This window comes from Tachypleus tridentatus, chromosome 1 (assembly GCF_004210375.1).
Source record: "Tachypleus tridentatus isolate NWPU-2018 chromosome 1, ASM421037v1, whole genome shotgun sequence".
Taxonomy (NCBI): domain Eukaryota; kingdom Metazoa; phylum Arthropoda; class Merostomata; order Xiphosura; family Limulidae; genus Tachypleus; species Tachypleus tridentatus.
This window is the reverse complement of record NC_134825.1, coordinates 70,975,663-71,119,841: the sequence shown is the minus strand read 5'-3', so window position 1 is coordinate 71,119,841 and position 144,179 is coordinate 70,975,663. Positions and strand designations below refer to the sequence as shown.

General features: G+C 35.3%; 1 protein-coding gene across 1 annotated transcript; it reads left to right on the top strand.

Moving 5' to 3' along the window:
• Positions 1-40,124: 40,124 nt before the first annotated feature.
• Positions 40,125-143,841, top strand: LOC143251897 (uncharacterized). The gene is made up of 16 exons (XM_076503233.1): positions 40,125-40,504; positions 74,852-74,973; positions 91,377-91,545; positions 94,857-95,044; positions 96,530-96,715; positions 102,852-102,962; positions 103,425-103,532; positions 103,734-103,885; positions 113,785-113,908; positions 119,085-120,016; positions 121,714-122,027; positions 123,031-123,233; positions 124,259-124,467; positions 130,387-130,686; positions 131,557-131,614; positions 143,069-143,841. The coding sequence occupies exons 2-16, from the start codon at positions 74,941-74,943 to the stop codon at positions 143,234-143,236; spliced, it is 3,255 nt and encodes a 1,084-aa protein (XP_076359348.1). The 5' UTR covers positions 40,125-40,504; positions 74,852-74,940; the 3' UTR covers positions 143,237-143,841.
• The last annotated feature ends 338 nt before the right edge of the window (positions 143,842-144,179 follow it).

Genomic DNA, 144,179 nt, shown 5'->3' with positions numbered 1-144,179 from the left:
TTTTCCTATCTTTTTAACATATGTTAAAACTAAACACACATATGTGTAAAATGCGGAGATTTTACGCGTTTTTATATATAACGTAATTTCTTGTGGAGCAATGTAACAACAGCAAAAGGTTTTGTGTAAACTGATGTTTCCATGTTACCATTTATTTCTTTTTTAAATAATACGTCTAGAAAATATAAGCTATTATTTAATTCGATTTCATAAGTGAATTGATGTTTCTTTACAATTCAACTGGCAACAGTTAGTTACAAGAATTTTCTAGTTACCTGAAATATTTATCAAACCTTCTCTTAAACTCCCATAAAGTTACTGCATCTACTACTCCCGAAGGTAACCATTTCCAAAGCTCAACGACCTTGTAATAATAATAAAACTGTCTTAGATAAATATGAATTGCATCCTGCTAAAATGTGTATTTGTTTCCATAGTCCTACTATTCTAAACATTAAATATCTAAAAAAGATGATGCATCATCGCTATGAGTTCTCTTAGCAATCTTAAACACCTCAATCAAATCCTCTCTATCTTTTCTTTTTTTCAAAATAAAACAATTTCAGAGACTGTTACCTGCCCTTGTATGATATTGTTATTGTAGCCGTTCTCTGAATCCTTTTTAACAATTCAATGTCCTTCTTAAGGTTATGAATAAATATGAACACAATGCTCCAGATGTTGCCTCGCCAGTGAGTTATAGAATGAAATTATAACATTTTAAGGCTTGTATTCAATTGTTATATAGATACAATATAAACTCTTATATGTCCTACCACTAGCAACACACAATACTTGGATTGCTTGAAAGAATCAACTACAAAATACATATTTCTTTCTTTCATAGCACTGTTAAGGTTATTCACATGGAAATTACACTTATAATTCAAGTTATAACAGCTCACATTCATTTCTTTGCATTTATTGTAATTAAAAGCACTCTGCCCTTTCTTCACTTAACTCACCAACACATCCAGATTCTTTTATAAAACAGCATCAGCATTCTCACAACCAGCAAAACCAAAAACCATAACAATACTAGCAAATTCAAGTAATTTATTTTAATGATGTAAACCAATCAGAACCAGAAGAGTGGAAATAAATACTGTACGTACTGGTAGTTATAAACATGAACGAAACATGCTGTAATTATAATGCAGTAAACAGGAAACAGAAGAATGGAAAACTTACCATTATACGTAATAAAATTAGAATAGTGGAAAAACAGCAAGATTAATATATATATACCGTAATACACAAAAAAAAATAATATGGAATAAAGGGCACCTAGCACAAGATAACCGAGGCCTATTTTATTTATAATGTGGAATTTTTTACACCATTACAGTTAAACTATAATACTTCAATAAAATATACACGTTCATTACTAGAGCAAGTAAGAAGAGAGATAAAATAATTACTAAGTTGTAATTAAGCCAAAGAAGAGACTAATTAATTGAACATTACATTAGAACCAAAATAAAGGTGAAACACAATAACAGTCAAAAATAGGAATAACAAACCTAGCTTCAGTTTGGACCAAGAGGAAACATAGATATTCTTAAACAATAAATTGATGTCAGTAGAAAAGATAAAAATTTATCTCTAGGTTGTAGTTAACAACCTCGTTCACGTTCAAGAAATAGGAGGGACAAATTCATCCCTAGGTCAATAGCAAGAAAGGGAGGAGAGAAAGAGGTCAATCACTAAATCAGAATCACGAAAGAGATAACCACCACTAAAATCAGAATAAGAGAAGAGTAAAACAAAATCGCTACTAAAAAGAACCAAGAGAAAAGAGAGATTGGAACCAAAAAATAAACATACTTACCGGTAAGAGAGTGACAATCTCCACATTATGTCGGAACTAAGAAACAAAGGATACAACTCGGGATCCAAAGAGAAGAAAGATAAATCTGCCATAAAGATGTCACCAAGAGAAAAACTCACAACAACGTCAAGACCAACATAATATATACTGAAAACTCACTACCAAGTTAAAACCATGATAAAGAAAGTGCAACTTCTCTATTAATTCAGGACCAAAAGAGAGAATAAAAACAAACACACAACTTTTGACCATTTTAACAAAGGGTATAATTCATTTCTCGTCATTAAAAGAACAGACTAAAGCCATTCTTGGTTGTTTTGAAAACAAATCACTTTCACTCATTAAAAAATACACAAAACTTTAACTTCTGGCCACTTCTAAACTTTTTCTTTCTTTAATTTTGTTAAAATCATCCAAGCAAATTTTTCTAACTTAAAATAATTTTCTAAAAATTCACTGGGTAGTAAGCTGCTAAAAGTCAGTTAAGTTTGTCATAAAAACTAAACGAATCTATGTAACAAATAATATCCTTTATCAGTTAAATATTAACGTTACAAACTTTAGGTGGGACTTAACTGCTTTGTTTTAGCCTTTCAGATATAAATTACCAATAAAACCTCTTTGTGACATTTGGACTGTACGAATAATCCTTCATCTTAGTGTACCTCTTCTGAGAGTTTTTGCCAGCCACCATCTTATACCTCAATTTCATTCGATAATATTGATCTTACAGACTTTCTGAACAGTAACGTTCAACAGGTCGTCTATCACAATGCTGTTCGCTACTTGTGGCAATAAGAAGTAATGTAATTATTAAAGAAAAACAATATTTCTTATAATAACTTCTATGTAATTATATTGGCCACGTGCGACTGTATGAGTTTTGTCATCTACTTTGTAATATGTATTTATTCGCTTTGTCGTGGAATGAATAAAACGAAATTTCTAACTATTTCTTCTTCAAATGATATTATTTATTCTTTAAGCTAGTGCTACCAAACCTACGTTCTAATTTTATTGTCAATATACTCAAATTCAAGTTTCCTTCACTTTACAGACAATCATTTTCTTTTAGCTGAAAAACGACACATTACTTTAAATTATTTCACTTAAATTTAACATTTACTTTTTCACTGGAGTAAGAACAGCGGTAGAAAACACATATTTTGTCTACCGCCCCAATATTTCAAAAACTTTTGTGTTTCATCATTCACACACAGAGAGGAAACCACTGATCTCTTACCCTATGAAACAGTATGCGCTGATATTCTGTGACAGTCGGTGAATGTTGTGCAGCAGGCCTTGTTTTCACACTATCTCAGTATCCAGTCGTTGATCTTAATCCTAAACTGATGTAAGGTGAGATGTTCTGCCAGTGTTTAACTAGTTATTTGTTTAACATTGGTTATACTGATTTTATCTCACTGTACTGTTGATGGTTTGACCAATGTCAAACCTGAAACAAGTGTTCGTAATTATCTTGTTTTAGTATTACTTTTTACTTAAACTAGTTTTGTATTCCTGAAACTGAAATCAAAATAGTGAAGAAATGGCATTGCTGATGTTGTATCCTATTTTACGTCAATTTATCTATATTTCTATGTACAATAAGACCTGATTCCTCATTAATGAACTTCTCTAAAGGACTTGAATATCTTGAAAGTGGGGTTGCTATGACAATGACAACGCAATTTTATAACTGATCCACAAAGCTGGTAAGTGCAGTTGTTATCGACGTTGCATCTGTACCACGACATCTTTTATTGATTTTATTGATCAAACTTTCCTTATTTGTTCCAATGACTGTATAACTGCTTTGTTCGTCTTTGTTGTATCACGTATTCATACACTTAATTTTATCTGATATACAAAAGGCCCAGATCTTCACCAGTGGAAGTCTTCGATTTTGCGCAAGTTTACAAAAGTTGAAATGGTTTCTCTTAGTTCATTCTTTTGTTCTTAACGATAAGCTGTGAGTTTAGAAAGAACTGTTTGTTATCTTAGACACGAACCGCTTGTAGAGTGAAACTCGCAAGTATCGAACTGAAGATATCACGTGGCATCGTACGTACAAAATTCGAAATATATAATGAAAAATATAGGACATTTCTCTCAGATTTGTAATTGATACAAATATTTGATAATTGTATGGAATTATTATTAAGTTTAATCACTAAGTTATCAATTACTAACGAGTACGTATTTTATTTTAATCTCGTCTCCACATCGTGTAGTCATGAATTATTAATAAGTACGTATTTCATTTTAATCTCGTCCCCACATCGTGTAGTCATTAATTATTAATAAATACGTCTTTTATTTTAATATCCTTCCCACTTTGGCACAGCGGTATGTCTACAGATATACAGCGCTAGAAACTGGGTTTCGATACCCAGAGTGAACATAGCACAGATAACTCATTGTGCAAAAATGGGCTTAGTTACAAACATACAAATAATTTTAGTCTCAAATAATAATTCGAATTTACCGTTAACTACTACATGAAGAGTTCAAAATCCCGTCTCAAAAGTTCAACTAAGTAACATATATTCTGCATCTTAAAGCTCTGAGTCCAACTAAGTAACACATATTTTGCGTCTTAAAGTTACAAATCAGATGTATTAGAAAACAAAAGTTCAAAATCCTGTCTTAAAAGTCCAACTAAGTAACACATATTCTACGTCTTAAAGCTGCGAATCAGATGTATTAGAGAACAAATATAAAATTTATAGACGCTTTGTATTTAACTTTTCAGGGTTAACATGGAGGACTGTGGATCTTAAATTTCGTAATTAGCGACCAATAACCAATAAAAAAATAAATAAAAAACAACATTAATAAAAATCGTGCTTCGCACTTGCGGCAGACAATGCATTATAGGAGAGACAATCAAATTCTACTCTTCGTTTGACAAGTAAACGAAGATTTGGAATTGGTTCTGTTGAGTATCGGCCTTCTCTATACACTATCTTTTCAATAGTATGGAACTGCGTCTTTCTAGCGCAGTAAACACTGGATTTACAGAACAAAATCTGCAGTCTGGAACGCTGACCACTGGATCACGATTGACATCTTTTAAATAACAGACTCAATCAGGGCTGGCATCTATTTGCTGTTACTATAACAAATTCCGGATTAAGGACTCAATCTTGAATAACTGAATGGGCAAAGGTGCGACAACGGGGCAAATATGGAAGGTAAAAATAGTGGTTCTGCATATAATTCTGGTACCAAATACAAGAACATTATTTATGCTGTCTGAAGATGTAGCTCTATTTTTAATAATTTAAAGTATTTTGTTTTGTTTTATGAATCTATTACACATAGGCGATTGATTGTTTTGTTTGTTTGTTTTAATTTCGCGCAAAGCTATACAAGGGCTATCTACGCTAGCCATCTCTAATTTAGCAGACAGTATAAGACGAGAGAGAAGGCAGCTAGTCATCACCACCCACCGCCAACTCTTACCAACAAATAATGGGAGTGACCTCCACATTATATCGCCCCCACAGCTGAAAGGGCGAGCATGTTGAATGTGACAGGAATTCGAACTCGCGATCCTCAGATTACGAGTCGAGCGCCATAACCACCTAGCCATGCTGGGTCATAGTTATGTGAAAACAAGTAAATAGATCCATTAGCAACAGTACAAAAAATGTTATTTTGGTTTCTTGAGAACTGCCAGCTTATGTCTAAAAATACAATTAGAAACCAATAAAAGATATAATGAAATTATTGAAATGAATACCAAAATCAAGATAAAGTTGTTTTTTATTATAAAATTTCCTATCAAGCCACTATTTTAAGTTATATACAAAGTTTTAGGCTCAGGCTTCCTTGTTGGCACCATGTGGTGTTCAACATCTCAGTTTTATAAAAGTTGCAATCGATTACTGAAAATTTAAATTTTATAGTCTGTTTAAATTTGAAACTAAAACACGTAAATATATTTGATGAAGAAGTACTTTCCATCTAATACAATCGAAATTATTAGTTTATCAAAAGTTCTAAAACCCCTTATGTCGGAAAGTAAAGAAGAATGTTTAACACTGTGTTAATCAATATATATATGCTGTATACGGTGTTGACGACGCCTTTCATCTAATGCCAATGCTCATCAGGACAGTTGCAATGCAACTCAGTAGTGGTTAAGAATATATTTATATTGTCGAATCATATGACAATAAACTGTTATGACGTCAACTAGATTAAGTTGGTGAAGTGTAATCTCTATAAATGGTAAGAATGAATAAAACATTGTTATTTATTTATCGTAACATCAATTACTTATTATTATCATTCAGTTTTACTTATCATTTGTAAAAGTGTTTGTGTTTTCTTATAGCAGGCTATCTGCTGAGCCTAGCGAGGAGAATCGAACTCATGATCTTAACGTTGTAAATACGTAAACTTATCGCCGTACTAGCGGGGGGCTCGTTCATAAATACTGGTAAACCAAAAAGCAAGTATTCTTGTTCTCGAAGTGGGTCAAGTAACCATATCTTCTACTGGAGAAGAATATGTTAGCCATTCATAGAACTTATGGGTGAAAGGTGAGGATAGTACATGGTAGTATGTCAACCCATCTATATTTCCTAAATAAAATGCCGACGAGGCTTTTCGCACAATACCAGAGCGCATCATACAGGCTGGGACACAATAGATACACTAGTGGTTGAGACACTATTTATATGCTTGTTACAAATTGGAGTAAACAGATATGGAGGTGATGAGGATTCACTTCTCATTTTTTTTAATAATCCTATTTAAAAGTTTTCATAAAATTAATTCTTGTTACAAATTTTGAAAGCAAATAACCTTGATATGTGTTTTTGTTTTAGAATTTAAATATATCCGATTAAATAGTTATTTAAAGTATACATACTTTCATGTGAATGTATCTAAAGCGCTTACAATTTAGTTCCCCCACTACGATGTCCTGGCTATCTTACCTATACAAAAGCCAGTGTATGTCACGTCTTGATTGATTTATCAAAATAGAAGGAGTCATAAAAGCCAAAATGTATTTGTCCAAATAGAATAGTTCGATTACTGTCTGCCCATTACAATTTTAGTGACGGGGTTATCAGGATATCGTAAAACCTTTTAAGAGTAGTGAGTGTTAGTATAATACGCCTAAAGTAAAGACGTATTGTGGGAATACCTAGCTTAGAGCCACGCTCATAAAAATATCAGTTCAGTTTTAAATTGTTTCTGAATTAAGTTTTTTTTATTATATCACCAATGCTTTTAATGAAATATAAATCTTTTTATCAACCTATTAATTGATTGATTAGAATTAAGCACAATGCTCTACCCACCTTGAGTATTGAAACTTGGTTTGTAGATGTGTAAGTCAGCAGACATCCAGCTGTGACACTGGGAGGCTTAATCAATCGAAGCTTCTAGACTAAATAATCAACAAATAATTTTACAGTTTTTGTTGTCTATACATCTCATTTTATAACTTCAGTGCAGAGACTAACAACAATATTAGGAAAATTAAAACAAAACAAAACAGAAAAAACAGACAAACATAGAGATGGATAAAAATGGACAGTCAAACAGTAAGAGGCAGTTAAACATAGATGAACAAGTATATTTGGCAACTAGACAGGAAAGTAGACAAACAGGTATAACAAAACAGGTAAAACAGAAAGACAGGCAAGCAGAAGGCAAACGAAAGGAAGTAAAATGATATACAGATATTGTTAACACGAAGTGCCATTTATATTTAATATAAAGGCAAAACATTAGGTTATAGTTTTGTTGCTACTATATGTATTATATCTTTAAGCATTCTATCCTTTCTCATGTAACGGAAAGCTACTGATTATATCAAAATAACATTTATTATTTCGACCAGTTTCGGTACATCTAAAACACTTCTACTTCTAGGAATAAAAAGAATGTTGTGCCTTTATATTAAACATAAATGGCACTTTGTGTTGACAGTATCTACATATCATTCTACTTCCTTTCGTTTGCCTTCTGTTTGCCTGTCTTTCTGTTTTACTTATTTTGTTATACCTGTTTGTCTACTTTCCTATCTAGTTGCCAAATAAAATTGTTCATCTATGTTTAACTGCCTCTTACTGCTTGACTGTCCATTTTTATCCATCTCTATGTTTGTCTGTTTGCCAGTCTGTTTTTTTCTGTTTTGTTTTAACTTTCCTAATTATGTATCCATCTCTTTCTCTGTTTGTTAGTTTATTTGCTTGTATTTTTGTTTGAACATTAGTCTACTTGCTTATTTATTTATTAGTCTCTCTGGTTATCTATATACATGTATTTTGTTTGTCAGTCTACCTGCCTGTCTTTTGCTTTGACTACTTTTCTTTCTATTTTCTTTATTCTCTTTGTGTATTATAACTGGTCCGCGAGAAAAGACGTTTCCGAGAGCTGTTGCGAGCAAATCGATAACTTTTATAGAATGCAGCTCTGTCTCTTGAGGTAGCAGGCCCTTCAGTCTCTCATCACGTGTGCTACCCAGAATCGTGTGCACAAGATTAAATGGATTTGAAAGAATGGGATGAAAGATAAAATGGGTAAAGAACTTGAAATGAACTATTTCAAGAAAACCTACCGGTCTTCGTGAAGAAAATGAAAATACTTGTCGATAAGAACTTTTTGTTTGATTTTTTAAAAAAGATTTAGTAATTATATCTTCAGTATAGTATAGTTTTTTAAGGAAAATAAATTATGATGGTGTTAAAAGAGATGTCCATCCCCAAACCTCTGTTTAGAACGCAATATTTTACTTTTTGTATGTATTAGTAAGCTCAACACTATACACTTACTAACGAATCCTGGGAATAGGATCAATACTTTCATAGCTGCTATAATGTAAATTTAACGCTTCAACTACTATTTAGGACTTTTTAAACTTAATGATCATTGCCGGTATAATACAAGTTACGAACGGTATTTAGTAGGCCTACTTATTTATTTACTGGTTTATTAATATAAACCAATGTCAAATTTGGAATCTGCTTTCCAGAAATTTTTGTAAAAGTGTTTAGTGGGATTGAGTAAAACGTTTCTTCTTTGTGCAAACCTCAGTGCTAAGACGGTTTGTTTGGTACCATCTAGACGATACGAAATTCAGCAATTAGGTGAAGGGTTTTCTGGGAAATCCTAGAGATTATTTGTTTGGTGCCTTTTGATAGTGGTGCCACCAGTGGTTTAGGAGGAGATACGTAACACATTTATACTGAATATTATTATATGGATAAGCAAGAACAATTGGCAACTGTAAGAAGTTATACAGGCCATTTCACAAACGAAGATCAACCAATCCGAAATGACATCAGGTTTGTTTGTTTATTACATTGATACTTGGATACTGGAACTGTTTGGCATTTGATTCTTGAAAAACGATCTGGTTTTCTGACAATTTTCTGTTATATTCTCAAACACATTAATTATTTTTCAGTATAATTTTTATACGATGTTATTGAACCATGTATAGTTACAAATAAATTAAGTTTTTATTTTTTGTTTTCTCACTACATTTTACTCAGTAAAAGAAGGTGGTGCTTTGATTAACAAAACCAAGAACTTTTATTGGTATTACAAAATTTGTTGTTGTTGCTGTTTTGAGAAATTCAATTTAAATGTAGTTAAATTATTCTCTATCTTCACAGTTTCAACAGTTTTAATATTTACTTCATTTTAATATGATTGGTAAAGACGGTTTTGGAATGAAACTTCATTATTTAATACTGTATGTGTATAAAGTATTAATATGCATGTTCGGTCTAATCTTTGTTAGTAAACGAAATGTAATGATATAAGAAGGATAAATCAAACGTTAATAATGAGAAGAAAAACAACTAAACTTGGAACGGTATTTTAAAAGATTTCCAAATTTTTGTAATGAACTTCAATTTTTCAAATATACTAAAAATATCTTTTCTATTCTATTCTAGATTGACGAATGCAATGCTATGGGAAATTAAAGTACTAAAATACATGTGTAATGGATATAAACATTAAAAATTAGATTTGGTAAAGCGACTGAAATCGCCCTTTGCTTTATCCTCTCTTCGTTTTTCTCTGACTGTTGGAGTTATTATCTTCACTCTCATTCATTACTTCTGAAAAAACTATAACACTGGAGTGTTGAAGAAATGTTACAAGACTAGAGTTATTGTCCTTTTATCCCCTTGTACTTAAAACAACAACAAAAACTATCTATTATTCCGACATCACTCCATTTGGGATTAAATTAGTTGTTACAGCACTAGAGTTAAATTCACTCCTTCCCCTTTCTTTAAATAAAGGATGTACTACAGACAACACTAATGCCAAATGCATTAATACGTAAAAAATATGTTTTTGCACTGATACTACTCGCCACGTGAATTACCAAGAATCTGTAACTAATACATGGAACCCAAGGTCTAAATGCACGTAGCTTAAAACTAGCCTTAAGCCTACTTTACTATCGTTTATCAATATTTTGTAAACTTCTTGTGTTATATGAAACCTCTATGACGTGGATTATTATCATCCTCTTTATTTCTTGTATAGAATATTCAGTGATGTTTGGCAACCTCTGTTATAACAGGTGTGTTTAAAATCGCTCATTGATAAGTTAATAATCTGAAATTTGTTTTTTTTTTTTTTAATTTCGCCCACATCTACACGAGAGCTATCTGCGCTGGTCGTCTCTAATTTTGCAGTGTAAGATTAGAAGGAAGGCAGCTAGTCATCACCGCCCACCGTCAACTCTTGGGCTACTCTTTTACCAACGAATAGTGAGATTGACCATCACATTATAATGACCCCGCGACTGAAAGGGCGAGCATATTTGGTGTGACGGGGATTCGAATCTGCGACCATCAGATTACGAGTCAAGTGCCTTAACCACCTGGTCATCCCGGGACCTAATCTGAAATATTCCTGTACTTATTTATTATCGTTTGACTGTAATTTGATATAGAAGGCATTCTTTTACGAGAACAACATTTCTTTGATTTCTGAAAAAACACAAAAAACACCGTATTCTGTATCCACAAGGTAAAAAGTAGTGATGCCTCTACTAATTACAGTAGTACCTCGGTTCTTGAACGACTCACTTCTCGAACAATTCGGTTTTCGAAAATATCGTTTGAGAAACAATGTCTCGGTTGTCGAACATAAACTCGGTTCCTGAACCAAGCTGTCGTGGCCCGAACCCCCGAAATAACACGACTGATGACCCGAACGACCCTTCGACCATTTTCGACCCACGCCAAGCTTGCCCAAAACATTTTACCCGCACCTGTCGCTCAGTCCACACCCCCGCTAAAATCTGCTGTGGACGTCCTCGTTTTTCTCTTTTTGTGTTTTTGTTTTTCTAAATATTCTGATTAAATAAGCCACCATAGGGTCAAAGAAGGATAATGAAAACAGCAAACCAAAAAGAAAAGTTGTTAGAGCCACAGTAGAGGTGAAAAAAGATCTCGTAGCGAAGTATGAGAGTGGTGTTCGCGTGTCTGAACTTGCTACACAGTTTGGTATGGCAAAGTCTACAGTCTGCACCATACTGAAAAATAAAGAGGTAATCAAAGGAGCTGATGTTGCAAAAGGAGTGACAGTGCTTATGAAACAAAGATCACAAATAATGGAAGAGGTAGAAAAACTGTTGTTGATTTGGGTAAACGTAAAACAGTTAGCTGGTGATAGCATTTCTGAGACCATTATTTGTGAGAAAGCAAAGCAGTTGCATGCTGACCTCCTGAAAAAAAGCGAGTGCTGATACAAGTGATACCTTTAAGTATAGTAGCGGGTGGTTTGAAAAATGTGGGAAGAGAAGTGGCATACATGGTGTGGTGAGACATGGGGAGGGTGTCAGTTCTAACAAAGACGCTGCTGATAAATTTGCTAGGGAATTTAAGGACTATGTAGAAGCTGAGGGTTTTATTCCCCAACAAGTGTTCAACTGTGATGAGACAGACCTCTTTTGGAAGAAAATGCCAAAGAGTACCTACATCACCAAGGAGGAGTAGTCACTGCTAGGACACAAGCCAATGAAAGACAGGCTAACTCTATTGTTATGTAGTAATGCAAGTGGGGACTTAAAACTTAAGCCTTTGCTTGTGTACCATTCTGAGAACCCGAGGGTTTTTAAGAAAAATAATGTCCTGAAAAGTAAACTAAACGTATGTGGAGGACTAATAGTAAAGCATAGGTTACCAGGCAAATTATTATGGAGTGGGTGCATGAAGTGTTTCCCCCAAGTGTAAAGAATTACCTCACGGAAAAACAGTTGCCACTCAAGGTCCTTCTTGTGATGGACAATGCACCTGCTCACCCACCAGGCTTGGAGGACGGGTTGGTGGAGGAGTACAGTTTCATTACGATGAAGCTTTTGCCCCTAACATGACTCCTCTCATTCAGCCCATGGACCAGCAGGTCACATCGAACTTTAAGAAACTCTAAACCAAAGCACTGTTTCAAAGGTGCTTTGAAGTGTCCACTGACACAGAGTTAACCCTCAGAAAGTTCTGGAAAATCACTAATATCCTCCATTGCTTGAGGATCATAGTCAAAGCCTGGAGGGAAGTGTCTTTGAAGACCATGAACTCAGCCTGGAAGAAATTGTGGCCAGACTCAGTAGCAGATAGAGACTTTGAAGGCTTTGAGGCTGAGCCTGTTGTCGAGGGTATTGTCTCACTAGGCAAGTGTATGGGCTTGAATGTGAGTGGTGATGATGTGGAGGAGTTGGTGGAAGACCACAACACTGAGCTCACCACGGACGAACTCCAAGACCTTCAGAAGGAGAAGCAACAGAAGGCAACTGAGGAAGTGTCTTCAGATGAGCAGGAGGGAAGGGAGGATGTTCCTAGTTCACTAATCAAAGAAATGTGTGGAAAATGGGGAGAGTTACAAAGTTTTGTGGAAAAAATTTCACCCTGACAAAGCTGTAGCAAACCACAGCATAAACGTTTTCAATGACAATGCCATGTCTTACTTCAGGAATATTTTAAAATGCAGGCAGAAACAAACCTCATTAGACAAGTTTTTAGTTAGAAATAGGTCCAGTGAGCCTCAAACAGGTTGTAGCGGTGCAAAGAGACAGAAAAAAGACAGAACCCCAAAAGGAGGATTACCTGACGTTTTTATGGAAGGTGACTTCCTTTCCAAACAATAATAACCCTCCAACTCTCCACGTTCCTCACCACCTTTCACTTATGCCATCAGCTCTCATCAGCACGGGTAAAGTGCAGTTAAATTTTCATTTTTTGTTTGTTTATTGTGTTTATAGTTTTTGTGGTTGACTTTACGCATGTAAGTATTATTATACAGGTATAAATAAGCAATATATTTACTTAAAATGCTTCATAATGCGTAACTTTTAGAGGTCTGTAACGGATTAATTTAATTTACAGTATTTCTTATGGGAAAAATTGATTCATTTTTCGAACAGCCTTCTGGAACGGATTAAGTTCGAGAACCGAGGTACCACTGTATTTCTTTAAATGTTAACTACCACATATAATATATAAAAACAATACAGTGCCTTCTACAATTTTATAGCTGCTACTGGAGTCATCCCTACGACCCATGGTCAATAAGGGTCATTTTTTCAAATGTCATTCCTAATCTGCTGATGGACTAAGGAGGCTGTTAGTTGTTTTGTGTTTTAAGTAAAAGTTTGAATATTCATGTCAGTCGTCTCTACTATATATACTTACTTTACATGGGTTCCTCGTCATCATGAATATTTTTGAAATGTCATATATAATAATGAGACATTTAGACATTATAATTACATACAAAAGAAACAGATTATACCATATATGAATTAGAAACCTAATGAGACAGTTTGCGAATGGTCTTTACCTAAACTTTTAACATATTTTAATACTACTGGAAATATTCTTAAAGTAGAAACACAATTGGAGAAACGTAGATGAAACGTTGTTAACCACTAGATGTACGAAGATTCTATCCATTTTCTGAAGTGATTTTACAAATTAGTCTTCTGACGTATGAATCTTTCATATCATTTGCCTGATGAAGTGATTTTACAAATCACTGGTCTGATGTAGAGATTTTTCATATCAATTAGTTTGTTTGTTTTTGAATTTCACCCAAAGCTACTCGAGGGCTATCTGCGCTCGCCGTTCCTAATTTAGCGGTGTAAGGCTAGAGGGAAAACAGTTATTCATCACCACCCACCGTCAACTCTTGGGCTACTCTTTCACCAACGAATAGTGAGATTGACCGTTACATTATAACGCCCCCACGGCTGGGAGGGTGAGCATGTTTGGTGCGACGGGGATTCGAACCAGTAACCCTCGGATTACGAGTCGAACGCCTTAACACGCTTGGCCATGCCGGGCCTTTTCATATCAAAGGTTTGATGAAGTGATCCTGTAGATTGCATTATTTTTGTCAATAAAGATTTTTACTTCTGTAAATAACTGGCACATGGAATACACAAGAAAGAATAAGCAAAGGGAACGAACTACAAGGCAGTTACCATTTGGAGTAACACGAAATACGAACAAAACAGTTTACTCAAGTAACATGAATTTATTCGTTTTGAATTTCGCGTGGAGCTACACGAGGAATATCTGCGCTAGCCGTCCATAATTTAGCAATGTAAGACTAGAGAGAAGGCAGCTAACCATCACCACCCACCGCCAACTCTTCGATTATTCTTTTACCAACGAATAGTGGGATTGATCGTCACATTATAATGCCCCCACGGCTGAAAGGGCGAGCATGTTTGGTGTGACGGGGCTTCAAACCCGTGACCATCAGATTATAAGTCCAGTGCCTTAACCACCTGGTCATGCTGGACTATGTAACATGAAACATAAAAATGATAACACTTGACTTAAAAAGATAACGCTTTAGTTAAGTAATATGAAGCATACAAAGATAACACTTTACTCACATAATCCAATGCGATTTTCGCTACTTGAAAAAAATAAATAAATACAAAAAATTCGTGTAAACGTGTTGCTCTCTAAAGCACAATTTGTTCAATGTTAAAAGCAATATAAATTTAGTGCCATGTTAAATATTCAAGCCAAAATAATAAGTAAGATATAAGGAATTGAACATGATGAAATAATTACATATATAAATAACAACGTAGATAATGAAGTTTAATTGAATGGACAGCAACTGCCTGTTGTGGAAACACAATTGTAGCGAACGACATTTCGAAAGCCTTCCACCTTTCGTCTTTATTCTTCATGAAACTGTGCCTAAACAGTATCGAAGAAGCGCAGAGGTTCCTGAGTCAGCTTCCCCGTACTCGATACTATCGGCTTGACAATAAGGTAGAAGTAAGTGTAGGCAGAATCATAAACGTCTAGTCCATTCTTCGTAACTTCAATGCCGGTCATGACACGTGATTGTCAAAGCAGTATTTCAAAAGATACATTTTCGCCTGTCACATAATATCAGTAACATAATTTTCCATTTTGTTTTTTTTTGTTATCCAATTGTCACATACATAAAAATGAAAACATACAGAGGCTATAGAAAAGACAACGCAGGTATGTATTGCAAAGACGGCAGGTGTGTAAGTGTGAAACTTTGTTAACCTGAAGCCGACTTAAAAATGTCGAAACGTTGTTCCTCTACTGTATTGTAATTGAAGTTTTTAACACTTGTTCCAACTGTCTCTGCAATACATGTTTCACTTCAAGTGAGTTTCTCGTTATCGTGAATAATACAGGTATGTATATAAACAATTTTGATGTAAATCATGGCTCAGTTTATGTAATGAGACATGTATAACAAAATCTGTATCTGTCATTTTTATTCCTTATAAAAGTTCGAATGAAACAATTATTTTTGGCTTTATCTCCAATTAACATTAAAAAATAACGATTGCATATCCAAAGAAAACAACAAAAAACAAAATTTAAATTTGTAGTTTTCTCTTTTATTTGTAGATGGCAGCAGTAATTGGTGAGGTTTCTTTTGTTTCTTTTAAACTGCAACTTTATTTGATACTCACTGCAGCTTTATTTTAAAAATGTACTATAATTTTGTTACATGTCGAAACAAACTGCTATAAGTAAGTATAGCTTTTCATTAAGGTTATTGTATAATATCATTTGTGAAGTACTATTAACTCACAGAAAACAAAAAGTTTGAAAAGGCATTTTGGTTAAACTCATATACGTAGAAAAAATATTAACATATTCCTCACAAATGTTCATTGTGATTTTTGTTAGTAATGTTAAATAGATTTCTGAATTTCTATGCTAAGTATAGTGAAGATTGTTGGTATCGTCAAGAGTCGCTCAGTGACACAGCGGTATGTCTGCAGGGTTAAGACGTTAGAAACCGGGTTTCGGTATCCGTGGTGGCCTGAGCACCCAATCCTTTGTGTGTTTGTTTTGAAATTCACACAAAACTACTCGAGGGCTATCTGTGCTAGCCGTCCCTAATTTAGCAGTGTAAGACTAGAGGGAAGGTAACTAATCATCACCACCAACCGCCAACTCTTGGGCTACTCTTTTACCAAGGAATAGTGGGATTGACCGACACATTATAACACCCCAACGGCTGAAAGGGCGAGTCTGTGTGGTGCGACCGGGATTCGAACCTGCGAACCTCAGATTAGGAGTAGAACGCCTTAATACACTTGACCATGCCGGGCTTCCTTTGTGTGGCTTTGTGCTTAATTGCAAACAAACAAACTCCATCAATGAATGTGCTAATCTCAAAATGTTGTATAACTGGAGATGATGAATTTCGAAATCAGGATAAACACAGATATAAATATATGAATTTCTTGAAAGGAAAACAGGGTTTACTCACTAATTTTGATTTCTTACAGATAGTTAATTAGATAATCGATCAAGTTCAAACAGACTTAATTTTTATTGATTTAAGGAAATATATATAAATCAATGGCTTACGTTCGATAAATTTCATCCATGAAAGGTTTAATTGGTGTTACTAATCTCAAGTGATAAAATTAATAACCTAAACTGGCAATTTAATGGTATTACAATTGTTTTAAGATTATATAAACTTTGTTGTCTATTTGTTATTAAATATTAGTGGTCTTAAAGGGTTATTTGTGAAAACGAAAGATTTATGAAACATTATGTGTTTTAAATTCTTAGTTAGAAGTTATATTGATAAAGCCAAGCTGTAAATTGTAGAATTTTTTTTATAACAGAGCTGGTAATTTAGTAGTACAATACTGTGACCTGTACTGATATAAATTTAAAGTGCTGGCCAAATACTGGTTTCCAACAAGAAACATGTATAACAGCATTTCTACTGCTAATAAGGCCTTTAACTCAGTATTAGAATTCATTTGACTGGGTGGTTAACAATGTGCAAAGTCTTTATGATCACAATAATAGTGGTAATAATATTAATCGCAATAACCTGCGGCATTCTATAGTGTTGAAATCTGGGATTGAGCGAAAGACCTCGTCGTCCGCAAGGTACAACAAAATGCTCCTGTGGTAGTCCAACCCTTTAGCTTAATTGTTAGAATGCAAACCTACCTTCCAAGGCTGGAAGCAAAGGGTTCAACTGTTTTCGAGGAAGACACACAATTTGAACTAATAACATCACACACTCTTATTACTGGTAAACACTACTGGGCTAGGAAAGAATGATTAATTTATATTTTTATCTGTGTTATCGTGATGTAATATACGTATTGCTACTGAGATACTGAGTCTCGTTTTAATTTCAGTATTACAACGCAAAATTTAATGTATATATATATGTATGTAAAATAGCTAGACTTGGAGTAATTCTAATTGATGTTAAGTCCACCTGAGGGTCGGCAGCAAATTTACAAAAGTTCGTATTTCAATTCAGATCAGTGAACAAAGCTGGAAGTTTAATTTGTGGCATTTACTTTGAAATAGAAAAATCGAAGTTCATCTTTCACATCGATTTGAAGTTTTATAATTTTCTTCAACACTCTAAGTTACAAATTATTTCACTGTTTTCTAAAATCAGCACATTTCCTAGCTTCTTTGCTGTCTTTAAAACTCGAATCTTATAAAGAGATGTTTCTATCCAAGTAACATCACCGTGTCCTTCGCAATACCTCAAATACTGCAAATGGTTTGAGCACGTTCTGTCGTTATGTCGTATCTTAAAAGGCTCATACGCTTTAATAGTTCTTAAAACGTGTTAACATTATATCACATCTTATGTCCCCAAAACTGTAAAAGTGTAATAGTTCTAAAGATGTTTTGTTATTCTCAATCAAGACGACAAACAACTTCAAATAAATGTTTATCTATTCTACCCGACGTTTCGGCTTATGCCTTTTTCAAAGGTCTGTGAAAGTCACAGAGCAACTGGTTTTTAAATTATAGTAGTTGGTTGGTTGGTTTGGCGTTTTATGGCGCGAAGCAACTAGGCTATCTGCGCCTAAATAATAGTATCTGAAAAGAAGATAAAACTACAATAATATAATGGAACGGTGCACGGTGAACCGTACTAAGAGTATTGTTGAATGGGTTAAAGTCGCAAATGATGAAAGTAAATGCTAAAATAAATACATGAAACAATAATGGTGTTATAAGAGTCAGGCATTGTATGTGTTAATGTAAAGGCGTTTGGATTGAATCAGAAGAGATTATTTAAATTTTCTATCAAGAAAATTATCACAACTTTTGATACAATAAAGTGTCTCGTTAATTGTGCCGTAAGTGTTGATGTAATGTTCATTGGTAGCTTCTTTGTAACAAGACTTTAAGTTTCACGAATGAATGTGTTGGACTCCTTTTTGAATTCCTTGATAATCAACACCTTGACACAAAGTTCATACTTACCCATACTAATAACGTCCAGAAGTCTATACCCTTTCTTGGTGCCACGATCACAATTGAAAACAGCAAAATTATTACTACCGTATATGTTTAGCCAGGTGTTAAACCCATTATTCTACACTGTAACTCCACCATCCACCAGTTACCTCACGGGGAGTCATTATCGGCCAACTTAATAGAATTTTTAAAAAAATTGCAACACCATTAAGGGTAAGACGCAAGCCAGGGTCAAACTTCAAAAGCTACTGTGATCCAATGGCTATCCATATCATAACATTTCTAAGGAATTATACGGTTTTGACACAAAAGTTTTGTAACCGACAGAGAGAAAAAAAATCACTATATCAAAACATTTTTTCATGGTTTATATTCTTTATGGATAAACCTTTCACAGCTTGTCTTTGTTAAGCGATTGGAAGATCTGGTTTGAATATTCATAACATACAAGAGAAAAAAGGTAAACATTGAAGGATATGTTTACTCGTTCAACTTTCAATAACGACAATCCACACATATCCAAAAAAGTGCTTTTCTAACACCAATGGACCAGAGAAATCCTACACACTTAAGAAACATCGTCTATGAAATGACATGTTAACACATGCAGGTGAATCTAGTCGTCCAATACTTGATCGTTTCAAAGAACTCATTCGTGCCACTGCAAATCTTTGTAACAAAAAAGCCACTGCTGAACATTGCATCAACGCAAATAGCACAATTAACAAGGCATCTAATCACGTCAAACTTTTAGAAGTTTGTGACAACATTCGTGACAGAAAAGTTAAATAACCTTTTTTTATTCAATTAAAACGCACTTCCATTAACAGATAAAATGTCTGCCTCCTATAACATTGATATGTTTTATTTATTTTATTTTTATTTCATTTATTTTTAACATTTACTTCACGATCAGCGACTCAAACCCGTTGAACCATGTCTTAGTACGCTTCGCCGTGCATTGTTTCACTATATTGTTGCAATTTTATATTATTTTCGATTACTATAATTTAAACTTATTTGTGTAACCTGTAACGTTCACAGGCCAACGAAAATGGCGTACACCAAAACGTCGGGTAGAATAAATAAACATATATCTGAAGTTGTTTACTATCTTTATTGTAAATGTTTTCCATTCTTCAGTTGACCTGTAAAATTTTGCATTGATCTAAGACTTCGAGAAAAATTACACAAAACTTATCTGCCAGTACTGTTGCTAACTGTGAACTGATAAACCAGAGAGAAAGCAAACTAGCTACCAGCACTCACCGCCAACTCTTGGGCTCTTCATGGACATTTGTAGTAGTTCTAAATCTGTTTAATTATTTTCATACTCTTACATCTTAAAACTCAGACATTGCAGAAACTCTAAACTTGATATGTTATTACTTCCTACTCAAACATCGATAAGTTTTAAATATGTTTTCTGATTATTTTAAACTGTAAAACACAAATATTGTAGAAACTGTAAATACATTTTGTCATTTTATCACACAGTGGAACCCAGGAATTGTAAAACCTTTACACATTTTTCATTATTCTGTCGCATCATGAAATCCAGGAACTGTACAAGTTTTAAACGTGTTTTATCATTCTGTTCCATCATGAAATCCAGCAATTGTAAAAGCTCTTAATATTTTTACAACACAAAATCGAAGGCTTTTAATAGTTCAAAACATCTGTCACACTGTCATGCTCATTTAACATTTAGAAAGAGCTTTCAGGTAATAAACAAAAGTTTCAGTGTAACAAGCGAAAGGAATATCCATATTAGGCACTTTGTGTTTATGATTTATTTAGAGTACGTACTAATAAGTAATACTAGTTCACGATGACGAGAAACCCACTTGAAATAAGAATGTATTTTAAAGATAGGTGGTATGGGCATAAAGATACCAGCCATCTTTAGAATACAAGTAACACCAGTATAAATGTGATATATATTGTAGTGAACTATTTCTTATAACTTGATCAAAAGATATGAGGTTCATCTAGAACCTACTCTGAAGATTTGAGGTATGCCTGGTAATAATACTAACTTTATCTAGCAAAATTGTTGTTTCGCTCGACGTGTTATGAAGAATATATTCTATGCGTCTCTTTTTTTGTAGTTTTCGCTAAATAATATTTCAGCTTATTTAAGCGCAGTAATTACCTGCTTGGATTCTCCAGGACAACTACTTATCAGAAATAACTACAGAATTGTTTACGAACTTTTGGATTATCGCCGCGCTTGGAAGTTCATCTGGATTCATTCACTTCCTATCAAGGAAACATTCATATAGGCCTGTCAATTCAATCGTGTGTTTTGATTTTGTATTTAAAATTACAGGGTGTCATTTGGATTTATATTTTTTGAACTTTGTGTTTATAATGTCAGATAATTAAAATAAGAAAAATACATTCAGTTTATGTTAGCCTTTTTTCATCTTTTCTGTTCTTACACCTGTATGTTTTTAACAAATATAAATAACTCTCCACAATAGATTTATTTCGATTTACAGGTTTGTTTGTTTGTTTGTTTTGGAATTTCGCACAAAGCTACTCGAGGGCTATCTGTGCTAGCCGTCCCTAATTTAGCAGTGTAAGACTAGAGGGAAGGCAGCTAGTCATCACCACCCACCGCCAGCTCTTGGGCTACTCTTTTACCAACGAATAGTGGGATTGACCGTCACATTATACACCCCCACGGCTGGGAGGGTGAGCATGTTTAGCGTGACGGGGGCGCGAACCCGCGAATTACGAGTCGCACGCCTTACGCGCTAGGCCATGCCGGGCCCTTTCGATTTACAATAAGCTTTTGCATACCATATTGTAGCTTTTCAGGTGCTGAAAATCAAAAATCATTCTACACAAAAGGAATTATTGTATGAGATAACTAATGGTTGGTTTATTACGTACGTATATCACTTCTCTCTAATAGGGAATTAAAGTAAAAAAAATAGAATACAAGTAACACCAGTATAGATGTGATATATATTGTAGTGAACTATAAACGAACTTAAACTGTATTTGTGTTCAAGACCCGCCAAGCTGAGGATTATTATAATAAAGTATTTCTGTTTCGTCACTTATCTAACAGACTGTATATTTTGTTTGTTATGAAAAATACCAAAAGAAACGTTTCTATACAGGTTGTTTCTTTTTATTCTTTCAGAGTACTTTAAAAAACGTACACAAACAAGTTTGTTGAATGAGCGCGGGTTTTTCTGACTCGGTGACGTCATCAAACCGTCATGAACGTGAGCACGTTTTGCTAGGATGTCACACAATTACTTCAAAATTGCTTTTCAATACAGAACCACCGTACGCTTTTCTTTTCCATCACTCGTCGTTCTTTTCAGCATAAATGTAGAAATAGATGACAGTGAGATTTTTTACTGTCAATGTTTTGAACATTTTTACGGTATTATTTTATGTCTATATATATTAACTAGAAACTGTCGTCCCTCGAGTAATTTATATCTTTCGGATGCTACATTTTTAGTGGCTGAATAAACAGTTTTCTTCTTTTTTTGCTTCCGAGACAACGCTTTCTTTTCTTCAGTTTTTTTCTTTACAACTGAAACAAAACTCTAGTTATATTCAGAACTGATGAGAATTATTAACATTCAAATATGTATCATTATTTTTGTGACAACAAACATTAACTATCCAACAGACCTATGAGTGCTGACACTGAATTTTGAAATATTAATACATACGTAATGGATCTAATATACTAACGATCTTATTTCTTTACTTAGATTCACTCATTACCACTTCTGGTTGTATAAGTAAACAAAATTTGATTGGACACTAGAATTAATGCTATTATTTCGATCGCAGTTTCACAAAAAAAAAAAGAGACAAAATCCACAGGAACTACGATTTTTTTGAGAGGCTTGTCGTCCCCCAATAGTACAGCGGTAAATCTACGGATTTACAACGCTAAAATGAAAAGGTTCGATTCCCTTCAGTAGACTCAACAGAGAGCTCGATGTAGCTTTGCTATAAGAAAACGCACACACTTACTGGCGTGTCTGAAAATTATCGTCCCACAGATAAACGTGGTTTTGTTTTCATTTTTCTAATTGAACTGTCGTTACAATCATTGTAAGATATGATAACAATAAGATTTCCATAAAATAAATATCAACAAAACGTTACTGTTTCTTTGCTTTTTAATTTCGCGCAAAGCTACTCGAGGGCTATCTGCGCTAGCTGTCCCTAATTTAGCAGTGTAAGACTAGAGGGAAGGCAGCTAATCATCACCATTCACCGCCATCTTTTAGGCTACTCTTTTACCAACGAATAGTGGGATTGACTGTCACATTATATCGTCCCAACGGCTGAGAGGGCGAGCATGCTTGGTGTGACGGGAATTCGAACCCGCGACCCTCGGATTACGAGTAAAACTTTATTGAAACGGTATTTCCGATGAAAGAAAGAAGCCAACTATATAAAATTTAAATCACAAATATTTTAATAACGAAGTGAAAAATTAATGAGATATCCATAGTGGTATCTCTTTCGTAAGATTTGAATACACGATTGTATTTGTATTGATACGCTTTAACTTCGTTCTTGTATTTCGATTCATAGATTCAAAAATGTAGATCCGTATTTTAGGTCGTAACTACAAACTTACGATTATATTTGTGTTCATAAGATCCAAATTTAAGAATATTGAATCCAAACTTACAGTTAAACTTGCGTTAATAAAATTAAACTTTATGAATGGTCATATTTGACTGCGTAAAAAACCGAACATGTGGCTTTAGAAGCGTTGGTGAGATTCAAACGTATGGATATATTTCAGTTCCTGTGACCCAAACTTATAATTTAGTTTAGAAAAAATCCTAATCCATGAAGAACGAAAAAAAAATGTTATATTTTTGTCTACGTAATATTTCGCATCATGTTTCTACGCTTTTGCAGAGTTGATTTAGCATTGTATGACATAATCATATGTGTTTGCCTATAAGATAAAGTTTTAAGTCTTACGGCAATATTTGTCACGTAAAATATAAACATAATAACATACGAAATAAAAATAGCGCTTTGTTTGCTAACAATATCCGCTAGAATACATATAAATATAATAGTACTGTTTGTTTTCTGTTGTACGTCCATATAACTAGTTCATAGTGGATGGAACTTTACCAAAACTGGCATAGTGGTTCATTAGGTCCATACAAATTTTCATTTCTGAACTTTGCGTTTTGCGGTTTTTATGGGCGTTTTCTATTACTACTTCGCTCCCTATAAAGGGATCTTCACCTAATTTGGTGTGGAGTTTCATGGGGCTCATGGAGAGATATATGCAAATTTATGGTTTCACATTTTGGGGGGACGTTTTTTTTTTACAATTACATATAGAAGAAGCAGCTTTTTTATTTCCTAAGGTAACTTTTCATTAATCATAAATTTAAATAACTTCCGTTCAGGGGACAAGTACTCCATCTAGTGAATCAATAAACTCACAGGAGGAAATCAGTAAAACATTAATATTTCCAGTGATTGTCATTTTAAACAGTTCAATAAAAACTTATAGTAATTTATTTTCAGAGTTGTTGTGCGCGTTTATACAAAATATTCATTAGATGTGTACAATAGTGTGGCTATCGTTTGAACTGTGTAAGCATCACAGAAATATCAGACCATATCTGGACCGATCCTTTCTTCAGCAGTTTCATATTTACACCAGTAGTCTGTCGTTACCAAAATATCTGACATCACTTTATTTCTGTAATAATCCATATCATAGCAACGTTTAATAATGACACATCGATCTGTAATAATAAGTTTTATTCCTAGAAGATGTCCGACCCTTAAAGTACAGCGGTAAGTCTGAGGGTTTACAATGCTAATAACTGGGCCTCGAAAAGAGTAACGGACACAGCCCAGATAGCCATGATGTAGCTACGAACAAAACCTAGAAGATAAAACACATGAACGAGCCACATTCGAACCCCAAGGATGTGCTCCTTGCTGCGGTGTTTATTGAACCAGACAAATCCAGTTCTTACTCCATTTTTGCCTCAATCTCAAACTAAATATTTAACGAAATATTTTATGGTGCCACATAGTTCCATGTAATTTTAGGATTTCTAATAAAATAATGAAAAGTGAGACTGCGCACGTGTTTTGAGAAAACTAATAACGTATTTTAAGAAGAGTATTTTTCTTGGCCACTTGACAACAAAGAATCTTAAAAGATATAAAATTTACTATTTAAGAAAAGTTTTGCGTCTTAGAGGAAGGTCGTGTACGACGACCACTTTATGTTTGAAGACGGTTTCCATCAATTAAGATGAATGTTATGAAAAAGTTTCAAAATAAGATCTATGTTATTCCAGGTGTCATTTCTAATTGAAACAAAGTTTGGTTGGTCATATACCTTTTTTATATGTTAAGAAATGCACTTCTTGCGGCGCCCGGCATGGCCAGGTGGGTTAGGGCGTTTGACTCGTAATCGCGGTTTCGAATCCCGGTCGCACCAAACATGTTCGCCCTTTCAGCCGTGGGGGCGTTATAAAGTGACAGTCAATCCCACTGTTTGTTGGCAAAAGAATAGCCCAAGAGTTGACGGTGGGTGGTGATGACTAGCTGTGTTCTGTCTAGTCTTAAACTGCTAAATTAGGGACGCCTAGGGCAGATAGCCCTCGAGTAACTTTGCGCGAAATTCAAAAACAAACAAACAAACACTTCTTGCGGGTTGGAAGCCATTTTACCTGTGATGTTGGATAAAACGGACTCCTAACATGATTACATCTAACGAATAATAAACGCAATTTAAAATAAATGCTACATTTATCAACCACATTTAAATTACTCAAATTGTCATTTAAATTAACCCGACAGGGACTGGGAATGCCATGCGCTGTGCACAAATTGCGCATTGTCTACACCAATAGCGCAAAAAAAAAATCGTGACTATTAGTGCGTGGTAATAACAATACGTCGCAGCCAAAGCTTACAGTAGAAGGACACATCATTAGCGAGAAGTAAGACAGAAGTCAAGTTATTCTAAGAGTTTGTTTGTTTCAAATTTCAGCAAACTTATATTCAACAACCAATAAATACCTTTAATTCACAAATGCTTAAAATTTAGTTATTTTTATTAAAACATAAAAGTAAGTAATAAATGCTTCAAAAACAAAGATTTTGAGTACTTACATTAAATAATAGTAAAATCATTTAACAAAATTTCGAAAATACATGCGCAATTTAATCTTCCCGCAGCGGAAAGGTTCTACTCGCTTGATGAAATATCCCTATAGAGAATGAGACTAAAAACACTACACTTACTCGAGAATATTAAAGTGCCTGCTACTGCAATAGTTATTATGGTTAGAAATAGTAGAAAAAAGAAAGAGACTGAATAGTTCTGCTCTTAATGGTGCAATATCCCTTAAGTTCTACTGTAGATGACAGTACGTCAAAAATGGTGATAAACAGAGGTGGCCGTTTTACCGGAAGCATGGTGCTGTTAGAATATAAGAAAGAAGCTATGTACCTCCCATAGAAATGGTTCACTAGGCAACAGGTTGTGGTGATATACAAAATTCTGATTTTAAGTATTTCACATTCATATTTGATATATATAGCAAAAGGAACGCAATTATTTGCGTTCAAATGAACAGTTTTGACTGTAAGTGAAGTATATATGAAACGTTTCCGACTGTTTTCAGCCTCAAGATACAGTAAAACAAAAAATAAATCGACGAAATGACATGATTTTGAAATTAGATATCTAAAAATATTGAATATCATATAAATAAGCAGTGTCTGATATAGCACCAACTAACAAGTTTTGGTTAAATTAACCTCCCAATTTATTCTTTCTGTGAATGGCAAACAATAATAATAAAAAAAAAACAACGACTATGAGATAGCTCCAACTTTATATTCAGGTTCAGTGCAGAAAACAAAATGTTCTAGAATTAACCCAGTTATCTTAGAATTGGTTCAGTGAAGAACACAAGTCTTTCTACAGTAAGGTTTTGTTTTCTTTTGTTTTGAATTTCTTATTACCTGCGCTAGCAGCCATTAATTTAGCAGTGTAAGACTAAAAGGAAGGCAGCTAGTCATCACCACCTACCGCCAACTCTTGAACTGCTCTTTCACCAACGAATAGCGGGATTGACCGTCACGTTATAGCGCCCACACGACTGAAAGGACGAGCATGTTTGATATAAAGAGGATTCTAGCCCACGACTCTCAGATTGCGAATCAAGCGCCCTAACCACCTGGCAAAGGCCGGGCCTCTACAGTGAGAAGGATTGTCTTCTAAAAATTGGCTTCATACAAAAAGTTAAAGCTAGTTGAAGACTAGCCGCCTTAATATAAATATCGACGTTCTCAATTCTAGTTTAATCTAATGGCCAACAATAGTACGGCTGATTGTAATTCGTGTTCTTAAGTAAAACAGCTGAAAAAGTTTGATTTTTGAAATGTTAAAATGAACATGACACAATAAGTAAGTTGATGGTTTTCTCGAAATGTTCAATACAAATTTCAGATAAGATTTTGGTTCTCTACGTGTTAGAGTTTGTTTGTTTTTGAATTTCGCGCAAAGTTACATTAGGGCTATCTGCGCTGCCGTCCCTAATTTAGCAGTGTAAGACTAGAGGGAAGGCAGCTAGTCATCACTACTCACTGCCAACTCTTGGGCTACTCTTTTGCCAACGAATACTGTGATTGAACGCAACATCATAAGGCCCCACGACTGAAAGGGCAATCATGTTTGGTGTTGTATCACAAAGCTAGCGATTGGTATGAAATTATTACACGTTTGTGTAATGTTATCCCTTTCTTCGTGTCCACGTTAATTGTCGCCATCATGTAATTGCAAGAAACAAACAGGTTCATTGTTAATTGAAGACAAGACTTGTCAACTTCTGAAACCTGCTGCTCTAAGTGTATGCTTGTGTTACACATGTGGAGTCAGGCCTAAAGAGAACATGTTATCCTAGTTTAGAGTCATTTGCCATTTGAAATCTGGTTCAGTGAAGAAAAGGTCTGTCAAAGCGTTGAAACCGGATCAAAAAAAGAAAATTCACTGTTCCAACTTGAGATTAATTACGACCTGTAGTTTATTTTGCTTCAGTGCAGTAAACAGGATAACTTAACGTGAAGTTATTTACTAGCTAGTATCTGGTTTTGTACAGAAAATATGTTATTGTAGCGTGAAATTAATTACATCGCGATATTCGTTTCAGTACAGAAAATTGTATGCTTTGATGCGAGTTTTTTGCTTTATCTCAGCGCAAAACTACAAGATAGGCTTTGTGCACTATGGAATTGAACGTCGTAAATCCAAACATTTATCAGACTTAACGCTGACCCACTGGATTAATTTTCTATGAAAGCACTTACAGACTGAAATTTGGTTAGGTACAAAAATACAGGTCATCATAATGTGAAATCTGTTACAACCTAGAATGTCGTTAGTGTAGAAATCAGGCCATTATAGAACTTTTAGCATATGGTAAATTATAACTTCGAATGTGACTATTTACAGAAAACAAGATGTCATCACAATAAATCTGTTTCAAGTCTGAATCTGATAAAATATAAAAAATTCTGATATACAAATTTCAATTATTATTCTGTTAAGAGTATTTTTATTAAAGGAAACACGTTACACAGGAGTAAAATGTACAGTAAATATGAATTTGAGTAGTTTTTGCACGCTAATGATAATTAGTGAAGAGGATAAGCAAATTTTTGAGGTAAGAAAAGACCATATAGGATGTTCCTGATCTCAGTTTATTTCACGTTATCACTTTAACACTGTTTGTAATTTCACAAACATGAGGAAAATTAAAATAGCCTTAAACGTAGAATGATAATACTTCTTACTGATTGATTGTTGTGCTATCTAGTGGATTATTTTAAACCAATATCATTTAAAGCAGGGGTGTGCAACATTTTTCGTCGGTGGGCCATATAACCAACTTCATCAATCAAGCGGGGCCACTTAAAAAACAAGCTTATTCGTGTACATGCACAATAAATTAAAAAAAATCCCAAAATGCAAGCAATAATATTTTATATTTTTGCATGAGTGATCATTTTAGTGCGACACTTGAAATTTAGAGTCCTTGCAGAGCTTGTCAATATCAGCTTTGACAGAAGTGGTTGCCACTCTTAACTGACTGGTCAAATGTTCATCAGTCAGCTGACTTCTACATTTGGTTTTGATGAGCTTCATTTTGGAGAAAAATTGCTCACAGCAGTAGGTGCTACGAAAAAGGGAGGCAATTCTTTGTGCATGACGGGACAAATTGGGAAACTTTTCACGTACACAGAGTTTGTAAAAGTCTAGCAAACTGTTTTCAGAGAATTTCCTTTTAGTGTCCATGTCAGCCTGCAGTTCAATGAGTTCCATTTGGCAATCATCAGGACTGTCTTCCACTGCCAAATCAAAAGGTTGAGCGAACAATTTCAATCTAATTTCAGTTTGTCTGAAATCTGGAAATCTGTTTGCAAACTCATCACGCAGCTTTTGTACACTGGTTCCATATTTGGTGCAATCCAGATTAGGAAATTCCAGTTTCCTGGTTGCAAGACATGTAAAATGGGTCAATATGGCTCTTCTCAACTGAACCTGAAAAGTTCCAATTTCTTCTCAAAAGCACAAATATGCTCAAACAACTTATTCACAAGTTGACTTTCCCTTGTAGTTTTAAGTTTAAATCAGACAGATGCTGTGTAATGTCTGTGAGGAATGCTAAGTCATTCAGCCAGTTCTCATTGCTCAAGAAGTCCACATTCTGACGTTTGCTCTCCATGAAGAACTTAATCTCCTCTCGCAGATTCCAGAATCTCTTCAAAGTAGCAGCTCTACTAAGCCAACGTACAGCAGAGAAGTACAAAACATCTGAATACTCACTGTCCAGCTCATCTAAAAAAGTTTTAAATTGTCGATGATTTAATCCTCGTGTTCGAATATAATTTACGCATTGGACGACATTTTTCATGACTTCTGTAAAATCCAGAACTTTGGTGCACAAGCTCTCTTGGTGAATAATGCAATGGCTTACAACTACGTCTTGTGCTCCAATTGCAGTTAGAAATTTCTTGGTGAATCCATTTGTCCTACCTGTCATGGAAGGAGCACCATCTGTTGTAACACCACATAATTTATAAGAATTCAGTTCAAACTTTTCTACAACCTTAAGCACTTGTTCACAAATATCCTGTCCTGTGGTTGTGGAGGAAAGGCTTGCCATATCTAAAAACTCTTCGAAAACATCAAAGCCTGCAGTAACAGCTCTGATAAAAATGACAAGTTGGGATGTGTCATTGATATCAGTGCTTTCATCCAAAGCCAGACTGAAAGCTTCACACGAATTCAATCTCTCTTCAAAGTTTCTTTGATGTCCTCTGAAAGATCTTTTGTCCTGCGTGAGACAGTAAAGCGGGAAAGGCTAGTTTGCTCCACCAAATATTTTTTCTCTGGACATGCATATTCTGTGAATATTGTTAAACAATTTTTAATAAATTCTCCATCACTGAAAGACTTTCCCTTTTCTGCCATACATTCACAAAGCTTAAAACTCAGTTTTGTCACCAGTTCTGAATTTTTCTTGAAAGTGGTAAAACACCTTGTTGCTTTTCAATGGATGTTTTAAATGTTCAATTTTGTCCTTTCGTGCCTGACCAACAATTTCATCAAACTGGGAGGAGTGCTTAGTTGCGTAATGTCGCTTAATATTGTACTCTTTCATGACTGCAATTGTAGTTTGACAGACGAGGCAGACAACACCTTGATTATGTGGGACAACAAGATATTTTGTGCACCATTCACTGTTGAATAACCTTCCTCATCATCAATTTTTCGTTTCTTAACTGCTGACATTTTACTAGCCCTGAAATCAAAACAAAAATTATTCTCACGAAAATAGCAAAGTAGAAAAAAACATAGAATTTATTTACACATGGAACCTCTTATGGACAGAAACACATGTTTCTAAATTGGCATCCCGATCATAGCCTTCCGGTACTTAAATTAATTGAGAATAGCAAAATACAGTGTGACCTCGCCTATTTGCGGTTCGCCATTCGCGGCCCCGCATATTCGCGGGTTATGCGCGAACTGCGTTTTGTAGGTCACAGAGACTGAAAGGGCTTTTCGAGGAGATTTCTGTTGTATTTACTCAATTAAGCCGTTTTATCAATTGTCGTCTTCACCAAACAAGATTGGACTGCTATTGGCTGACTGCCTCAGCTTCCCAACAACGCAAACGGCAAAGCACAGCCCGGTAACGCACGGTACAATTTAGTGAAATACATAACAGTATGCAATATTGCTACATTATTACTGCATCAATGAGTATAAGTATCATTAGTGTTTGGGAAGCATTTCATATAGTATATAATCGCATACATATACGTTTTAAAACTGCGTCCAATATTCGCGGTTTTCGCTATTCGCGGAGGGTAAAGAACGTAACCCCCGCGAATAACGAGGTCACACTGTACATAGAATCAGATGCATCTGAAAGCAAAAATTTTAATAAATTCAGTAAAGTCACAACAATATGCTAAATAATAATCAATTTACCTTCAATCTCTTGTAGTAACTGTAAAAGGTAATAAAATTTTCACCAATAATGAATGACGGACAGCAGAGGTTAGGGAAAATTGTCGCCAGCGGGCGAAGGCGAAGTTCAGGACATGACGTTGAGTCGTAGACAATAGTGCTAGTGCACGTCACCTATTCATGCCCTAATGAGGCCGACCAATCGAATTCGGCCTGCTCCTCTCTAGCAAAGATAATTTTAGAAGTTTGTCGAGTCGAAGCCTGGGAATCCCGTAGGATCGATGCTTTTAAAAATATTCCATTTGCGTTGGATTACAGATCAGGCCACATGGTTAGATTACAACAACTAGGGCCACACTAAATGGCTTGGCGGGCCGGGTTGTGGCCCGCGGGCCGCCTGTTGCACACCCCTGATTTAAAGTCTCGAAAGTAGAGGAGCTAATTAACCTTCGATCCTGTATGTTTAGAAGCGTTTAATACGAATCTTTTAAAACTTCCTATTATATGTCGTCAAGCTGGTATCAAATTAAATTGATAGTCAACTTAAATTCTGCTAATTCTTCATAATCTGTTTCAGGCAAAAATGGTAACATTTAAATAATTAATATTTCATGTACATAATAACACCATATCTATATAATATAACGACAACATATATAATAACACCATATCTATATAATATAACAACAATTAAACTCTACATAAAATCTCATCTATTATAAAATTTTTTCATATCACATTAAAATGATTAAATATACAAACTTATTGGTATCCATCTTCTTATTGGTATTCCAATGTTACGCAACCATTAATAAAGACTGCTGAAAATAATTCGAAGCGACATTTTTCTGTGATCACGAGAAAAGCAGTATGGTTTCATAATCTCAGACTTCACATGTGAATAACATCATTTATTTTCCAGCTAATCAACTTAGACCCCGATAAGTGTTAAGATTACTGATATGTATATCAGCTCTGATATAACCTAGGCTAATTTAACACTATTTAGAAGTAATATGGGTAAGGTACAATTTAGTGTTTGACCTCAAATGTCTATATATATTCATTCATACTGGCGGGAATTGTTAAATAATCTTACAAGTGAAAAAAACTTGAAAGTCATCCAATCAAAATCAAGTAAAATAAATTAACGAAGATTTTACTGGAAATAGAAAAATAATCTATTGACGAAAGACACAGATCATTCTGGTATACTATGTGAAAGTTGAAAGATTCATAAATATGGTTGCTCTGTTAAATTTAGTGAGTCAATATTTAGGAACTTATCGTGAACTAGGATATTTTTAGTGCATTGTTGGATCAGTCTACTCGTGACAAATACACCATAAAACACAGTTTTATGTTTTCCAGGAAAGTACAATATCTAAAGTTTTATAAAAAATTCGTTCTGTGCTAGTTTAGATATTGAAACACAGCTTACGAATATTTTTTATTATAAATAGCGCAATACTGATCTAGGAAAATGAAATGATGAGATTATCCCAGCCAGTTTTTAAATAGTTACTGAATATCGCCACCAAGATGTCTGATATTCACTTTGGTAGTAACATCCGTGACCAAAGTGTTTTTACATTACCATAAAAACAGTGGTTAAAAAATGTGTGAAGAGTTTTAAATCTGTATACAACTGAAAATACATGGATGATACTTTACGTATCTTAAAAATTAGACATAATAGTATGAAGTTTATTTAAAAACATATTTTATATGTTGATATGACAACAAGAAAATATTGAAATGTGAAGTGTGTTTTTTTCATAAAAAAAAGACTTTCACACAACAATGTTAGTTTAGCATGTTTCATCCCAAATAAGTGCGAAGATAATCTTTTGAAAATAATAGTTCATGGAACTTATAAGTTTGAAAGTACTTATGAATATCTTCATAAAGAAGTGGGGAATATAGAACGCTTTTTTAAAAAGAATGATTTTTCTATCTATAGGATAGACAAAACTATAAAATGGAATTCAACTTCTGTATCTAAATACGACGTAGCCAGGCGTTGCTTAGTAGTTAGCGCGCCAAACTTTAAATCCGAGAGTCCATGGTTCACGTTTCGTTGCCTTCTGCACTTTTGGATGTGGATGCATTAAAATAGAAAGAGGCGATCTATTCCAATACTTCATTTAGAACTGGCAGCGGATGGTGTTGATTAACTGCCTTCTCTGTAATTTATCAATTGAAGATAGCTTGAGAAGTCAGTCCTCGTAAAGTTTGTATGAATATCCTAAACGAAAAAAAACGGTTTTATTGAAATATTTATACTCTTCTGCCAAACATGCCAACACACACTATAAACATGTGACATCTTACATCCTGGGGCATTTAATAAGTATACATACAAAGCCAAGTACATTTGGTAGAACAAAGTCAGTGTATGTGTGTTTTTCTTATAGTAAAGCCACACCGTGCTATCTGCTGAGCCCACCGAGGGGAATCGAACCCCTGACTTTAGCGTTGTAAATCCGTAGACATACCGCTGTACTAGCGGGGGGCGTCGCGTGCGAGAGACGTCAAAATATATCTTGAATTACGTGAATTTAAGAAAGAAAATGAAATAGGTTGTTGAAAGTGCTTTATACTAATACAGTAGCAATACGTGGTTAAATACACTGTATTATTCAGGAAACCAATACACAGTACTACACGCTTGATTATATGATAAATATTCTCTAAACGTTTAGATTGACCAAAACGAAACGATATTTATTGGGATTGTAGTAAAGCACAGAAAATCGTCTTTGCCACTGTCGTATATAGCTAAAGTAGTTACCAATTTACATATTTCATGGCTAGTGTTGAATAGATAGTTATTCAGGTATGTTCAGACATTTTTTTTCTTCTAAATTTCCGTAAAATTAATTATATATGGCATGAATGAATGTTGAAAGCATATAAACATGCGTTAATCTTTTAACAGAGGTAATAAATTTTATAGTGTAAGTTAATTTCAAACTAACATGTACCTATTTCTTTGTAACTTCACAGGAAGCTAACATACTTGAAGAAGTAAAATAGAAACTTGTACAAACTAGTATATGTATATAGATATAGACTTTAAGTATTAAACTAGGAATCCCACAATAAGGAGAAAGAACAAAATTATAAAACTACTTTACAAAAGACGAAAAAGACGAATTTATTGAATGGTGTGTAACTTGCCATAAGATTTTTGTTCTGTTCTTGGAATTTGATAAAAATATGGTATGATAATCCCGGAGCATAGAGTAAAATCTGTAGACTCACACCTCTAGAAACCGGGTTTCGATACCCGTGGTGGACAAGGCACAGATAGCCCATTGTGCAACTCTGTGCTTAATAATGAACAAACAAACAATTTAGTAAAAACAACATTTCTCTTTTATCTCTATGAATAACTGCATGGCTTCTGACATTCACAATAAAATAACAGAATACATACTTTTAGTGCTTCCTTATCTCGTGTTCTATTTGAAGCATTAATAATTAGGTGGTTCATTACATTCGCTTGTTTAGAATTAAACACAAAGCTACAAAATAGGCTATCCGTGCTCTGCCCACCACAGGTGTCGAAACTCGGTTTTTAGCGGTGTAAGTCCGTAGACATACCACTGTGACACTGGGGGGCTCATTATATTCGTAACTGAACATTAAAAAATATATATTTTGGTGGTCCGTCATGTTGTTGGTTTAGTAGAAACGTTGATCATTAGGTGGTTCTTTATATTCGTAACTGAACATTAAAAAATCTGTTTTGGTGGTTCGTAATTTTGTTGGTCTACTAGAAGCGTTGATAATTATGTTGTTTTTTTATGTTCATAATAAAGTAGTAATTGACATCTTTGGTTGTTCCTGATGTCGTGGTTCTAGTATTAGGGTGGTCATGAGTTGTTGGATTGTTTCTGATGTCGTGGTTCTAGTATTAGGGTGGTCATGACTTGTTGGATTGTTCCTGATGTCGTGGTTCTGCGAGAAGTTTGATATTTTAGCGTTTATTATGTTGTGGTTTATGTGGCTACATGACTAGTTCATGATGTTGTTAAGCTAGTAGTAATATGAATAACTGGGCGGTTTCTTGTGTTCAGGTTATTGTAGTAGCATGTTCCCCGATGTTCATAATATACGGAGGCTAAACAGAAAATCTCATTACTATGACTTCAAATTATCATCTTAACCTTTTCGACAGTGTTTAATTCGGTACATAATCTAGTTTTGAAAACTTGCATAGAAAATTCCAATTTAAAAACACGTTAGAACAAAAACATATCCAGTAACAAACACTATCGGCCTCGTGAGGTCAGGGAGACTTCCAACAGAAGTTTACAAACGTTGATTAAAAAAGTCATTATATCAAAACCAAGAGGTGAAAAACAACTCAATATGTAACAATCACGAAGAATTAAAGATATTGTTTAGCCTTTGAATGTGTATTATTTATATAATATTTTAATTACATTCCATTAGCCTTTGGATGTGTATTATTTATATAATATTTTAATTACATTCCATTAGCCTTTAGATGTGTATTATTTATATAATATTTTAATTACATTCCATTAGCCTTTGGATTGTATTATTTATATAATATTTTAATCACATTCCATTAACACTTTTTAATTAATTATTTGTTTGTTTAAAATTACGCGCAAAGCTACACAACGAGCTATCTGTGGTCTGTGCACCACAGACATCGAAACCTGGTTTTTAGCGGTGCAAATCCCCAGACATGTGCCACTAGGGGACTTAATTAATTAATTGAAGTTATATTTTGTTGCTCATCATAAAGATTAAGATAACTAGAGAAAAATTATAAATAATTCAATTTTTTGTCTCTATTACCTTCGATTACGTATTAAAAGAAATCATTTATGGTGAGAGAAATGTGGTTGGGTTGATGAAACGTTGATTAGAGAAATGGTTCGCGTCGGATCGTCACAAAATCGCTTTCTGCACTTTATGGATTAGTGGGCGCATTGTAAGAAAAACGGTCAAATCCCACGATTCAAACAGAGTATTCCGCAAGAATAGACGGTAGGTGGTGTTGCCATCTGTTTTTCCTACAGGCTGTCAATTCAGTATTAAGGACGACTGGCGTAGGTAACCCAAAGGTGTCTTTGAACGAATATCAAAAACAAAATAAAATTGAGCCTGAAGTTCAAAACTCAGGTACCTGAGCTAATGGGATTAGTGTGTTCATCAGTAAAAGAAGTTTTTTGTTTGCTTTTTAAACTGTGTAAAACAGATTATATGAAAAATAACATTCATAGTATGAACATGTAAATAACTATTTTTATAAATTGTAAAAGATAAGTTTGTGTTTTACCGTCGATTTTTGATTTTTGTTTCTTTGTAATTAAGCACAAAGCTACACAATGTGCTATCTGTGTTCTACCCACTACGGGTATCGAAACTTGGTTTCGAGCAGATGTGTTTCACTGGGGGTCATACTTTTGTTTGCAAAATAACATAACCATTTTCATTTATATAGTTACAAGTCAAAGGCATAGATGGCGCCTACAATCATGGCCAAAATTGTTGAGCACACAGCTACAATACATATTGGGCTATTCGTGCTGTGGCTAACATGAGTATCGAAACCCAATTTTGAAAGTTATAAGCTCTCAGACTACGCTACTAAATGATTTATGACATTAAGTAGAATAGTCTTATACTAATGTATATCTTGGATTTATGATCCGGATGACTGACTGTATGTGCCACATGGAAAGCCATTTTTCGAAAGCTGGCTAAATATATTATAAAATGGCATTATATGATATATTGCATTGAATTAATGAAAAAAAGACTAATAAAAATGTTGAGATATAATCGAACGACTTTTTCTCCTGGTTGAAGTGTGAATAAACAAAAGAATAGATAAAAATGGTTGATGAAATTAAATTATATTCTGATTATTCGATTATATTTGATTTTTGTAAACACGAACTTTCTATAAGAGATTCTTAAACGACTTCCCAACTGGGTGGAAACTTTTAATATTTAACCATACATGCTTTGAAAGTGAGATATAGCATAAGGCGACAGCTTCAAACTAAACTGACCAACACAATGTACTTTAACAATTATCCACCAGAGACACATTGAAGTTGCGATAAGTAAAAAAACGAAGCGAAGATTAGGCACACTGTCTGTCTTGTTTCAGCATGATAAACCGAGGTCACAATCCATTTTCCTTATATTACTACTATAACGGTATACATGAAGTGAATTTTCTGGACAAATACATTTTAATTTCACAACATACTTAAATTTCAGTTGTTTACAGGGTTGTATAGAGTGATGTATACAGGGCTAGTTAGCTTTATCTGTTGTTTTAAAGGAAAGTTACAAAATGGGCCTTTTATGCTCTGTCTTCTAAAGGTGGGTTCGAACTCCGGACTGTCTGACTAACACATGTTAAGAACAACAAAATAACATTTCGAGTTTAAAGTAGAACACCCACACTTAATGCGACGCATTTAACTTCGTTAAAATTCCTTGTATGTTCATAGGAAATTACTTGTTTACACCTCATTAAATGCTCATGTTAATCTAAATATTTTATCTTTCTTGTACCTGATTTATAATTTGCTGTCGTCTATAACAAATAATCATCGTTTAACTATTGGTGACCCTTATGCACAATACGTTTCTTTTTTCATAGCGTTGTACACACACTATTACACGCTAAACCCAAGCGTCAGAAGAAAATTGATAAGGAAGCTCAACAGCGAGCTACTGTAATTACCGTTTAGTTTCTGTGCTGCAACAAGACTATGATTATAACTTACACATTTGGAACAACTCGTAATTACCAACTACGTGTTTTCTTTCTTCAAGACCTGGTTCAGCTAACTTGTACTTTGGGTGTTATATTGCGCATGATCTTAGAGAAGTGACAGATCTTTTCAGTACTTTCTGTAAAGAACAAATACAATATTTTAATAGTTCACAAAAATAAACCTGGACAGCACAACTAGCAGAGCTGTTATTTGTGTTTAACGAAAACCTACGCACTGTATCATGTGATGTTACCTCTATAAAGATGTTTGACAAGGTCACAATATTTTATGATTTACAAACCAATAATTTGTCGTTTTTAGTTTTATTACATCTTCATGCGATTACATTTAATTAAAGTAAGATTTCTAAGTAATAAATTTTCGTTGTCAAATACTAGACAAATAATACAGATAAGGCAATTTTTATTAAATTCTTTCTTTTACAGAAATTGTGTAATATTACCACAGTCGGTGCATGTAAACACGTTGTTTTGGTCAAAGAAACTGCACTAAAATCTCTAAGTTATAAACTAGAAAATACACAAAAAAGTCACTGTTCCTGTACGATCACATTATCATGTAACTCATATCCAGTATCTATGTGGAAAAAAGTGTATATAACACTTTTTATGGTGAGATACATGTAAGAAAAAGTTAATTATATTTTCTTTTAGTGTTTTACTTAAGTGAAAATATCTAACAGCCTTAACTATGGGGAACAATGTAACACGTCCTTAAATATTATATCCTTTATATTTGTAAGACAACATATCACGTGAACAAAGTCAAAATCTTTTGAAAAAACAAAAATCAACATAACCTTTCTCACTCTCATAAAATTAACGTACATTTTTTCCCATAATAAATTTAACATATTTTTCTTACTATCATAAAGTTAACATACCTTCCTACTGTCATAAAGTTAACATACCTTTCTTACTATTGTATAGCTAGAAGACCTAACATGATATAATGTTTACAATAACGAAGTTAATGTACCTTTCTTACTTTCATAAAGTGTTATATACTTTGCGGCATTACACAAAGTGTATTCTTTGTTCAGTATTTATCACAGTGTGTGTACACAGTCAGCACAAAAATAAAATTATCAACTCGGAAATAATCTCAACAATAATCACAACGAACCTACTGCTTTAAAATTCGATTCTCATAAACTACTGTAAACATTAATGAAACACAATACACTACGACTAACGCAGCGCTGATAAAAACATTTTGATTTATCATAACCTAAAATAGAAAATTTTCACAAATTTCCGCTCGGAGTATCAATGTTCGTTTTTCTTTCTTCTACCAAAATATGGTATAAACTAAATTTCTAAGCTGAGACATCAGTTCAGAACTTAACTATATTATTATTTTACGCTTCTTGTACCAAAGTATGGCACAAACCAAAGTTGCACGTTCATATATCATTTAAAAAATTAAATATTTTAGATGTTATCACTAAAGAGCCCTTAGCCATTTCGTTACAAAAAGTCACTAGCATTTCAAACATACTCAGAATGAGATTATGACCTTTAGTTACTTTTATGTGTGAAATTAAAGAAATGTCTTATATATCAGAAGACTGGTTTTATTCGTATATATATTTGATGCTATTTAACTCATTTTTCCTGAGACTTTCATACAAACAATTTTCAGACGTTTTTTTCATTTTTTTAACAGTTAGAATACTGTTTGCAGTGCGTGAGTTTTCATTTCTTTGGAAAGCCACATTGGAAAGTCGAATAAATTACTTCGCATGAACGTAATAATGGACTACGAATGTTTTGTAAGCTACATTCATTATACTTTCGATTGAGGTTCCATTTTGTTCGGGTAATATACTTCATTAATTGTTTTTCCATTCATGACTGGCTAATAGTTTAAAGACACTCTGTTTCTGAAACAAAGATAAAACTAAAACCAAACTTTCAAGACTAATTACCGCTGACGTCATCATGGTTTCTTAGTGTTTTTTTTTTTCATTGTACGCCTAGTCTTCAGTATCCATTGTGTTTCCCAGGGTAGAGAAACGGAACTACGCGCCTTGGGCGTTAGGATTTCTCCATCTTCCGGTCCAAGCAGATTTCTTTGTGATCGTAGATCACGTGACCAGCATAAGAGCACGCGGGCAGATAGGTAGGTAGGTGGATGCACTGGTGTGTATACACCAGGACAAGCTTCTCACGTTCGGATCTCGCGCTGCGTGCTTGAGACATCAGGTGGCCCGCCTGCTCGGCGTCCTCGTATGCCCTTGTCCCGCCATTATTTGGATTTTTTTTTATAGTTAAGTAGTATTCTTGTAATGCAAGATGAATGCAAGTTTATTAAAATTATTTTTATATGATCAACCGTTTCTTCAAGAAAAATAACTCGATTTCTAAACACTGTTCCAAATACGCGTAATTTACTGGTTTAATGACGAAGGTTTGAGTCTACTGCTATGAGTCATTGTGCCGATGGACGTTCGTGAGCAAAGTTATAGTTGTAGAATATATCTTCGACAACACGAACGATGTTTCTTGAAAGCCAAAGCTTGCAAGTGACTTCTTCTGCTGGATTGTAGATACTGACCCACGTGGTAAGATTTATTAACTATTTTTTACAGTCAATATAGACTAATTCTGTAAGTAAGATGTATTACATAATTTTTCATCGTAGATATCAACCCATGATGTAAGTAAAATGTACATTATTTCATCGTAAATGTCAGCCCGTGATGTAAGTAAAACGTACATTATTTCTTCGTAAATATCAGCCCGTGATGTAAGTAAAATGTACATTATTTCTTCGTAAATATCAGCCCGTGATGTAAATAAAATGTACATTATTTCATCGTAAATATCAGCCCGTGATGTAAGTAAAATGTACATTATTTCATCGTAAATATCAGCCCGTGATGTAAGTAAAATGTACATTATTTCTTCGTAAATATCAGCCCGTGATGTAAGTAAAACGTACATTATTTCTTCGTAAATATCAGCCCCTGATGTAAATAAAATGTACATTATTTCCTCGTAGATATCAGCCCGTGATGTAAGTAAAATGTACATTATTTCATCGTAAATGTCAGCCCGTGATGTAAGTAAAACGTACATTATTTCATCGTAAATATCAGCCCGCGATGTAAGTAAAATGTACATCATTTCATCGTAAATATCAGCCCGTGATGTAAGTAAAATGTACATTATTTCATCGTAAATGTCAGCCCGTGATGTAAGTAAAACGTACATTATTTCATCGTAAATATCAGCCCGCGATGTAAGTAAAATGTACATTATTTCATCGTAAATGTCAGCCCGTGATGTAAGTAAAACGTACATTATTTCATCGTAGATATCAATCCGTGATGTAAGTAAAATGTACATTATTTCATCGTAAATGTCAGCCCGTGATGTAAGTAAAACGTACATTATTTCATCGTAGATATCAATCCGTGATGTAAGTAAAATGTACATTATTTCATCGTAGATATCAGCCCGTGATGTAAGTAAAATGTACATTAGTTCCTTGTAAATATCAGCCGGTGATGTAAGTAAAATGTACATTATTTCATCGTAGATATTGGCCCATGAGGTAAGCAAGGTGTATTAAACATTGGTTCATATAACAGAAATAACCTACACCTACAAAAAAATTATTCTAACTGGAAAATAAAATACAGTTTGGACATTATCAACAAAATTAAAACGGAAGTACAAAATACAGACTGAACAAAATTAAAACGGAAGTACAAAATACAGACTGAACACGTTTCCCTTCACTTTTTGTATTAACAGAATATTTTCTTACACATTTGAAGAATAGCAGTTGAATACATATTGCTGTAGTTGTAACAACCAAACAAGATGAACATAGCAATATAATAAGGCTTCATTTTTGGTAAGAATATCATATGATAAACAGCTAAACATGAGCATTTAAACTGTATTCGAACGTTACACAGTGGGGTTAAGAACATAAAAACTGGAATAAAAACATAAACCATTGAATCGACTTTGAAACATTTTAAAACTTTATTTCACTTAGAAAACAAGTCATAAGAATGAACATTGATTCGATGTGTAACCAATGGTCATTTAGAGTTTTCTGTGGTTTTTTACGGTTAAATTTTTGATATTATTATTAAATGTTTCTTATTTTGCATCATTTTGGTACAAATATTTCCAGACTGGTTTCACGAAAACGGATGGCATAAAAAAATGTTATAACTTCGCATTAGTTTTCTTTTGATAATGTTTCTTACACACGTATTATTAATTCAGTTATGGAAATTATAACTTTGACAGAAGAAACAGAAAGTGACAGTTTGAGTTAGAGAGTAATCTACAGGTTTAGAGTTGAAGCCTTTTTTTTCTTTAGACAAAAAGCAGTCTGTATTATCTTTCTTGGTTTATTGGTTTATACAGTTATCAAAACATCGGTATTGTGCTTTAGTGAAATGTTCGTCTCTTGAAAACGAACGTTAACATTATTGTATTTTACACATCCAGAAACATTTAGCTAAGGCTCATAAAGATATTTATATAAAAATGTACATTTTCTACGTATCATTAGCTGTTTGCCATGATACGTTGCATAGATAAAGGGCGGGACAAGCGCATACATAGAAGTTCTTAACAAATTCGTATAATTAAAATAATTGCTAATTTTACTTCCCCTCAAAAAATAAATCTTATTAATCACGTGTTTTACAAATTAATACATGTGTTCCTCTCTCCAATGCTATCAATCATGTGTTTCACAAACTAATATCCACATTCTTCTCTCCAGTCTTATTAATCACGTGTTATACAACCTAAAGCATGTGACTCTCAATCAATCTAATCATATACTCTACAACTTGCGACTCCTAATCTTATCAATCATGTGTTCTACAACCTACCGTTTGTGACTCTCAATCTTATCAAACATGTGTTGTACAACCTACAGTTTGTGACCCTCAATCTTATCAAACATGTGTTCTACAACTTACAGTTTGTGACTCTCAATCTTATCAAACATGTGTTCTACAGCGTACAGTTTGTGACTCTCAATCTTATCAAACGTGTTCTACAACCTACAGTTTGTGACTCTCAATCTTATCAAACATGCGTTCTACAACATACAGTTTGTGACTCTCAATCTTATCAAACATGCATTCTATAATCTACCGTTTGTGACTCTCAATCTCATCAAACGTGTTCTACAACTACAGTTTGTGACTCTTAATCTTATCAAACGTATTCTACAACCTACAGTTTGTGGCTCTCAATTTTATTGTTCTACAATCTACAGTTTGTGACTCTCAATTTTATTGTTCTACAACCTACAGTTTGTGACTCTCAATTTTATTGTTCTACAACCTACAGTTTGTGACTCTTAATCTTATCAAACGTATTCTACAACCTACAGTTTGTGACTCTCAATCTTATCAAACATATGTTCTACAACCTACAGTTTGTGACTCTTAATCTTATCAAACGTATTCTACAACCTACAGATTGTGACTCTCAATCTTATCAAACATATGTTCTACAATCTACAGTTTGCGATTTTCAATCTTATTAAACATGTGTTATACAACTTACACTCTGTGACTTTGTCTTCAATCTTTTTCTTCAGAATGTTTCTGATCTTCACAGAGATAATGAAAAACAACACTATGAACTGTTTCTAAAGCTGTTAATGGTGAGAATTTGGTTAATGCTAGTTGGTTGAAGAAAAAAGTCATTAATTTCCATGATTATAGTTTTCTTTAGCAACAATGAATAAAACTAAGTTCAACGTTTATAAATTCAGTCCAGTTGATTATTAACTCTTTTGTTTATTCCAAGTGCGGAACATTTTGCTTTGGGAGTTTTGTTATAATATTACAGTTTTTGCAGCATAATGTCAAACCAATAAAAGAGGTTGACTGTGATTTTATGTAAGAATCTTTTTCTTCATACCTCCTTACAAATTCGTGATTTAGTAGCTCTCAAAAACTGTTTGGGCGACAATTTTAGACCTGCTTTCTCTCATTCACGTAATTTATCTTGATAGGCGCACATGCAGCGCACGCTTTACAGGTGTCTAGTGTTCAAATCTGATGTGGGTTAGATCTTTGGACTTATTGAACATTCACTGGTTTATTTTTCTGGAATGGTAGTGATGGAGCCTTTCGTATAAGGCAAAGCATAGACGATCCAATTAGTTTTATGATTTATTGTGGCTACACTATGGTATATAGTTGCTGTATTTCTATGTTTGAAATTAAGCATAAAACTATACAATGGGTCATCTGTGTTCTGCCCATCACAGGTATCGAAATCCAGTTTCTAGCGTTGTAATTCCGCAGGCATACCGCTGTGCCACTGGAGGGGGGGATATACAGTTGAAGAACTAAAGCAGTAAATTTCGGATAAACTCTCAGGATTTACATCCAAACTTCTGTGAAAGTACTTTATCGTCATGAAGATGTGTGGCAGTCATACAAGGTGGCGTTAGTATCTTGCCAGTGAATGCAATGAAGTGGGATGGACAACAAAATTGAGGGGTTGCACTCTACACCTCGTAGACGCACATGCTTTAGGAACTGAACCATCTTTAACAATGAGTACTGTTCGTTGAGTGCGAGAACCACTGAGAGACTAAGACACATTTTGGAGTGTCTTAAGCCCCAGTAAACGTTTCCTTACCGCCTGCCATGATATCTATACAATATATAATATAACCACTGAAATACTCCGTTATTCCCCTGTAATATATTGTATACGTAATTGAGCTAAATACAACTTTGTTAATATGCCATAATTTGTACGGCACAACACACAAACGTACAAACGAATTTCGTATCGTATGCGCCCTACAGTACAATGCAGGAAAAAAGGTTAATGTTACAAGTAAATTATACACACGGAATGAAACATTTTACACTAGACATAATACAGACTATAAGTACGTAATATCAGTAGAAACGTGGTACCTTCAAATAAATATTCTGATAATTTTTACTAGTTACCTATTTTATAATTCACACAATAAAAAGTACTAATAAAAGGAAAATAATACACTTAATAAAATATCTTAATCATTTTCAGGGTTATTAATTTATCATATACCAATTGTGTTTCGCAAGTAGAATACTATACGACGCGAGTAAAGTGAGCTATTAACTTGCTCCAAAGATTTTACACAAAATCCACAAAAAAGACGATCAATACATCGATGCCAAATGATGAAATGATTGCCCTTTATTGTTTAAAGTGAACCATATCCATTCTGTGAAATGCCGCTTCCGATTAGTCAGTACTCAAAAGAGCAGCTGATAACGAGCCGCGTTTCATGTGGTTGAAATCACGTTCGCGCACGTAGCTTTACGTTATGTTGCACGTGACGTAGGCACTAACCGCATCTTTTTTCTTTTTTGTATATAGCAGACGAACTTTACAAGTCTTTTATGCACGATGTTGAATAAAAGACACAATAATTAAAAAAAGTCGAAAACAATTCGTAATAAATAGCTCAAAGTGTAGGATTTCGTCAAGAAAATTGTAGGGAACGGAAGTAAGGTAAGTTATGATGAAGTAAGAGTACTAAATCATCAACAATAAGTGTGACCTGATGATAATGTATCAAGTCTATGTCTAGGGGCCCGAAAGTAGAAAGGGAAGAAGGCAATTGGGAATTAATTAAAACTGTAAAAAAGTATGACACGATGTTTCTTATTGACCTGTTATTACTGTTCTGTTTTGTTTTGATTTTGTATAAACTTTTTCTAGTGTAAATACAGTCGTGCTAATTTCATTGTAAAAAATGTTAGGCTAAAACCTACATTGTAATTTTTACTGCTCACTGTACTAATTATCCTGCAGCTCACTCTCCAAAGAAGTGTAACATTTAATTAACTAAGATAAAACAACAACTAAAACTGTCTAAAACTGTTTCCATGATTTAAACTTTCTTCCTACAAGCAAATTGTCTTTTACTTCTATTTTCATGTAGGCCTATGTTCTTTTTTCCAGACTGCAGAGATAGCCCCGCTTGATGTTCTGTTCAATTCCTGGTGCCATGGCCCAGTGTGTTAAGGCGTTCGACTCGTAATCCGAGGGTTGCGGGTTCAAATCCCGGTCGCGCTAAACATGCTAGCCTTTTCAGCCGTGGGGGCGTTATAATGTTACGGTCAATCCCACTATTCGTTGGTAAAAGAGTGGCCCAAGAGTTGGCGGTGGGTGGTGATGACTAGCTGCTTTCCCTCTAGTCTTACACTGCTAAATCAGGGACGGCTAGCGTAGATAGCCCTCGAATAGTTTTGTGCGAAATTCAAAAAGCAAAAAAAAAAAACAATCTATTCCTGGTCAATCTTTTAGCAAATAAATTGTACCGTACTAAAATGTACAAAACTTAGTGTAAGTATTGTTTTTAAATGTAGAACAAATTTTAGTTTGTTATAAGGTTAATGCAAGTGAGCATTTTTTGAAGCAAGTAAAATGTTATCTTTACTTGAAATAGGTGCAAGTATTTATTATTATTACTTCCTATTTTTTAATTTCGAACAGTTATTTTACATAGTAAAGATACGTAGAAAGAACAAATACCCATATGTAAATATTCAGGGAACTCTATCACGATAATCCAACTATGGAGTTGGTTTATCGTTCTACGGAATGCTTACTTCATAGGTGTCGGACCTTAGTGATTATCATTAAATATAAAGAACAATGAACGGTGATTGGACTAAAATCATAGGTCTACAACTAAGGCCTCTGACGTTTTTGTGACCTTTATTTGAAAGTATAATTAATTAGCTTTGTATAACAATAATAAATAATTATTAAGCGAACTTTCGATAATATAAATTTCAATTACGACCTGCTATCAGACGATTATTCTACACTACTTTCACACGGAACCAACGAGAAAGAAAAACGTGAGGTTTAAATTAGTCGACATTTTATTCCGGGCGTTGATTTCGCTGATGTGACCCTGTGTTTAATTATAGTTTGCAGGCGTTGATTTCGCTGCCTTCCTCCAAATGTGAACGTGTGTTTAATTGTAATTTGTTTTTTTTTTTTTTATTTCGCGCAAAGCTAAACGAGAGCTATCTGCGCTAGCCGTCCCTAATTTTACAGTGTAAGGCAAGAGAGAAGGCAGCTGGTCATCACCACCCACCGCCAACTCTTAGGCTACTCTTTAACGAGCGAATAGTGCAATTGACTGACACTTATAACGCCCCCACGGCTGAAAGGGCGAGCATGTTTGGTGCTTAATTGTAGTAAACAAGTATAATATTATAAAATCAAAAGTGTATCTCACTTATAGGCAACTCAAAAGAAGTAAGATAACCAGAAAGCCTATTGAAATACTCGCAAGCATTTTTTACGTCCACGCCTTAATTGTATGATATATAGACGCACGAAAGAATCAGCAAGAGAGATGATGTGGACATGAATCAAGTTCGTAATCTTTAAATCCAGCAGTTATTAAAGCATTAGGTTTTTTTATGGGTCACGATTTATCTTTGATCAGCAGGGTCATATTACGTGATGCGCATCTCAGCTTGTTAAATCGCAACTTAAGGAAAGTAAGAAGAGTTCTTGAAAATTTTGAGCCACTCGCTGATGTAATTACAACACTTGTAATTCTGTTTCATTAAACTTTGAATAACACTTGTGTGTAATTAAGCCGTGTAAAATTTTAAGCAGTTTTACTACGGAACATGTCATCCAGACTTTTACTGAGAAGTAGCCAAAAAACGTAGAAACTGATACTAAATTTATAACTAATGACGACTGAATCTATTCACACGTACACCCATAATCACCTTTTTCCACTCCATTCGCAGAACTGCGACAAACTGAATATTACTCGACGACCAAAACTAGTTTCACATTAAATATTTCCATGAGATGTTCATGACCACTTTTTACCTGTTCTATAATTATTTTCATAAATTTGAAAACATAATCATAATCACGCGATTTGTCAAGATTACTCGAAGTTTAAATAGTCGAGTAACACTACACGTATTAAGCATAATCGAAATTAACTAGAATGTCCCTCAATCTAGAAATCCAAGTACAGAGTTAGACAGGTAACCAAAATCTGTTGCTTTTTAAGACAAAAAGAATGAGACCCGCCTTTATTTTTCACTGTTAAGAGGATCTGACTGTTTGAAATTTGGCGTGAAGCTACACGAGGGTTATCTACGCTAGCCGTCTCTAATTTAGCAGTGTAAGACTAGAGAGAAGGCAACTAGTCATCACCACCTACCAGCAACTCTTGGGCTCCTCGTTTACTAACGAATAATTGGATTGATTGAAACTTTATAATCCTCCACGACTGGAAAGGCGATTCGAACCTCCGACTCTCGTATTGCGAGTCGAGCGTCCTAACCATCTGGTCTAACTCCCTTTACAAAAAGGAATGACTTTCAACTATACTGTATTTCATTAATCACTGAAAGTAAAACGAAAAAATGATATTTCAACTATCACCGCTCTTAGTATCTCACGAAACCGATAACAGAGCAGATCAGTTTAGTTTTCATCGCAAGTAATTAGTACAATTAATATGTATTAACACGTGTTTCCCTATAGGTTTAGTAATTAGTACAACTAATATGTGTTAACACGTGTCTCCCTATAGGTTTAGTAATTAGTACAAGTAATATGTGTTAACACGTGTTTCCCTATAGGTTTAGTAATTAGTACAAGTAATATGTGTTAACACGTGTTTCCCTATAGGTTTAGTCATAAAAATTGTGAAAAAAAGAAAAGCAATTGTTTAATAAAATTTTTAACTCACTACTCTTAAAAACAAATCACTGCTTAGCAAAACGAATGTATAAACACACGAGTTTTCTTTGCGTTTATATATTAAACTTATAAAAAGAAAACAAATGTTCACTAAGATACTTAATTTACGATTCTTTAAAACGAATCGCTACTTAACAAAAGGTAATTATAAACACTTGTTTTCTTTACGTCTATTTCCTAAAATTAATTCACTATTATTTAAAACAAATGAGGCAGCTCTATGCAAATTGTATTAATCTATTAAATTAATCTGTGAACTTATAAAAACACATGACAACCTGATTTCGATGCACATTTTATTGTTCATTAAACTGGAAGGTTGTAGCAGAAAAACCTCATTATCATTTTTTCTTACTTTTATATTTCACTCTTCTTGAGTTACAATGCCTTTATTTTTCACATTTCCACGGTGTTTTGATAAGTGTCTTTGCACTAAATCTCAGGTCGAATTATCATCAGCCTGCTCTTTAACATCTTAAACCATTTGAATGACAACTTCACCTGATATCTCAAAACTAAAAATAATCAGTGAACAAGAAGTCTGTTGGACGACAAAAATACTAGTCTTAAAGAAACTACTTTCAAAAAATCTTGGTATGAAGTCCCTATCTTTCATAACTTTAATAAATTAAATCAAAGCCTTATGTTTTCTGTCCCAACGAATGTGATTATTATTAACCTGTACACCTGAACACCAGTAATCTGTACATCTGAGCACCAGTAATCTGTACATCTGAACACCAGTAACCTGTACATCTGAGCACCAGTAATCTATACATCTGAACACCAGTAACCTGTACATCTGAGCACCAGTAATCTGTACATCTGAGCACCAGTAATCTGTACATCTGAGCACCAGTAATCTGTACATCTGAGCACCAGTAATCTGTACATCTGAACACCGCTGATCGACAGTGATTTTAAAATACTGTGCATTTAAGATCTTTAACACAGTTCTGACAGAATAGTGAAGGGTGATAAAACAATGCATTTTATGCTATTTACAAATTAACACTTCCTTTTTTAAATAAATATTTGAAAATAGTAATAGAGAGCTCTGGATGCATCAGATATTTTCAGAACGTTCATATATAATAATCCAAGATAACTCAGTTGCACAAATGAGTTAAAATAATGTAGAGCGTGTGGTAACATATTTTTATATTTATGAAGTTGTAAAGTTTTCAGATGTGAAGAACATCTGGAGCCGAATGATATCTATGATCTTCATCGAATAACGTTTCTGAATAACGAATAATCAGATAATTTTGATTAAGATACTTATGGTAATATTAAATGGGAGTCGACGATCATTTGTTTGTTATTTTCTGTTGTAACTAGATCACTGTTTAATATTCTTGATTGGCTGAGCTTTGTTTGTATGTAGTTAAGCACAAAGTTACACAACTGGCTGTCTGTGCTGTGCCCACCTCGGGGATCGAAACCCAGTTTCTTGTGTTGTAAGACACATCGCTGTGCCACTGAGGGGCAACACTCTTGATGACACAACTTCTATGTTTGGTAACTTTTTTTTGACCGATACTAAAATCTAAAGGTACTTTACTGACAGTCAGTAACAGTAAACTGCTACCGTCAATTTACCTATACACCGATATTTAATCGCATGCCATAATGATTTAGATTTTGTATACATATAGTTTAACAGAGAGTCGTACTGGTTATCTAAGTGCGGTTCTATAAACTTACGATTTAAAGCAAAGAAGAATACATGATAGCATGTCAACTACACTAAATCTGTCATTCGGTGAAGCCTTTTCCCCAGTATTAGGGCTAATAAGGCAGGTTGAGATACCACAGATATAGTAGTGGTTTAAGTTCTATGTATACGATCAACTTTCATAACCAACGACTGTTATGGTAGGACCTAGATTACGTAAGTTATTTGTAATTATGTATTTTATTTGACTCACTTACATGGCAGAATTAAAGTAAGGATTGTTAATTAACTTTACTATCATTACGAACAACTGACGAACCAACAAGCTAGTGTTATTGTTATCAGAGCGGATAAAACAACAAAACATGTTCAACTACTAGCCAATATATATGAATACCAGCAAAGTCTAATTATTAGCATGCCTGGATGCCGTTGAAACACACTCCGCACGTTGAAAAGTCATGGGGGATCATAAAAGTGAAAGTCATACCCTGCTATTTCGATTAGACAAGAGTTGCACAAGAGTTGACGGTGGGTGCTGTTGACTAGATGCCTTCCCTTCTATAATCTGTCAGTTCAAGTTTAATAACTGTTATACACAAATATATTTTTTGTAGGTTTTGAAACAAATAAATAAACATTTGGTAAGTTTATAACCATTTTAAATATGGTAACTTTACAATTCTGAACAAATGTTTTCGTTGGTAAAAGAGTAGCCCAAGAGTTGGCGGTGGATGGTGATGACTAGCTGCCTTCTCTCTAGTCTTACACTGCTAAATTACGGACGGCTAGCGCAGATAGCCCTCGTGTAGCTTTGCACGATATTCAAAACAAATCTGAACAAAAGTTATCCACATTTGTACACCATTAAAATAACCCTAGCAAAAATCACATGAGTCTTCTACGCTTAGGTTATCGAATAAAACAAAAAAGTTAAATATTTTAATTTATAAAATGTAGTTTATCAAATATAACAGATATATATATAAACATATAACAAAATTCATGATATCTGTGCTGCCAAGTCCTTCTGTAAGCTATTATAAACTAGCTGATCTACTCGTTCCCTGGACGGAAGTTATGTAATTAATGATTAATGAAAGATTATCTCAGGGCATGAAAAGTTGCTTCCCTTAGATGTAATTGTAAAAAAACATCCATAAAACCCGAAAAATGCAAAACTGAAAGCATGTATGTATTTCACTATGGTTCCAACAAATTTTCATGCAAAATTTAATGAAGATCCATCTACACCCTGCGAAGGAACTAGTTACACGGACATAGAACAGATAACTAGCAGTGCTATTTTATTTATAAAGATAAAATAGTTTGCGAACATAACAGAGAAAACGTTAAATTGTGCTATCAAAGGATTGTGGGAATAATAAAAATAAAAGGTATATCTAACAAAACACATAAAAGAAGCACCTGAGCATATCCGTATGGAAGGAACTATACCCTAGTGTTATGTCAACATAATTAGTTGTTTCTCATACGATTTCAGGTTATCATAGACCAAGCATGTTGATTGCATTACAAATTCGAAATGACAAAAAATAAAGAGTTAACTACATAAGACGTACTTCTGCAGGGTAACCGAAAATGTTCTATTTCAAGAGTAAATAAAATCAAAATTACTACTAATAAATATTTTCTTGATTTTGAAGTTCATAGGTCATGCTGTGTTGTAGCTTAAGGAATGTATAATTTTTCTCGTTATTCGTGACAAATGCACGTTTTCCTGACGTCACGACAATACAAATTGCAAATTTAAGGGTCCCGTATCTGACATAATTTTAGTAAAAGTAAAAAATTCGAGGCAGAAACTTGGTTTTTAAAGGAATGTATACTTTCCTGAACTGGGGTGGTCAGGGATATCAGTATATCCCCTTCACCTCGCTTGCGGTACAAATTTATTGTATATTCCTGATTTTTTAAAGTTGTATTGGGGGGGGAGGTACTTTAATCCATTGATATTTTGAAATAGTGGATGTAACAGAGAAAGGTCCGCTCGGATCCAAGGCATAGAAGATAAGACGATGAAGGCCGATGACGTGGCGTTGAAGATGAAGAGAGGAATCATGGCGACAGATGTTTGGTAAAGCATCAAATAAACTTCCCATGATCAGGGTCACAGGGTGGCTAGAATCAGTAGATCCAATACACCGGCCGGAATCCATAAATCCAAGTGCTTGACTATATATTGGTGCGAATGATTAAAACAGATGACTCCTAGAGGAGGTCTTCGGCCCTCTTTCGGATAAATTAGAAAGTTTAGTTGCCAATAACGTCTGAGACATAATATCAATTTACAAAACCTACATCAACAACTCATCGAATATTCCTTACTAAACCTGGTTCATAAATATCTCTCAACTTAATCAAGTAAAACTAAACTCTATTCAACATTCTATTACATGTTCTGCATTACAAGTTCCAAGAATGAGTCCTGCAAAATGTATGTGTGTCTTACATCTCCATGTTGCCAGACAGGCTCCTGCTAGGCTTAAGCTCTTATTTTAAGAACATTTGTAGAACAACAATCTCTAGTGGGATCATAATAACTTTATTATTAAACACGATATAAATATCATAATTTATATATCCTGTGTCAACACTTCCTCTAACCGTAACTAATTATTGCGCTACAGCCCCTATTACTGTATTAATTTTACTATGCCTAACACGTTATTCACTTCAAATCTGAGTCGCTTTATTTCTTATACTAACTATAGTATATACTGATGAGGAATAAGATAAGACCAGAGATTTCTGATACTCAGTTTGGATTTATAGCCGATAAAGGCACTAGAAATGCAATTTTCGCTCTAAACATGCTCATGGAAGTACAAAAGGATTTATATCTATGTTTTATCGATTATTCTAAAGCCTTTGACAAAGTGAGACATGGTGACCTATTCGACATGTTGTCAGACCTGAACATCGATGCTAAAGATCTAAGAATCCTCAGAAACCTTTACTGGCAGCAAATGGCAGCTATCAAAATTGAAAATGAATTGAGTGAATATAGACCAATTGAAAGAGGGGTGAGGCAGGGATGTGTATTTTCACCAGATCTTTTTAACTTATACAGCGAAATAATCCTACGAAACATCAATGAACATCAGGGAGTCAAAGTAGGCGGATGCAATATCAACAACTTGCGCTACGCTGATGACACAGTCCTCATTGCGGACTCCGAACGAAATCTACAGACTCTCCTCACAACAACAGTAGATGAGAGTGAAGAAAAAGGCTTGCAGTTAAACGCAAAGAAAACAGAGTGCATGGTTATCTCAAAACAATCAATTACACCCACATGTAGCATAACCGGCAAGGACGTGAGAATAAAACAAGTCGAAAGCTTCAAATATCTTGGATATACTATAACATCAAATGCAAAGAGTGTCACAGAAATAAAGAAAAGAATTGCAATGTCCAAGGATACTTTCTATAAAATGAAGTCCATATTCACAAACAGGAACATAAGAAATGTCACTAAAATTAACACCTTGAAATCATATGTATGGTCTGTTCTCTTATATGGCTGTGAGAGCTGGACACTGAACAAAAATACAGAGAAGAGATTAGAAGCTGCTGAAATGTGGTTCCTTAGAAGGATGCTGAAAATATCATGGACTGAAAGAAAATCAAATGTGGAAGTCATGGAACTGGCAGGATACAAAAGGTCACTCATGAAAACTATAAGAAAGAGACAAATGGAATTTCTAGGACACATCTGTAGGAAGAATTGGATAGAGAAACAGATGCTATGTGGAAAAATAGAAGGGAGGAAAAGCAGAGGGTGTCAAAGAACTAAATATATCGACAGCCTCAATAACTATGTCACCAAGAACTCAATGAGCAACATCGAGTTGATAAGGAGGATTGACAACAGAGAAGTCTGGCATGCCATGGTCGTCGATGTCTGCCGCAGATTTGACACATGAAGAAGAAGAAGAAGTATATACTGAACAAGAGCTATGTTTCTTTTATATTAAATAGGCTTAACTGTGAGAATTTATTCATGGATATGCTCGATTAAAGGTAGAATGAAGTAAATTTATTTATCTACAGATTGTAGTAACATAGTTATTATGATCTTCCAGCTGAATGATATAATCAAATTTAAGCCTAATCTTGCATCTATACGTCATGGAGGAAATAATAGGTGCCATCAAGATCTAAACCACGGCTCAGACTAGACTCAATAAAACAGCTGATGCAGAGTTAATGTTAAATGTCAAAATTAGAAGCTTAAAAACTCTAAGAACTCAGAACATACAGGAACTAATAATTTGAAAAGATTAATTAATCCAGAACATACAGAAACTAGAAGTTTGAAAATATAAAGAGTCCAGAATATGTATGAACCAGAAGCTTTAAACGTCTAAATAATCTAGATAATATCGTCTTTAAATCCAGAACATATTTAAATTACAAGCCAGTGCCATGGTTAGCAACCTATACGATAACGTAGCTTTAATGATTAATTAATTAACTAAAGTTTCATATTGCGGGAAACTAATAACTTAATACATTTTATCCCACCTCTTGGCTGCTAATCTGTTGCCGTCTTCAGGAGAGTCTTGAGGATCACTTCTGTGATGCTAATGGTCAAGATTTGATCCTGGGTCTTCCTGAATCATGTGACAGCCTTTTTGCCAATAAGATGTGTTTATCTACGATATTTAAAAACTGTAAAATTTAGACGATTAGCAGAGGTGTAGGAAGCAAAGTTTTATTTAACATAGCAAAGCAAGGGAATAGGCGCACCTATTACGGCACGTGCCGTGCACTCGAATTAGGATTCTCGAAGCACTTAGTTTTGGATTATGCATCCTCCTCGCTTTTCCTGATAGGAATGTCCTAATTTCGATGCATATTACTGAGAAGGGGGGGGGAAGGCTTCCTGTATCATTGTTAATTATTTATATTAAACTTATCTATGACCCATTACCTTATTATATTAGATATAAAATACCAAATTTTTAAACTTATTTTGATTTGTTTTTAAATGCTAAACGTGAATTTACAAGTTAATGTTAATATGTTATTGAAATTTATTATAATTGTATTTATAAACGTACGACTCATTAGAGTGAATGCGTTACGATTGATTGTTGACTATAACTCAAGTTTCAAATTTGTATTTGCGGTGTAAAACGTTTTGCGAAGTGTGTAATACTATGAATACATTTAAAGAAGTAAAAATCAGTTTTAGAGCTAATTTGACATTTTCCCCAAATTTAATTCTTTCAATTTGAAAGTTATAGATAAACTACCTTTTTCAGGACACGTTCTATTATTAGATACACGCAGAAGCACGTGTAATATTGCGTAATCATATACGTCTCTCATTACTTGTTATATCAAGGTAAGCGTTTTCTGAAATAATTGCGTGAAATAGTTCACAGAAGATTATATTTTTAATATATTTGTTATGTATTTATATCCAACATTTGTAAGGTTATATGCAACATTTATGATTTTTTAAAAAATTAATTACAGTATTACTGGTTTTATTGCATATCACTTGTCTTCGGATTTTCAATTTATAATGCTAAAATCGAAGGTTCGATTTCACTCGGTGAACACAGCAGATGTGGTGTTGCTATAAAAAAACACAAACATATATTCTTTTCTCACAACAATTTCTTAATACCACACTGTGTAAGGATAAACAAGGGTTATATAGTATGTCCCAAATATGTATTCACAGTAGTGCTGTTGAAGGTTTGTTTTGCTTGTTTTTGAATTTCGCGCAAAGCTACTCGAGGGCTGTCTGCACTAGCCGTCTTGATTTAGCAGTGTAAGACTAGAGGGAAGGCAACTAGTCATCACCACCCACCCCCAACTCTTGGGCTACTCTTTTACAAACGAACAGTGGAATTGACTCTCACTTTACAACGCCCGCATGGCTGAAAGGGCAAGCATGTTTAGTGCGACAGGGATTCAAACCTTTGATCCTCAGGTTATGAGTCAAACGTCTTAACCCACCTGGACATGCTGGGCCAACTGTGGAAGGATACATAGTCTAATCCACTTCTTCCTAGTACCTTATATTTCGTTCTTTCTTTCCTATGACTTTGTACTTCACTTCTACCTACAAATTTAATGCTATATGGAAGTTCAAATGTGTTAAGCATAAAATAATCCAAATTAACTGATTATGTAATAACGTCTACCAAAAAAGCTGTTAAAATTCTACAGCAATAATTACAATAATTAATAAATAGTATTAATTATTGAGTAACAAGCATACTACAAAAAGCTACTATGACCACTATGCTGTAAGTCATAGGTTAAGTAAGTATCCTCAGCGCTAGCAGTGTTTTTGGCTTATAACACAATAATATCCGACAAGGTTCGACATAATCAGTGATGTAGAGAAAACCCACTTGTAGAGAAATATATATGTAAAAACGGCTCGTTTGGGTTGAGCCGTTTTTACATATATATATAAGGTTTGACATGCTTAGCGTTTCTACCAAGCAAAGACGGGGATCTGTCACAAGTGGAGTTTCTTGGAGTCTATCACATTTGGTCAATGTAATTATTATTGTTAAAAAAATTTAACATAGCTATTACTAGAATAATAAATCTAATGATATAAATTACTGAAATAGACGTCTTATTTAGTATGTAACAAGTCCCAACTAGATGCCCACAGAACAATAGCGCAGTCTGTGCCAATATATGACCTCTAGTGTAGTTCTTCCAGTTACAATCTATCGTAGTGTCTTAGGGGCCTCTACTACGGAAGGACTGCTTAATCGCTTGAGTTTAGACAGGGTGAGGCTTATAAAGGAAACAAACCAATGGTGATCAGTACTTGAAAACAGAAGGACAGTTTAAGAAAAGTTAGTGTAAAATTTGATGAGAGTCAGCGGTAGCAGATATAGTTTTAACTTCCTTGTACTTGTGCTATATGAAGAAAGTTATCACTCTTCTATATTGACCAAGATAATTATACAATTTACACTGAGTCAATGGCCACACCATATAAAAAATAGTCCAACATAACTGATGTTAGTGTTGAATAACTGATAACTTTGAAAGGTGTAATGCTTAGTTTTGTGTTAGAGCATAATATTTAGTTGTTACATTTATTTATAATATCTGTTTTTATAATATTCTTACTGAATAAAAAAAAATAGAGGCAAGTGAAGCCTATTTTATTCCAATATAACGTACGAGGATGAATTTATCTCAAAGACTTCAAGAAAATAAACCAGAGGTGTTTAGTTCTCAAATCTGGAAAGAAACTTAACAATTAATTTGAAGGAAGATAAAGAAAACGGACGTAGCGTTTAACTTCTTTGATGTAATAGACGCTTGAACCTGTAATGGAATATGTAAGGTTAGAATAAAGATAGCTATTCATATCCAAAGCAAATATGTTAATTAATTAGGTTGATTTATACTGAATCAACGACCACGTTGAGTAAAACAGTGCTTTGCACTAATATTTTAGAAGTTAACATATAAACAAACGTTTTCACTGGAACATACAGGGGCGGTGCTAGCCTACTGGGCGCCCTAAGTGAGGTTATTTTTGGGACCCTCCCACCTAAACAGTCCCATCCTTAAAGAATACTAACTGTATTATTTTGTTAGGTATTATAATTTATTTCGGACGAGTCTCCTACTTATAATGTTACGTACGTATTATTTATTACGATTTCAACTGTCTGGAAAGTTGAATTTAAAGTTAACTGAATTGTCAAAATATATCAAATTTATGATATTTGCCAATTAGACTGATACCCACAATTTTCTTTCTTAACACAAATATATTTTAATATACAAACAATAATACAATTTATAATAATGGTAACTACAAATAGTTATTACAAATTTTACAAACTCACAAACAATATTTAGTCTTCTATCTAGTCTGGAACTGAATATCTTATCGACGGTTCAATAGGAGCAAATTCTATGTTGATATTTCTACACTTCACTTGAGAGCTAGTCTCACGCCGTTTACAAATTGACTTTTCTCCGACGAAGGTATCTATTGTCCTTGTAGAAATACTAGCGTCCAAAGTTAATTCACTGAAGTTAAACTGTTTGCAATGTTCAAAATCTATAAACATTCCGGATCAAGTATCTGTAGTTTTCCGATTAATAATCGTTTATCACAATAATAGCTTCCAAAATTTATAGCATACTGAATGCAACAAACCAACAATATTAAACTGTCTCTTGGCACGCCGATTTATAAACTTCCTAGAAATTTCAGTTGGCCCAACAATACTTGTATTTACGTAGATATATATATTGTTGATTTTTACGCTCTAGAATCTTCTACAAAGTTAGAGAACAGGCGTGACTTTCACAATACGCATTTAACAATACAAATTATTCGCACTTCTAAATATAAATTCAACTAAAATAAACATCAATTTAAAATAAACATACATTAGTAGATCCGTTATACCTCTCATAAACTGAAAACAAAATACTAACAGTACACAAGCTAATAGACCTGTTAATAAGTTATTTCCAATCGCATACTAATACCGTTATGCCAGTATTTTTCTGAGATCATACATCTTGCGGATGTACTGAATTTAGCTACCAGTGAGTGCACCACATGTGTGCCTGGCAAAGAAGTGTCGTACTGCTCCAATTTTTAAATTTCCATCCGTTATTGAATATTGAGTGATGTTTTTGACCACTTTCGTTGTAAAAAATCAAATTAGTACAATACTAAAGTTCTGATTAAAATAATTTAAAAAAACATGCGAATTGGGATCCTCTTGGGCTGATCTGTGAAACCAACAATTGCTGTGCCCGCTTATTCTTAGGGTCGTCACTAGAGAGACTATATAATCGCTTTCGTTTTGGCTTGAAGCGTATGACATTAATTACATGTGGATTTGAAATTTTTTGCCATCATGAAGAAAGGGTATTCCCTGTTTAAATTTCTCAAAGTTTACCAGTTCTAAGTTTCAGATAAGTAATGAAGTATTAAAATATGGATTTTTTTCTTTTTATTCTATATTTAAATACAATGTTGACTTTGGGAGAGTTATTTACTGATAGGCCTGGCATGGCCAAGCGTGTTAAGGCGTGCGACTCGTAATCCGAGGGTCGCGGGTTCGCATCCCCGTCACACCAAACATGCTCGCCCTTTCAGCCGTGGGGGCGTTATAATGTGACGGTCAATCCCACTATTCGTTGGTAAAAGAGTAGCCCGTAGCCCAAGAATTGGCGGTGGGTGGTGATGACTAGCTGCCTTCCCTCTAGTCTTACACTGCTAAATTAGGGACGGCTAGCACAGATAGCCCTCGAGTAGCTTTGCGCGAAATTACTACAACAAACAAACAAAAGCTTTGTGCGAAATTCAAAAACAAACAAACAAACAAATTTACTGATAACGTGGAAGTGAAAAAAGTTAGAAAAATTTGACAACCTGAAAATCTACTTTTAAAAAAGGCTCGGGTTATCGGACTTTTTAGTTGCGATTTTTCTACTTTTGAAATCTTACGTGTTTTTCGCCTTTCATGACTATACTGAACCCATACATAACATAATAAAAAAAGTAACGAAAGTTTTGCTGCCAACATAAATCTTTCACTTTTTATAACATTAAAAAAGCGTTATTTATTATAATATTAAAATCGAAGGTAAATAAAACTTACGATAAACAAATTCACATGCATACTTTATTATATATATACATACAACATTCAAAATTTATAGGTCCAAGACCGGTCCAGTAGTTAAAGTGCCGGATTAAGTGTCCCTTCACTTTAAACTTCTGGTATGAAGAAGTAGCATGAAAACTCTATTTAATCCAGAAATAGTTCCAGAAACTCAAACTACCAAGTTTTAACTTTTGTGCCTTTATCCACTGTAACAGATTTACTGTTGTTGTTTCAGTGTACATTTCATTTTTGTATGTGAAGTATGTCCTTGACTGTGTACTGCGCAAGTCCCACCTATTCTCGAAACTTGCAGAGAATTCTTGAAAGTGAGAATAAACAATATTTGTTTACAGAAACGTGCTAGATTATTGTTGAAAATTCTAGAGTCTCGCTGATTGTTATATAAAAACAGACGCGCTGAGAGATAAATAGGATTATTATTATTCATTAGCTACAGTCAGTATGCTTTAGGCCTCGGAAGCTACAATTGTGATTAACATCTACTATTCGGAAAACTACAGAATTTGTCCAGAAAGTTATATATTTCGAACAGTACAAACCGTTTAATTTAAGTGAATTAACTCCGGCCGTTGTTATTTATACGAGGACATTAAACATCTTTGCCTGGAAGAGTGTGTAAGGGTGTGAGATCAAACAGAAACCAAGCTGGCTAGCTTAAACGAGATGTGATAAATCAACTCAGAGTTAATTTGCTTGTTGTAAACCTGGACCATCGATAGAATATTCAGTTTTAAAACAGATAGAAAGACCCGGCATTACTCGACTCGTATTCTGAGGTTCGAATCCCTGTCACACCAAACATGCTTGCCCTTCCAGCCGTGGGGGCGTTATATGTGACGACCAATCTCACTATTCGGTGGTAAAAGAGTAGCCCAAGAGTTGGCGGTGGGTGGTGATGACAAATTGCTTTCTCCCTAGTCTTACACTGCAAAATTGAGGACGGCTAGCGCAGATAGCCCTCGTGTAGCTTTGCGCGAAATTCAAACCAAACCAAATAGAAGACTTAGTATAGTTTGTGCACCATCAGTGGTTGTACCAATACCAAAGGTTTGGACATGTAGCAGCAGCATGCCAAGCAACTGCGCGTTGTGTAGGCTGTGGAGAAAATCACCACATTTCACAATGCACCAAGCAAAACCCCAAACCTAAATGCTGTAAATGTGGGGAAGAACATACGGCAAACTATAAAGGATGCCAGAAATACAAATCAATTAAGACACTTATACGAACATAAAAATCCAAACATGAGCAAGCCACAAACAAACAAAATTCACAAACCATCAAAACCAACTACCACTCCAGCACCAGAAAACACAAACTCACAAACAAACTCGTATTCTGCAGTAGTCAAGAAAACATCATTCATGCAGGAAAACCCATCAACAAGTAATGAAGATTTACCTACAACAACTGAAGATATACACAAAACCACACCTATGAATATTGAAAACACACTAACCAATGCCATTACTTCTACCTTTTCTGAAATATTGACAGAATACACAAATCCAAATAATGAAAACAGTCTAATAGATATAATCATTAAAATAACTATGAAAAACATTGAAAAATACCTACCACAAATGTTAACATACATCATGAACTCTGTTAAACATGGATAAATTCACAGTATTACACATCAGTATCCAGGGTGTTATTGCTTCTGACACCTCTCCCCGTCAAATTTGTACATCTGATCTTCAGTTAAAATCAAATCTAAATAATAATAATTAATACAATAGTGCTAAATTAAAACAGCCACCTACGTACTAGACTTAAAAAAAAAAGAAAAATATAAATGGGCATTGCCCTGAAAAGGACCAGTCTAAGTTGATATTAATCTTTATTAATCAGTCAATTCCAACAATGTAATGGAAGAAGGAAGAGGTCTGGTGTACCTGACTCTCCTGGCTATAAAATTACATATACCCAAATACCAAAGAGAGAGGAGAGAGTATAGTTTGTAAGTTTGTAAAACTCTTGTATATAAACCATCGTTTGTAATAACTATTAGTAATAACCGTTATTATAAATTGCATTATTTTTTGTTTGTATGTTAAAATATATTTGTGTTGAAAAAAAGAAAACTGTGTATCAATCTCGTTGGTAAATATCATAACTTTGAAACGTATTAACATTTAATTCACTTTTAAATTCAAATTCAAATTTCCAGTTATTTGAAATAGTAATACGTCAACATACGGAACATAATAAATCGGAGGCTTTTCCGGAATAAACTATTATACGAAACACCACAGTCAGCTTCAAAGTAATGCTTCCCATAATTAACTTAATAATTTTTTATAACAATAATCCTTTTATACATATAATGTCAGGAACCTTCTGTCCACTCTTGACAGCAGCTCACTGAATGTTTGAGAATATAACGCATTTTATACAAAGAATGTTAAGATTTTTTTTAAAAAATGTTATGCGTTTTCTATTGAAGTAGGTATTTCTTATTTTAAACTAATTTCTAACAGCCACCCGCTAGTATGTACAATGCTACAATCAGGGGGTTCAATTCCCATCGGTGGGCTCAGCAGATACCCTGATGTGGCTTTGTTATAAAAAACATCTACATCTGTAACAGATAGCTAAGCACGAAAAATATCTTCTATAAAATTATGTTCCTTATTCTACAAGTATCAAAAATGATTCAAAATTTTAAAGAAGTTGAATTTTTGCTATATAATTTATAATTACTTTGTTTCATATATACAGTGTTGTCTAAGGTATCGTAGGCATAATACCACTATAAAAATGAACATTAGACTTCAGGAAAGGATAATTTGTAATTAGACATAAAGCTACACAACATGCTATCTATGCTTTGTCGCCACGGATATCGAAACTCGGTGTCTATTTTTGTTTTACATCATCTTCAGGTACGCGCTCTACAAATGCTTAAACCTAGCTGACAGAGATATTAGTTTTGTGTTTATCATATTCAATAGTATGATCGTATAACCTACTTTTTATATAAGTTCAATTATTAGAACTTTTATTGTAATTAAACTCTTGATATCAGACAACAAGGTTTTATGCTCACGAAACACAAAAGTGACGTAATCATGTCAGAGTAAAGCCAAACACGTAATAGTATACTGGTTAGTACTAATTATAGGTTGTATATAGACTTACGTAGTTATAAGTCCTATCAATTATATGTTCTAATTTTCAGGTCCTACCGCCTAGTTCTAGTTTTAAGTACAGTTGATGGTCAAAAGATGATGTGTTTTTATTTATTTTTAAAGATAAATTATAAATGTTCAAGTTAAATTGCAATTTTCACAATAAGTGTGTAATATTCTCAAACGAAATGTGTTTAGAAAAACCCTGATTTTAGCGTTGTAAGTCCATAAGCTTACCGATTAAATCCTTCCAGAACTAATTAACCTTATCAGTGCAATCATTTACTTATTATCATAGATCTGCTATTTAAAATAAAACTAAGAAGTAATATTTTTACTGCATCTTTGTACTATAATAATTGTTTAAAGTTATGTTATTGTAATATACTTGAAAACGGAACTTGGGAATTTGGATTGGCGAGGCTTTTATTTTTCAAACACAGTTACCTGTAGACACTGTAAAGTACGCATTCATTGAAGACAAAAAAAAATCAAACGAACTATTGAATTCTGATGTAATTGCCGAAGTCTGTCAAAGGTGGCGCATACCATTCTTTAATGCACTGATTCAAATTTTGATTGGTACTGCTGTAAACTATATAAGTTTAATTCAGCCTCATTGATTTCTCAGTATTATTGTCGCATTTATGACACTAATGTGTCTAAAAATGTTTATTTTGACTTGGACTGTAAAACAATGTTACATACAGATACAGAAAATACGTGGGAAATAAGACACGTAGACAGAGCTGGATTGAGACCCCTGTGGGACCATAGGAACGTTTTAGTGCTGTAAGTCCACATTTCTCCCACGACTACGTTTTTTCTTGTTGTTGTTGATTTTCACACTGAAGTTTCATCCATCAAAATATTTCTATATCATATATATATAATGCTTTTGAAACTACTGCAGTTTTCAAAATATTGAAAAAAGCCACTGTGGGTCTCTTAACACCGTGGTTTCACAGGCTATTTTTTTTATTAATCCAGCCCTAACTGAACACTAAATGATCCGTTCTGTTTCTTTGTTGTTGTTGTTGTTGTTGTTGTTGTTAAGCACAAAACTACATAATGGGCTACCTATGCTATGCCCATTACAGATATCTAAACTCAATTTTATCGCTATGTCTTCAGAGTTGCCACTAGTGAACACAGTAAATGAAAACAATATTATCAAACGTTTATTTCAGTCGCACGTGCTTTTCTGCTTATTTTTGAAAAACAAAACAAAAAACTATCATTGTAAAATCTTTGGAATTCATTGTTAAACACAAACCCTTCTAACACTAAGGTACCAAACATATGTATATGGTTAAAATGCTTCTTTGTATGAGTAACTGTTCTGAGTTGTTTTTTAATGTACATATTATGACAAGAGGGAAGACTAACCTAGTTGTTAATTTTATCTTTAACATTCAGCGCCAGATCAAAATGTTCCCATCATACTGATCAAAATCTTACCTTGTTCAAAAACTGTGGGCACATAATAAACCTTGTTGGTGATCAAAGGACTGGACGTGACGTTGTATTAATCAACACTTTTGTGAACTTGCTGATGGTTCGAATTATCTCACGTAATGTCAATAAACATGTAATCACACTAACCCAATTATTCTTATCTTGAACTAAACTATTGTATTGTCGTCCGTCTGATGGTATAGTTTTTGTTACTGCAAAACGATAAGCTGGCAAATGTCACTTGGGAAAAAATAAGTTAAGCCGGCGTTCTATGGCGTGTAAAATTGGGTAATTAGACTGTGTGGTGTCCTACGGGAGATGAGAAAATTGGAATGGTTGTGGGAATATAGAAAGAGCTATCTCCGGGAAGTTGCCCCAAAGTCCGTAACGTGTATTATTAGCGTTTCGTCATGTAAACTTATCTGATAATGTGTTGATGGTTGGAATTTTGTGTAAGAATTTTAATAACATTAAAGTATATCCACTGAAATGTGACAGCTCCCTCTGTTTGTAGTTATCGGAGATACGTGTATGCTGTATTTTATTATTACTGTGGTATGTTAAAACATTTTACTTTTTAACAGTAATTGAAACCTTTAATTTTTTTTTGTTTGCTTCAAAGAGCTTTTATTGAAAAAAATAAGCTAACGTCTTTTATAAAACATAGTTCCATGAAACATGCATGGCCAAAGACATCCTTAAAACTAACACGTTATATCAGTAATGATTTCCAGATATTTACAAGAAAACATGTAATCCAGTAAGTATAATTAAAACAAACACTTCAAAGATACATATGAATAAAAACGAGAAAGCACACAGATTTTTTCTAAATATAGACATAAAGAAACAAGTAGAAATATACAGGTATTCTAAAGATACTTATAAAAATACATGAAAACTCAAAATGTTTCTAAAAATACGCATAAAGATATTCGGGTAAGTACAACAATAATTTGTAATTTATAAAGAAGAAAGTACTGTACTCTGTTAAATTACAAAATTTTAAAAATCACTTCTCTCTTCATTTTTTGTGCCCCTCCTTACTGGCTCAGTAGTACATCTTAACGTTTACAACTCTAAAAACTGGATTTCGATATCTTTGGGGGGTACAGCACAGATAACCCATTGTGAAACTTTGCGCTTAACAACAAACACTCTCTTTATATACGAAAATTTTGTTTGGTGACAAATGGGATTTATTCTTGGTCACTTTAAATGTCTTCTGGCAGTATGTCTGGGAGCTTATAACGATAAAAAATGTTCTGGCGGTATGTCTGAGATCTTATAATGATAAAAAATCGAGTTTCGATATCTGCACTTGGTAGAGCATATAAAGCTCATTATGTAGCGTTGTACGTAAAACCAAAAACCTCTTAAGTGTGTCAAAAAATAATGCTGTTCCCTCCCGCAATGACTCAGGGGTAAGTATGAATACTTTTATAACTCGTGTGGCATATTATGTATTCTATGCGCTTTGCAACAAACAAACAGTTTCAACAGAAATGTGCTTAATGATTTACACATCCTTTTCAACAGATGGGCAGAATAATATGGTTAGAATCTAATTTAAGACTGATAAATTAGCTTATTGAATACTACGCCCCAAGGTACAGTTATGCTACTAGGATAAAGCAGTTAAGATTTAAATAATTCAACACTGCACAACTTTATAACTAGTTTTAATGGAAAACTTTCAAAACTCGTACATTGTCTTCAGAAAGTCATAACTTAATTTTGACATTCATCCTTCATTAGAATTTCCTTTGATTGACTTCGGGCCACGATTCCACAAATCGAGTCCTCTTGCCGCAAAAAAACTCTCTCCATGAATACACTATAAAAGCGACTGTAAAGTCACACTGTTCAGTTGGATTAGCGTAATCCAGAAGTTATTGTAGCTAACTTTCCTGTAGTCTATCAGGGATGGCTATGGATAAATAGCTAATGTAGTTGACAAAAAATTAAAAAAACAACAATTTTTTCACATCGTTAACCAGAATAACTTGACCGTTTCTGAGAGACACAACTTAAATTTCAAAGCAAAACATTGTAAAATTAGGGTTAAACTGCTAATAAGAAACTGTAGTCAATTGAAAATGATCTTTTTTCTAGGAGACTGTATTACTAAAATGTAATTGCCATTAAACCAATATGATTTTTTGTACCAGCTTTGGTCAGTGCAAATAAGAAACTCCATTTTCTAATTTTTTATTACCAATACAGTCATTTCTCTTCTTATCAAAATATTCTGACATGTTGAATTTATAATTCGTACACGTAAACTGTCGAATGACGTGATAGCAATTTTCCACTGAACTGGGACATTCTGTGTCACCTTACAGAATTAGATATTCAAAGATTTGTCATTTTCTGCATCGATGGCTCAATTTATCTAACAACTCTGCTTGCACATCCGCCATTAAGCTAACTTTAAAAAATTGTTTTTGTTTCTTAAGTGGCTGAGATCGGAATATTCGCTGTGTGCAGTCAGGCGCAGTGAAGCAGAGAGAAGTCGAAACCTTCCAGCCCATCACTGTCAGTCATCAAACGAAGCTCCACCTACTGTGAACTTCTAACACAACCCTACCCTTGTTTAATAGTTATGTGTGAGTTAATATAAACATCGCTATTGTTGATAAGCAGATAAAGATTTTCTATAATACACTCATTACTGGGGTTACCAAACAGATCACTGGCCAATTTTCCCATGAGTCTGATGTGAGAAACCGTGCACCTGTCCCTCTATAGGTTAATAATATCCGCATGAGTTCCTGATAACCTGTTTACAAATGTTATCGAAAAACTTCATAATTTATATTTTTTCCTATTACTTTGAGGAACAAATCTGTATTTGACAAGTACAATAATACTGGTAAACTGTACATAGTTATAGGTTAGAATCAAACTGGTCTGCTCTGTTTTTAAATAGACAGTTTTGTTTTAAAAAGGTAGTTAAGGTAGGGAGTATCTGAAAACACAATTACTAAAGAACTTTAAATTGTATAAGCTAATAAAGGCTATACATAGAGTCATGGCATATCCCAGACGATGTTTTTATCTCCTTATTTGCTGTTTAGTTGTTGTCACTTTAAAAAAAGGCTTAACATTAAAATGTTCGACTTTTTTTACGCATTACCATAGCGAACACAGTGTATGTGTTGAATTATCACCAACAAGCAGGAATAACTACATTGCTGCATCGAATTGTTTAAAATATTGGAATATCGGTATGCTGGTTTTAACATTACTTGAAATTAAATTTTATTAAATCGTTTCAGATGCACACATAACATTATTTGCCATCAGACTACAGCATTACCTTCAGTCAGAATATAGCATTATTTCCCATCCGATTCTAGCATTATTTTCAATTAGAATATAATATTTGTCTCCATCAGACTGAGGCTTGTTTGTTTTTGAATTTCGCGCAAATCTACTCGAGGGCTATCTGCTCTAGCCGTCCCTAATTTAGCAGTGTAAGAAGGCAGCTAGTCATCACCACCCACCGCCAACTCTTGGGTTACTCTTTTACCAACGAACAGTGGGATTGACCATCACATAACAACGTCCCATAAAACTATTGCATTATTTCAATTCACAATAAAAAAATATGTCCCATCGTACTATAGCATTCCAGTCAAAACAAAGCAATTTCCCAATCATAATTGATATTATTTATTAATCTAAATAATATAATTATTTCTTGTTCGTAATGATATTATTACCTATGGTCAGGATAGAGCATTCTTGTCAGACTAGTGAATCCGATGAACAATAATATATCCTATACAGAAATTCATGCGTTTTGAATACAATGATGCACGTTTCGAACGCAACAGAGTATCGCAAATACACAGCTGGCGAGTGTGCCACTTAATGACAATTATCATACGTAAGCCTTCATTAAGTGTAGAAAATGTATAACTAGTAAGCGTAACATTTTTTAATATATCTTTTACATGAAATATAATGAAAGAAGTCATAGCACGATTCAAGGTTGCAAAAAAATAGGTCGTAAAGAGTACCTTATTTGCCTTTGGACTTGTTTGGTGTGGAGTGTTGCACCAACCTTGGAACTCACTAGGTGTGTAACTCACCCACGCGTATTGTAGTGTAAATCTCGCTATTAGTGTTTTGTATAAGCAAAGAACATAGCAACCAAAAATATTAAAGCACACGTCAGGATGACACCGAAGTAAATAATTTAATACTGGCCTTTGTTGATGACAGGCTCGCGAATAATGTCCACATAGGTCGTTTGCATGTAGGTCAGTAAATGAGTTATTTCGCTCGAGGGGGTTTCTTGGAGGTTGTTTTACATGTTTAAATATCTTTTCTAGCTTTAAAACATTAGTACCGTTGTCTCGCCAGTTCTTTAAATTTGTAAATCCTCGATAGTACGAATCATCAATATATTTTACAAGAACACTAGCGCATCTTCGAATATTGTTGAACTTTCGATAATGTCGTCTAATAAGCATAACCGAGAGAAAGTAATAGAATATTATTGACCAGCTATAATCACTACACTATAAGCCTTGGAAGCTATAATTCCAACTAAAGCTTACTCCATAGTGTCCGTGGGTCAACATTTTGGTGTTTTATAATAACATTATTTGTCAGATTAGCACAAAATTTTAACAGCCTGCTTTCATCATGTTAAGGAAACGTTTTCATATCTCAATATGTTTACTGATCTGACTGAGATGACGTTTCGATATTTTGTAATGTATCATTTGGTGTGGACGGTTTTCTGTTTAATTCAGTTTCAAATCTGATTTTGTTTTCTCTTTGAAGTCTTTTGTACATACTGTTTATCGAATAGTCTATATTTTATTGAAAACTAAATATTTATTATGAAGCATCCAGCATAACAAGCAAGTTTGTGTGATTTTTGTAATAATATGGAAACCCTACTGGAAAGTTATTTCTATGTCACAGTTATATCAGTATAAAGGTATCACAAGATAAAAGCGTCAAAATAACTGGCAACTCTATAGTTTACATGTAGTTACGGCAAACATGTTATCTGAGAACTTAGATTTTGTACTCTAGATCTATATTTCTGTTATAAGTGGCTTATGCGTATTTGTTTGTCTGTCCATAACAACGAATTTCAAACTTTCCGAATTCGACCACTATAAACTTTCTTGAAGACCCGGCATGACCAGGTGGTTAAGGCACTCGACTTGTAATCCGAGGGTCGCGGGTTCGAATCACCCTCACACCAAACATTATCGCCCTTTCAGCCGTGGGGCATTGTAATGATGCGGTCAATCCCAGTATTCGTTAGTAAAAGAGTAACCCAAGAATCGGCGGTGGGTGGTGATGACTAGCCGCCTTCCCTCTAGTCTTACACTGCTAAATTAGGGACGGCTAGCGTAGATAGCCCTCGTGTAGCTTTGCGCGAAATTCAAAACAAACCAAACCTATCGTGCCTGCGTACTTATTATGCATATTTGAAAGAGAAAAAAAGTAGTAGAATGATATTTTAGACTCATATAATTAATCTACATTTGTAAAAAGTAAATATAAAAAACATAGTGAAATTAAGAAATTTTGTTGTTTAACTGTTTGTAAAAGAAGTAAAACAAATGAAAGAGACTGTTCCCTAGCGTCAATATTTTGGTGATTTATAATATGTACATTAATCACATTGGTATATAGTACCTATTGCTTGCTTTCGTCATGCTGGAAAAACGTTTATATTTATATATCAATACATTCGTGATGACAGAAAAACATATAGGTCTAGGTTCAATAAGTCTTTCCAAATTGCCCCTTAAGAAAATAAGTCACTTTTCGAAAGCAATGGGGTTACAGGGTTTTTATCATTTTATATATGAAATATATAAAAGACTGAAAGACTTTGAAGTACACACAAGCTCAGGCTCAGTGAGACAGGAGCTAACGAGAAAGTACAGACCATATCCCTAATAAATACATCGTATCCAAAGTCAGTAAAATCACTTAAGATTATAACTTTCATCGACTGTAGTGACCTCATGTATTACCCCAATCTAACCTTATTTTAACTCCTTATTTTCCTACCAGGTGTTCCTTTAAGGCGTGTTTAACAGATTGACGAGTATTAGATAGACTAAAGTCTTTAGATGTTAACAAAACTCTGTCGCCTTCAAGTCGCCCAGCGGCAATTCTGAGAATTTAATACGCTAAAATCACGTTTCAATACCGTGATGGACAAAGCTGAGATAGCTCATTGTGCAATTTTGCGTTTAACTCTAAACAAACAATGAAAACCTACCACACATTTAATCTTGTAATTTAAAAAATATATTTCGTGGTGCAATTTTCCAAGGAAATGTTCGATTCTTTAATTATTTACCTAAATTTATTTGTGTGTGAAACTTTGTAACATGACGTACACTGAAAATCCACAATTTTTAATCAAACTTCATCCAAAAGGTAAAATAAAATAAAAAACACCACATTTCAAGACGTTATACTGAGAGACCATACAAAACTTAAGTTTTTTTATCACTGATTTCTATTAGAAACGTCTCCACATGACGTCACAGGATGTGATAACGTTAATAGTGCTTGCCGATGTTTGATTTCAGATGTTTGTTTGACATCAAGCACAAAGTTACCCAATGGGCTATCTGCGCTCTGCTCACCACGGGTATCGAAACCCGCTTCATGGCGCTGTGAGTCCGCAAAGGGCGGTTTCAGAGACACACATGCCATGTTACTTCACTTCTGCCAATTAGTGATTTCCAACTGGATTTTTTTATGATCACGCAAAGCTCGTTAAAATAAAACATACATAGAATAAATCCCCGTGTTCTCACGCGTACCTTTAACTCTATCAGGTGGAACAGCACTGCAAGTTTATGTTGTCCATATTCATGGTATTGTTGTATCCTCTTTAAAATGCATATTCAACGAAAATATACTTGTGCGTATTTATATTAATAATCTGAGGCTTTCACACAATATCTGGGCAACTACTTACTATCTTATACCATAAGTCATCATTTTGTAACTTCTGTGATTGCTAGAATAATATATGTGAATAATTAATTAGAATCTTAAATTCTAGAAATTCAGCTCTCATTAGCCCATTAGTGTGTAACTTAGTACAGCTTCCCTGGGTGGGCCAGTGGTAAGTTTACGGATTACAACGCTGAAATTCGGGGATGTTTCCCCCAGTAGACAGAATACAGGTAATCAGTTGTATAACTTTGCACCAAGAAAACCATAATTTAATGTAGTTTATAAATAAGCTAACGCAATTAAACTCGTTCTTTCTAAAGACCAATCAGTTTTCCAGCTGAATTTAGCATTTACACCTTAATGGAAAAAAGTCTAATACGAAAACAAATACACTCACGTTGGATAAATATTTCATACCACGATCGGCTGAAGATGGCACGTATAATGATAGCTCTCACCATCACAGCTAGTTCAAGAGTGGAATTTGTTTGTTTCTGTTTTAATATGGAAATTTTTAGTCACGGTTTTATTGTTTTGTACAAAGTATTGCAGTTTTTTGTTATTGTTGCTATCAAGAATGTAATGGAAGATAATTAGAGACGGTACGCTTCAAGGTGATAGAAAGGAGTTAAAAATTTAACCTAATCACGAGGCACATAAACGTACAGTAAGTCAGTCACGTATTGTGGTAATAACCTAGTTATTCAATCACGTTGTTCAAATGTCAAGTTAAGAGCGGATGCTCTCACCAGGTGGGCTAACTTGGCCATGTTTACACAAGAAAGAGCAGGTGGTAAGTTTAAAATACTTATAAACAAGAATGTGAAAAAATAAAAACAGAAAAAATATCATAGATCAATTTGCACGTGATGTAGGCAATGTATAATATAAATGAACACTTAAACTTAGGCCTAACTACAGAAGCTTGCTTGTTTGCTTCAGTTTTATGTATCAAATGTTTCCTATACAGACCACTGATTTTATGTTAAAGTCTATAATTATTATTACTTATTGTCGTCTCATGTTTCATCAACAAAATGTCGACTACTCATCCTCCATTAGTTAACAAACCTAAAAAGTTCGTTCTCTACATCTACTAAAGCAATTATAATACTTTACAAACTAATGCGCCAAGTACCGACTTACGACGCACTAACCTAAGTATAATATCAATCACAAATAGGTATATTTTAGTTCTTCTGTAGAGCCAAGTTAGGTGACATCACCATATCACTCGAAAAAGAAAATCAAGTTGGATTAACTCACGTTGGTATTTTACAGCGCACAGCTACACAATGTCTATACTGTATGCAATGCGTAAATTCGATACCCGGATCACGTTTTGGTAAGTCTAAAGCCTTACGTCTTCCCACTAGGGGGCACTTGACTAAGACAAGAGACCTGGTTTCTTTCGGATACATAACAGTGTATTTTATGAGGGGTTTTTTCCAGTTTAGCGCACAAAATTATCATGTTCACGAAAATTTAAAACGTAGTAGTTAATTTAATGTTCAGTTTAAAGCAGTGACTATGTCATAAAAATGTTTGTGTTTGAAGTCTTATCGAATGTAAGCATTTCTCAAAACGTTGTAGTTATAATTGTTTTAACCATTTCATTATCTGTGATAATAAAGAAAGAGAACTTGTTTGAAATCCCTCTTTAAAAAAATTGAAGTTTTCTCTTTAAATATTTACGTATATCAATGACCACATTATTTAAATAATTATTGTCAGTCTAGAAAAGTTACGAGCAAAGTAATAACATAATAATTGACAGCCTGCAAGAAAGCCAATTTAAGAGTGAGCGTTACTATCAACTGTCTGAAAAGGCTTACGAAAATATTTAACATAATTACTAACATCCTGGAGAAGTTGTGGTATTAAACGTCTTTAGCAAGCGAAATAATAATCGTTAGGCCTATTATTTATGACAAAATCATGTTAAACTGTAGGTTTTCTTGACATTGCTCTAAGTTAGTTTAGTATAGGTTTTAGTCCATAAATATGTAAAAATAACATTTAATTTGTCTGCCACAAGTCACTGCCCAGATTTCATCCAATAGCTCAGGCTGTGTAGTCATGTGATACAATCCAAGTAATGACAATAACATTGTATTTATAATAGTCATAGTTTTCTACAGTACATGAACAACTAATAAATTTATGTGTATCTTATATTACGTGACACATTTTGATTTTTTTTTTGTTAATAAAACTATTGTGATACATTTATATACTCAGCGACTTTCATCGTTAAGGTCTATAATGACATTTGCCCTTAGGCTTGGTTTTTTCTTGTAGTTGTAGAAGCCTATATGCTCTGTATTATTAGAAACTCTTACAGTTTGTTGCTCATATGAAATAAGTTAGTTACTTGAAGGAATTATAGCATATATATACTAATAAGTTGAAAAATTTTGCAATTTGAGAGTAACAAAACCAACGGTAATTGAACTTAGCAGAAATCTCAAGGAGATGAAAATAAAGTCGACATATGTAAACACATATACAAATATTTTTTGAAGTTCTTGATTATATCAAATACACTTCATGTTCTGAAATTATAAACTTTCTTGTCTTTTTCGGAAATTTTTAAACTTCTCGAAATAGCATAATGGACTTTCATATTTTTTCAACTTTCAGAGTTGTACCATAGTAGTTCACAGTTTACATTCAGGGTTATAGGGAGTGGTAAGGCCAGTCAGGCCGTGACCTGACAACTTCTTTACGGCATGTATAGCTACTGTTAAAACCAGTATCTTTTAATTCAATATATGACTTTGTGTGTTTGCAATACCTGTAGTTAAAATGGCAAAAGAGTCAATCTCATAGCATTGAATGTTCAAACATTTTCTATGAGGGGCATGCAGCCGGACCTCTTAGAAATGGCGATGCTGCAATGACCTGACCACTCCAAAACTGCTTTCTATGACAGTAAATCATTGTATATTAAATTTAATTACGTTTCTGAAAAAGCATGATCTTGAATAAGTACAAACTACAAAAGCTGCCATGTTTTTAAAATCAGTATAATGTCTCTCTAAGCACAGGCACGATGTTTCTGCACAAATGTTCATAAGAAAAACAGTTATTTGAAAACATTTGAGTGAAACATTTATTTTCTAAGTACCTATATGTTGTGTTTTTAATATATACAAAGTTTTAGTATATAGAATTTGTTTGCCTTTCTGTTTTACTATTTTCTAATAGTTTGTTTTCTTATATTTAATTTTCTCTCAGAGTGGTAGCGGTGCACAAAGACACCTCTTTGGAATTTCAAAGGAAAAACGGGAAAGAAAAGGTGTAGGAGATCTCAGCCTTTGGATACTATGCAGACTAAAAATATAAACCAGGATATGCAAGTAAGCAAAATTAGGGGTTTGAGGTAGTATTTTCTCCTTAATAATTTCGTTACAAAAGTTGTCAAAAAGAACCTCAAACTTTTGATTATTCTTGATGTGTTAAGAATAATTAGCAGAATGCAGTGCTTTAACGTAAGTATATACATCTTGCTTAAGGCGTGTGGTGACGAGAACAAGTGTACTTGTATGATTGAAGGGAAGGGCTATCTCTCTTTGTATCTCTTTATATAATTAGCGTTTTATATGTTTGTGTTTATTTCTAAACAAACGTTACACTGAGTGAACACTACTCAAATGATTTTAATAGTTTACAAACTAGGATAATGACATTCCAAAGCATTAACTGCTTTATAGAAGAGTAAATAAACATTATTATTTTATCCAGTAACTGGTTTGTATTATAGGTCATCTTAATTCTTCATGGTACTGCCCTATAAACTGAAGGTTAGTGACCGACAAAGACCAATATTTGTATATGTCTCGTTAGCTTCTATTAAAATTTCATTTATTCTTTAATTTATTTTAATTATAAGTTCATTTTAAGCCTATTTGTATTCAGATGTTATTCATAATTACTTAATAATATTCATACTCAATTTTTAGAATGCAGAAAGTTTATTAGATTTTAATTCTGATCCCTTTACCTGACTTACCTGTTGAAGGAAATAAATTGTTCATTCTTGTAATAACAAGATCATTTAAGAAACACGTTGGTATAACGAGATAATAGGTATGTGTTCCTAACCTTGTTTCCAGTAAGATCCAACTTAATTCTAAACAGCAAGGATGCATGACAAAACAGTCATCCACGGTTCTTTAAGGACTACAGCTTCCTTCATTTCGCTACAACAATTTTCTTTCATCAGTCTGCAGAAAATGAAAAGAAAGAATTCTGTAACTACTATATTATTCTGGATACGAGTTTCGGAATCTTTCTACTTTACAGGTCAACGAATCAAAATAGATGTAGTTCTGCAGTCTAAAAAAGTTCATACTTGTTATCCCAGTCAGGACAATTAATAAATAACTTTCTTCTTGAATGTGGACTCTAAAAGGTTTCAAACGTCAATAAATGAGTCCACTTAGTGACTCAGCAGCATATCTGTTTAGTTATATCGCTAAAAACCGGATTTTGACTGCGGTGGGCACAGCACAAATAGCCCATTTTGTAAATTTGAACTTAACATCATCAACCACATAAATGTATATATGACAATTGCAAATAAGGAATAAACAATTGAATTACTGCACCACTTTAATTACCTACGATATTAGTTAGTTAGTTTGTTTTACAGTAAATCCACAACATTGGGCTATCTGTTGTGTCCATCGTGAGGGAATCGAGCCTTGGATTTTAACGTTTAAGTCTGTAAATTAATCGCTGTCCCACCACAGAAGTTCGGTATTAATATGACCTATCTTAATCACTCGTAACAGATTATGTTCAAGGATAAACAATATACGTTAGCCTTTTGGAAAAACAAGGAGTATTCGTGCAAAAGACACTTCGAATATTCAAAGCACATAGCAATAGTAAATCATCTTAAGCAGTCATAAAGAATTTACAATATACGTTCAACACCCACGTCATACGAGTGTTATTAATTTACCAGTCACTCGTTATGCATAATGTTAGTACACCGAATGTGATGCGAAATAAAAAAAAACAACAGATTGTAAGCTATTAATAAAGTATCTTTCATACACCACGCGAAACGACAGACGATGAGGGAGCGATGAGCAAAAATTAGAATTAAATTCTTTTTTGTTTTTGTTTTACGACTCTTCGCGCGAGAACTGGAAAACTTAAGACTCAGAGGACAGCTTCAGTGAACGCGGCCCGCGTAACCAGAATATTAAAAAAATACAAAATGGAAGAAACATGTTGCATCACAAGTGAATCGCTACTGATATGAACAGTAAATTTACTGCTAAAATGTCGTATCGCCTTAGTTAAAATCGCGTTGCATCCGTTATTGGGGATATAAATCGTACTAGTATGCAATCGTCATAGATTACTCGGAACAAAAGTTGTATTTTTAGAGTTTTCCCTCTTTCCTCTTTTGTCTTTTATTGTTGAAATCATACGAATTTTGAAAGTCTAAATAAAACACAATATTGTAGGAATAGTTTTGTAAATACAAACTAGGTTTCACCTTTATATTCCTCTGCAAACATTAGATCAGTTTGATTTCTGTTTAAGCTAGAAAATGTTTAACCTTTTCAATATTCTACGAACAACTTTGATAACGATGCCTTGATTATAAGTTTATACATATATATATATAAATATAAAACGTATTAGGCTTAATACAGTTTACTGTCGTGAGATACCAACAATAGCACCATGCAACCTTTTCCACACCTGTGCAACGTTATTATTATCTGTGCTTCAGTGGTTGTAAAAGCTGAAAAAGTGTGCATACAACTGCAATGATGATTACAAAGGTTTATACGAAACAGGTGCGGTTAATCACCCATGTATACCGTCATCAAAGTGGTTTGTTTATCGCTGGTCGTGCGCTCTCAGGGACGGTCTATGAATTTTTATTAGTATTGCCACACATGACTTCTGCTTTCTCAAGTAGAGCAACTGGTTATCGCGCTCTGTTTATTAAGGTGCAATATAACGTTAAAACGTCCGGATTGACAACTTCTCTCGCTCATAGCCAATAAAGAAACGTCAAAGTAGCCTATGATTAAATGCAGAACCCCAACTTAGTTTTTCGAAAAACCGTTAAATAGAAACGAGAACTGTTTGTACAAAATAACATGTGTTTATTATGAATATTCTATTGGTAAATACATACGTCACACTGCAATGATATGAGCTGGCGAAATATCGAAGTTGTTTAGGCCTAACAAAAATGGGTACTCATTTTCACTGCAGCTATATTTTGTCCGTATCTTTATTAATTAGTCATTTACAGACTTATAAACAGATATGTATAAAAACAGTGGTTCAGACGTGTATTTTTCCCTCCATAAGTCACTGATCAGAAAATATTTCACTCACTGATAGAACTGATCAGTATGATCATGTTATCATCTCAGGGGATTGGCTGTCATTAGACAGAAAAAAAGTAACTTAAAAACGAAGAATTTAGTAGTTTGGGACTAAAATTATTTTTTCCTAGATAACTTTATCTTTTGGCGGAGGCGTCAGTCTCATTAAATAGGCAGATAAATCGAATCTTAATGAAAGGAGACATATTTGTGCTGGAAAAAAAAACAAAAAACAATGTTCTAGCAGACAAGTAATGGAAACCTCGTTAAAATAAAGTACATTTTGACATAGATAGTAACCGCTATCTGCTCGGCATGGCCAGGTGGTTAAGGCACTTGACTCGTAATCCGAGGGTCACGGGTTCGAATCCCCATTGCACCGAACATGCTCGCCATTTCAGCCGTGGGGCCTTATAATGTGACGTTCAATCCCACTATTCGTTGGCAAAAGAGTAGCCCAAGAGTCGGCTATGGGTGGTGATGATTAGCTACCTTCCCTCTAGTCTTACGCTGCTAAATCAGGGACGGCTAGCACAGATAGCCTTCGTGTAGCTTTGCGCAAAATACAAGACAAACAAAACCGCCATCTTTTCAACATGAAACTGGTTATGTCAAACATTGAAGATTGTCTCATTTATAAAACTGGTTTTTACCAGCGGAAAGTCATATAATAGGTTAATCTGCCCTCTACCTATCGTGAATAATCGAACCCCTGATTTTAACGTTGTAAGTCTGTACAAAGGAACATGTATGGAACTATGCATTAACTTGTTGCTCATGTTTAAGTAGTTAACTGGTGATAAAGGTACAAAACTACACAAGCTCAAATTCTTACGTTTCGAAATCAACCATTTCATTCTTTTGCTGTTATTCTATTACAATTAAGAAAATAAGGACACTGGACAATCTGATTTTACAGGCGTAGCTTAATGTATGACACCTTCTGGTGTGACTTTGAAAATTGAAATATTTTTTTCAGTAAAAAGACCTTTAAAAACGAAACTTACTATATTTATATATATCTTGTTGAAAAATATCTAACTTCTCTTACATGTTTTACAACCAAGGGAAAGACAACATAAACTAATATTGTATATTATTAATTTAATCTATATTTTGTATAGAAATGCTTTGGTATATATAGACACTTTTGAAACTGCTTTCTACTCATAAAGAGTTATCGAAACCCTCCATAGGACCACGAGGACTTCCTTTAATTTTGCATAGTTGAAAAAATCAATATCACAAGCATCGTGAAATTTTATTTAAATCCAATAAGATCTGAGTTCGGTGATATTCAAATAACTTCTTTGTTTGTTTGTTTTTGAATTTCACGCAAAACTACACGAGGACTATCTACGCTAGTCGTCCCTAATTTAGCAGTGTAAGACTAGAGGAAAGGCAGCTGGTAATCACTACCCACCGCCAACTCTTGGACTACTCGTTTACCAACGACTAGTGGGATTCACCGTAACATTATAACTCCCCCACGGTTGAACGGGAAAGCATGTTTGGTGTAATGGGGATTCGAACCCCGCGACCCTCAGATTACTATGCCGGGCCTTCAAAAAACTAACAGACAAAGGCGCGAATTCGCAGTTGTATTTTCAATTGCTTAACATCGGATATATTTGTACATTTGGTTTTGTGGTTTTAGCTGGAATTTTCTCTTCTTCACTAGCCCTATTCATGATACCACAACGTTAAAGAAAACAACAACAAATAGGAAAAATAAGATTTAAATCATGCCTGTTAAGAAGATTTGTCAAAATCCCGTACGACAACAGAGACAATATATTACTGCGTTTTATCTGTTTGCCATAGGACTGGTTTTTAGTTATTTTTGTGCTGACTTCATATTCCATGGTTTCTTTGCAATTATAAGTCAGTTTTTGTTGTTGTTTACCAGTTTCAAAGATTTATGGCTTTTAAAATTTTCTGCTTGTTTTACAGCAGATTATTCATGAAAAAAAAAAGAAGAACCAACTAGAAATTGAATTTTATTGTTGAAGAAATTATTTATAATTTTACCGCCAACTCTGTCACTTAATTGGTACGAAAATCGTGAGATGGAAATTCTTTTAGCCACGAATTGCTAATGAGTTCATACATAAATCAAATCGTCTGACACATTATTCGTCTTTGAAACCTTCTAGAAGAGAGGGAAATTAATGTTGTTGTTTTTTATGTTTATTACGATATTTTTCACAGAAAGTGGAAACGTTTGGACTTTAAAGTCAACATTAGAAAGTTGTACAAATGAATGAAAATCTTACTACAACTGTGTAAAGAAGAATCTAAAACCCATAACTGGTACATGTAAAAGGACAAACAAATATGTAAAAATATTCGGACCCTTCAAAGATTGTCTTTGTATTAAATTCCACCCATATTGGTCAAAATATTGCTATGTAATTGACCAAAACCCCTAAAATTGTACATTTATTTAAATTTTGACCTCACTAACATTTTTATATGTAAGTATATGGGACATTTAAAAAAATATCTTAGTACCAAATGCCATGTAAATTGGCCAAAATATGGGAAAGTAATCGTAAAAAAAAATTCCTAAAATTATGCTTTTTGTGGCATCTTGACTCTGTAGTTGCTCTAAATAAGATAGTCCATAAGTTTTGTTTGTCAATGTATAGAACATGTAGAAAAGTTTGTTTACACACAATTCCATGTAAATTGGTCAAAATATGGCCAGTAACTGACCAAAAATCCAAGAAATTATGCTTTTCTATGAGCTCTGCATCCTCCCTCTAAATGGATTTAAAACTGGCAACTTCAACTTTTTGATGTCAATATGTGATAACAGAAATTCTGAAAAAGTGACTCCTCTCTCAAACTTAAAACAAGAAGCTCAGCAATAATCAAATAACTTCTACACTTTTTTATCGTTGTGTTTAAAATTAATTAACCTGAATATTTCATTTAATGCAATGTTTTGTAATGTTTACATTCAAAAAGTAACATATAGATAAGCAAGACCAGTTGTAAAAATATTTCCAGATATGTACAATTAGATTATGTTAGGCAACAACGAACAACAACTTGTTGCCAAGTAACAGTCACTGATCACCCTCCCCACCTCAACAAAAAAGCGGAAGAAACTACAAGGAAGCATTTCAAATATTTACTATGATCCTAAATTACCAATAGTCTCCTAAGGCCTGGCCAGATGGTTCAGGCACTCGACTCGTAATCTGAGGGTTGAAGGATCGAATCCCTGTCACATCAAGCATGCTCGCCTTTTCAGCAGTGGAGGCGTTATAAAGTGACGGTCAATCTTACTATTCGTTGGTAAAAGAGTAGCCAAAGAGTTGACGGTGGATGGTGATGACTAGCTTCCTTCCCTCTAGTCTTACACTGATAAATTAGGAACGGCTAGCGTAGATAGCCCTCATGTAGCTTTGCGCGAAATTCAAAACAAACCAAACCTAAGACCTGGACCCGTCCTTTTAGACAGAAATAATACGTGAACAACCTGACGATGACCGAAGAAGGTCGAAACGTTGTTCGCTCTTCTACGTAAAATATTTTCTCAACCCAAACGAGCCGTTTTTGCATATAGAAATAATACGGAACGCTCAATCAATCAATATATTTATTCAAACTCAATGTGAGTTTAGTGACTACAACGATTACCTTCTGATATGAGCAATTAATGCGAAATCACACACAAGGATAACAAACAAATCCCGTGTGCACAAAGGTCCAGAATTTGGCTACTGGGTTATTTAATGATAAAAGTTAATAAAAAGTAAGAAAAGATCAAAACATGATTTGAAGGTAGTTAAACAGTCATAAAAAATGACAACTATGTACATGTGCTGGTTTGATTAGTCTTTAGTTATTCTTCTTAAACGTTGTACTACACGATACAAGTAACTCCACTGCACTTTCTAAAAGTTACAATGACCTCCAAAGATTGTTTAAAGGCCTGGCATGGCCAGGTGGGTTAAGGCGTTCGACTTTAATCCGAGGGTCGCGTGTTCTAACCCACGCCGCACCAAACATGTCCGCCCTTTCAGCCATGGGGGCGTTATAATGTGTCGGTTAATCCCACTATTCGTTTGTAAAAGAGTAGCCCAAGAGTTGGCGGTGGGTGGTGATGACTAGCTGCCTTCCCTCTAGTCTTACACTGCTAACGCAGATACCCCTCGTGTAGCTTTGCGCGAAATTTCAAAAACAAACAAGCTTGTCCAAAATTAGCCTGTGTTATTACCTCTACTAGCTGAGCCAATCACAGTTAAGTAATTTAGTAAAAAGTTTATGCAGGGGTAAGGTTTAAACTCACGGGAACGAAGTTGAGAATGATACCTTCATTTGAGGCATTATGGGTTGTGTCTATATGTTTTGAAATTATTCATTGCAGCTTTAAGTGTTTTAAAGTAGGTAGGCGTTGTGTGTTGGATAATGGGGGTTTATTGAATGACGTTTTAATTGTTTATTCACATTAATGATCTTGCGTCCGCGGTTTTACTGTGACGTGAAATTTCTTTATAATTGATTTGATAAGAAAAACCCATAAAATGTAAAGTATGCGGCTAATAATAAATTATTTTAAATCTTTATACTTTGAATGATTTCGGCCATGGCTGTAAGTGCAGGGTTCTTGCGAAGTTTACTAACGTATTGAAATATGAATAAAATGGATACTATTCATCATAAACTAATAATTAATTATATTTGTTACGGAATATACCATTAAGACCTTAGGGGGCACAAATCCTTGGTTATCGGATATTGTCACCAGAGTGCACTATTTGTTCAGTGCGGTTACTGTTCATGTCAACGATGGTCACTTGATAAGTTGATCGAAGCTGAACAGTATTTAACATGGTTACATGCTTTTGGATGGCCTTGCTTACTCTGTCCACTAAGCAGGCGCTCTGGAACTGACTTAAGTATCTCTATAGACAAGTCTCCCGGTGGCTCAATGGCAAATCTGATGGATTGTAATACTAGAAACTGGGTTTCAATACACCGTTTAGGCAGAGCAAAGATAACCCATTGTGTACCTTTGTGTTTAGCAGTAAATAAAACCATATACAAAAATCAATGGGCCAAAGGTTTTTTCAACTGGCAGTGGTTCTGCAGATTAATTTGGGAAAAAACTGAAAGAAAACTTGATATACAAACTGGTCTTGCACTGTTCTGTAACACAGTTGTTTAAGAACGAGTACTTGATATTAGTGTCCTTTAAGGATCCAGTTGTAGAGATATATGATGATGAGCAACAACTAAAGACGTTCTCTACTGATAATAGACGATTTTGACATGCTGCGGTATGTATTATTTAAGGGGTTAAAAATTGAATATTATGAGTGCTGATGGAGGAGGTAGCATCTACACGTAATATGCAATCTAATTACAAGAATGTTCACTCGAGCTGTTGTGCGTCCTCTTGTGGGTCACTGATAAATTTATGGACTTACAACAAAGCACTGGTAGAATTTACGGCGATTCGCGATATGTTTGGAGGTCATCTTGTTTTTTTCTCAATATTGTGGTCAAAAATGTAGAACTATGATAGATATACATTATATTCAAAATCACCAGCTCCAAATCGTATAAAACTACTGTGTAGCATATTATATCCAAAAATTCCTCGACAAGTTTGATTTCCTGGAAATGGAGCTAAACTCACAGTATGCTTAATGAGTTATCTTAACATTTATAGTTATTGTTATTAAGCACAGAGCTACACAAAGGGCTATCTGTGCTCTGCCAACCACGGATATCGAAACCCGATTTCTAACAGTGTGAGTCCCCACACATAAAGCTGTGCAACTGGAGGCATTTATAGAACAAGTACTTTACCATTACTCTTTATTTAAATATTTTTCTGCTACAAGTTTCATATTATATTTCATTCCAACATTGCATGTACAGCATTATTGAAAACAACAACAAATGTGTTTATTAAACTCTAGAACAAACTGTGATTATAGTGAATTAAAAACGTTTTTCTTTTGGAAAGTAATTCAGGATTTTCTAACTAATTTAACCAAATATTCAAACGCATTTAGCACGCCAAGAATAGCGTTTTGTAAAATTATGTCTATAATTTTTTTGTATTGAGTGCCATACGATAGACGCATGAGCAGAGGTACAGTTTGGCAAGCATGCTTGTTTAAAAGGGCGTGATCTTGAAAATTGTACACGAAGTCGTGTCTGATTGTTAATCATGAGTTGTCTAAAAGTATTTCCCTCGCCTCTGTTGTCTGTATTAGGTACTCTGAACCGTCATCATTATAGGACGCTGGCCTGTCTGAAGAACCTGAGGAACGGCATTCATGGACTTCGTTACCACACAATGTCACCCACGATAATTTCACAAGCATTATTAGTATCACAAAAGTTACTTGTTAAGTTAATAATAACTTGGTAGTGATGCACATAATAATTTAGAAAATTATTTAGTACCACGTCGCATGTTTGAAGCCTGGTTCTCTGAAATAAACAATGTTATCTGACGTGTACACTTCCACGTGGCTTGTACACGAAAAAAAAAAAAGGAGGCGAATCTTCTTGCTTCATTTTATTTGTTCATTGCAATTCGTTTTTTAAATGCAACTCCATATTTCTGTGTAGTATACTATATATAAGCGATTAATTTCTGGCTTAACCTCTTTTTAACTTTTTTTTTTAATCAAAGACGTAAACACCATAATTAATTTTAAGCCTGTCTTGGTGGAATTGGTGTCTCACTACATCATTCTTCTATTTCTTCTTCTTAAACAGTAGTCTGGATATGGTGTAAATTATAATCATCTTCTCCCCAATAAGGCTTCGGTACATTAAAAAAAACGGGCCTGACATGGCCAAGCGTGTAAGGCGTGCGACTCGTAATCCGAGGGTCACAGGTTCGCGCTCGCGTCGCGCTAAACATGCTCGCCCTCCCAGCCGTGGGGGCGTTATAATGTGACGGTCAATCCCACTATTCGTTGGTAAAAGAGTAGCCCAACAGTTGGCGGTGGGTGGTGATGACTAGCTGCCTTCCCTCTAGTCTTACACTGCTAAATTAGGGACGGCTAGCACAGATAGCCCTAGAGTAGCTTTGTGCGAAATTCCAAAACAAACATTAAAAAAAACATTAAGTACTTCTATATATAAATATTTGTTTTATTCTTTACCAAGTATTCAATAGTTTAAAATTGAATTAAATTTCGAAAATAAAAACTGTTATTTTAAGTTGAGTAAATTGTATTATTTATGTTATAAAATGTTTATTTTGTTTCTTGATATATTAACATTCGCAACTTTGTTCATATACTGCAGAACGCGATTGTTATATTTAAGATTAATTACTAGTTTAATATCTAGTTGTAAAGATTTCTGTTGACACGATTGCATAATGTTCTCATTACAAGCTTTCTAGTGATTCATTTGGTTACTTAATGTTCTCGATACTAACCTTCATGGTGCCGTAAGGTAAATATACGATCATCTCTACTGAATCATAAATTGGCCGCTAGCTTTCCTCGCGGAATTCATCACGATAAAATCCAAGTAGAACTGAATACAGAAAGTGCGCCTGGATGTCTAACATCATCTCGCTTATTTTTTTATCTAATATATGGTGTAACCTCGTGACCTCTTTCCTGACAGCGTTAACCAGCTATCAGTTTTAATTAACTTTATAGTTTGGCTAGCAAAGGATATCTTAACTCGCTCAACCCAAACTCGAGACACAACACTGAAATATCTTCTTGCAGACAGAAGGCGTCAACTAACAAAAGAACAAACGGCTGAAGTAATAAAAACAAGATAATATTAAAATGCCTGAACTATGTGTTGCCGCCATGATAGTGTGCAAAATAAATAATCAGTTATCTAGAAAATGAATTATTTCACTGGAGGGGGCTGGAGAACAAAGTATTCCTGCATGCTACAATATTACCGTTTTCTTTTCAATTGACGATGGTTTGTTCTGTGATGGCCCTGGTTGTGGACCATTAGACTTTATCGTTTTCGTGTACTGCACAGTGGTCAGTACTTTCATTTTTTTCTTTATAAACTGCCCCCAGTGGCTCAGTGGTATGTACGTCTGAGAGCATGAACCAAACTTTAGGATATGATCATTCTTATGGTGGATATAGTGCAGATAGCCCATTGTGCAACCAGTTTTATACTTAACAAAACAAAGTTTATAAGTTTTTTTCAAATCCATCAACCATGCCGAAGGAAGTTTTCCAAGAGCTCAAACGAGTTCCATTAAGACAAAGTATTCAGCTACGCGACTAAGGCGATATATCATTTTCTCCAATAGATGCAAAGTACAAAGGGGAATTTACGCTAAACCATTTGCAGATATCTTCTATGGAATTATACCTTATTGCCATCCAGTCCATACATGGATCATTTTTCTTGCGATATACTCGTGACAATACGTAGTGGTATGTGAAAAATACCAGATGTTTCGAAAGGTAATATTTTTTTCACCAAAGTTTCGCCCTAAGCTGGTGCACGTGTAGCACATATATCATGCATATAGTTTGTTTTGGAATGTGACGACCTTATTCTTGAGATAATCGAATATTAGCAAGGATCAGTGATGTCGAGAAACCCACTTGTTGAGAAATTTATATGCAAAAACGGCTCGTTTGGGTTGAGAAAATATTTTACATAGAAGAGCGAACTATGCGAACTAAATATTTTCTCAACCCAAACGAGCCGTTTTTGCATATAAATTAGCAAGGATCATTCCATTTCTGATATTTCCAGACTTTCCTGCGGAGAATGACGCTGGAATATACTTTATGCTCATGTTAATATATTCTTTAGTAAATTAGCTTTGTAGAGATTCAGAAATACCTTATGGTTTTGTTTCGATAATAAACAAACTGACCACTTGGTGTGGATGACAAAATGTGAAGAATGATCCTATTTGATACGTACAGAACTACTGGTTTCCTAAATATAGTCGGTTCACATAGAGAACTTTACTACAGACCTCTCCATACTAGAGTTGATACTATTTGATATGTACAGAGCTATTAATTCTCTAAGTCTGGTAGGTTCACTCAAAGAGTTTACCACAGATCTGTCCACATTAAAAAAAAAATGCTTGCCCTCCGTTTTGTGCACACGGTTAACCTAGTTGTGTTAGTTTATTGTGTGTTGAATACATTAAGTATTTTAGCTTACTGAACTGCTAACTTGTATTCTCAATTCAGTCAAGTCCGAATTCATATTAACTTTGTAGTACATACTCTACTGAACCTCGAATTAGATTGGGTACTATTATTACCTGTAGGAAGTCAGTCTGCCTACGAATACCATAACGTTAAACTGGTGGTATTCAAAGTTTGCATTGTTATTTTTTCTCGACTGCCCAGATGTTGAAGTTGCCATCGTATCTGTAATTTGTAAAATCCAATAATCCCTTGATTAAGCTTTAACGTCACAATTTGTATTTTTTTTTCTTAATTCATATCACCTGCAAGACGATAATAAATTGTCCGTATTTTTGCAAATAATTAAGTAGAACATATGTTTAGGTCAATGTGATGAAGGAACTTGTAATCAATGCCCATATAACACTCATGCAAGCATAAATCTGTATGTATTGTCTTGTTTCAGGGGAGATTCGTTCTTTAACTATAATGGGAAGCTATGTGTTTGAACCACTTCCGTAACAAGTTGTTTAATTTTCCCACCATTTTCGGTCATGTTTTCTCTTGCTTAATCTCTGTAGTTCAACATCATAGATACCTGTTTCTTGGAATCGTTAAAACGCTATGCTTTTGGCGAATTCATAATCGCGGAATAGGATAGATTCAAAACGAAAAGCCATGCAATGTAACTTTCGCAGAAAATGTCTATTTTGTACGTTATCTGCATTTACAAATCCACACGACCTAATTGATTTGCAATAAGGGAATCGAATTTTTAAGCTGTGTATTCACAGGACACGGGGATGGCCGAGTGCAAGATTATTAGATATGCAAACTGTAAGCACTAGTCATGAAGAAAAAAACAAACAACCTTCTGTAGTTTTTCAAACTGATTATTACCAAACTTCTGAAACAAGAGTTTATTGATAAAAATTAATGTCTCATTTCTGTTTTCAAACTGAAATGCAGATGCAAAGAATAAACTTGTTTTCATAACTTAGACATGACCTGGGATGATGCAGGCTGAGAGATTGTTCCTAATTCTATAGATTATTGCTAAATGATCGTTCTTTGAATTTCGCCCAAAGCTACACGAGGGTTATCTGAGCTAGCCACCCCTACTTTATCAGTGTAAGACTAGAGAGAAGGCAGCTAGTCATCGTCACCCACCGCCAACTATTGGGCTACTCTTTTACCAACGAATAGTGGGATTGACTGTCATATTTTAACGCCTCCACAGCTGAAATGGCGAGCATGTTTGATGTAACGGGGATTCGAATCCCCGACCCTCGGATTACGAGTGCCTTAACCACCTGGCCATGCCGGGTCAACGACGTGTGACATGTAGTTTTTCTTTACTAATCAAAAGAAATATTTTATATAACTTGTCAGAAAGTAAATTAAATATGCTAATGTTATCCGTGGTGTTGAATTACTTAGCAAAAGTATTTATTTATTTGTTGCTAAGGGACATTTATCTTGTTTGGCGAACGAGATTAGAATTTATTAACATTCGTTTGCGATGTGAATCAGTAACGTTCGAAAACACTTAACCACCACAAGTTGTTGATAGAAGCGTATATGATAAAAGGTGTTTCAGTTAATGGAAGTAATGGTTAATCACTCAGAAGATTTAGAAAAAAAATAAGATTTTGTTTTTGTTTCTTTGTTTTCGAATTTCGCACAAAGCTACGCGAGGGATGTCTGCGCTAGCCGTCCCTAATTTAGCAGTGTAAGATTGGAGGGAAGGCAGCTAGTCATCACCACCCACCGCCAACTCTTGGGCTACTCTTTTACCAACGAATAGTGTGATTGACCGTAACATTATAACGCCCCCACGGCTGGGAGGGCGAGCATGTTTAGTGCGTAAAATTAAGATATGATGAAAACTTGAAATTAAAAGCAATTTTATTCCGACTAACACCCGCCGTCACAAGAGCTTTGTCCAGCTTTAGAAAGAATAAGAAAGACTAATTGTTGCATTTATGTAGCTACATAGCCGGAATTTGTAGGGTGTCTGTTCAGTAACATCGTGACTTGAATCTTGGACAGTAACTACTGATTCACGTTCAGCTCTAATTGTTCTTTGAATACCTTCCTGAATAAGTGGTGTTCTGTGTTCTTTCAAGAAACGCAGATAAATTCGGCCTTTGGATAATAATGGGCGTGTTTAATTATGGAGACTGCTAAATATTACATACAACAACACAAGTTGAGATTAAAAAACATTTTGATTTGTATTCATTTCCTCTAACATAATTCTATTTCAAACACGCCCACACACAAAGTATGCTTAGAGTAGCTGAAGGCAGTACATTGTGTTTTAATATTTCTATTTAATTTAAATTTTTCTCGAAATCCTGAAAGTACAGCCTTTGAACAATGAATTAACTACTTACTAAATAAACTTAATGAATTAACTTTAAATAAAATCATGATATATAAATAATTTGAAAGCAAGATGCACTGTTGGTTGTTTATTTAAATAACTGAAACTATTTAAGCGCTTGAACCCTAAACCCTTTATATTCAAACCTTGAACTCTGTTTTCGATCCTTCAATCCATAATGCTTGATGACAATAAGTTGCCTTTGTTGATACACCTTTATAGCAAATAACGTCCAAGGAAGCAGATAATGGCAAATAAAGCTGGTCCTCTAGCGAAGGGCTGGCATGGCCAGGTGGGTAAAGCACTCGACTAGTAATCTGAGGGTCGCAGATTCGAATCCCCGTTGCATCAAACATGCTCGCCCCTTCAGCCGTGGGGACGTTATTATGTGGCGGTCAATCCCACTATTCGTTGGTAAAAGAGTAGCCCAAGAGTTGGCGGTGGGTGGTGATGACTAGTTGCCTTCCCTCTAGTCTTACACTGCTAAACTTGGGACAACTAGAACAGATAGTCCTCGTGAAGCTTCGTGCGAAATTCAAAGACAATCAAACCTTAACGGGTAACAAGAACAAACGTGATATAAATTCATACACAATAATTTGACTTTTGATTAAAAAGTTTGGATTGATAAATATACGTTTGAAGTATATTTAAGAATAACAGTTTACCTTAAGTTTCTATATGAATGAAGTAAAACATTTTATTATGAAAAACAACAGCTTTCAAGCCCTAAAAATTAATTGTTTCTGTGTTCAGAGTATGTTGTGTTATTGCATGAACGTCTCAATCATTCTGTTTAATGTAAGCTTTATTATATCTCTTTATCGAGCTGCAAAATACATAATTTTAATTCTTCAGGAGAATGATTTACCAGAATTTCTGGTATTACTGAGCCCTCGGGTGACGTCACTTGATTCATTGCGTTCCTGCGCCCTGTAGTTATTCGGTACCTGAATAAAATTACTGTCAGCTGAGAAGTTTTCATTCTTTTCCCTTTGGCCTAAGACCAGAAACAATGGAATTTGATCATTGTGTGCTAATGAATCAGCTAATTTTCTTTGCACGAATACCAGTTGTAAATCATGTTGCATCTTAAAGGTTGTTCATTGGCTAGAAAGTTACTTACGTAGGTCTTTAGTAAACTAAACTGCAAGGAGGTTCTTGACTATCGTTGTTTGTAGGGCGATTAGTACCCGTTACATAATTCATTGGTTATTGCAATAAATCAGACATATAAATATGAATTCTTCTTGCCAATAAACGATTTATCTGAGGACACTGGGGTATGTGCCCCCACGTTTGACTTACTAGCAAAGTTCATCTTTAATTGGGGAATAGCGAGTTTTGTACATCATGGAAAGTCGCTGTTTTAGTTTTTATTTCAACTGTTACAGTTAACATAGCAAATGAGGTGCCCCCTCCCAATTCAGATATGCTACATCGTCCGAGGGTTCGCAATTTTAGGCTGTAGATGCACAATAAGAGTAAGGGTCAAATACCTGTCTTTGGTCAGATAGAAATAACACAAAAATTCCCGTGGTGTTTTAGAATTTCAGTTTAGAATTAAGGACGACTTTGTTTTAATAGTCCTTATATAGCTTTACACGAAAGTTCTTGAAGCAAAAGCTTGTATAATAATACAATTTCACTCAGAGATTACATATTTCTATGATATGTACACAGTTCTCATTGACTACTTTACCAGTAAATTTGTTCCTTAGCATTCTCAAATACATGAGAATAAATAAGTAATATATTGGATTGTTAAGGCTGTGTTATTCAGAAAAAAAATGTTTTGTTGTTGTTGTTTTGAATTATTTGTTCCCATTAAGAACACAAAAACAGAAAAATTTAATAAATGTGACTTGTATAATTTTCAGGCAGCACAGAATGCTAGCGAGCGTGAAAACTCCCACGTTTTGGAAAATCAAAAGATGGAAGAAAAGAATATCACACCATCTTCCACGCCATTTTTAGGAAAAATCACCAGTACGAGGCACCAGTTTGGTAGTGGTCGTCTAATATCTGATGACAGTGATCATGTATCTGGTAAGTAAAAACACCTTCATCGCCAGTACGAGGCACCACTTTGGTAGTGGTCGACTAATATCTGACGATAATGATTATGGATCTGGTAAGTAAAAACACTTTCATCGCCAGTACGAGGCACCAGTTTGGTAGTGGTCGACTAATATCTGATGACAGTGATCATGTATCTGGTAAGTAAAAACACCTTCATCGCCAGTACGAGGCACCACTTTGGTAGTGGTCGACTAATATCTGACGATAATGATTATGGATCTGGTAAGTAAAAACACTTTCATCGCCAGTACGAGGCACCAGTTTGGTAGTGGTCGACTAATATCTGACGATAATGATTATGGATCTGGTAAGTAAAAACACTTTCATTGTCAGTATCATATTCTTTATCTTCGTGGTTTTCGCATTTTCAAAGCGTAATATAAAAAAAAACACACATAAGATTCGTCTGATTTGTAAAAATAGTTATTGAAAATCGACAAAAAGAAGTTTGTTAAGATTTGTATTAATCCAACAAAGAAGTATCGAAATTGAAGTTATGTTAATAACGAGAATGTTGCAGTGCTGATAATAAAGTAACTAAAAAATGACTGTTATCCTAGTTACTAAGACAACAACAATTAGAGGAGGTCTCGGTAGAGTGCATACCTCCGCCACGCAACTTTCATCAATCATATTCGGCTCACAAAAAATACAATAAAAGTGTCCGTATGTGCGTCGTTATCAACGAATCACTTCGACACAACAATAAGGAATGATATTCCTCAATGTTCACCAAATTTCATCAAAATCCGATCATTTTTGACTGAGTTACATTGCAGAAATACTGTGAAAAATCGGTTCCCATGTTAACAGGAGGATTTTTTTATTTTTGTGGCCTTGATTCTCCAACGCTAATTACTTCAAAGTTGTGTTATAATTCAAATATATACCAACTTTTGTTCAAATCAATTTTGTCATTTTCGAGAAATCTTATTGACAAACACACACACACATATGGGTGAAAACATAATCTCCTTCGACGCTAGATGGCGGAGGTAAAAGTTGTACAAACTTAATAACTTAGGTGTTGTGTTTGTTTGTCATTAAGCACAAAGCTACAAATCTGCGATTTGCCCACAACGGGTATCGAAACCCTGTTTCTAGCACTACAAGTCCACAGACATACCACAATACTACTGGGAAGCAAATAATAACTAAGCCGATTTGTTTCTTTTTTATTTTACGTAAGCTGAAAACATAATTTTTTTTTTTAATTTCGCGCGAAGCTATACGAGAACTATCTGCGCTAGCCGTCTCTAATTTAGCAGTGTAAAACTATAGGGAGTGTATCACCACCCACCGCTAACTCTTTCACCAACAAATAGTTGGACTGACCACACATTATAACGCCCCACAGTTGAAAGGACGAGCATAGTTAGTGTGACAGGGATTCGAACTCGCAACCCTTAGATTAGAAGTCGAGTGCCTTAACTACCTGGCTACAGTGAGCCTTAGAAACATACTAATTCTAGGATAAATGATGTTACCATGATCTCTTGCAGTTAGCTTTCTTATGAACATTTGGTGTAATTTAAAAAGATTAAGTACAGATTGAAACAGGAATCACTAGTCAATAATAGATAAACGTTAGATTACTTTTAAAATAAGTAGATAATCAATGCTTTGTACACTATACAATCGGTGCCTTTAGGAAGTCAACCCGATATTATGAATGAAGTGAAGCAGTGAAAAAAATCAATATACGTGATGTTAAATTTTACTTCACACATTCTTAAAATAATTACTTTGAAAGACACAAAGGTTTCTTCAAAACGGTGTTTTAGAGTTATATTTTTTATTTAGAAAGGCTGCTTTTCTATTGGTTGAATTTTATACGCGCTTACTGGGGTTTCTATCTTAGTTTGGGCATATGTTTGCTCATTGTTATGCATTATATATAGATAGAGGAATTAGTAACATAGAAACTACAAATGCTTATTATGTTCTTAAACAAATCTCCAGCTGCAGCCTTACATTTTCCATCTCGGACTAATGCAATCAAATAGTCAATAGCTATAGTAAACCATTATGAACCATATCAGCTAGCTATGAGCTACGGTTATTATAATTACATCAAGTAATATTTTGTCCATGCAAATGTAATTCTAGATAACAGTATGGAACCGAAATAGGGGTTTATAGCTTGAGTAACTAATATCTACAGTATCCGCAGCTATTTTTTTATTTATGTTGTTCTCTATAGTACTGAATGAAATATAGATTTGTTGATTTTTTATTTTGTTTTTGAAAGTTGAAAACGTTTTCAACAGGTTACAGGTAATTAGGTAAACATTTCGACTTTTTAAGTATTTTTATTTCGTAATTTAACTTATCTTTTACATGAAATAATGGGTTCGATTTGATTTGAATTTCGCTCAAAACTCTACGAGGGTATTTGTGCTAACCGTACCTAATTAAACAGTGATCGACTATTTTACCAATTAATTGTAGGTTAGACCGTCATACGTTAACGCCTTCACGGCTGAAAGAACGAGCATGTTCATGACGAGGATTCGAGAATAACGCGTTCAATAAGTTTTCTTGTGTGGTTTGTTTTCTGTACAGTTTTTACTTACTTGAAAGTTTCAGTAAATAAAATCATATTTGTTTCTCTCTTTTTGAGGAATCTTGATAACAAAACTAAGCTAAATGTACAATCTTCATATGAACGTATGGTTATGATTCGCGGTGGTTTTTTAACAAAATAAGTAACTATATGAATAATTAACACAGTTTCAAGTACCATCCTTTTCTTTTATCACGACCTTTGACACTGTATTTTGAAAATTATTCAAAACAGCACTATTCGTTGAAAAATTGCAATTTGCGAGTTATAGTTTTTTGTTTGTTTGTTTTTTAATGGGCATATCAATTCCAAAGTAAGTAGAGTTTTGTGGATACAGTTAATTAAACTTCACGGGCATAATTAATATACTGACTAAAGTTATTGGCATCTGTTGTCTACGTAAAATGTAACAAACGCTTTTTCTATACCACAAAAAAACAACAGTAATGAATTTAAGTCGCATGTTAGGGGAAGGTTAAATGTCTGAACTCGTTAAAGATATCCAACCAGCTTGGCGTCTGCTGGAAGTTTAATTAACGATAACAATCAATTACACCTGTAAAATAAAATATTAAATGCAAAATTAACTAAATATAAATTATTTTGAGACACCTGGTATAATATTTTATTAAAAACTAAAAGCGTTTTGTCTTATTGACAAAATTCACTACTAGGTGTTTGTTTACTAAAATTGTGTTTTGTAAATTTCCAGTAACATGTTCTAATGAAATCAAACCAGCTTTGCCACCCAAGCCAACTAAAGTCCCTCCTCCGTACAGAGCCCCGCCGCGCCCTCCAGTGCCAGCATTTGGATTTAGACCATCTACCGCTCCTCCAGAAAGGACAAGGACGATGTCTGCTTTGCCTGGCAGCCCTGAAGACCCTGGATATAGTAAAGAAGTAATACGTTTATCATAAAACTTTATAATTAATAATAATGTTCATTTCTGGTAATAATTTTAGTCTTTCTATGTTTTGTTTGTCTCTGGTTAATTTCTTATTGTTTGTTTTATTATGACGATGGAACTTTTAATTTTATCATATTCGTAATTTATCATAGATCCAGTAATTTGATAATAACTTCACCATGTGAACTACTAAGTGTTTTTTTATGTAAAATACGATATCTTAGTTTAAACAAACATGTTAAAAATATGCTATTGTTTCTGATATTAATTGCTCATTGTCCTCTGGTGGCTCAGCGGAAAGCTTGAGGACTTATAGCAGTAAGTTTTGGGACTTGGTCCCTGTGGTTGGAACAACACAGATAGATAATTGAACATCATTGCGTTTCTAAACGAATAAACCGATAATATTTGATGACTAAAGGCTGTGGTATGTCAGTATAATCATCTCCCTGTACATTTAAAATAAGTACTAGAGTACAACTGTTTTTAATATACACTATTAGGTACTACACCACTTAATTGCCAACTTACCAACAATTAGCGTGAAAATATTTTGCAATGCATAACACATATTGTGTCAATACGTTTTTGATAGAGATAGCTTAAGTTCAGAAAATTAATGTTCATAAACTGTGAGATACGAAAGCACATTTCACATTTTTTATCTTCAGTATAGTAAGGTGGGTGGTTCATGTTCATCTAGATGTTTAAAACTTTCCACACATACACTCTTTTAGCTCTTTCTATTGTTTTGAGAAAGAAATTTTGGACAAACAATGTGGTCAACTTCCTCCACTTCTGTTGCTTATTTTTCTGAGTCATTCTACACTAGTCCCACACGTGCTTTCTTTTTGGGAAAAATTGCTTAATAATAGTGACCTTTCCCACTGTCAGGTTACGTGATACGTTTACCATATGTACTCCCGTATTTCTTGCTGGAATGATCATCAGTGATTTGGACAGTGCATTTTTACTGAAAGGGGTACCGTTATCAAATTTTGCATATAATTGTTTTTCTTTCGGTTTTTGGTTAAGGGCACTCGATTCAACATCTGTGGGTCATTGGATCGAAATCAGATGCCGAACATATTCGCTTTTTAGCCATGGAGTGTTATAATGTGATGTCAGTAAACTATTCACTAGTAAAACATAGCCCAAAAATTGGTGCTTGGTGCTGCTTGATGACTGCCTTTTCTGTGGTCAGTAATTAAAAATTAGGAATGGCGACAGATAGTCTTAAAAGTCTCGCAATAAAAAAAATACAGTTTATTTCATTGTGCGTGTATTCCAAACAAAATCTTGCTTTATAGTCTTTAAACACGCACAGTTCAAACTTTTATGTTTATTGCTTGGAAATATCTATCTTTATATTTTACAGTCATTATTAAATTCAATAAATCTAAGAAGTGAAAGAAAAACATTACAAAAACTTGTGTTTTTTAAATATATTCAATAAAACTTTTCTGTTCTCAAAAAGGAATCTAATCATCGTGATTCTTATATGGCAACATCGACTGCAACATTACGTGATCAAGTTTCATCAACAAACAGAATCCCAACTCTGTCTCAGGCATTTCGTCTACAAAAGCTACGAAGCGGGACTCCAGTTAAGGACACTGGCCGCCAAGTGGCGAGAACGCAAGCTTGGGTTCAAGAACAGAAGGTAGGACTATCTTGAATTGTTCTGTGTATTTTATGAATTGTGAACTCGAAACAATTACCAGTAATCAACCAGTTTTCTCAGTTATACCACCTGAATGATGACATACCAGATAAAATCACATTAAAATCTAAACGTTTCAGAAACCAATGGTGCACTTCTCAAATTTTTCTATCTTAAAATACTACTTCTACAAGTTTATAAGGATGCAACCTGTATGAGTACAGAAGACAGGCTTACATGCGTCAGTATGTTTCTATATAGAAAAGATGGATGTGAACGTAGCGTCACCTGGTGGAAAAGCGGTAAGTCTTCGGATTTACAACGTTAAAATCAGTGGTTCGATTCCTAGTGGTGGACATAGCAGATAGTTCGATATGGCGTCGCTATAAGAAAACACATCACTTTGGTCCTGAATTTCTGTGGACGGGCGGCATTAGAGTGCCCCTCCCCAGGGTCAATCGGCTAGTCTATTTGGGGTAGGGTCAACCGAGTATCGGCATTGGACTTCCTCAACAGGTGTTGTGAACCTTATATCTGATGTTAGTGTTTGGGTATAGTACTCACAAATCCCTGGCGTTGCTGCAATGACATTGTTTGGCATTGCAGTGCGTCCCCTTGTAGAAGCTGACTCCATAGGGGGTGGGAACAGAAAGCACTGAAATGCATTATATTTACTATGGATACCCCCATCCATGAACAAAAATAAACAAATAAAACTAAGAAAAAAATGATAATTGGTAAAAGGCACAAGTGAATGACTCTGTTCAGCAATCACCATCACACTCTTTCACTGTACCTAGATTTCTCATTCTGCATTAATTATCTGAGAAATCGTTACGGCAAGTATGTTCAAAAGGAATAAGAGAGGCTTGCTGGCTCCCCACGTCAGTAAGGAAGTTACGCTCTGGAGACATTTTGGTAGAAACATCTTCACCACAACACTAAAATACTCCTGAATTCGAAGAGCACCTGGAATATACCCATCGAGGTTACTCCCCATGCTACTCTAAAATCCGAAAAATGAATTATTGTTGAGAGGGACTTGAAGAACATTCCAAAGTTGGAGATTCTCGCTGGTTTTTCCAGCCAAGACATTTCTGTGGTGCACCAAATCTCCATTCGTAATGAAGGAGTTATGATGCCTACTAATGTTTTGATTTTAGCATTTACATCACCATGTCTACATGCCACAGTCAAGGCAGGTTATTTGAATTATAAGATAGGACCATTATTTCTAGTAAGATGCGACATGGAACCACACTGTTTTAACTGTAGTGACTGACACGCCTCTTACTTTCGACAAAGACTGTGAACAATATCTCCTACTCAGAATCTTCTCATATGATGTGTTCTAGTATCTAGTGAGTGCAGACAGATCTCTCTGTACCTTCAACATAGGTGTTTTCGAACCACGTGAAGAGGCTTTTGCCCTCTGCGGTTTAGGGAGTTGACAAGTCAACACATCTCTTTATCCCTAACATTCCTTCCACTGGATCCCTGGATCTTCTTCCTTTGGTTCTGGCTTCTGGCATTTCCTCAGAACCATGTGATTCTTTAGCCCCAAATTGCAAAACGATTATTTGTTCAAACCCTCAATCATTGAAATCTTCATCCCCCAACAGAGACCTCCCCACTCGACCCATGGCAGAATCCATGGAGGTCGATAGACCTTCTTATAAAGACAAAAACATGATCCAAAACAGAAGGGCTCTCCACTTAAATAAAAATTGCCACTTTGATACAGTGGAACTGTCAATGGGTTTGCTCAAATATAGGTGATATTAAGCGTTTGATTGATTCTTATCATCCTATGTTTCTCTCCTTACCTGAAACCTACCGATGCAGTCACATTTCGGCAGTTTTCTTTGTACGGAAATGACAGGTCGTGTGATGGACGAGTGCATGGAGGTGTGGCAATGCTGGTCGATCAGCATATGCCTGCTCTGTCTTTGCCACTCGATACACTCCTAGAGGCCATAGCCATCCGTACTTCCTTTGGTCATATTATTTCTGTTCTCTCTACCTGTCTCCTAGAGATACCCTTGCAATCAGACTTTGATGCTCTCATTGAACAGTTGCCATCCTCAATTTTAATGAACATAATCCCCTTTGGAATGCTGCTGATATTGATGGGAGGGGTCATAAAGCATATGCTCTCAGATCACAACCTTTCTCTCTTCATTACTGGTTCTTAAACTTATTTTCATGCACTTAGTCAGTTTTTACTGCTATTGATCTCTCTATCTGCCTCCCTCCACTTTTCTCTTAATTTTTAGTAGGGTTGACAGTGACTCATGGGGCAGTGATCATTTTCCTATTATTTTGAGAGAAGCTGGCAGTGGTTGATGCCACCTAATCCGCGTGCCTCGATGGAAGCTGGGTCATCCCAACTGGCATTCTTTCACTGCTCTCTTCAAACTTAACACTGCAGTCGTCTGTAAGCCATCAACAGATGACTGCATGGCACCAGTGACTGAATGTATTATCCAGGCAGCTGCTTAGTGTATTCTTAAAACCTTGAAACGTTTTCCATAGTATCCTCGTCCATGGTGGAAACCTGCCCGTCACATGGCACAGAAGGTTCAAAAACAGGTCTGTGATACTTTTCAAAGATATCCCACACTTTTAAACTGCACTGCTTTTCAGTGGCTCCATGTACATGCTCGGCAGGTAAAACAATTAGCATCTCTTCTACCACCACTTTTAAAGTCAAACAGGCAATATACTTCCGCTTCTCTTTCGATTTTGCTCTCCAATGGCCAGGAAGTTAGTGATGCCCAGAGCAATCGCCCCTTTCCTTTCGGGCTGATCATTTCTATCACTGCAAATGCCCTTTAACACTAGTGGATCTCAAGCTTGTTCTTCATTGGTCTGGCAGTACATCAGTTGGACCGATCATATTCACTACGAGATGCTGCGCCATCTCTCTCCTGCTTCTCTTGGTATTCTTCTGGTTATTTTTAACTGAATGTTTTAGAAGAATATTTTTCCTGGTGTTTAGTGCTGGGGTATTGTCCTCCTTTCTTCTAAGCCTGTGAAGGATCCCAAGATTCCTTCAAACTACTGCCAATTGCTTTGACGAGTTGTCTCTGTAAGATCTTAAATGTTAATACTCGTCTTGTCTGGTTCCTCAAATCAAACAAGATCCTGTTGCCCAGTGAAGAATGGGTTCTGACGACAGAACCCCACCATGGACCACCTAATTCAGCTTGAAACGTTAATCAAAGAAGCGTTTCTTAAGTGACAATATTTTATTTCTGTGTTTGTTTTTTACTTCTAGAAGACTAATGATACTATGTGGAGATATGGTATTCTGCGACACCTCTATTCATATAGGTTGCGTGGCCACTTGCTCATTTTTATTAAACATTTTTTCAGTAGACAAAGGATTCGAAGTCCATGTAGCTTTGACACTTTCCCATTCTTTCCCACAGGAACTTGAGTCCCTCATTGCTGTGTCTTGAGTGTCATACTTTTCATTGTAAAAATTAAAGCCTTCAATGGACAACTCCCTCCTACATTTGCAAACAGATTCGATGTCGACGACTTCCACATTTTGTATCAGTCGTCGAGCATGAAGTTTATTGAACAGCAGCCACAGATTGCCCTCAATCGTTTACTGAAGTGGACCACAGCAAACGGTTTTACCTTTTCTCTCTCTAAAACCGTTTGCATGCACTTTTGCCACCAACAGGGTATTCATCCTGATCCTGATTTACGTCTCAGTGAAGTTGCTTCCTGTGGTCACTGAAGCAGAGTTCTTGGGGCTTGTATTTGACCGTAAGCTGACTTTCATTCCACACATTAAGCAGCTATGTGTCAAGCATACAAGAGCACTGAACACCCTCCGTGTCCTCTTTTCCATCTCTTGGGAAGTGAATCGATATTCTATGCTAAAGATATATCGTGATTTTATTCGATCAAAACTAGACTATGGGTCAGTGATCTATGGCTTTATTATGCCCTCATTTGATCGAAATTGGACTATGTGCCTATGGTGTATGATTCTGCTAGAACCAAAGCCTTGAAGATGTTCGACCCCATTCACCATCTGGCACGTGAGCTCTGCATGAAGGCTTTCTGCCCTTACACAGTCCAGAGTTTGTACACTGAGTCTCGTGAACCTCCTCTGCACCTTCACTGTTTACAACTGTCTTTACTGTATATTTCAAAACTCCAATCCTTACCACAGCATCCCTCTTGGGAATGTGTCTTTATTACTCAATGGGCCATGTTTTATCAGAATAGATGGTCTGCTATTGTTCGTTTTGGCAATCGTATCCATGTGCCTCTTGCTGAATTGGATCTGTCCATGGATGACGTCGCTGTCTCCACTGATCAACCCATCCCACCATGGCTTATTACTCTCCCCACCTGTGATCTTTCTTTGAGTCATCCGAGGAAGGCGGATACTCCCGATTGGAAGTGCTTTATTTATTCTATTTGCCGAAAATCTTTTGAACCATCCTTAAATTCTCATTTATACCGATGGTTCGAAATCACGTGTTTTTGTGAGCTCTGCCATGGTATGTTGTGGTTCGGTAGCCGTACATAGGATCCCCTCTACAGATCCTCTGTTTGCTGTCGAATTCTACGCCATTTCTCTCGCCATGAATAATGTAGAAGCTATGCAGGACACCAGTTGTACCATTTTTACCAACTCATGTAGCTCAATAGTTGCTCTGGAATCGCTTCACATTAGTTCCTACCCTGTTCTTGTTGACATTCAAAACCGACGGACCCATCTCTCTTTATCATACATTTCTATTAATTTCTTCTAGCTACCGGGCCACATCGGTGTTCGCGGGAACGAGCTTGCTGACACCGCAGATAAGTCCGTCGGCTCTAGTGTTATCACGGCCATGTCTGTCCCATATATGGACTACGGTTCTATACTCAAGATTGGGATCCGCGCAAGTTGCCAGTCGACTTGGAGTAAGCAATGTGACAACAAGTTTTTCCAGATCAAACCTTTTGTTGCTCTTTGGCCGTCTTACTTCAGTAAAGATCGGAAGGAGGAAGTTGTCCTGACTAGGTTACGCATTGGTCACAGTTTTTTAACTCATCGTTTTCTTTTATCTGGGACTGATGCACCAATGCGTGGTTTGTGTGAAACGCAAGTAACAGAAACCCACATTTTACTGTTGTGCCGTTGTTACGTTGTTGTGCAGATGTTAGCGACAGCATCATTTTATACATGTTTTTACTATGGGTTCATCCTTGACCTTGGACAGTTTCACTGGCGATGGTAACACTATCCACATCATTTGTGATTTTAAATTTTTATGGGTATTTGGCTTTTTCATTCTATTTAAGTTTTTATTTCGAAACATGGCCTTTGTTTTGTTTTAACATGATTCATTTTTACATATTTTAATAATTTTATTATTTGTCTACCTGTTGTTTGGCGCAGATAGCCTAGTTGCTTTATATTAATAAACACCAACCAATTAACTTGTACATGATTTATTGTTTCAAAATAAGCAGTATTTCGATTACTAGTACTTCTGGTCTCTCATGTCAGCGTTTAATCTTATTAGAATTACGATTGTATGAAGAAGTACAAATTTTATCTTGGGTGTTTTTACCAGATCATTTTTAAATATTACTTCTCGTTATCTGTTTACCGGAATGTTCGTGTTTATACGTTATGGCCTGCATTATTCAATCTCCAGAAGCGGCTGTCTTAAGAAAATGTTTTTAAACGCATGACACAACACTAATCCACCATCATGCTCTAAGTTAAACAAAAATTCAGTCTGACTAACTAGTGAATAACTATTTGCAGTAAACTTCTTGTAAATGCTATAACTGTAGTTACCAAGTTGGCCGCCAGTTTTTATTTCATTTCTTTGAAGTCGTACACCAAATTCTTTCGTTCACTTTATCTTTTTTTTTCACTTAGATATTTTCATGGCCTAGCGTTAGATCGCGGGTTCGCTGAGTTGCTTGCCGTGGGGCGTTATGACGGTCAATCCCACTTTTCGTTGGTAATCTTATGACTTTACTTATGCTAAATTAGTGGTTTTGGATTAAATTTTTGATGAGAGAATCTTACACTTTACATCTGAAGTGGTTTTGGATTAAATTAATTACCTTTGATATTTGACTTTTTTTAAAATAATTTTATATGTAGGCTGTTAGTAAGCCAGTTGGCGAGAGGTTCGTGTCCCTCCAACAGAGGCTGCGCTCCCTTCTGAACCACAGTCCAACTGGCAGAAGTACTAATGACCAACAGAAACAAACAGTAAGTCACTTTCTAGTATTTCTTGTAATATTGTCTCTTATTAAAGCCAGTCTGATAAGATGATTTTTCTCCCAAGGCAGTTGTTCATATTCATAAAAAAATATACCAAATGAACATGCTACTGAATAATTTAGAATTATATTTACGTGAAAAGTATATATATCGCTTATATGTTTTTTTGCATTTACGTAATTGTTCAATGGTGTATTAGTTTCCTGTTACTATTTACGTGCTTGTTCAATAATGTAATAGTTTCTAGTTGTTGGTTCACTTCACTTACTTGTTCAAGTATTTAGTTACTACATCACAAGTTTCACCTTTTACAGTCCAGTTGTATTATCCTGCACATCAAACATTTTCCTTTTGTGTTGAACCTTTAAATATACTTTTCTTATAAGATACGTCTTGATATTTGAATACAATAGAAATTTCGTAAAATGTCGGTTATTTTGACTATTTTAGCAAAGAATAGACACAGAAGAACATTCAGCATTATTCAATGGAACAGTAAACTTACCAACCGAAAGAGGTCTAGATAATCCTGGACTGTCGCTTTCCACTCACGAACTGGTAAAATGTATTACGTTACTTCTCAGTGGTGTTCTGTAAATGAAAATATAAACAAAAGTTTTAATTTTGATATTGAACTTGTGTGAGAGGAATCGTTTGGTTTTGTATTAGTTTGATAGTTTTATTCACTTAAGTTTTGAAGTAATTGTACTGAACGATTGAGTTCTCTTCATATGTTGCTTGTATATTCATCTTTCTCAGAGAAGTATGTCCCTTCCTGCTCGTGCTGTAAGCGACCAAGCACGTGAAAAGCCAGAATCCCATTTTCAGCAGAGAGAGACACAGGATTTATATGATCTTCAGAATATAGATCAGAATCTTGGGGAATCTTCTGTTGTCGCAAGACCACAAATGTATGGAAAAAAACACAGTTTCTTATTTTATGTTTTTATGAGCAACTTTTTAGTATACCTGAATGTATAGAGTTTTCAGAGATTAGTTACTGTACTTTTTCTGAATGATATATAGTTAATAGCTGTTGACGTTGGGAGCAAATCTAAGATGTCCACAAGAGATCAGAAAGTAAAAGAACCATAAAAAGAGTTATGTTAGTGTTATTAAACATTTCACTAATTTTGGACGGAAGAAAAACTTCAAATCTTCATTCAGAACATCACAAGTTTTTTCTTCCGTCCAATATTCTAAAGTATCATTTGAAATTTGTAAATTTATTATTTACTTTTGGGGTATTAGGTGCTGTTTTACTTATGTATTTTTGTTATTTTACAATTACTCGGTAATTTTAGAGCATGGAAAGCTGTGGATACGAAAACTAAACTTTATCAGAAGTAATAATAAAGTAGGTGAGCTTGGTTTGATATCACGTGACTTTGATAACACTATGTAACAAAATTTTTACTTTTTCTTGTTGCTGGGTTGAAAGTGTTATTTCCCAATTGCTTATGCCTAAAGTAAATGGAAAAGATCTATTTTTCTCTTCAGACTTTGCTTTTGTGATCTGGGAGCGTATAACGAAAACACGATGGGAGACTAGATTTGGGGGCTAATACGTGAAAGTAATTTACATGACAGTCTCAAATCTCGAAAAACTACTCACTTCTAAACATTTATGTTCATTTTTGTATAACTGTAGTATAAATACTGTAAATCTTAATTGATATGTTGTTTTATTCAGACCTTATGTAAATGAAAATGTGCAAATTTGCCTGTTTTTACATAGAAAATAGGTTAATTTCTAAATTTCATTATCCAAGTTATAAAAACAAAGTTTGAAGGGAATAATGACAATTTTCTGTACTTTTATTTTACAACATAAGCAATTAAAAAATAACACATACTATCCAGGAACAAAATTTATGTTACATAGTGTAATCGATATTACTATCAATAAACGAACTGGCTTATATCCCTGATATTATTGCAAAATTAGTTAATTCATAAAGTCTATATAACTGATTCTACCAAATGATAATTTATACAGAATAAAGTCAAATCTGCATGATAATTTACAAATAGTAATAAGATATACTAATGAGAACTTGTAGAGAGTAATACCAAATACTCATGATAATTTATAGAAAGTAATAACAAATACCCAAGATAATTTATAGAAAGTAATAACAAATACTCGTGATAATTTATAGAGAGTAATATTAAATACCCAAAATAATTTATAGAGAGTAATAATAAATACCCAAGATAATTTATAGAGAGTAATAAAAATCACCTAAGATAATTTATAAATAGTAATAACTAATACCCAAGACAACTTACAGAGAGTAACACCAAACACTCATGATAATTTATAGATTAATTATAAATACCCAAGATAACTTATAGAGAGTAACACCAAACACTCATGATAATTTATAGAGTAATAATAAATACCCAAGATAACTTATAGAGAGTAATACCAAATACTCATGATAATTTATAGAGTAATAATAAATACCCAAGATAACTTATAGAGAGTAATACCAAATACTCATGATAACTTATAGAGAGTAATACCAAATACTCATGATAATTTATAGAGTAATAATAAATACCCAAGATAACTTATAGAGAGTAATACTAAATACTCATGATAATTTATAGAGAGTAATACCAAATACCCAAGATAACTTATAGAGAGTAATACCAAATACCCAAGATAACTTATAGAGAGTAATACCAAATACTCATGATAATTTATAAAGAGTAATACTAAATATTCATGATAATTTATAGAGAGTAATACCAAATACTCATGATAATTTATAGAGAGTAATACCAAATACTCATGATAATTTATAGAGAGTAATACTAAATACTCATGATAATTTATAGAGAGTAATACTAAATACTCATGATAATTTATAGAGAGTAATACCAAATACTCATGATAATTTATAGAGAGTAATACCAAATACTCATGATAATTTATAGAGAGTAATACCCATTGCTTTAAGTGGGAGAAAAGAAGCAGCAGAATGGTTTGTGATATATCTCTGTTCTACATTTCTTTTTTTCTCTGTTATTACAAAAGTAACTACAATGTAGAAATTAGAAACTTTTCAGGTTAAATCAAGTTAAATAAACTAAGATAACACTTGGCAACAAAAACAACAAAAAGATTTCTCTGCTACAAGAACAAAATTCAACTGTTTCTAAGAAATTTGACGATGCTGATTCTAAAAGTCGTGTTGAAAATTACTGATTACCTGTAGCATTCCTGTTATGATAAATATTCTTATATATCGTGATAACGACAACGTTTTCTTTAATAACTTTATTTATTCGTTGAAAATTGTCTCTACGAATCTTCTAAAACACTACATAATAGCAATACTAGTTTCAATAAACAATGACTGTAATAAGATTATATATTGTAAATACATTCAGGTTATGTTCAAAACGTTCATCATGGTATTAATTTTTATTATAAAATATATCCTTGACTTCTTGCACCTTTTGCATATGTTCTCAGTTTTATGCTGTAAAAACCAACAGTAATCTCTCATCATCGCAGGATCCCATCATCCTTGATATGGCTGTTCTATTGTAGAAATATCTTGGTGTGAACACTCCCTATGCTTATCACTCACCTAGGTTATTTGGAAAGAAGTGTAAATTTGAGTGTAAGAAGTACATCTATAGTGGCATCCTACCTTCCATTTTAGTGTAATTTTTGAGCATATCATCAATCATCACAGTATAGTTTTCATTTCTCTGATTTCCTAAGAAACGTTTAACAATCAGTTTGAATGAATTCCGGGTAGCAAGTTCTTTATAACTGTATACTGTTTCAGATGCTTTATTAAGATGCCTAATGTACTATTCAATTGTACTTGAATATCCAGAAACATTAGTCATGGGAAAACAACAATCAGTTTGATTATCTTTGGGCTAATGCCATATCAGGGGAATTACAAATGGTATGCTTGCTCTCTTCTTATTTGGCCCGGCATGACCAGGTGGTTAAGGCACTCGCTCGTAATCTGAGGGTCACGGGTTCGAATACCAGGCGCACCAAACATGCTTGCTTTTTCAGACGTGGGGGCGTTATAATGTGACGGTCAATCCCAGTATTCGTTGGTAAAAGAGTAGCCCAAGAGTTAGCGGTGGGTAGTGATAACTAGCTGTCTTTCCTCTTGTCTTACACTGCAAAAATAGGAACGGCTAGCACAGATAGCCCTTGTGTATCTTTGCGCGAAATTCAAATAAAACCAAACAAACGTTTCAGTCACTGTGTCAAGCCAGATATGAAAATTGTACAATGCATGTGGAATTCAATGTTATTCTTGGAGAGCCACCAATTTTACACCTAAACTAGTGGTATTAAGCTACCTTTACCTTGAATGTGATGTTTTTACTTCGTAAAACTATAATATATTTTCAACAAACATAGCAGAAACTATCTGGGTGATTTTTACATTATAGGACTTTGCTTGAACTGGAGGCAGCCAGTATTTCAGATGATTTTCTTAAAAAATATAAAATAATTTATGCTTACAAAACTAAAGTTTAAAATATTTTAAAACAAAGTTTCATATAATTTGATTATATCACTGGTATGATGCACAGATCAGACTTTGTTTAGACTTTAGACAGTGACTTTATAGCGATGCAAAGTGACCAACTGAGAGAGTGAGGCATCTTTTATGCTTAGTCAAAGGACCTCTTGAATGCCCTAGCAAACCGAGCATGTGGGGGTTTCGTGACTTTCGGGTGGTACAGATGAACATAGAAATGAAGCAAAAGTAGTGTAATTCGCTATAACTATATCAAGAACAAACAGTATATATGAGCAATATTTTTGGAATTTTGAACCAATACATTGCAGTCAACGTTTGAAGTTATTAAAAATATATGCCTTTTACCCATTTAACAGTCCAAATAAACTTAACTTCTCAGCATAAGTCTATTGTATTGAGTTGATTGCATGGTATTCACATACTGCTGATAAAAATTGAGATATTACAATAACTCAAAATCTAGAATAAATAGTAAATTTTGGCTACATTTTGGAAACGAACACTATCAAATTACGCCTATTCAATTGAATTTTTTTCAACAGCAAATTGTTTATCGCCCAGTGTAATGAAAAATAAAAATCAGTCACGAGATACACTCACAAGCAGCTCGTCCATTACGTAATTCGATACACTAAAGTAGCTGCTCGTTCACCACGTTGTTTGGAACTTGTATGAGAGGTTTATTAGTCAGATACGATTTAAAGGGCAATAATAAATAAAATTAAGTAGAAACAGATGTATCATTTTATGAGTTATAGTATGCAACCACTGATGGTTACTTTGTGGTTACGTACTGGTCACAGAGCCCTAGCCACTAGCGTTATGGTACATAAATCCATCTGTGTACTACATTGTCTCGCTCTTATCTCACTCTTAGACAACATTTTACGGAAAAAATATAGTCTTTATTCTCAGTCCTTTGTCACAGTAAATAGTTATTACATTGTCTGTTGAACGTTTCTCTTCTGAGTACCTTAAAGTCTACTAAAAGTAGCAAGAAAAGTAGCAACACTAAATAATATTATACCTACATGATAATTTAAAGATAGTAGTGCTGAATCTGTATGATAATTTATAGACACTAATACCAAATCTACATAATAATTTATAGACACTAATACCAAATTTACATGATAATTTATAGACACTAATACCAAATATATATGATAATTTATAGATAGTAATGTTGCAGTGGCGGCGCCAAGGGGGGCTTGGGGGCTTGAGCCCTCAAAATGAGTCAAGCCCCCCTCAGCCCCAATATTGTTACCTACATATATTTATAAAATATGGAAAACACAATCGTTAGTGTTGCTTAACAATTAACATCAAAGAGACATAGATCTGTAGAACTCAACGTCTTCATTAAGATGGAAGTATGTGTCATGCGTCCCATGGCAACGTACTGAATGCACTGAAACTCATGCGCTGTATTGCCGCTCCCTGTGTAATGCCATTCTATCTTGAGCTTTGACGAAGATTAGACAACCACGTTGATTTCAAGTTACAACAGATCATCAGGGATTTTACTTGATAAACCAAAGGTTTCACAGGTATTTACCCATTAATTTCATTTATCTATTATTGAAAAGTAAAACATAGCATGCATGTATAAGTGTATTGTGTATAGGTCAAAACTATGAAGCATTTAGCCGGTGTTGTGTCCTCTGTGAGATCATTTTGCATTGTGTATCAGCCATCCAAAATTGTACTGATGATTGTGGCATACACTTAAAATTGTGACTTACAATCCAATTAATGTTATACTTATGATTAGATAATAACTTTACATGTTAACTGACCAAAGAATATTTCTAAAAAACTCTAGAATGAATTTTGAAATTGTTATTGGGCTATTTAGAAGTGCCTAATTTAATGTAATGTAGTAGTTACATTATTGTAACAGGTGCTTGTCACACTTATGATAATAAGAACAATATCACAATCACAGTTTGGCCTGTATGAATAATGTGAAGTTATAAAGAAATCAGCCTTTTCATGAAGGTCAACTGCAATTTAGACATTTTGTTTTGGTGCTACGATGACCATTCAATATCCAGGCCGCTGGTTTGCTTTGTTCGAGCGCGCGATTCCCGCCTCGAACGCCTTAAGCGTATGATTACGGAGCCGCTGACCATGGTGTACGCTTTGCGAACGGCTAACGATCGGCTCAGCCCCATCGAGATCCAGATGCCAGCCGCACGCCACACACCCCCGCTCACTCCCATTAGCTGCCCACAGTTTTACAACATGCCCTATCAAAGCTTTGTTTGTGTTCCCTAATTAGCTCTGTTATTTTACATTATCACTACTCTCTAATTAAGTACTTGTGCTATATGGTTAAAGATAAACACTTTCTCTAACAATATTTCACGAATATATTCTGGATTTTGATGTGCTATTAATATAATTTAGTGATTTTAATGCTGCAGAGCAGTTGTTCGTAATGTTGAACTATGTTTAGTTGTTATTTTTTCCTTATTCATGAAATGACCCAATAGTATGTATGTTATATCTTTTTCCTTAGATTTCGATGTTTAAAATGAATATCCTTTGTAAGCCCAAATGCCAATATAAGGAGAGAAATTCCCATTCGTTTCGTATAAACCAACACAAGTTGGAAGTAAGAAGTGGTACTAGCAGTCAGCTGACTCGGGGGGTCACTTTGACGTTCGTGCGCTCTGTATAAAAGGGAGTTATGTTTGTTTACGCGACTCTCGCTCTCTCTGGTACTCGGCCTCACACTGGAACACACACTCAGTTTGGATTAATAAAAAAAAAATCAAAATAAGCGACTCGTTTTCAAACAAGGACACCAACACACAAGACAAGAGTCAGACATCACCCACCAAAACATAAACCAGTCATACTACACATAGGGTTGATTATGCAACACTACCTGTAACCAAAGAAGAGACAGTGAGTAGATGGTCCTACAAACACATGTGGTGCAAGTGAGGATGACAGTTGTGATCGTGATGTTGAGAATGCGGACACGACTAGTGCTGAACCCCAGCCGCAAGAAGGCACCACTCACACCCAGGGTGAAAAACTGTTACCAGGACCCAAGGACCTGAGCCAACTTCCTGATAGTGGTCCTACCTTTCCAGACTTGATGAGATACCCGGCCACAGAATACAACGGCCAGTCAAGGTCATTCAACAAGAATTGGCATGATCAGCACTCGTGGTTGGAGTACTCTGTGACCCAAGATGCTGCATTCTGCTTCGCATGTCGTCTTTTCAGTCACACACACTTCAGTAAAACTGAGAAGTCCTTCATCCATGAAGGCTTCCGGAACAGGAAGAAGGCGACCACATCACTGAAGTCCCATGATAACTCTGCAAGACACAAGTTTGCCATGCAAGCTTGGGCAGAGTTTAAATTGCAGAAAACAAAGGGTTCAAGGATCGAACATGCTCTCGATGCAAGCCATTCTAAAACTGTGGAGGAAAACCGACATTACATACGAGCTGTAACAGTGCACTGCTCTACACAGCCTGCCAGAATGAAGCACAGAGAGGTCACAGGGAAGGTAGTCAGTCAGATAACAGAGGCAATTTCCTGGAACTTCTTGACATGATTTCCAGGTATGATGAAATCGTGAAGAAGAAGCTGAGTGGTCTTGGTAATGCCAAGTACACGCACCATGATATTCAAAACGAACTGCTTGACATCATAGCTGGAATGATCAGGAAGGATATCAGCAAAGAGGTCATGGAAGCTGAGCATTTTGCTCTAATGGTGGATGAAACAAAGGATGTGAGCAAACAAGAACAGCTGTCCATTGTGGTAAGGTGCCTCCAACAACAGAGCCTTCACGAGGAGTTCCTGGACTTCACAGCTGCTGAAGGTCTGGATGCAGATTCACTGCTCAAGAAAATCATGGATACTCTGGCTAAATGTGGTATTGACCATAATGCCTGTATTGGCCAGTGCTATAATGGAGCTGCAGTCATGTCAGGGCGCATCAGTGGCATACAGGAGAGGTTCAGGAGAGAGGTGTCTCAGGCTGTGTATGTCCACTGCTATGCACACAGGCTCAACCTTGTACTAGTTGATTATATGCACAACGTCCAGGCTGCAGCAGAATTCTTTGTGACAATTCAAAAGCTATACAAATTCTTCTCTACATCGGTTGTGCATGACGAATTTCTGAAGGTACAGAAGGAGCTTGAACCCATAAACCAGCACATAGAGTTGAAGCGACTGTCAGACACAAGATGGGCCTGCTAACATGCTGCTTGTCTGGCTGTGAAAAGAACCCTCCCTGCTATTGTGACAACCCTAAAGCGTCTTTTGGAGGGGGACAATGTCCACAGAGCCATTGAATCAAAGGGCCTGCGCATCCTCCTAGATCAGCAGTTCGTAACCAGTCTAGTGGCCATAGAAAAACTACTGCTGATGACAAAACAGCTATCAGGCCACCTCCAGTCACCTGACATGCAGCTGGCCTCTGCAGAGGACCTAGTACTATCTGTCATCTCTGGTCTCTCAGAAATGAGAACTGAAGCAGCATGGAAAGACTTGGAAGAGTCTGCTGAGGATATATGTAAGAAAGTGGGAATACGCACTGAGATGGTGCGTCAAGGTGGACAGCGATCTGCTCCCAGACACCTGGACGAATTCATAATTACATCTAGTACTGGCCAAAGAGATGAACCAACACCAGATGCCAGGAGACACACCTTCTACGCCATCATAGACAGGATGCTCAACGAGCTGAATAGAAGATTATCCTCTGATGCCTGCAGTGTTCTGATGGATGCAACTGCATTGAACCCCAAATACTGCACATTTCTGGACAAGTAAGCACTCTTAGGAATGGCAGCAAACTATGGTGTGTCAGAAGATGACCTCGCAGTGGAGGTCCACCAGTTGAACCGGCTAATTGCCAGAAAGAAAGACAAAGGGCAGGAAGTATCCACACCATTGGAGCTTGCAACGATGCTGGAGCCATACAAGGATGCCTTCATGGATCTCCACAAACTTGTATACATTACTGTGACCCTGCCTGTCACTTCAGCTGCCTGTGAGAGAAGTTCTCATGTCTGAAATTTCTCAAGACATACTTGCTCAACAGCAGTGGTAACAACCGTACCAGCAACCTTGCTGTCATATCAGTAAACTCCAGGAGGGCAAAACAACTCGATATTGATACTGTTATAGACAAATTTGCTGCCAATCACCAGAACAGGTGCATTGTTTTGAAGTAATATTGACTATAAACACAACATGATGAAAGATAGTAAGCCTGATAGTGACCTTACTTTTCCTCAGAGTGTATTAACTTCACATGGGATAATTTGTTTCTGCTATGTAAACTATGTCTTTATGTTATATTTCTTTTGAATTATAGCTTTACTCTTAATGGTATATTAAATGTTCAATCTAAGCTAATCTTGATTTTTTTGTTATTATGTATTACCTTGGGTGAAATTTAGGTGAGCTTCCTCTTTTACATATACGCATATTTTCATAAACAGATTATTTCTGATTTGTAATAATGAATTATTAATCAGAGTATGAGTTTCCAATGAAAACTGCATTGAAAATGCAGTTCAAAATAGCACACCTTTCTGAAATGTACCTTGATATTTACATTATTATAATTTACCATCTATACTTCATATTGATGGCATTTTGGGAAGCCCCTCCACAGTTTACCTCAGCCTCCTAACGAAAATATCCTGGCGCCGTCACTGTAATGCTGAATCTGTATGATAATTTATAGACATTAATACCAAATCTATATAATAATTTATAGACACTAATACCAAACCTGCATGATAATTTATATACATTAGTACCAAATCTATATGATATTAATAATAAATCTATATAATAATTTATAGGCACAAATACCAAATCTACATGATAATTTAAATATAGCAATATGAAACCTACATCTAACATTAAATTTCAAAATAACTAGCCATGATAGTCAAATTTTCTTTTAACTTTTGTTTGTTGCTTATCACAAAGCTATTCCAATGGCTTATACATCGTCTGCACATTGAAGACATCGAAGCCCCATTTTTAACATTATAATCCCTCAGATTTATCGCTGTTCCACCGAGATGCTTATTTTAATGACTTTCGTTTCAGGCTTTTATAAAAATCTGATTAAAACTATGCAGACTAAATACAAATCAGATGTATACATAAGAGGATCTACGTTCTGTCATGGATATAAAACAGTTTTACGATTTAAAAGTCGAAATCACGTTCAACTTATTGTATGTTCATTATCTGATAATTTATTATTACTTTTACAGCTATAGCGAAACTGATGTTAACAAAAGTGAAGAAAATATGAACACGGAAAATCTTCGTGATGCCTGTTCCAAATTATTTGGCGGTGAAAGAACAACTTATTGGAGTAACTGCATCACTGCCAACGTAAGAAAAATTGTTTTTTATTGTGATATGTTTTCTTTCTAATACCTCCCACATTAGCCAGTCAGATACCTTGATGTGGACCTAAAGAAGTGAGTTATTCCAGAAAATATTTGAGTTGTTTTGAGTATACGAAAATAAAATTTGTTTGCTTTTTTGAATTTCGCACAAAGCTACACGAATGTCTTAACCACCTGGCTATGCTGGACCACGAAAAAGAAAAAAGACGTTTGGCATTATTTTTCAAGGTCTAAGTCACTGGACCATACCCGTGACCTAACCCAAAGTCATGAGATTCAACTTATAAATATAAATTAAAACGATGGAGCAATCAAACATACTTGAAATGTTTTATATGCAGTTGTGAGAGTGGTGGTTTAAGTGTAGTGATTACGCTAAATCCTGGGTCAAAGTGGGATGAAGAAAGAACTTAGTCACAGATGTCTCATTTGATTTGGCATACCAGCTTAATAAGAGAGTCCTCAATTGACTACTGTATTAATAGCGAAACACAAAACCACGGGCACTATAGCATCATTATCTTCATAAAGGAAGACTGGAATCATATATAAAAAATTACTAGTTTCATTGTACTGTGAAACTAACGGCACAATAAAGCCCAAGATGTAATGTTGAAGTTTAGGCAGTTGCACAATATATTAGAAGATGATTTACTTAGCGATTATCATAGTTAAAATGTAATTTCTGTAATAAAGATAAATTACGATGATATAAGAAGAAGGATGACATATTGCCCAGTATTGGTACCACTATATTATGATCCATATAGATTTTATCACTGCAGTGTTTTTATTAATATTTTGTGACTTGTTTTTTTCTCGTTTTGGGGGAGTTGTGCCGAGCTTCATTCATTAAGATCTATCAAAACAGCCATAAATTACCAGTTTCAGGAACAACAACTCTCTCTGATCAGTACTAAACGATGCTGGGCTGGCTCCTGTGGCTGATGTTAACTGTCAGATACTTAGTTTAATTCTATAATTATACATATGATGTTGACCACTTTATTGGGACCCCTACAGACGTCTGTAGAATATTTCATCTATTTTCATAACCAAAATAGGCCAATCAGATAATGTGTGAAAAGATATAAAATCAGAGACCTAGTTATATAATAGTAAGCCTTCAAACAATAAGAGTAAAGCAGTGAATTCTCCAATTTTCAATCGAAATACATCTCTGTAATCAACATCTATCAATGCTGGCAATAAGAAAACCCATAAGGTTAACTGTAAAATCCAATAGACACAAGACTGCGTCTCTACTGAACTATCGTTTAAATAGTGTTAAGATTTGACTAATGCCTAATGAACTGTTCAAAGGATATTTAAATAAAGAATTGTCTTAAAACAAAATAATCCACAGTTAGCCTGAAAACCATGGTAGTAATTTATAACGATTCATGAAAAACACTTGACACCACGTGCATTTTTACGATAATGTGTGCTTTTAGAGACGGTATAGCGTTGTGTAGAGTATTCCTGTGTCAGAGACTAAGTCATTTGGTTTCTTCAGATTGGACTGGAATATTGTTGGCAATCCAATCCACTTCAGACATGATGAGGTATATGGTGTATATTAAACAGTGCCCAGCAAAAGGTGGAGGTACACAATAAAGTATCTAGTCAGTGATATATGTGATTGTGTGCTATCCATATGTTTCAAGAATTGTGCATTGATTCCATTTTCACCCATGAATTGGTAAAACGTATTACGTTATTTCTGAAAATTGTTTGTAAATAAAAACACAAACAAGTGCAGCATAATTTACGTCACAACCATGTGATGAACAACTTTACAAAGTTTTCATCACAATGTGAACTCTATTTAATAGGGATGCCTCCAATGGCACAGTGGTATATCTGAAGACTCACAACGCTAAAAATCGGATTTCGATACCCGTGGTGTGCAGGGCACAGATAGCCCATCGTTTAGCTTTGTGCTTAACTTCAAACAAGCAGTCTCACTGGAACTCACTGACATGGCCAGGTGATTAGGGCGCTCGACTAGTAATCTGAGGGTCGCAGGTTTGAATCCCCATAAAATACCAAAATATGCTTGCCCTTTCAGTCTTAGATGTGTTATAATATGACAGTCAGTCCCACTATTCGTTGGTAAAATAGTAGCTCAAGAGATGGCGGTGGGTAGTGATGATTAGCTGCGTTCTCTCTAGTCTTGAACTATTAAATTAGAAACGGCTAGATCAGACAGCCCTCGTGTAGCTGTGCGCAAAACTCAAAACAAACAACCAAAACTGGATTTCCATTTATGAAGCTGTGTATAAGACAGGAAATAAAATTAGGCATTGTTTTAAAAGTAAATACTATTATATTATGTGGCCCGGCATGGCCAGGTGGTTAAGGCACTTGACTCGTAGTCAGAGGATCGAGAGTTCGAATCCCCGTCACACCATACATCCTCGCCCTTTCAGCCTTGGAAGCGTTATAATGTGACGGTCAATCTACTATTCGTTGGTAAAAAAGTAGGCCAAGATCCGGCTATGGGTGGTGATGATTAGCCGTCTTCCCTCTAGTCTTACACTGTAAAATTAGGATTGGCTAGCGCAGATGGCCCTTGTGTAGCTTTGAGTGAAATTCAAAAACAAACAAACAAATTATCTTATACATCGGCAAATACGATAATAGCATTTCAAGACATTCAACATACACATGTGAAAAATTAATATGAACTCTGTAATGTCTTAAGTTTATTGAAAAGAAAAACATCTGTTTAGCCCTTTCTAGTAGTAAGTCCCCAGTTTGTGTTTTTTTGTTTGTTTGTTTGGAAATTTCGCACAAAGCTACTCGAGGGCTATCTGTGCTAGCCGTCCCTAATTTAGCAGTGTAAGACTAGAGGGAAGGCAGCTAGTCATCACCACCCACCGCCAACTCTTGGGCTACTCTTTACCAACGAATAGTGGGATTGACCGTCATATTATACACCCCCACGGCTGGGAGGGCGAGCATGTTTAGCGCGACGCGGGCGCGAACCCGCGACCCTCGGATTACGAGTCGCACGCTTTACGCGCTAGGCCATGCCGGGCCCCCCAGTTTGTGAACTTAGTCGATTTTTAAAGATTTTTCTATTTGAATATCAGTGACATATGATTTGTATATATATATATATATTATTAATGTAATCCACTGAATTAGACAGTGGGATGTTCAGACAGCTTGTTTACTTGGTCTATAGCTAGACAGTTTGCTAGCATATGAAACAGTATATAGCGTAATAGAATTTGCAAGTAAATATCTTATTATGTTGAAAGTGAAATTGGTTCCGCGTATTCAAGAAAATCCGGCATGGCCAAGCATGTTATGGCGTGCGACTCGTAATCTGAGGGTTGCGGGTTCGCATCCCCGTCAAGCTAAACATGCTCGCCCTTTTAGCCGTGGGGGCGTTATAATGTGACGGTCAATCCCACTATTCGTTGGTAAAAGAGTAGCCCAAGAGTTGGCGGTGGGTAGTGATGACTAGCTGCCTTCCCTCTAGTCTTACACTGCTAAATTAGGGACGGCTAGCACAGATAGCATTCGAGTAGCTTTGTGCGAAATTCAAAAACAAACAAACAAACGTATTCAAGAAATCTGCGAATTTACAATGCTAAAATCAGGGATTCAATTCTCCTCGGTGGACACAGCAGATAGCCCAATGTGGCTTTGCTATAAGAAAACACAGCACTTAAGAAGTTTTGCTTACATTGTTTTATGTGGTACATCCGTGTCTTTCACAGTATTGGATATAGTGTCTTTTGAGGATGTACACCACGTTTTGTGTACTGTGTATCAGCAAACTAAAAATATTTCTGTCCTGCGTGTAGGAAAGTAAGGATTGATCACTTGAAGATGGGGGTTGTGAGTAACTTGTAGATCTTTATGGTTGTATTTCGAAATCTTTTGTTAACCAAATTACATATGTACACATTTTTGATTGACTGGTTGGAATTAAGCACAAAGCTACACAATAGACTACCTATGCTCTACTCATCATGGGTATCGAAACCCGGTTTCTAAGAGTGGGAGTTCTCAAACATACCGCTGTGCCATTGCGGTGCATATGTTTACAAGGTTAATTGAGTTAGTTAATAAAGTTAATTGACTTAGTCAACTGTTCACATAACTCGAAGACACATTATCAGACATCTAGAGTATTTAGAATATGCAAAGGTAGCGAGGTGGTAGGAAAGGAGATTTCAGAGTCAGAAACAATTCTCACCAGGAGGAGCTGTAGTACAAGTTACATACTGGTGACAATTTAAAAACAGCATCAAACATGTCGAAATTTATTCTGCTATTAGAATGGTTCTTGATTGTTTATCTCTAAGTAAAATAATTGTTATTGTAAAGTATTACTGCACAGGATCATGCAGAAACTCATAAAAGGATTTAAAAAAAAATGTTTGATTTTTATGTAACTTGAAATGCTTTGTTATTCCTACACGTCACAAGTAAAGTATTTGTAATAAAACAGTATTCAAGCAAGTTGGCGCTCCACCCAACATCGCCGGGACACGTTTTCAAGGGTCGTATAATCAGTTTTCATTTTCCATACACGTGATAAGAAACGGTGGGAAATTTCCTATGTCCATCGCTGGGAATCGAACTCTGGATTTTAACATTGTAATGCCTTAGACTTACGGCTGTCCCATCGGGGGAAACCTTCATAGACCCGAAAGATATCATATGGCATCATGTAACTGTTGGAAGTCGGATATTATCATTCAAATGTGTGTTTCATGTTGTATTACAATTAAATAGTAGTCACAAGGTACATACATTATTAAGGTGTTGGCTGTGCGAATTTTGCTATAAGCATTGATGTCAAATAATGTAGCTCTCTGTTGATTAGTCTTTGAATTTTGTACGTTGGAATAGGCTAGCTAACTTTATAATATATATGTGTTTGTGTGTATGTGTTGATTTACTGTCATGTTTGAGACAACTGATAAATATCATTGTCTTTGTTGTATAATAATATTCAATAATAGCCTTTAATAAATTTCAGGTACCAGAGTAAAGGTGATTTTTATAGAATATTTCTAAAATTTTATTTAATATTAGAAGATGGTTATGTAATTGAAGACATTTGTAGTATTCTTATCTTGTTTAGAATGTGATAAATTTAGAAAACTGTTTTTGTGTTTTGTTTTAAACATTAGCATACCTATATCAACATGGGCCACAATTTCAATTCTTCTTACGACTACGAGAAAGTCGTTCCAAAGGAGTCTATAGGTAAACCTTCCCAAGAAAGAAAATCTAGTTTCGATAACGTCGTAGTGCCTCACGAGTCTTCCGCTAGAGGGGTCTTTGAACTACTTCCACGTAATTCTAAAATAGTGAAACAATACAGCACTCACTGGAACCTAGAACATCCCACAACAGACGGGGAGGGTTTTCGAACAAAATACTCCACCATGGACAGTTCACATCCCTACTTAAAAGATACTTACGAAAAGAGTTCTTCCAACTTGGATGAGACGGATCCAAAGTCGAAATTAACAGATGGGCGTACGGGAAGCACATCTTGTTCTCCATACGTGAGAACTACGGGCCTTCAAGGGAATAGAAGATCATCAGAGGGACGCCTTCATCGAGACGAGGTGGTTACGCCAAGTGACCAGTACAAGTCATCTTCTGAATCCGGACGAGGCACGTTACGTAGTGGCTCTCACAGCTTGAAAAGTCCAGCGTCAGTAAAAAGTCGAACTCCTAGCGAAGGAAGTGTTCTCGACACCAGTATTGACTCTGATCACAGTGCAGGAGTTGTGCGGTGGCCAAACAAAACTATGACAGTGCCACCTTATGAGGATTGTCGTGAAGCAACAGCGACACTGGACACAGAAGCCCTTCAATGGAGCGACAGCGTGGAAACAGAAATGAAAGACATCTTTAATAAATCAAAACCTTCAACGCTTTACAGGAAAGAAGAAACGACTCACGAAGTTGGCCTCGGTGCTGACGGCACCTGTAGCGAGAGTATGTCTGTGACTCCTCCTCTACCCCCTTTATCTCCTCCTGAATCTCCAACGTTAACTCAAAAAAGCTCTCCACAAGTTTTACCGAAAACTAAATACAAATTATCGTCAAGGTGAGTCCATTGTTGGATGTTATATTATTTTAATTAACATCAAAGTTTTTGTTAGAGTCTAGTTGAGGATGTGCCTGTTAACGAAGCAAAAATTCTATAAAGGACAATTTTGAACGATGGTTCCTTTCTTTCTTATTAAATCTTTAATGACCTCATTGGATGCTAATTGCATACTCTGCTTTATAGAAGATATTAATTGACATATTCAACTTGTGTCTTTAAATGCAAAGCCAAATGTCTGTAAAAACAAAAGTGGAAATTTGCCTTATTTTAGGATGATTTTAGCCATCTTCTCGGGTAAAATTCCAGAAACAAATTATTCTTTGTACCATATAAAATATTATTATAATCGATCTGACCAATTCTGGGCGATGGATGCTAACACACACACAGAGAGATTGTTTTCTACTGCAGGAATTAGTAGCGTAGTAGAGGTGCGAGAGGACCCTGCGACAAGGTTTTTTTTTGTGCCTCCCTATTATCCCTGTTAGGTAGGGAGGGGGTTTCAGTTTTGGATTGTGACAGTTTAAACGTTAATGAAGTTAATATTTGAAATAGGGTTGGGACGGAGTAGTCTATTCACTACGTCACTCAAATATCAATTTGCAGTTTCAGCCTTAAGACATAAGAAAGTCCAAAACAAAGAGGACATGGATGTGAGATCTAGTATTAAGTAGGCACTGTGATCAGTTCCCAAAATAATATTTATACAAACTTCTATTGATCAGAAAATCAGATAATGAATTATTAACAATCCTTAAATATTTAAAGTATATCTACAAACATTATTATAGCCTTTTACATTTGAAAATGTTTTTTGTTATTAACCTTAATACCTCACCGATGTATTCACATGAGAAAAAACATTTTAACTTTCACCTAAATCAGAAAGATTTCTAAATTTCTTTTTTAATGAAAATATGTTTGTTTTTTTAATTTCGCGCAAAACTACTTAAGGGCTATCTGCCCTAGCCATCCCTAATTTTGCAGTGTAAGGCTAAAAGGAAGACAACTAGTCATCACCACCCACCGCCAACTCTTGGGCTACTCTTTTACCACCGAATAGTGGGATTGACCGTTACATTATAACGACCCCACGGCTTAAAGAGCGAGAATGTTTGGTGCGACGGGGATTCGAACCCGCGACCCTTGGATTAAGAGTCAATTGTCTTAACCACCTGGCCATGCCGAGCCGATATAATAAAAAATAATCAATCGGTGTTAGAAATAAAATAAATGGATAATATTGTGTCACTTATATTTAACCTAAAGTTTTGACTTGTGAATGACGGAAATAAATTAATAATAATTAAAATTCATTTACTTAATCTAGTTCACATCATATCAGTTGATGAATAAACAGCATATATATATCCATCAAGGAGAGTGGTGAGTGCGGGGAAGGGGTGTGAGTGATGACCATTGGTATTAGCGAAAGACCCGTTGGTACTAGATATTATAGACGTGATGTGATCAACCTATCCTCATACATTGTTTTTTTACTTTCACTCAAAATTGTCATATTGTTCCAAGAAATAAATGATATAAAAAGTTCTGTGTTTTTATTTAAAGTTTGCATAGAAACTCTTGGTCTAATAGTGTGTGTTTGGTGTAGCATTGATATCAGGTGAACCGTTTGATTGTTTTGTGTTGTATCTTTATTTCGTGTCTTATAACATTTAGGTTTTGCTTTTCAGTGCTACAGCTTTGAATGTCACATCTATAACAGACTTCAGAAACAGAAAAGACCAGCTGGAAGGGAAGAACTACTGCCATGACTTGACAGCAACTATGACATCAGGAAAAGGAGTTCCTGCCAAAAAAACTGGCATTCGACGAACGGCAAGTATCACTCAGGGGTCGTTCAAACACTGGGACACACACACTAAGCATGCAGTGGCTTCCAGATCAGTCATAGGAAATACAAATTCCCACCAAAGGACCCAGCAGTACCAACTAAATGGAAGTAGTCAACCAGCAACACATTCTGAAGTTATTCGATCTGCAGCAGGTAATATAACTGAAATAAATCATGTATATAAGCATAGTATGAATACGAACAAATACAATTTGCGAATTAAATCGTTACAATTGGGCAATATGTGATAAGAGTTTTGCAAGATAGCGTACCTTCTTTGATATTTAGCTATAAGTATACTCATTTAAAGGAATATTTAAAAAAATAGATTGTTTGAGTTTTACATTGGTGATATGTTTTCGTCAACGTAAAAAAACACGCAAACTTTCATTCTTTTGTACAACGGTATTCTGAATGTATTTAATATTGTCGTTCCGTTCACGTGAACTACAGTGGGACAGCGGTAAGTCTTACAACGCTAAAATCATAGTTTGATTCCCTGCTGTGGAGACACAGACAGATCAAACTGGCTTTGTTCTAAACCTAACGTGGCCTGGGATGGCCAAGTGGTTAAGGCACGCGACTCGTAATCTGAGAGTCGCGGGTTCGATTCCCCGTCACACCAAACATGCTCGCCCATTTCAGCTGTGGGGGCGTTATAATGGGACAGTCAATCTCACTGTTCGTTGGTAAAAGTATAGCCCAAGAGTTGGCGGTGGCCGGTAACGACTAGCTACTTTCCCACTACACTGGCAAAGTAGAGAAGGCTAATGCAGATAACCCTCGTGTAGCTTTGCACGAAATTCAAAACAAATATATTTTCATTTCTTTAAAAGAAGGAAAACTGTTATAATTAGGTAATAAATTTCGAAATTAATTTAAGTGATCACGTGACATTAAACAGGTTTGTTTTTTGATTTTCATATGAATATGTACTTTATACTTTTGTGTACTTGTTCCAAGGATAGGATTTGTAAATCGTGGCGAGTTTGTGTTGAAATACGAAAACGCTGCTCTCTGAAACGATAGATCGAATAAATGCATGATACAGTCCGCAATGACAACCTGAAACAGTATATGAAATACATATTTACATTATTTCAGTCTATGAATATTAATTTTCTCAACACGGTTAAAGATTCGTGTGCTATTTCAGGATCCATCCACGGTTTAACATCTTACACAGATCCTATAGATGCGGAAGTGACGTCAACGACCACAGGATTGGACATGGAAAGCCTACTAGAAGATCCAGACGATTACAGCAGCGAAGTCAGCGCCACTACAAGTAATGTGGAAAACAATGATGTTGGCCTAATTCGGAAGCAACTGGATGGCCTGGAGACAATGTATTCGGAGGTATAATACATCAGAATAATTATGCTTCAATGAAACGACCTGGTACAACATATAAATATTCATAAGCATCTAAGTACCAAAACGTTTCTAAATTATTCGTTTATTTATTTGTTTTTTCATACAAACTATGTTTCATATTAAATGATAACTTTCAATTAGACTGCTTTGTATACGTTGAATGAAACTCAAAATGAACTTGACCATCAGTATAATGAACTAACTATTGTTTTTCCTACGCGTTTACTCATAAAGAACAGAATGCACTGTTTCGTCAGTGTTTGTGTGTCGTCCTAAAAATTAAACTACCAGTCATTCTTACATTTGTATTATGAGGTATTCTCTTCAATAAAATATTGAACTAACTTGTAATTTCGGAACTGGTTAAGTACTAGGAATGTACGTTGTTTCAGTTTCTGAAGACAGAAAAACGTGAATGAACATGTTCCGTTCTGTGAAATAGGCGTCATTACTCTTAGATGAATATAATTATTTCTTGGTGGCAAAAGCAAAACATCTAATGCTTGTTTTCTTTAACCACCCTTTTCAAAGTCCAATTTATTTTTTACTGCCTTGTATCCACTGAAATAACTTCAAATTTATGTATTTTCTCAACACTCTCACGATCAAAGTGTAAATTATTTAGAATAAAATGTGCTTAAGTCTAGGCGAATATGTTGTTAGAACACGCATATATCTTTGACTTAAATTCAGGCTGAAGAACAAAGTTTAGTTTGAAAGGCTAGTCAGGAAGGTAAACCCAAAATCGAAAGCAATAAGTTTATACTGTTGTATCAATAACAGTTGGAGTTATTGTACCTCAACAGACATTTTTGATTACTTATTTGAGACGTCTATAGATAGCAAGAAAACTTGGAGAAAATATTTACTTTGATGGATTTTTTATACTTTTTTAATTAGATAACTTAGTTATTTTCGTCTTAAATGATTGTTTCCTTTTATCACGTAGTCAATAAAATCAGGATATTCAAATCAAACTTCCACATCTTTTTCTTATGCTTATTCAGGTTCTAAGGCTATTAGGATTGAAACATAACAATAAACGGGTATTGAACTCACGAAGCGGAGCTAATGATGGTCTTCGATCCACCAGACGGCGCATACATGGCAGTCTGTCGTCACTTACAGGTCGTAGTTCAGTAAGTCGAGGAACACATAGTTTCAAAGAAAGGAGAAGCCAAGAGCAACGACGGAGAATGAAGGAGTCAAGGATAGGGTAAAGACATTAATCGTTCTATTGTGCTAATTTAGGGTATCTTATTTGGGTATGGTATCTTAGAGAATATACTTCCTATTAATTGGTAACATTGGCTTGACTTATGCAAATGAGAAACTATTGGAGGGAAAGAAATCAAAGGGGACAGAGATTTCGAGAGAAGAATGTGAATAATAACCTTTAAAAGGTTGAGTTATAGGTATTTGTTTTAAACAAGTCATGACGGTAGGATAGTAAATAGGGAGAAGAGAATTATATTATGCTGCCATAGAGCAGGGGCGGAGGATGAAATTGGCAGAGCAGGAGATATAATAAAGTGGGTAGCAATAATGCAGGTTTCGTTGTGTATGTAGGGGCTAACGATGTAAGGAAGGATATGTCAGAGGAGTTAATTGATAGGTGCAAAGGGATGATAAAGACATTTAAAGAGATGGGCCGTAACTTAATTATACTTCCATTTTGATTTTGTGGTTTCTAATTTTATGAGCGTTGTTTTTAATGTCAGTTTAAAAACGTAGGGTAGCTTTGGAAACATTGTTTTTAATATCGGTTTGCAAATGTAGGCTAGCTTTGCAGACACCTTTCATAACTTTGGCTGAAAATTTAGAGATAGCTTTGGAGAACTTCGTTTATGGGCATAATACTGGATGGATATTTGCAGAACATTCTAAAACGGTCGAGTTTGAAATGTAAATACCTTGGTTTGCGTTAATAGCTTCTCTTAACATCTATTTGTTGTTTTTGTTTCTTTTTGTTTCTTGTGATTTGGGTATTTCTTTATTGTAAATTTTGAGGTAAATTGAATGAACTGAAAATTTTTGTGTGTAAATATTTGTTTGGCTGTATTTACTGTATTAAAATAGTGAGTATCCAAATAGGTTCATTAAGTGTTTTGGTTGTTTTTATTAGTTGTTCTTTGAAAACTTCTGTTTTTTGTATGTTTGTATAGGCTGTCTTGTTTTCATAGTTAAAAGTTGGGTTGGTTGTTGTGAATGTTATGGTTATTCGTAAACTGTAAACTGTTTCAAAAGAAAATATTTTACATAGAAGAGCGAACAACGTTTCGACCTTCTTCGGTCATCCTCTTCTATGTAAAATATTTTCTCAACCAAAACGACTGTGTATACAGAATGTATTTGAATCTGTATGTTTCTTTAATTATGACCCACCTGTCTTGTTTTAATTGTTCTATTTCATTTCGTATTTTATTTCTCATTGTCTTTATCTGTGTTTCAATTTGTGGGTCTGTATTATTCATATGTAATATTTTTAGATGACAAATTTCTTTCATCACATGTGATTGTCATCTGTTGTGAGTTGTAACGTTTTTTCTGTTTTGGTGTATCAACTGGTCTGCAGCTTTAATGAGGTACTCAGTAATTAACAGTAGTCATCAATACCTGATGGTGCTGTTTTTTTTCGGCTGAATTTGTTATTGAGTTCGATAGTAATTTATTAAGACAATTTGTGTATTCTTATCAATTTGCTTTTTTACTGATTGAATTTATGCCTGCCTATGGGTTTATTATAGTGAGGTTCGAGATCGAAGTCACAGGAGATGGGTAAGTGATCACTCCACATCAAAGCCCAGATTAAAATTTAAACATTTATTAGTGAGTTAAGATGAACATATACATAGATCGAGTATATCAATGGAAATCAGTGTAGGAGTGACAACATTTAATACACAGTCACTGTTTTCTAGGAAGTTAAATAATTTTGTTCCAGTTATAATGGTTGTATTGTACACACAAAATATATGTTTTCCATTACGATATGCTATTATTATCAAATGTTTGTGTTCATTTAATTTATTTAATAAATCAATATCAATTTGAGAGATAAAGCAGTAAACATCTGCTAATGTAACATATTCACCATATGTTAGATGGGCGTCCATTGTAGCAAGTAATGTAATACAATCTTGCTGGTCATGCGAGTTTTGAATTCACTAATAAAATCAAAGATTGTATTTTTAGCGGCTTCCATTATTGCGTTATATTGTGTTAATGATAGCGACATTTGATGGTGTTGGTATTTCAGAGTGCGGTTTATTTTGGCGTAAGTTTATTTGATGTGTAGTTAAGTTTGATTCAGTGTCTGGATTTTGGGGCTATCCATAGTGTATTTAGTTACGTCGAAAATACGCGCCAAGATCATTAAACCTCTCGGCCCAGCATGGCCAAGTGGTTAAAGTACTTGACTCGTAATCTAAGGGTCGCAGGTCCGAATCCCCATTGCACCAAACTTGCTTGCCCTTTCAGCCGTGGGGGCGTTATAATGTGACGGTCAATCAACTATTCGTTGGTAAGAGAGTATTCCAAGAGTTGGCAGTGGGTGGTGGTGACTAGTTGCCTTTCCTCTAGTCTTACACTGCAAAATTAGGGACGGCTAGCGCAGAGAGCCCTCGTGTAGTTTTGCGCGAAATTCAAATAAACCATTAAACATATCACCTCCTAACGGCTTTCATTTAACTTTTAAAAACGTCAAAATAGTCAATAAACTATTTTTAAAACATTGATCTCCTTTATTTTTCTTTAAATTCTAAAAGGAAAAGTTTATAAAAAATGTTCATTCAATCCGTTAAAAGTATAATTACAAAATAAAATGTATATTTGTGCATAGTATTTCATATTAAAGAAGTTTATACAAAAATTAACTTTGGTAATTTTGTATGTATTTGTATCAATAATTAGAGTGATTAAAATACACATATACAGTATATGTGTTTCTCGAATGTCTTTTGTTTTGATGATGGCGTAGACTGTAAAGGGTGCTAATAGTATAATGTTTTATATGCTAGCAGTACAATGTTATAAATTATTATATATTAAATTAATATCGATGGATACACAATGTTTATATAAACAACCATTTCTCAAAAGGCAAAGTTTTAATGTAAACGATTACACTATACTGTCAGTATTTAGCTCAATGATTCTAATTTGCAATCAAGTTTATAACTTCCGCCATCGAAGGTGGACTGAGGTTATGTTTTCACTTACTTTTGTGTGTGTCTGTCTGTAAGCAGGATTTCTTGAAAACGGTTAAATGAGGTTGGACGAAAGTTGGAATACATCTGGACTATGGCCAGTTTTTGGATGGTCAGGGTTACAGCAAGGTCAAGAAAATAAAAATAAGTTACTATGGCGATAAAATTTCACACTATATTTGCATTATAACTCAGTCAACAATAATCGGATTTTGATTAACCTTGGTGAAAAAACGTAGAATATTATTCCTACCAAAAATTTTCGTTGATAACGTCGGACATACAACACATTTTCGTAAGTTATGAGATACGAATATGATCAACGCTTTGTGGTGAAGGTATACATGTGTGTTTTTCTTATAGCAAAGTCACATCGGGCTATCCGCTGTGTCCACCGAGGGGGAGCAAACCCCTTATTTTAGCGCCGTAAATCCGTAGACTTACCCCTGTCCCAGCGGGGGACGAAGGTATACGCTATATTGAGTGCCTCACTAATTTAACTTTGTTTCTATGGATGGAGATTTGGAGTGTGTTTGTATTCTGTCCTTGGTCAGATTATCGTATTATATTATGAGAATAGAGAAGAGTTTAAAAGATGTGATCCTTATTTTCTGGATTTATTAACTTTGTAATTGATATTGTGAAATTACTACCATACCAAAATTAAGCCACGGACGCTGAATATAAATAAATTATGATCAAACCAATTTACATTGATCAAAACGAAAAAGTAGAGAGGCCAATATTTGCGGGTGGCTGCAAAATGTCACCGCCAAAATGGCTAATTTTGACATCAGAAGCGTCGTGAAAACAAAAAATTCGTAAAGTGTCTAGAAACTTTCTTGGCCTCTGCAAAAAGGTATATTTGTACCAAATTCCTTGTAAATTAATTGGAATATACATAAATAGTTCATGAAAATCCAAAATTGTATCTTCCTTGCTAAAAACTTAAGCAAAAGACAAAAATTCCAAAATTATTTTTATAATTGTTTGGGATCTACAGGAGCAACTTCGTGCCGAACTTCATATAAATTGGTTCAAACAAGGCTGAGTAATTGACCCAAACCTCTAATATTATGGATATATTTTACCATTTAACCACCATAAAATGACCAAAAACGATCATATCCAAGATTTCTCTACGTATATGAGACCTATAAAGAAAGTATCTTTGTATCAACTCCCATGTAAATTGGACGAAATACGTTGCAGTAACTGTAAAAAAAAAAAAAAAAACCCTCAAAACAGAAAAAACCCTCAAATTATGATTTTTATTGTCTTGACTCCTCAGTAATTACTCAGAATGAGCAAGTCCATCATTTTTGTTTATCGATGTGTAGAACCTGTAGAAAAGTATATTTGTGTCAAATTCCATGTAAATTGGTCAAAATATGGGCAAGTAATGCACTAAAACTCTAAATTATGCTTTTAACCCTCCTAAAATATATATAATGGAAAAATCCAAAGCTCTGTACGTCAGGGATTTAATTGTATGAACATTTATATTTGTTACAATCTTCATCTTGACTGCTGTAAATATGACACACAGGAACCCACAATATGCGTTTTGGATTGTTTTACCTTTCACCAAATAAAATATTTAAGAAGGACTACATCAAAAACGTACTGGGACAAAGCATAACTCTACCAAGTTCCAAACTAATCCGCTGAGAAATGAAGGCAGCTAGTCATCACCACCCACCGCCACCTCTTGGGCTACTCTTTTACCAATAAATAGTGGAATTGATTGTAAATTATAACGTCCCTAAGGGCGAGCATGTTTGGTGTAATGGGCATTCGAATCCGCGACCCTCAGATTACGAGTGGAGTGCCCTAAATACATGACCATGCTAATCCTGGGTCATGCAGTTATACATATATTACACTCAAGATGAAGGTTGTGGGATCCTGTAGGCACCAGTAATAATAAAGATGTTTTCGTTTTTCTAGTGGAGTAAATACATTACAGGCCCGTAGCAAGTTTTATTTCACGTTTTAGTATAATCTAAAGTAGTCTTTAAAAGCAAACAAAACTTTAATTACTGTAAATATTAATATTTTAAATCCGAACGGCATCTTATGCAAGTATTGGTTAAAGGCAAGGCAAGAGGTCTGTAGAGCTCAGACAAAGTTGCCTTTAATTTTGTATACTTCTCACCAGCGGCCGGGTAGCTAGACAACAGCACCCGCCACCGCAAGAACTTTGTCCAGATCTTTAAAGCTAATAACGGAATGTGCTCTTTCTTTGATAAATTGTTTAGGCAGAGTATTCATGATGAAACTTTGTAGAATAGATGGCAACTGCCTGTTGTGAAGACACAAGTATAGAGGACGACTTTTCGAAAGTCTTCCACTTTTCTGCGCTAGCCGTCCCTAATTTAGCAGTGTAAGGCTAGAAGGAAGGCAGCTAGTCATCACCACCCACCGCCAAATCCTGGGCTACTCTTTTATCAACGAATAGTGGGATTGACCGTAACATTATAACGCCCCCACATCTGAAAAGGCGAGCATGTTTTGAATGACACGAATTCGAACCTACGACCCCCAGATTACGAGGCAAGCGCCTTAATCACCTGGCCATGCTGAGTGTTAGTGTTGTGTTCTATGTGACTGTATTGTTGACGTCTCGTGATTTTTCTCGGACATTGTGTCGCAAACAGAGCGCTTTATGTAGTCATTATTGTATCAACAGGTTTAACCAAGACTTGAAAGGGTCTGTACAATATGTTACTGGATAAAAATTGTATTAAATTGAATTATATTTTCCTACTTATTTATTTTTCCAGTTTTAATCACCATCGCATTTCTTCTTATGTGTTGAATATTTGAGTCAGTATCTGAAAAAAATAATTTTATTCTACAGTTTTATGTGTTTAAGAAACTTATAGTAATGCTTTGAAATAAATAGTTGTTGTTTTTATTTTTAGTGCACCTAACAAACGCCTACAGAGGCTAGAATCGCACGTTGTGACTTTAGCTCGCAGTGTGGCGCATCTGTCGTCTGAAATGCGCACTCAACAGGTTTTAGTGCAGGAGCTGGAAGCATTGCGGCAAGATGTTAACTGGTTACAGGAACAATTACGTGCTATCGAATTATCTGCTGGCAACGTTGTCATTGACTGTCCAGGAGCACGTGCTAGTAGAGGGCAACATAGCCGAGAGAGGGAAAAGTTCCGCCGTGATTTTCTAGAATTGAACAATCCAGGAAGGATACAAAAACTAACAAAGTAAGCATGTGCATATAGTTTATTCTGCTTAATTTTATCCAAAACTGCTTGAGAGCTAGTTGTGTTAGCCATTCACAGTACTGAAGTGATAGGGGGACAAGTACTAACCAGAAAAACGATAAACATATTTCTTTATTTATCATTCAGTGTATGTGTGTGTATATATATATATATATATATAATGCTGCTTTAAACTTTGTCCCCCTGGCGAAGTTTCTGTGGACGCCCGCGGGGAAGGCAGCTATTCACTGCCAACTCTTGGGCTACTGTAATCGATAAATTCACTCTTATAACGCACAGACAGCTCCAAGGTGTGGAAAGCAATTTCGTGTTTTATGTTTTTGTTAAAAGAGTATGAAACGCAGCTTTTCAGGCATTTTTAAATGATGCAATTGGTCTCCATTTAAGTGTCATTACACTGGACTGTCAGATTCCTCTTAATTCGGAAAGTTCGTGTATGAATATTCATTAATGAGATTTTCATCCGATTTTATTTAATATTTATTAAATTATTTATTTTTACTTGTTTTAGATAATTCACGTACTTATAGAATAAAAAAAAATAGGTGTTACCTTGGTATCATCCAGTGAGCAATTGGTTAATAATTTCGCAAATATATTTTAGATTTACAATGCTGTCTTTCATTGGTCGGATACATCAACATTTAACACATCGAGAGATATTTGCCTGTAACCTTGTATCTGTGTGTTTGACGCATTTCATATAGGTATGAAGGGTAAGACTTTCTCAGGTAATAATCACAACAGGTTTAATATTTAATACATAATTATAGAAATGTCGTAACAGATAAAGTCATATCCTATTCGGATTAAATGTGCTGTATAACAAAACCTGATGTTTTCTTCCAGGTTTTTTGGAGACGAGCCCCCTTTACTCCGGCAGTTTCTGAAGAAACTTGGTTACGAGGTAGGTTTGAAATGCTCAACTGTTAGATAATAATACATTTCTTAAATTAAACCAAATCTAATTCCAGACGTCATTTTTGTTAAATGTTTGTTACCATTAATTAAAATTTATCATTTTTATAGCACAAAATGTTGTCAACAAAAACAACTATAAAGTGAAGAAATGTTTGTTTTTTTAAATAAAAGCTTCCCAAACAGGCCCGGCATGGACAGGCGGGTTAAAACGTTCGATTCGTAATCTGAGGGTCGTGGGTTCGAATCCCCGTCGTACCAAACATGCTCGTCCTTTCAGCCATGAGGGCGTATAATATGATGGTCAAACCTACTATTCGTTGGTAAAAGAGTAGCCCAAGCGTTGGCAGTGGATGGTGATGACTAGCTGCCTTCCCTCTAGTCCCCTCGGTGTGGATTCCTGTTCGTGGTGAGGGGACATCCCAGGGAAGGTTCTGTTCTGTCTGGTTACCTTCTCTGGGATCTAAACATCCACCCACGTGTTTGCCGTACGTGGCGACCCGTGAAGAGAAGGAGAGGATCCTGGTGGTTGAGGGGTCCAACCCTAACACACCACTTTGGCCTTGAATTCCTGTAGACGGGCGGCCTTTGGGTGGCCCCCCATGGGTCAATCGGCTGGTCCACTTGAGCTAGAGTCGACCAAGTACCAGTGTTGGAAGTTCTCAACGGGTGTTGTGGACATTGTGCCTGATGCTGGTGTTTGGGTATAGTGCTCACGAAACCCTGGCGTTGCTGCATTGTTCTTGCATGACTTTGTAGTGCGTCACCTTGTATGGCTCCATGGTGGGTGGGGTCAGTGGGTACCGAATTTTTCCTTTTTTTCTATGGATCCTCCAAAAAAATTAAATAAAATTGTGAAAAAACAGTCAATGGGTAAGCGACCACGTCTTGAAGATTCTGAACAGCAATCTTCAACATCTGTAACATACGTACCTCATTTTCTTATCCTACATTCTCTTTCGGAAAAACCTTTAGGGCAATTGTCCCCTTTTTTATTCAGAAGGGACTAGAGGGACTTGCTGGCTTTCCAAAGTCAGTAAAAAAGCTTCGATCTGGAGACGTATTGGTTGAAACATCCACAACCCACCACAGTGAACTCCTCTTGAATTCAAAGGCAATTGGGGATATACCTATTAAGGTTACACCTCATGCTACTTTGAATTCATCACGAGGAGTTATTGTTGAGAGGGATTTGAAGAACGTTCCCGAGTCAGAGATTCTCGCTGGTCTCTCCACTCAAGGAGTTTCTGCAGTGATGCGCATCTTCACTCGCAAAGATGGAGTTACACTGCCAACAAATACCTTCGTTTTGACATTTACTTCATCACGTGCACCTGCCACCATCAAGGCAGGTTATCTCATTTGCAGGGTTCGGCCATGCATTCCAAACCCTCTCCGATGTTTCCAATGTCAGAGATTCGGTCACTCAAAGACATCATGTCGTGGTTCCCTGACATGTGGTCGTTGTGGGGGCAAGGACCACGATGCATATGAATGTGACATGAACCCACATTGCATCAACTGCAATGGTTCTCACCCCTCTTACTTTCGTTCTTGCCCAAAATGGTTGGAGGAAAAAAGAGGTGCAGCGTTTGAAAACGATACATAACATTAGTTATCCTGAGGCTCGGAAATTGCTGCCCACCACTCCATCTCGGACATATGCTGCTGCACTTCATTTCACAACCACAGTGGGAGTGCAGACAGATCTCTCTGTGCCTCCAAGAGAATCGTTTTCAAAACAAATGAAAAGCCTTTTGACCTCCGTGGTTAAAAAGGTTGATGAATCGACTTCCACACCCATCTCTGTTTCTCCCATACGTTCCAATAAACCTCAAGATCCACGTCCTTCAATTTCAAATACAGGCATTTCTTCTGATACATCTTTTTCTCCCACCCCACGAGGCAAAACAATCATTCGTTCACGTTCTCAGTCACTGGAATCCCCTTCCAATAATAAAGACCTGCCCACTCGACCCAGGGCGGGATCCATGGAGGTTGATAGACCTCCTCCGACTAAGGACAGTAAGGAAAAAAGACGTGGTCGTAAACAGAAGGGTTCTCCAGCCACTTCACCTACCCGTTCTTAAAAATGGCCACCTTGATACAATGGAACTGTCGAGGTTTACGTTCTAATCTGGATGATATCAAAACACTGATTGCTTCCTACCATCCTGTTTGTCTTTCCCTACAAGAAACATTTCTCAAACCTGCTGATACAGTCTCCATTCGGCAGTTTTCTCTGTACAGAAATGACAGGCTGTGTGATGAACGAGTACATGGAGGGGTGGCACTATTGGTTGATCAGCATGTGCCCACCCTGTCTTTGTCACTCAACACACCCTTGGAGGCCGTAGCCATCCGTGTTTCCTTGGGTCATACTATCACTGTTTGTTCTCTCTACCTGTCCCCTGGAGAGACATATGAGCAATCAGACCTTGATGCTTTCATTGAACAGTTGCCGTCTTCATTTCTAATCCTGGGGGACTTTAGTGGACATCATCCCCTCTGTGGAAGTGCTGTTATTGATAGGAGGTGTTGCTCTGTAGAGCATATGCTCTCTGATCACAATCTTTCTCTTTTTAATACTGGTTCTTCCACTTGTTTTCATGCACCTCGTCAGTCCTTTACCACTATTGATCTCTCGGTTTGCTCCCCTTCATTATTCTCCCATTTTTCATGGAGGGTTGACAGTAATCCACTAGGCAGTGATCATTTTCCTATCCTTTTGAGAGAGACTGGCCGTGGTCGATGCCACCCTACCCGCGTGCCCCGGTGGAAGCTGGATCAGGCAGACTGGTCCACTTTCGCTGCTCTCGCAGAACTTGATCCTGCCATCGTAAATCTACCATCAACAGACGACTGTGTGGCAGCGGTAACTGGCTGTATTATACAAGCAGCTGCTCAGTGTATTCCTAAAACCTCGACACGTTTTCCACGATATCCTCGTCCGTGGTGGAATCCTGCTTGCCACTTAGCACGAAAGGCTCAAAAACGGGCCTGGGATACTTTTCGTAGATATCCCACACTTTCAAACCGTGTCGCTTTCCAACGGGCCCGTGCACATGCTAGGTGGGTAAGACGTCAAAGCCAGAAGGAATCTTGGATTAAGTTCACAACAAGCATATCTTCTACCACCAGTTCCAAGATCATATGGGACAGGATTCGAAAGGTTAATGGGCACTACAATTCTGTCCCCCTCTCGATCTTACTCTCTGATGGTCAGGAGGTGGCTGATGTCCGGAGCATCGCTGATACTCTAGGTGAAAGCTTTTGCCGGGTATCTAGCACTTCTGCTTGTTCCTCCGCCTTCTTGGCCATCAAGACTCGGGCAGAGCGTTCACCTCTTTCCTTTCGAACTGACTGTTTCTTTTACTATAATTGTCCCTTTGCACTGGTGGAACTGAAAATGGCCCTTCATCGGTCTGCCAGTACATCTGTTGGACCAGATGATGTTCATTATGACATGCTGCACCATCTATCTCCTGCTTCTCTTGATGTCCTTCTGATTGTCTTTAACCGGATCTGGCAGGAGAATGTTTTTCCTGATGCCTGGCGCCAGGCTATTATTTTACCTTTCTCTAAGCCAGGGAAAGATCCCAAGATTCCTTCAAACTACCGTCCAATTGCTTTGACGAGTTGTCTCTGTAAAACCTTAGAAAGGATGGTTAATGCTCGTCTTGTTTGGTTCCTCGAATCAAACAACCTCCTCTCGCCCACCCAGTGTGGGTTCCGACGACAGCACTCTACCACAGACCACCTAATTCGTCTTGAAACATCTATCAGAGAAGCCTTTCTTAAACGCCAACATCTTGTATCAATATTCTTTGACATTGAGAAGGCTTACGACACAACATGGAGGCATGGCGTTTTGCGAGACCTCCATACATATGGGTTACGTGGCCATTTACCCATGTTTATTAAAAAATTTTCAATGGACAGGAGATTACAAGTTCGTGTGGGTTCGACACTTTCCCGTTCTTTTGTACAGGAACTTGCAGTCTCTCAAGGCTGTGTTTTGAGTGTCACACTCTTCAGTATAATGATAAATGCCATCACTGAACAACTCCCTCTCACTATTGCGAATGGGCTGTATGTCGACGACTTTCACATCTCATGTCAGTCGTCGAACATGAGATATATTGAGCGGCAACTACAAACTGCCCTCAATCGTGTACTAAAGTGGACTATGGCGAACGGCTTTAATTTCTCTCTCTCTAAAACCGTATGCATGCACTTTTGCCGTCAATGGGGTATTCGCCCTGATCCTGAACTTCATATCGGTGAAGTTTCGCTGTCAGTGGTCCCGGAGATCAAGTTCTTGGGGCTTATCTTTGATCGTAAGCTGACCTTTATACCACACTTAAAGCAGCTTCGGGTCAAATGCACAAGAGCACTGAACATCTTCCGTGTCCTCTCTTCTACCAGTTGGGGAGCAGATCGATGTTCGATGTTAAAGGTATATCGTGCTCTTATTCGATCAAATCTCGACTATGGATCAATGGTCTATGGCTCTGCCAGACCCTCGGCCTTAAAGATGCTGGACCTCATTCATCACCAAGGACTTCGACTCTGCACTGGGGCTTTCCGTACCTCTCCAGTTCAAAGCTTATACGTTGAATCTCATGAACCTTCTCTACACCTTAGCCGTTTGCAACTTTCTTTACAATATACTTCGAAACTTCGTCCCTTAACAAAGCATCCCACTTGGGGATGTGTTTTCCTTCCTCGGTGGGCTGTACTTTTTCAGAACAGACGATCTGTCATTGTTCCGCTTGGCCTTCGCATCCGGGCGCAATTGGATGAATTGCGTCTGTCCTTGGATAACATTGCAGATTCCACAGGTCAGCCCATCCCACCATGGCTTCTTGCAGTCCCCAATTATGACCTGTCTTTAAGTCATCTTAGAAAAGCAAACACTCTGGATTGTAAATACTGTCTGTTATTTGCTGAACATCTTATGAACCATCCTTCCATTCCTGTTTATACAGATGGTTCGAAATCAGGTGACTGTGTGGGCTCTGCCATGGTTTGGTGGTTGTGTGCAGAATCCTTTCTACAGCTTCTGTGTTCACTGCTGAACTGTATGCTATTTCTCTTGTCCTGGATCATATTGCAGCTGAGCAGTACTCCAACTGCACTATTTATACTGATTCGCTTAGTTCTATACTGGCCCTGGAATCGCTTCACGTTGGCTCACATCCTGTTTTCGCTGATATTCAAAACCGACTGGCCCATTTCTCATTAGCAGCTACTTCTATCCAGTTTTTTCTGGATACCAGACCATGTTGGTATTCGCGGGAACGAGCTTGCAGACACGGCAGCTAAATCTATCTGCTCCGGCACTATCACCCCTGTGCCTATTCCGTACATGGACTATGGTGTTGTCTTCAAGGCTCGGCTCCGTGCCAGCTGGCAGTCCACTTGGAGTGAGCAACGCGACAACAAGCTTTTTCAAATCAAACCCTATATTGGATTTTGGCCATCTAGCTTCCGTAAAGTTCGGAAGGAGGAAGTTGTTCTAACTAGACTACGCATTGGTCACAGTTTTTTAACTCATCGTTTTCTTTTATCTGGAACTGATGCACCTATGTGTAGTTTGTGTGACACTCAACTCACTATCAGCCACGTTTTACTTTCTTGCCATCGTTACAATTCTCAACGACGCAATATTTTAAACATATTTTTTCCCAGGACCTGTCTGTAACATTGGACAGTGTTATTGGTGATAATGACACTGTCCAACTTGATAACGTTTTTAATTTTTTAATGGCCATTAATCTTTTTAATCTCATTTAAATGTTGCATATTTATTCATTACACCTTTTTAACTGTGGTTCCTTTTTTACAGTTTTATTCTCTCTCGTTCAATTTGACATTGGAAAATGGCCAGAACATTAAATAACTCGACACCAGGACTGGAAAGGCCAACTGTTTGAACTATCCGTTTGAACTACTCGTTAGTCGTCCTGGCGAGTTGTTATTACACTTTTGCTGCATGTCATTTCACACTTTTACTACTTTACCTTTCAGTACTGACCATAATGACACATAACCCGGAACCAGGACTGGAAACACCAACTTCAGGTGACTGACGGTGGTTCTTATACTTACCTGTTAGTCTTCCTGGCGGGTTATGATCATTACCATTCTGCTACAGGTAGTCCTTTACAACTTTGTAGACTGGATGTCAACATTGGTGTTTACGCCATTTTCTGTTTTAATTGCTGTTTTGTTTTTACCTTCATTTCCTTTTATGTATTTTACTACATTTACTTTATTTTTACCTTTTTACCGGAGGTTTGGCGCAGATAGCCTAGCTGCTTTGTGCCATAAAACACTAAATCAATCAATCCCTCTAGTCTTACACTGTTAAATTAGGGACAGCTAGCGCAGATAGTTCTCATGTAGATTTGCGCGAAATTCCAAAACAAACAAACAAGGCTTCCCGAACTTTTTATGACATAATATGGATTATTCCAGATCTGAATAACTGATAATCAAGCTGTTAGGTTTGAAAACTTTAATTTACTGCAGCTACCTGTTGAAAGAAAAGTAAACAACGTTTGGTATTAGACCAATTTACCACTAAACTTTCTATCAGTCCACTGAGATCGATCATCAAACTAGCTTGAGATCAGGTTAGCAATATATCTGGAACAAGATCAGCCCACTAAGGTCGGTAATGCATACACTGTGGAGTTTTGTATGTTTCAAGAATTTGTAATAGGTGCGATTCGTGAACCAAACCCAATTGTGAAAATACGATGAATAATAAGTATCCACTGTTGTGGATTTTTAATTTTTATTTTCATCATGTGTAATTAATTTATTTTATGATAAGTACTTCATAAATGTGAGGAATCTATTGCGTGTAATTATAGAAATTACCATGAAAACAACTGGAAAATAATTAAAAGAATAGTTGATATAACTGTATAACGTGGTCGTAAAGTTAAGTTAGTGTAGATATTTGAAATGATTTTTATGTCGAACCATACGGCGAAAACTTTTGCATGTCATTAAAAATGGCGTTGTTTACGAAAGTACAGCTGTTATTTCGCTGCTAACAGTAGAACACACAGTATATGGTTAAATCTAGAACAATTTATTATGTTGGTGTGGCTGTACTATCAAAATGGCTATAATTCCAAGTGAGCTCTGCCAACATATTACTGCAGAACAATTACAAAATGTGGGTCATGCAAAACGTTTTGTTTGTTTGTTTGTCAACGAAATGGTTAAAAAGTTCAGAGACAGAAGCTGCTTGCAATTGTCCAAGGTGAGAATGTCCATAAACATCAGTGGACACTGTTTCAAAGATATTAAAAACCACTGAAATCCTTCCTACGGGATCTATCCAAGGTGTAATGTGGCATTTCATGAACACTACTGTGATATATCCTACGGAGAAATGAGGCTCATTTCACTTTTCGTGGATTATGTGCGTATCTGTAGCTGTAACAGCTGAGCCAATGAAAATCCACGAGTAATATCAGAACACTCTGGGACTTGGAAGCGTATAAAGTAAAGGAACAGCATTATCACGAGCTGTTGCACACTAGTTTTAAGTCAGAACTCCAACAACGTAAACGTATTCAGGATTATATATTCTTGTATAATGACGTCTTTGATTCATCTTCACAACCAATAAAAACTTTATTCAGACAACACCTAATGAAAGAAGACAGGGTTCTCAGCCGCAATATTTGTCATGTTTTACCAACACGATTTTATGACTACTAGTTATGTGGTCTTCTTATGATGTGAGCCTATCCCAGAAACTCTTCCTCGTGTGAATGACGTAATGACGACAAAGTTCCCTTAAAAAGATTCTTTAATGTACGATGTTATCATCATAATGAATGTAGTTATGATGATATCTATGGTGGCGACAATGAATTGCTGTTATAGTATTATTGCAGAAACCCCACTGTAAATTAACCGTGATATTTTATGTATGTGTTCAAAACATATTGATTTATGTATGGGAAAACCATATTGGGCTGTGTTCTGTGTCCACTGAGAGGAATCGAATCCTTGATTTTAGCATTATAAATCCAAAGACTTACCACTGCCCCAATAGGGAACATAGATTTATATCATAAACGTCCACATAGAGAATGTTGTAAATATCTATTCTGATTTTATAACCATCATCTGTTAGATCTATGATAAGACAAAACCGATAATATAATATAATATTGTAATATATCGTCAATCATTCCGTCACTTGAGGTTTATGTAAATTATCCATCTGATGATATTTCGTGTAATCTAAAATGAAATTGGTTAATTGTTCATCTTTAAGCGATAAGTAGACATTTGGCAGATGTGGCTTTACAGTTAATGAACTCACCACTGACAATAAGTGTAGCCTCATGCTGATGTCTCATGTTAAAATCAGAGTGATGGTAAGATACTGAGGTATCATCGATCACCCATCTAAACTGCCTTTCTACAATTGGCTGTACACAGTAGGGGTTAAGACGTTATGAGTGAAAGCACTCAACTCCATATCCCTAATTAATGTTCCATCATTACTGGCTAGTTTAACATTAATGTTTGAATTTTGTCCGTCAGGTAGGTAGGATATTCCCGACGCATTTGGGTGCTATTACTACAGATAATATCTGTTATGACTTTAAGGTGACGACTGGGATTTCAAATGGATTTTGCTAAGTTCTTCTTAATGTTTATTTTATATTAAATTCATTATTGTTTTATAGTGCAGATTGTAATCGCCTATTAACATTTAATATAGCTAATGTAAATTATAGTTTTAAAGCTGTTTATTTCATTATATATAGAACGAGAGATAGATAGAAATGTCTTCTACCTGGCTACAGGGTAAAGCACGAATCGTCTGTAAAATGAATGTCGTTCTACGTGTTGTTAGTCCTCAAGATATTTTCTTTATACTACTGCAAACGAACGTTGTATATTCCACTATGAGCAGAATGTTGCTAAATAAACATCTAATATACACACGCTGATCACGTAAATCTTTTCCAGTTGCGGTACCCAACAATTATACCACATCAAAATCGATAAAAAAAATTATTCTGTCCTAGAAAATGTACCATTAATTTTACAGTAGTTACAGATCCTACTAACACTCTGTGGCAGTAGTTTCCAATTCACTACATGCATACTGCTTTGAATGTCCTGCCTTATTTTGTCCAATGACTCGCTCCATAACTAATCAGACAGACCGGTTTGAAGTACTTTGGCCAAGTGATTCACTTCAAAACGATATTGAAAACAACATTGTGTAAGACCACTACACCCACGTGTATAGTAAAAAACTGAATGACCAGTAAATTGCATACCAGATCAAAGACCTGATCATAACATGTTTCACTTGCATGACAAAGAACTATTTTTGCTTTGTCACAGCTATAATGTTGATAACCCTAATTATCATTCACTTGGGCAGTATAATATTCGTGATTTAGTAAAGTATTTTATTTTTGTTTCATGGATGCCACCGCACAGTATCTATGTAGTTTCAGTAATAGTGGGCCAACACATAGTGGGCCCGGCATGGCCAAGCGTGTTAAGGCGTTCGACTCGTAATCCGAGGGTCGCACCAAATATGCTCGCCCTTTCAGCCGTGGGGGCGTTATAATATTACGGTCAATCCCACTATTCGTTGGTAAAAGAGTAGCCTAAGAGTTGGCGGTAGGTGGTGATGACTAGTTGCCTTCCCTCTAGTCTTACACTGCTAAATTAAGACAGCTAGCGCAGACAGCTCTTGAGTAGCTTTGCGCGAAATTCAAAAACAAACAAAACAAACCTTCCACAGCAGGCCTAAGTCAATCACAATTTACAATATTCTTCTGCTGATTGTTAGTTGTATATTTCTAAACCAATGTTGACCATCCTGTTTTGTTTTGTTTTTAATTTATTGCGCTAACATAATTTACTATAAATAGTAAATGTAATATAATTACAAATGGACATAATGTAAAATAAAAATACAATTATTGTATTATGTTTAACAAATTCTGATTGACTGTATAATTTGTATTCATAAAAAGAAAATGTATTGCAATAGTCAGATTTTAATAGCATCGTTGTTGAAGTCCCCCGCTGGTACACCAGTATGTCTATGGATTTACAACGCTAAAATCAGGGGTTCGATTCCCCTCGGTAGACTCAACAGATAGCTCGATGTGACTTTGCTATAAGAAAACGCACAAACACACACATTCGTTGTTGAAGAAAATTAATACTTCCATGTAATAATTTTTTTAACCAAAAAAGCTGTTTGTATAATTAACTAATTTTTGTCGTTCAGAATGTTATTCGATATATCTTTGAATATCATGCCAAAATAACGTACATACATTAGACACCCGTTACTGACTAGACACTTAATGATAGTAAAATGATAGAAAAAATGATCACGCGAGTGCGCTAAGAGAGATAAAATAGTAAAGACTTATTTTACTACTATCATCTTTGTATCTTAACAACATGAGTTGTTTGTTTGTTTTGGGAATTTCGCGCAAAACTATAAGAGGGCTATCTGCTTTAGCCGTCCCTAATTTTACAGTGTAAGACTAGAGGGAAGGCAGCTAGTTATCACCACCCACCGCCAACTCTTGAGTTACTCTTTTACCAACGAATAGTGGGATTCTTCGTCACGTTATAACGCCCCCACGGCTGAAAAGGCGAGCATGTTTGGTGTAACGGGGATTCGAACCCGCGATCCTCGGATTACGAGTCGCACGCCTTAATCCATTTGGCCATGAGCAACATGATTGATGTTTTAATATGTTATCATTCGCTAACATCAATGAAATTAACATAATTATTTTACATACAGAGTGTCCCAAAAGTCGGTTGTCATTGGAACGTCAGGAAAAATTAACACTGCACATCTCGTTTCTTTGCATATTGTTATAGATAATAACATTAAGTATTATCGAACGACCAGAGGTGGAATTGATTTTTTTTAATGTCGCGCAAAGCTACTCGAGGGCTATCTGCGCTAGCCGTCCCTAATTTAGTAGTGTAAGACTAGAGGGAAGGCAGCTAGTCATCACCATTCACCGCCAACTCTTGGACTACTCTTTTACCAACGAATAGTGGGATTGACAGTCACATTTTTACGCCCCCACGGCTGAAAGGGTGAGCATGTTTGATGCGACGGGGATTCGAACCCGCAACCCTCAGATTACGAGTCGAACGCCTTAACCCACCTGGTCATGCCGGGCCTATGTGGAATTGAATTGATCGTTTGTGATACGGTAATGATTTTTGCGCGTGATCGTTTTGAACATGTTTTGTAAACGTAGAGACATTTAGTCTATGACAATCGACTTTTGGGACACACTGCTCATAAGACAGAAGTAGCTTATTAATAAATTAAATGTTGCTTAACTTCATGAAAAATGTTCTGCTTCAAATAATATATAATTATTTCTCTTTCCAGAAATATGCTGCTAGTTTTGAAGGAGAAAAAATCGGCATAATGGAGCTCCCTTACCTCACAGAGGAGCGATTACAGAAGATCGGCATTCCAATGGGACCACGCATGCGCATTCTCCAAGAGGCCCAAATGTCTTTTCGCCAGGATCAGTTTAACATATATATAGTGTAAAAATAGGTCACGCTAACACTAATCTCTATTTTGTGTCAGGTTGTCAGGCCTAAAATCGTGACTATTACTGTATTGGTTTACTGAATTGCTGAGGACAGGATTATTTTCAGCCACTGTCTTCACTGTTGAAAACTTTCCGTACGGTGACTTACATGTGGCGATATTAATTCACGTAATACATAAATCAGGAAACTACTGACCATCAGAATGTTCTGTAGGATGTGTATTTACGTTTTCTAGACTGGAAAGTGTGAGCTCTAAGGTGATGACTAAATGATTTATGTGTACTCTTCACACGATTTTGAGGTGAATGTAATTTTCTTTTTAAGCACTTGATCAATGTATTGCATGTGAATGTAAAGAACGTGAACCTCATTAACAACGTCATATGTTCATTCAAGTTCATAAGTTCGGGTAAAAACACACACATTTATATATATATATATATATATATATATATATAAGAATCTTTCTTTAATTATCATGGACATCCTGGTTTTACCTAGTTTACCTTATCTCCAGTTATTAAAATGTACATTGTAAACAAACTTCGTTTCTATACTGTTTTGCTTGGTTCAGTAAAAAATAAAAATATTATTGGAAAATCATAGGGTTTTATATGTTACTTTGCTGTTCCTTCTTCGAATACATTCGTTTAACCACATGATTGCAAAGTTACTGAGTAGTCAGTGTTTTAACTTAGAAAAGAAACAACTGGAAATGCAAATAGTTACTTCCAAGGTCTTGTTTGAGCTTGACGCATCAACAACAACAACCATCGTTCAATAAAACCTCTTTTGACGTAACAACATTTTACTTAATCATATATATATATATATAATGTACCAGATATTAATAAAGTGAAAACTAACAGAAACAATGTTAACCCAAGACTGTAAGGCTTCCACTGTTTAAATAGCCACTTACTCTTGTATCTCTTTAT

Coding starts and splice junctions, on each gene's coding strand:
- LOC143251897 (XM_076503233.1), top strand. CDS start 74,941: ATGCAGACTAAAAATATAAACCAGGATATGCAA. Junction 120,017..121,713: donor AAATACAAATTATCGTCAAG/GTGAGTCCATTG, acceptor TTTGCTTTTCAG/TGCTACAGCTTTGAATGTCA. Junction 124,468..130,386: donor ATGAAGGAGTCAAGGATAGG/GTAAAGACATTA, acceptor TTTTATTTTTAG/TGCACCTAACAAACGCCTAC.